At 40.7% G+C, this 117,935-nt stretch overlaps 2 protein-coding genes across 3 annotated transcripts; one reads left to right on the top strand and one right to left on the bottom strand.

The window, feature by feature from the left end:
* The first annotated feature begins 17,713 nt into the window (after window positions 1-17,713).
* GTF2A1L (general transcription factor IIA subunit 1 like) lies at window positions 17,714-49,818 on the top strand. Of its 2 annotated transcripts, XM_036334630.1 has the most exons (9): window positions 17,714-17,734; window positions 22,771-22,872; window positions 23,071-23,194; window positions 29,257-29,312; window positions 32,361-32,445; window positions 33,725-34,314; window positions 40,663-40,923; window positions 42,801-42,890; window positions 49,584-49,818. In XM_036334630.1, the coding sequence occupies exons 1-9, from the start codon at window positions 17,714-17,716 to the stop codon at window positions 49,689-49,691; spliced, it is 1,437 nt and encodes a 478-aa protein (XP_036190523.1). In that variant the 3' UTR covers window positions 49,692-49,818. The 2 variants fall into 2 exon arrangements, with proteins under 2 accessions (XP_036190523.1, XP_036190524.1); XM_036334631.1 differs by lacking the exon at window positions 22,771-22,872.
* A 7,269-nt stretch (window positions 49,819-57,087) lies between these two features.
* Window positions 57,088-113,379, bottom strand: LHCGR (luteinizing hormone/choriogonadotropin receptor). The gene is made up of 11 exons (XM_036335535.1): window positions 113,228-113,379; window positions 93,160-93,231; window positions 89,570-89,644; window positions 86,547-86,621; window positions 84,415-84,489; window positions 84,249-84,326; window positions 74,604-74,672; window positions 69,233-69,307; window positions 65,484-65,669; window positions 62,720-62,800; window positions 57,088-58,231 (listed from the first exon to the last, which is right to left on the bottom strand). The coding sequence occupies exons 1-11, from the start codon at window positions 113,377-113,379 to the stop codon at window positions 57,088-57,090; spliced, it is 2,082 nt and encodes a 693-aa protein (XP_036191428.1).
* Between the last annotated feature and the right edge of the window lie 4,556 nt (window positions 113,380-117,935).

Below are 117,935 nucleotides of genomic sequence, written 5' to 3'. Positions count from 1 at the left end.
GCATTTAAAACTATTTTTTGAAAGTTTAGGAAGCTATTTTTATATAATTGTATAGAATATATTTCAGATAAGGTTGAGGGGAGAGGCTGTAAAAGATATGAAGATAAATCAGCTTTAAAATAAATCAACCTAACGACCTCTCTACCCACCCTTTTTATGAGAAAGGTGCTGTGAAGGGAGAGGGAGAATACATTTTTTCCCCTACCCTTTTAAAGTTCTTCTAATCAACAAGAGAAAACAACCAAGTTTATTGCATATATACCTACTGGGCTTGGGCAGGGGGGTGGGTTCCGTGAGAATCTGGAACCAAGGACAATTGGGGCAATTGGGGTTTGAGCTAAGGATAAAGAACAGGGGAGGTCCTGGTTTGGAACTCCAAAGGGGAGGAGGCAATTCACATGGAGATGAAAAGCAAATGTTTGGTAAATATGTTTGCTGGGTCATCTTTAACAGTAGGCAGAGGACTTTAACCAGATGGGCTTTGCTGGGTTCCTCCCTGTCCATCACATTCAGTTCATATCAAACTACAGTGATTTATGATGATAGCTCCCATCTTGGAGCAGATCCTCTATTTAAATAATTTTAGGCAGGGGGAAGGCCAAAGGTTATTCCTGAGTCTTTTCTTAAAAACAACCAGCTTAAAATAGTTTCTTAAAAATAATCATCTTAAGAAATATTCAAAGTGATGAATGCCAAGAACCTACAACCAAGATTACTTTATCCAGCAAAGCTATCATTCAGAATTGAAGGTCAGATAAAGAGCTTCACAGATAAGGAAAAGCTAAAGGAGTTCATCACCACCAAACCAGTATCATATGAAATGCTGAAAGGTATCCTTTAAGAAGAGGAAGAGGAAGAAAAAGGTAAAGATACAAATTATGAACAACAAATATGCATCTATCAACAAGTGAATCTAAGAATCAAGTGAATAAATAATCTGATGAACAGAATGAACTGGTGATTATAATAGAATCAGGGACATAGAAAGGAAATGGACTCACTATTCTTGGTGGGGAAAGGGGTGTGGGAGATGCGGGAAGAGACTGGACAAAAATTGTGCAACTAGGGATGAGGACAGTGGGTGGGGGGGGGGTAAGGGCAGAGGGTGGGGTGGGAACTGGGTGGAGGGGAGCTATGGGGGGAAAAAAGAGGAACAAATGTAATAATCTGAACAATAAAGATTTACTAAAATAAAAAAAAAAAATCATCTTAAAATAATCAATTACCCCCCCCCCCCCCAAAAAAAAGCATGTTTTAGATTGGCAAACTCCCCTTACTGCCATGTGTTGAAATTTAACTTCCATTTCAATATTTAAGTTAAATTTCAAAACTGCTACAGGAAATAAAACTTCCTACAGGCCAGATCAGTAAGCACTGTTTTAGCTACAGGGCTTGGCTCTAATTCCTTAGGAACAACAAAGGATTAAGTGCCCTAAAACTGGTCATATTTGTAACAAAATCCCTAAAATTCTCATCCATCAATTCTTTCCTGTTTTGTCTCCGCTTCATCCCCTTTGTGTACACCAAGCATGTCAAACTGGTGGCCAATGGGCTGCATCAGCCTGCCAGCTGTGAGTTTGACATGCTTGGTGTACACACACAATGATTCCATGAGATTTTGTTCTCTTCCAGCCCCTCCCTAGTCTCTAGAGTGACTCTACTCCAGGGACCTTGTATGCCCTTACCCAGGGTCCTAAAGCACAGGGCTGGGTGCATTGGATTGAATCTTACAAAGTTTATCCATCTTGATGGCAATTTCATGGGGCGCAACCTAGTTATCTGTACATTTTCCCAGTGTCTATGAAATAAAATATTTTTCTTGTTACAATTGTATTTAAAAGTTCCTACTTGGAACTGGCATCTAAATATGAATTTGACTGTAAGTTAATTTCTAAAGCAAGGCCAAATTGCTGGTCTGAAAGCAAATAGTTGAATTACAAAACAATAGCATAAAAGTTTTAGGTACATATGTAATACTTTAACCAATAAAGAATTTAAATTTTTCAAATAAGTTTTAGGTAATATTGTCTTTAAGGTCATCTTCACCTGTAAGGAAAAGGAAAACAGATTAGTTTCCCCATTTAAAAAAATCATTGCGATAACATTGACTAGAAACAGTTTATAAATTTCAGGGGATTTATAATACAACATGTATACTCTATTGCATGCTCACCACCCAAAGTGTGTTTTAAAAGATTGAATGAAGTTCATTTCTATGAGACTTCCTGGTAAAGAAATGCAAATCACCGTTTGACTTACGGGATTGCAACTTTTCCCTCATCTTCCCCTTCTGCATCTGCTCCAAAACAGCCTTCTAAGCCACAGGTAGGAGGATAACTTATTTCAAGAGCATGATTGTGTGTGTTGGAGTTTTCCTGAAAAGCCCATTTTGTACTACCCAGAATTGTGAATTTCGTGTAAGGCATTTTGCGGTATATTCTGGAAACAGAAGAGGGCGCTCACACGCAAGCTGCTGCTCCTCTGCGTTAGAAACTACATTTGAATTTGGTGGTGCTTGTATTATGATTGATAATACACGATCTTGGGGGCATTTTGTAAAGCATCTCAAAGCATTGTGAGTCCAATGGAGTATACTTAAAATTAATGAACTAGACAAACATTTAGAAGTATTCTTAATGCTTTGTCTAAAAATGCTGTTGAATACAATTTTACACATCCCAAAGATTTAAATACCATGCTTATCTGTAAACATTTCTAAGTGCTAGTTAGGAACAGAAAAAGAGTGCCTTTCTTCCCAGCAGATTTCAAACATCCTTTTTCTAATGAGAGTTAATAAACTTAAAATCTGCTTACTTTAAAAGAGTTATAAATGATTGTAATGAATCCATCCTGTTTGACTTCTGAGCTTCAGTTGCATGAATCAAGGTCAATGTGGTCTCTAAAAAGCTTCAGCGTAGGATTGTACTTTCAGATTCTTAGGTAAGAACAAGCAAATACATGCTTTCAGGCGAATATTCCATGCCACCTCGACTCAGGAGTGAGCCTTCTCACCCTGTTTAGTCCTCAGAAATCAGTAATGGGCTTTGTCTTTTCAAGATGGGCGCTATCTTCCTCTCTGAAATCTTTCTGGGTGGATGTTGTCCTCTTTTATAAAGCCTGTTAGATATTTTTGAAGAGCATGTTTTTGTTGATTTAAAAAAAAAATCCTCACCTGAGGATGTTTTTTCCATTGATTTTTAGAGAGAGTGGAATGGAGACGGAGAGACAGAGAAACACTGATGTGAGAGAGACACATCGATTGGTTGTCTCCCACATGCCCCCAACCAGGGCCAGAAGCCTCAACCGAGATATGTGCCCTTGATTGGAATGGAACCCAGGACCATTCAGTCTGAAGGCTGACACTCTATCCACTGAGCCAAACCAGCTAGGGCTTTTTTTATTGATTTTTTAGAGGGAGAGGGAGAAACAAGGATCGGCTGCTTCCTGCACACCCACTACTGGGGATTGAGCCCGATACCCAGGCATGTGTCCTCACTGGGAATGGAATCAGTGAGCCTCTTGCTGCATGGGACAATGCTCAACCAACTGAGCCACAGAGGCCAGGGCACTTCCCCAAATCTTACAGCATGGGTAAGTCTATGAATGTGACAAAACACATGAGACACCCTGAAGGTGTCTTCCACACTCTAAAGAATAGAGCTTGCTTAAGACATTGGCTGCCTTAAGTGGTCAACTTAAATTACCTCAAAATGCTATGTGGCCATTGTTCCAAATAATTGTTTTTCTGATTCTAATGTTTATTGAGTGCTTATTATGTGTCTGCATTTTTTTAGGCACTAAGGATAAGCAATCATAAAACAGTAAATTCCTGTTTTTGTAGAGGATATACTGTATAATAGTGGAGGAAGTCAGACAATAGACAGATATCACATTGTGATCATTGCAATGCAGGGGGTGGAGGGAAGCATCAAAGTGGCAAAAGAGTGCTATTTTAGGTAGATTGCTCAGGGAAGTCTTCTCTGATGAGATGACATTATAGCAGAGACCTGAAAGAAGTGAGGAAGCAAGTCACCAAGGACACACAAAGAAGAGAGTGTCCCAGAGGGAGTTGCTACTGCAAAGGTGCTGAAATCAGAATATGCTTAGACTATTGGAGGGACAGCAAGCCAGACAGACGGCTACTGGGTGACAGGGGCAGAGTGTACACGGAGGATGGTTGGGGGGATATGAGAGAAGTTGTGGGTAGGACTTTAGATTTTATTCCGAGATAGGCGTCACTAGAAGGTGTTGTGTGAAGGAGTGACGTGAACTGAATTACATGTTAAGATGACCCTATGGCCACAGAAGGGGCAATGACAGAAGCAGAGAGAGCAGATAGTAAGCTATTGCACTAACCCAGGTGAGAGATGGTCACTAGGAATGGTGATGGGAGATAAAAAATGGTTGGACTCAGAACCCATTGGAAAACAGAGCTAATAGGTATGCTGATAGATTGGATGAGATTCCCAGCATGAGGGAAAGATGGGAACCAAAAGTGATTCCCAGATTTTTGGCCTCAACAACTAAAAAATGGAGCTGTCTTTTATGGAGAAAAGTAAGACTGTTGTAGGTGCAGGTTAGGGGAGAAAGATCAGATATTCAGGTTTGGGTGTGTTAACTTTGAGATGCTTATCAGACATCCAAGTGGAGACAGCAGGTAGCAATTGGGTGTATAATTGGAAAGAGGTCTGGGCTGGAGATATAACATTTAGAGATATAAGAACTAGAAGCTTTGGGACTGGATGAGCTCACTGAGTGAATATGAAGAGTAGAGGTGGTCTGAGAACTGAGTGTTCGGACTCTGAAGTTTAGAGTTCAGGAAAAGGAGGGTGATTCAGTAAAGGAGACAGAAGATGAGAAGCTAGCTGGAGTAAGTATAATCAGCTACCTCAAGTGTTGCTGATAGGATAAGAGGAGAACTAAGAAGTGACCGTTGACTTTAGCAAGCAACATGGAAATCGTCGGTGACCTTGACAGACAACTCAACTGGGTGTGGAGACAGTGAGTAGATGGCTTTTTTGAGGAGCTTTTTTTGTAAATATGAACATTGGGACAGTAGTTGGTGAAGATGAGATCTTTTTTAACACCCATCCCCTGCTTAAGACCAAAATCTTAGTCTTGGTCTTTAGTAGTGTCTCTCCTTCATTAAAAAAAAATCATCTTATTGATGTTGACTCCTGCTGAACGTTTCCCTCTCTTCCTCATCGTTAATGCTTACAGAAATTGGGACCTTGTCATCTTTCAGTCCCATGTCATTTGAATCTTGTGGTGTTTCTATCATGGGGTGTTTTGGATGTGTCAGCTTGTATTGCTTCAGGGTTTTCATTAACTATAAATTTAGCCATTGCTTCAACACCTCTTGTTTTTGCTTTTAAATGTTTTCTTGGTTAAGCTCCACCAGTCAATGTTATTTCATATTGGTGGGGAGATCTGACTTTAGATTTTGTTATGAAATTAAGAATAATTATGAACTGGTTACTGGTTTCACAATCCTGCAAACAAACACCTGCAAATTCCCCCAGGTTTGTGCAGGATAAAAAGAAAAACATAACTATTTATTCAAAAGTTTTTATATTTACCTAACAGTTTGTACTTTGGTTCTTTGTTACAGTTTGGTATAATAACATTTTATTTAAATAGTTGCCCAGTAACTAACAAGTGAATTTTAATAACATAAGAATATATGCAAAAAAGGGTACAACTTAAGCAACTGCTACTGTAATGTTTTATTTTATATTCCTTCTTTAGTTTTAAGACAATGATTTAAATAAAAGAATAGCCCTAGCCAGTTTGGCTCAGTGGATAGAGTAGGCCTGCGGACTGAAAGGTCCCATATTCGATTCTGGTTAAGGGCACCTGCCTGGGCATCACTGATGTTTCTATTTCTCTTTCCCTCTCCCTTCCTCTCTGAAATATATATATATATATATAAATAAAATAATAAACTTCAATTTTAAATATATTATTACTCAAATGCAATAAATATTTTATATGTAAAGTAACTAAACGAAAATTATTAAGCAAAAATATTACATCTTGCCCTTCACATTCTATTTCACTTTAAAAAAAAATTTAAAGACACAAATAGTAACTCCAAATGGTCACAGAGAATGACAGAGTTGAAGTAACTCAGGTTCTATTTCTTTATCTTTACAATCATTTTTAAATTTTTACTCTATGGTTTAAACCCAGGATTGGGCAAGAACTGGTTTGAAGGTCGGCCATGCCCCCTGTTGGGCCAGACCCAGAGTTCTACCATGCTGTGGCCTCCACCTCAGCAACCCAGGACTGACTGCTGCTGGGCGCTCCTGGTGCTCTGAGGGTGGGTTCTTCCCTCAGGCCACACGGGAAACAGCTGGGGAGGGCGCAGCCCTTGGCAAAATGACCAGGGATTCAGTGGGTCTATGCTCCGAGGGCGGGTCCCTGCCTCAAACCCTGCCCTTACCAGAAATAGCTCCAGGAAACAGCGCAGGGGAGGGCCCAGCTGTTGCCAAGACAACCCCTGCAGGACTGACTTCCTTCCACTTGGATGCCGCGATTGTGGTCGTGATGAACACCACCCATGATTTTTATATAAGTAGATAGATTCTGTACAGACAGTGCATTCCATTATTACTTGCACCCAAGACTGACTGTTCCTCCCCACCCTTGTATACCACTGGGTGGTGGCTATCTCTGCATGCTGGCACTAGTGAAAGGAAAAATGATGATGCAGAAGACAGAGAGAGAAAATACTAGGGCTATACCTCTGGGTAGATGAGGGGATGGAATTGGAGGTGCTAGCAGAGGGGCTGATTTAGATAAGGGCATGGAAAGTTCACTCATTGCAATAGGCGGGAAGGCATGAGTTTATGGGTACAGATGCAGGCCTCTATAGCCAAAGTATTATTTCTTAGTTTCTTTTCCAGAAATGAAATTGGATTCAGAGACTTTTCACCCTCTCACAGTGGGTGGGTGTTTGTGGAATCCCTTTAAGGTTCCTTTGTGATGGACTTTCAGTTTCTTTTGGTTTATTTTCATTGACTTTTTAGAGAGAGAAAGGGGGAGGGAGAGGGAAGAGGGAGCGGGAGAGGGAGAGAGAGAGAGAGAGAAACATCGATGTGAGGAAGAAACATTGATCGGCTACCTCCTGTATGCACCCTGATCTGGGATCAAACCTGCAACCTGGGTATGTGCCCTGACAGGGAATTGCGTTCACCACCTTTTTGGTGTACAGGACAATGCTCCAACTAAGTGAGCCACACTGGCCAGTGCTAATTTTATTTTCTTGAATACTTCGTTCATGTCTTTCAATTTATGTGCTCTTTACTGATACTAATGCTTGATTGAATATCAACTATTTTGTAAATTGGGACCTGAGAACACTATGGAATTTAGTCTCCTTTTCTGCCTCTCATCTCTGAGAGACACTGCAGGTCTGGGAGTGGCTGCATGGTGGGTGGGAGATGGCACCCAGTTGCAGTGCTTGTCCTTTTCTGTAGGGTTTTATTTTGATATTTTTACACTACTCAGAGAGAATTCCACTGAAAGGTCAAGTGCCATGAAAAAGACAGGGAAAGAGCATCTGTGAACAGTGGCATTGTTAAATGCCAAGAGCCTTCCTCTCCAGTGGATAATTTTGAGATATTCTGAAACACTTTTCAAAGGCTTCGCTAAGTACTCATTGTGGAAAAGGACAGATTCTATATTAAACTCACACTGGGACCAGAAGTGGCCTTGGGTAAAATTGTGAACAGGATGATGTTTGTCGTCCTCTTTTTATTGCCTTTCTCTCCATCCTTGGCTGCTCCACCCCATCCCCTAAACCTCCTCAAGTCCCTTGGGGTCCTCCCCTCTCCTCCTGTTTGCCTTATTGGATTGAGTGCCCGGAAAGGATATACATCAGTAATGTAGATCTTGCTGTCCTCCCCTGTAGACATTGCTTCGGCTGCATGCTTTTCAAACAGGGCTGCTCATTCTTCCTGACCCCACAGACTTCTAACTGCTTCTCTGCTTTCAGCATGGCCGTCCTCCAACCCACACTCCATGCTGCAGTCAGTGACCTGGCACGGATTACCAGCCTGCCTCAGCTTTGCCGTATTTGCCCGGTTGGGTCTCTGTCTTTTGGCCAAATCGAACTGCTCTCATTTCCTCAAACCCACCATGTTCCCTCTCATGCCCCAAGCTCTGGCTTGTACCGTGCCCTCTCCCTGGCACACTTCTCCTGGCCCCCTTCCCCTGTCCCTTATTCATCCCACAGATCCTAGTTTAGGGATCCCACTACAGAGAGCCTTCCCAGACTATCCCCATTCACATTAGGTGTTTTTCGTAAGTGATTTTTAGGACTAATCCCATTATATTGTAATTGCTTGTGCATTTATTTTTTCTTCCACCCCAGCTGGAATTTTGATTGGAGTGCTCTGCCCACTGATTTCCTGTTTTCTGGGAAGAGGCCGAAATCCAGAGGTGGTGGTAGGTGATGGCAGTATCAATGCCAATGCTATGGTGCTGATCCCTTAGCCAGAGCTTATAACCTATATGTTGAATAAAAAATATTGAATGACTGAATAAATGATAGGATGAATTTGGATCAATGTACTACTTCTCCTAAGGATAGTTGCATCTTAGGTCCTAATTATTTCCCCACAAATGGGCTGGAAATTCCATTTTACATCATTTTAACAATAACTTCAAATCAATAAGATTTAATGAATGCTTTCTATAATGGAGGGACTGTGCTAGGCACTCAGGGGGCATATAAGGATGAATAATACACAGCCTCAGTCCTTAAGAAATTTAAAATCTATCACACTTATAATTGCAAATACACTTTTCCTTAATAAACACACACACACACACACACACACACACACACACATCTTCAAAGGGCTGAAAAGATTAAAATGTTTGTTTTAAATTTGATTTAATCTTGTTTGTAAAAGCTGCTAAAGAGAAGAGAAAGCAGCTTTAGCCTTTTAACACCTACTATGTGCCAGGGACCATGTTTTTTTCATTGAATACCTAACATCGATACAGTAAGGGTTATTTCTGGTTGTGAAATGAGAGCACCTTTTGTTGAAAGTGTTTTGAACCCGTTCTGTAGCTGCAGAAGGCGCTTTTTTCCTTTTAAGGATAGAGTATAAACCCAAATAAAAATGGGAGTTATTGTTTAATAGGCATATAATTTCAGTTTTGCAAGATGAAAAGAGGTGTGGAGATGGAAGGTGGTGGTGGTGGGTGCATTACAATATGAATGTACTTAATGCCACTGAACTGTACTTAAAAATGGTTAAGATAGCAAATTTCATGTTGTGTGTATTTTACCACAATTTAAAAAAATTGTGTCTACACTAAAGAAGAGCGCCTCTCCTGACACCTTTTAACAGCTTTGTTGAGGATTAACTTATATATCATAAATCCACCTGTTTTATGTGTACAATTTGATGGTTTTTATTATAGTCACACAATTGTACAGTCATCACCACTATCAGTTTTAGAGCATTCCCGTCTTCCCCAGGAGATCCCTCAAGCCCATTTTCAGTCACTCCTTGTTCTCATCTCAGTTCCAGGCAACCACTAATCTAATGTCTGTCTCTATATATTTACCTTTTCTATATATTTCATATAAGTAGAATTCACAATGTAAGCCCTTTGTCTCTGGCTTCTTTCACTTAGTGTAATGTTTTTGAGATTCCTCCACATTGTTCATCCAAATTCATGCATGTATCAGAATTTTATTCCTTTTTATTGTCGATAATATTCCATTCCATTATACAGCAATACCACATTTTATTTACCCATTCATCAGTTGATGGACATTTGGGTTTTCCCTACCTTTTTACTACAATCAACTGTGCTGCTATGAACATCCATGTATGAGTATTTGTGTGGAGATGTTTTCTTTTTCTAAATATGTTTTTATTGATTTCAGAGAGGAAGGGAGAAGGAGAGAGAGATAGAAACATCAATGATGAGAGAGATTCATTGATCATCTGCCTCCTTCATGTCCCACACTGGGGATTAAGCCCACAACCCAGGCATGTGCCCTGAGAGGGAATCAAACTGTGACCTCCTGGTTCATAAGTTGATGCTCAACCACTGAGCCATGCTGGCTGGGCTGGACATGTGTTTTCATTTCTTTTGGGTATGAATGGGATTGGTGGGTCATATGGTAAATTTATATTTAAATTTTCAAGAAACTGCCAAACTGTTTTCCAAAGAAGTTGCACCACTTTACACTTTCTTCACATCCTTGCCAATACTGGTTTGTGCCTGTCTTTTTGTTTTCTGTGTGTTCCCTCTGTTCTGTATCTCTTTTCTTTTTCCTGCCTTCCTGTTGGTTACTTGAACATTTTTTAGAACTCCATTTTGATTTATCTATAGAATTTTTGAGCGTATTTCTTTGTGTAGCTTTTTTTCATGGTTGCTCTAAGTATTACATTATACATGCATAACTTATCACAGTCAATTTTTTTACTAGTACCAGTGAACAGAAGAAACCTTACCTTACTTTATCCTCCCCCACTGATAACAGAATTTGAGAACCACATGAGGCAATGTAATAAGTTTTGCTTCAACTGTCAGACACAGTAGAAAACTCAAGAGAAGGAAAGTCTATTATACTTACTCATATTTTTACTTTTTGTTCTTCTTTACTTGTTCCTGACATTCCTTCTTTTATTATTTCTTTTCTATTTCAAAAACTTGCTTAGTCACTCTTTTAGAGTGGTTTTGCTAGTGATAAATAATCTTTAGTTTTGTTTCATCTGAGAATGTTTTGATCCTTATCCCTCTTTTCTCCCCCCTGAAGGATATTTTCACTGAATATGGGATTCTGAGCTGACAGTTCTTTTCTTTCAGGCCCCTTCCTTCTGACCTCCATGGTTTCTGATGAGAAATCCACTTACAGTTGAATTGTCTATTTTTCCCTCTGTTGTTCAAATTGGGTTACTTCTATTGTTCGATCTTCAAGTTCATTGATTCTTTCCTTTACCATCTGTTTTGCTGTTGAGCCCTGTATGTGTCCTAGGACTACCATAGCAAAATGCCATAAACTGGGTAACTTAAAATAACATAAATTTATTACCTTAGGTTGAAGTTTGGCTAGAAGTTTGAAATCAAGGTGTTGACATAACCATACTCCCTCTGAAACCTTTGGCAGAGAATTTCTTCCTCACCTCTTCTAGTTTCAGGTGTTTGCTGGCAATCTTTGGTGTTCCTTGGTTTATAGATTCATTCCTTCAATCACTGCCTCTGTTGTCGCATGGCTGTCTTTCTGTGTATGCTTGTCCTTTTCTTATAAAGACTTCAGTTCTATTGGATTAGGGGCCCACTCTACTTCAGTATGACCTCATCTTAACTAATTATACCTGCAAGATCCTATTTCCAAATAAGATCACACTTGGAAATACTAGGAGTTAGGACTTTAACATATCTTTTTTTTTTTTTTTTTGGGGGGGGGGGGGTCATAGTTCAATTCGTAACAAGCCCATTGAATTTTTAATTTTTTTCAGTATATAATTTCCATTTGGTTTTTCTTTTTATCTTCCATTTCTTTGCTGAGACTTTCTATTATTTTGTTTAAAGGGCTTGTTAAATTGTTTTCTTAATTGCTCATCAAAGTGGGCTTCTTTTGTTGTTGTTGTTAATCCTTACCTGAAGATATTTTCCATTGATTGTTAGAGAGTAGAAGGGAGAGGGAGAGATAGTGAGAGAGAAACATCAATGTGAGAAATTGGTTGCCTCCTACACATGCCCCCTCCAGGGCCAGGGATCGAGCCTGCAACCGAGGTACTGGAATCAAACCCGGGACCCTTCAGTCCATGGGCCAATGCTCTATCAACTGAGTCAAACCGGCCAAGGCTCATCAAAGCAGTCTTATGAGGCTGCTTTAAAAACTTGTCAGATACTTTCAACATCTAGTCATCTTTGTGTTGGTGTCTATTGACGTTTTTCTCATCCAAGTAGAGATTTTCCTGGTTTTAGGTATGACAAATGATTTTCAATAGCATCCTGGACATTTTGTTTGTTATGATATTCTGTATCTTATTTAAATCTCCCGTTTTAGGGGGTCTTCTCTGACACCAGGCCAGTGGGAGTGCCATCGTGCTATTGCCAGGTGGAGGTGAAGGGCCATGTTTCTGGCTCAGTATCTGTTGAAACCCTCCGGGAGGGAAGAGCCCCTCATTACGGTTGGGTAGCGTGGAAGTTCAGATTCCCCATCAGGTTCCACTGACATCACCCTGGAGTATGTTGTTACTCCTTCTCACATGGCCTGCACTGGCACTGCAGGGGGAGGAATCAGTATCACCGGGCAGGAATGAAAGTCTTGGCTTCTCTAACGCCGCCCTAGAGGTGGTGTGGATGCCTCAGTATAGCTTGGTGGAGTACAAATCCAGGCATCGCATCTCCAGTGACACTGTGGGGATGGCTGCACCTCATTGCAGCTGGGCAGAGTGAAATCTAAACTCCCTACAGGGCTGGGGTGGGGCCAGTTCTTTCTGTGGTATGTGACTGGAGTAGAGCAGTTATTTGTCTAATAGTTTTCAGTCCTGCTGCCCCTTTCCTGGTCCTTTGGCTAGAGGAAAAGGCTTTTGTTCTTTTTTGTCTGCGACCATTGATGTTTCTGGGTTGCCAGCTTCACAAGCACCCTGTCCAGTATACACAAGGCAAAAAGAAAACCAGGGGATTAACTGCTATATTATTCTTTCAGTTGTGAGGTTTCTAATTGCTCTATGCTCTTCTCTCCACCTTTCAGAGTCTTCTTATGATTGTTTTATATGTAATATCTAGAGCTTTTAGCTATACTTAGTGGAAGGACTAGGAAGAAGTGTCTGTTCCATGTTGTCCCTGCCTCTCTTGATATTTGAAGCACCTAAGATAACCTAAGATATAGAATATGCAAGATGCTTCCATTTACCTCTTATAAAATTAGACAAGTTAGGGAAAAAGTGAAGTACAATTATTCTGAGAACAAAGTGGATTGGTTCTCTCCAGGTCATAACCTTAAGTTCAGTTTATTGGTCTATACCCCCATCTTCTCTAAGTAGAAATTTAGATTGGAAAGTTAACTGGAGACAATAGATATTATCCTTGCTGATATTTCATGCTCATATATGATTATACACATTGTGATTAAAGAAATGAAAATGGAATAATTTGTTAGCTAGGAAATTACTGAATCCTTATCAAGACCCTGATGAGAATATTGAAAAAGTAACCATGGGGAAAACTGTGTTTGAAGTCACCCTCCATACTTTCTGTGAGTTAATTATAATCACGAATTTTCATATGTACACAATGTACACATCTTTTTACTATTAAACATTTTAAAATAGGCAGTAATGTGGTCATTAACAGTGTTCCACTGTGTGATAAGGTCACTAGTTGGCCATAGCATTGTGCCACAAAGTCATTTTAATTGAAATTCTTTTGGGGTTGGAGGGGGAAGGGATTCATCATGGTGGAAGAGTATCTGATGTTCAAATAATGTAAGTTGATTTTGAAGTTGTATTAGAAAATGGAAAATGTTACAAAAGTGCAGAGTATAAATAAATCAGAACTACCAACATTGTAACTATTTCAAAGTTACAAGGTGAGGCAGAGATTATCTGGATTTTCATTTCCTGGAAGATGTGAAGGATGAAACAGAAGCAGAGAAACACAATACTCTGGGTTTAGTGCATTGGTTGCAAAATGCTCAGAAACTAATTATGAATATTTGCTGCCTTAAGCCATATTCTCATAGACTAACTTGTATTTTTCATTACTGATAAACATACTATTTAGAGTCTATGCAGTTACTGAAATACCCTGTATTTGTAAAATCTAATATGTTAAAAAATAATGGGCTGCCTCTAAAATACATTTAAAAAAAAATTCTTATTCCAAGAAAGGACTTCATACATATGGCCTTTTCTCACAATAAGCAAAGTGAAATTGTTTCTTTACTTTTGTAATAGTATCACTGAAACCTCCAGGCAAAAGTAATGAGAACATACAGAATGCAAAGAAATTAATCTCATTATTAAAAGTTGCTTAAATGTTACAAAACTGGTATTGCTTATAAATGATGTCTTAAATATATATTGTAGTCTTTAAACAAAGTAGGAGAAAATGAAAACTTGATGCTCAGAACTGTGATGGGCAGTTGGGGAAGAGCTTTATGCTTTGCCACACGTGTAATTCCAAAGAACTGAGTACTCAAAGAAGGACCAAAGCTCAGCATTCCTTTTTTATTCTCTATTTACTAACATAAAACATAGACACTGTAAAACTGCCTCACTGAGGCTTTGGGATCTTGACATTTCAATTTTAGCATCAAAAGTGTTTTGTGTATGAACACACTTTCCCTCTGAGTTTGAATTATTGACAAAAGAAATGTGACCATAACACGACTATAACTGTTTGCTGGTTTGATGATAACCTGGGGCCGAGGCTATAAAATTATAGTCTATAAAGAATCCTTTACATACTTTTCAAATGTTCTTGTGATTGATGAAGGTCTTTAAATGCTGAGATTACAATAAGGGAAAACCAAGCTTTCACCAGTCACAGTCCAATAAGAGAATCGGCTAAATTGCCCCTAAACTTAACTGCTTAAAATGATAAATGTTGCCGAACTGGTTTGGCTCAGTGGATAGAGCATCGGCCTGTGGACTCAAGGGTCCCAGGTTCAATTCCAGTCAAGGGCATGTACCTTGGTTGCGGGCACATCCCCACTGGGGGGCGTGCAGGAGGCAGCTGATTGATCTCTCTCATCGATGTTTCTGGCTCTCTATCCCTCTCCCTTCTTCTCTGTAAAAAAATCAATAAAATATATTTTAAAAAATGATAAATGTTTATTATCTCACACAGTATCTGCGAATTGAGAAACTGGGAGAGCCCAGAGGGTGGTTCTAGTTCCAGGTCTCTCAAAGGGAGGCAGTCAAGCTGTCAGTCAGGACTGCAATAATCTGACAGCCCAACTGGGGAAGGATCAATATCCAAGGTTATTCCTATGACTGTATACTGGCTTCTGATCCTTGCTGGCCATGGGCTGGAATCTCAGTTCCTTGCCATGTGGACCTCTCCATAGGCTATATGAGTATCCTATAACACAACAGCTTTCTTTTACCGAAGTGTGTGATCTGAAGGAATCCCTAGGAAGAAAGCCACAGTCATTTATAACCTAATCGTGGAAGTGATACACCATCAGTTCTGCTTTATTGTATTGGTCACCCAGCAAAACCATGGTACAATGTGGGAGGGCACAAGTCAAGGTTGTAAATACCAAGAGGTGAGGCTCATTGGAGGGCATCCTGGAAACTGGCTACCATGGGTCCAGAGCAGATTTGTAATTTGGATTCACCTAGAATGTGGGTTAAAGTATATATCTTCTAAAAGCCATTGTCTGTTCTTGAGAAAAAATTACATCTGAGTCTACTAATCATCATACAGACACATCCCAAGGGACAAATGAAAAGTTGCTGACACTGCTCTGCCAAAGTTACATAACCTCAATGTAACTCTACTAAGTAGTATATTAAATATACTCAGTAATAACAGTTCAACCCTTAGTCACACTTTTTATGGGTATCAAGGTCCAAATTTAATTTCAAAAGTATGTATGACCTCCCCTGGCTGGTGTGCTCAGTGGCTAGAGATTTGGCCCGAGCACTGAGGGGTCTCGGGCTTGATTTCCAGTCAAGGACAAGTACCTGGGTTACAGGTTCAACCCCTGGCCTGGTTGGGGGTGCATGCAGGAGGCAACCAATCGATGTGCTTCTCTCACATCAATCTTTCTCTCTTTCTTTCTCCCTCCCTTTTCCCTTCCTACTTTCTCAAAAAAAAAAAAAAAATCAAAGAAAAAAGTATCCTTGGGTGAGCAATAACTTCAAAAATAGTATGTATGGTCTACAGTATAGCCCTAGGAGGGTAAAATATATAATGAAGTAATATAAAATAGTATGCTCTCACAAAAAGCTAGGTGATTACCAATCCTATGCATTTAGACTCTATGAATAGAGTTTTAAAACCTAGGTTTGAAAAGATGGAAAACAAGAGACCTCTCAGCTTTCTTATTTCCCAGCTTGAATAATTTAATTGGATTTTATAATATCAGTAGGAATCAAAGACTGCTTTTAGCTTTCTATTTTGGGTGAAAAATAAGTCACTTTGAATACTTCTGGTAGTAAATTGCCAGGCAGAGATACAATCATTAAACATTACTGTATATAATTCTTGGGTTTTTGTAAAAGAAATTTCAGATAGTTTTCAATTTAGGAAAGTCTTCTGAAGGGCTTCATATAAATCAGCTGCTTGAAACTCACAAACCATAAGATACCCGACCCAAGAAAAGCAAAGAGTTGTAGGGCATAAATAGCTCTACTGAACTCACATGCACAACTAAATAAATAAACAGCCAATTTTAAACCTAATAGAATTTTTAATCATTAAATAAGCCATCTGACTAGGCTAGGGCCGATCTGCAGGCTAGAAAGGCTGTTTCACGGGCAGAGTCGTGGCAATAGATGACTTCTTCCCTTTCCTAATCCTGCAGGTTATTTATTTTTACATCTATCCTCTGCCCTAGGCAAGGTATGCCCTCGTCAGTGATGGCGAACCCTTTGAGCTCGGCGTGTCAGCATTTTGAAAAACCCTAACTTAACTCTGGTGCCGTGTCACATATAGAATTTTTTTGATATTTGCAACCATAGTAAAACAAAGACTTATATTTTTGATATTTATTTTATATATTTAAATGCCATTTAACCAAGAAAAATCAACCAAAAAAAATGAGTTCGTGTCACCTCTGACACGCGTGTCATAGGTTCGCCATCACTGCTAGATGCTCTACTCTTGAGGGGAGGAAGGGGATTACTGTAGAGCAAGAGATGGCGATTCTGCCCGAGGAGGAATGGGCCTGGGTGCCACCGGGGTGCTGGCTCCCTTCAGCCTGGTGCTCCGCCGCAGCTGCACGGTCAGATCAGACTCTCTGGGGTGCTACCTAAGTGCCAAACCTTTATGAAGTTCTCCAGGTGATCTCAACGTGCAGCAAAGCTGAGAATCTTTGTCTTGGGACAGAGTCTCATGAAGTGCTCCTCAGCATCGCCCGGAGGCATGTGCACGTTACAGAGGACCGGGCCCCATCCTGAGCGTTGGATTCTGCGGCTCTGGGGTGGGCCTCATTAACCTGCATTTTAACAAGGTTCCCGATGCTGCTGTCCGATACTTTGAGAACGAATCTTGAAGAGCCTGGCTCTTCTTTTATTTTTATTGGAGTTCAGCTGCGAGTGGGCGGAGAGGGAGGGATGAAATCGGGTAGGAGAGAACAGATACCATCAGCCTCCCCTCCTTCCTGGCCCAACCGCACTCAGAGCTGAAGGTGAACCGGCATACAGCTTTATTCTTAGCCTTTTTTTTTTCTTCACAGATTGAGAAAATAAAGGTTCTTCAGAGGTCATGTGTACGGTCCAGAGCTGATCAGACCAGGTGTAACCATCCTGGTTTACTAGTTGCGGGCTCCTTGCCCACACAGGCCACCCTCTCCCCGCCTTGGCGCCGCACCTCCAGGGAACCCGGCTCAATCTGTGAACCTCTCCTCCCCGCCTCCACCCCTGTGCGTCCTTACGTCCTTACGTAGCCACGCAGGCAGCGTGCACCCGAGGACGTTCAAAGCACGGGGAGCACGACGTTCAAAGCACACAGCGTACTGCGCAGGCGCGAGCGGCGAGGCGTTGCAGCCGCCGCCGTCATGGCCTGTGTCAACTCCGTGGTAAGGAGGCCCCGCCCGGCCTCTGGGCCTACACTCTCGGTGCAGAGGGTGCCAGGTCCTGGGTTTATGGCAGTCTAACACTGCACACCCTTTTCCCTCCTGGCCTTCAGACTTGAAGAAACCCTCACCCTTAGGGGCTCCCGCTGTTCTCCGTGTGGGAGGATGGAATGAGGGCAGGCAGCCCTGCCGGAAGTTGGGCCTGGCTCCCACCGGAAGAGCATGTGTCCCTTCCCTCCTCCTCACCCAAACGGAGGGTGTCTAGAATGAGATCGTAGAAGGTGGTGAGATATGGAACTGACCTTAACCCCCCCAGTTTCCTGTGTTTAGACATTTCCCGAGTTCAGTTGCACTCCGGTTGTAATTCTGAAGTTCGGTTATAGTTGATTCTAAGCTATATTATTTACGCAGAATCACAGGTAATATATTTCATGTTTCCCACCATGAATTTTCGAAGTTCTTCCCCTCCCTCTTTCCCCTAACTTTTAGCTTCTTACTGCTTAACTGTACAATCAGCTCTCCTTTAGGGGTTCCTAAGCCCCAGGATGAGAACTGACAGGTGAAGTGGCGCTTGTGGGACCCTCTGTCAATCTTAAAAACCCGAATTAAAGGGGGAAAAAAGAAAGCAAGGACTTTCATTTTCAGTGCTTCTCCACAGACTTCACAGCTGGTGAAAGGCAATGTGCTTGTCCAGATCTGTTGGGTTCCATGTATACATGCGCAGCACGAAAGAGTCAATTTTTAGAGAAATATTATTTTATTGTGTATCTATTTTCTGATGTTAATGAGTTTTAAGATATGTAAAATACTTATGCCTTAATATAAGCTTACCATGTATGCCATTTTATCTGATGTACTCCAAGGAGAGAAAGAGTGCGTGCCTGCGCGTGTGTTTCAAATAGAGAAGAAATTAAGGTAGATTTCCTGGACTATACATAGTTTTAGTAAAGGTATCAGATAGGGAAAGAATATAAAATCTAACTGTAGTCCTAGAAGAGAAAGAAAGAATGTTTATTGCCCGCTTTGCTTTTGAAAACCTGTGTTCTAATGGGTTATTTTTGATGGCTGCTGTTACATTCTGAGGGCAGATTTTAAAGATGTTTTTAGCCCTAGGAGTTTTTTCCTTCAGCTTTAAATGCGATCACACTAGCTGGGACTAACATTGAAGCATCAATTTAGAATGCCTTTATCAGGGTAAACTGTTTAAGGAGAAGCAACTAATCTAGGGCACTTAATCTTAATGGATATGCTTGTGAATAACATTATTTAAATGAAACTGATTGGCCTATTCATAGGTTTAGCCTGGATCTTTAGAAGCATTCGTTTAAAACCTGGCTACTCTTGGCACGAGTGGGAGTATTTCCTGGATAGTATGAAAAAGCAAGTCTATAATGCCACAATTTTCATTTTGGCTTGATTATGCAATTTGAAACTCAACTAAATTCCTATTTTGCCATTTCTTATTAGTGGGACTTTCACTAGGTCAGCCTTGTTATTACACTTAGTATTGCCATTTTACATTGGGGTGAGAGTACAGCACAATTTACATAGATTTGTAGGACCAAGTTTGTTTCACAGGGCTATTTTTCTATTAATAATGACCAGTGTTTAATCTGGGTAGAAATGTTTTTAATATTGTTATGGCATATATTTTTTTTTTTTTAGGAAGTATTTTAGGGGTTGCTTAGTCTCTGCAATATGCAGATTGTGGAAGGGTAAGGTTCTTTCATTTCTTGGTTTCTGTTAGGCAATCCATTTTGGTGCAGTTATATTTTTACTTGACAATGGTTCAGATTTTTTTTGGTCTATGTGTATTTTGGAAGTGGGTCAGGCTTTGGTTACTCTATTGTAAGTGTTCCAATCTTATGGCTTATTAGGAGTTTACTTGCATTTATGGAAATAAAACAGTGAATTCTAAAAAAAGCTCCTTTGGCCTCTTTGAGAAAAAGGTAAATTAAAGACAGGTTCATTTCCACCTGCCTTAAATTAGTTTCCCTTTTAAAAACGAGTAGGGAGATTAAATACTGACACAAAAGCCAGGTAACATAACAGTAACTATACATCCTGATGAGATTACCTATATACTAGAGGCTTGGTACACAAAATTCATGCACTGAGGGGGGCGGGGCGGGGAGGTAGTCCCTCAGCCTGGCTTGCACCCTCTCACAGTCCGGGAGCCCTCGGGGATGTCCGACATCCTTAGCACTGCCATGGAGGCAGGAGAGGCTCCCCCAACTGCCGCTGCGCTCCCCAGCTATGAGCCTGGCTTCTGGGTGAGTGTGCGCACTGACCACAAGGGGGCAGCTCCTGTGTTAAGCATCTGCCCCCTGGTGGTCATTGCACATTATAGTGACTGGTCGTTCTGCCTTTCAGTCTATTTGCATAATAGCCTTTTATTATATAGGACTAGAGGCCTGGTACATGAATTCGTGCATGGGTGGGGTCCCTCGGCCTGGCAGGCGATCAGGGCTGATTGGGGCCATCTCGCCCAGTCCCCATATGGGCCGACTATGGGAGGATGGCTGGTCAGCCCTCATTGAGGCTGGCCGGCCAGGGGGAGGGACTGAGGGAGATTGGCCAGTCTCAGAAGGTTGGCTGTGGGAGTGCACTGATGACTGGGGGGCAGTTCCTGCGTTGAGCCTCTGCCCCTTGGTAGTCAGTGCATGTCATAGCTACTGGCCAGACATCTGGTCATCCGGTTGTAATGGTCGCTTAGGCTTTTATATTCTATATAATGAAGAGCTAATATGAAAATGGTTGTCACGCCCTCATGCTGTCACGCTATAATGGCTCAGACAGTCAACACTGGGGAGAGAGGATTGGGGACCAGCCAGGCACAAATGAGCTCACAAGAGAGGAATGGGGACCAGTCAGGCTGTGGCCCAGGAGAGGGACAAGCTGCCTGCCCCGTAGTTCCGGGTGCCAGCGGCTGGGGCGGCACCTGTGGCCTGGGAGAGGGACAAGCCGCACACCCCATAGTCCTGGGCGCCAGTGGCTGTGCCTGCGCCTTTGGCCTGGCCCAGGAGAGGAACAAGCTGCATGCCCTGCAGTCCCAGGTACCAGTGCCTGTGCCCTGGTAGAGGGACAAGCTTCCCGCCCTGCAGTCCCAGGCGCCAGTGGCTACGTCTGTACCTGCAGCCTGGTAGAGGGATAAGCCGCCTTCCCCGCAGTCCCGGGTGCCAGTGCCTGTACCCTGGGAGAGAGACAAGCTGCCTACACTGTGGTCTTGGGCACCAGCAGCTGTGGCTGGTCCCCTGTGGCTGCAGCCAGCCCTAGCGAAGCTGGCCCAGGTTCTGGGTGCCTGCGGCTGGCCAGGGGAGGGAATCCTGTGTCCTGGGTGCGGGGTGAGACAGAGGCGGTTAGGGTCAATCGGGTCAGCAGAGGAACAGTTAGGGGTGATCAGGCAGGCAGACAGAGGGGTTAGGGGCGATCAGGCAGGCAGGCAGATGAGCAGTTAGAAGCCAGTAGTCCCGTATTGCAAGAGGCAGTCAGACATTCCCTGAGGGGTCCCGGATTAGAGAGGGTGCAGGCTGGGCTGAGGGATCCCCACCCCCGTGCACAAATTTTGTGCATTGGGCCTCTACTATATTATCTAATAAAAGGGAAACATGCAAATTGACCATACCTCCGCTACACTCACAAGCCACGCCCATAAGCCAATCAGAGTGACTATATGCAAATTAACCCAACCAAGATGGCGCTGGCAGCCATGGAGCTGGAGCAAGCAGGAGGCTTGGCTGCCGCGGCGATGGAGGAAGCCAAGCTTCCTGCCTGCCCTGGCCGGCTGTGGCCTCCGCTCAAGGCAACAACGTTTCAATTATAGAAGATAAATAAATCCCAGATACCTGCTTCCAGCCAGCCTCCACTGGGAGCTTGTGTGGCTGGGGGCCGTGGCCAGCCTGCAAACAGCCATCAGCCCCTCACCCAGGCTGGCCAGGCACCCCAGTAGGGACCCCCACCCTGAAGGGGCTGTGGCCAGCCTGCAAATGGCCATCAACCCCTCACCCAGGCTGGTCAGTGCGCTCCCACAGCGGGAACTCTGCTCAGCCACAAGCCAGGCTGATGGCTGCCAGCACAGCGGTGGTGGTGGGAGCCTCTCCCGCCTCCTCAGCAGCACTAAGGATGTCCAGCTTAGGCCTGCTCCCCGCTGGGAAGTGGACATCCCCCGAGGGCTCCCGGGCTGCCAGAGGGATGTCTGACTGCCAGCTTAGGCCCAATCCCCCCAGGGAGGGGGCCTAAGCCAGCAGGTGGACATCCCCTGAGGGGGTCCCAGACTGTGAGAGGGCACAGGCCAGGCTGAGGGACCCCCCCGGGGTGCACAAATTTTTGTGCACTGGGCCTCTAGTATAGACATAAAAGCCTAAGTATCCTGACAATGGGCTGGTAGCTATGATGTGCACCGACCACCATGGGGCAGATTCTCAATGCAGGAGCTGCCCCCAGTGGTCGTGTGCTCCCACGTCGCTCAGCTGACAGATGGGTGCCAGATACTGGGCTCACGGCTGGCGAGTGCAGCTGCAGTGGCACGAGCCTCTCCTGTGGACACTCCTGCTGTGCTCCTGAGCGGAGGTGGTGGCAGGCACAGTGGGCTGGGATGAGCAGAAGCAGCATGGCGCCCAGCCTGGGCTTGGGCTACTCCCTGGCTGCCTGCTGCTTTGCGCACTACTTTGTGCTGTGTGGGATCGATGCGGACAGTGGGCTGGAACCCCATGAGCTGGTGGGTAATGCCAGGCTGCAGCGGCGCTGAGGTCCACTGATCTCTGCGAGGGACCCCAACAGTGCATGAATCCGTGCACTGGGCCTCTAGTTATCTCATATTTTATTGTAGTCTTCTAACTCAGCCTTGTAGATATAGGCAGAGGCTATAGGTCTGAATGTAACACAGTTTATGGCAAGCACAAATGCATGCATACTGGAGGTAGGATGCACTTAGTTAAAATTCACGTGGTAGTTTGTTTTTAGGAAGTGTACACTGCATGTCTTTTTGGAATACATTCAAACTTGAGAATTTAAGACTTGTAACAATTGCTTTTGTGTAGCCTAAACTCTACAGATCTGTAATTGAAGATGTGATTGAAGGAGTACGGGATCTATTTGCTGAAGAAGGTGTAGAGGAACATGTCTTAAAAGACTTAAAGCAGGTTTGTCAATACAAGTTTCTCTGTCTTGTTTTTCAGCTTATAGAACTGATAATTATAGTTTTAACCCCTTAATTATAGTTTAATACTTACCCATTCATTGTGCCATCAGCTGACATTTTAATTTTAAAAAGTAAAATAATAAATAAGTATTATAATGTTTTATTTTATTTGTTTAAAAGCAAAATTTTTTATCTGCAGCTCTGGGAAACAAAGATTTTGCAGTCTAAAGCAACAGAAGACTTCTTCAGAAATAGCGTCCATTCACCTCTGTTCACCCTTCAGTTGCCACACAGCTTGCACCCAACATTGCAATCATCAACAGGTTGGATACAGTTAGTAAATTAGTACCATTTGGATCTTTAGACCAAATTCTCATTCGGGGTGGTTTTGAATTAGGGTAATGTTCTTAAGGTGAGAGGGCTCGGACCTCAGAATCATTACCATTAAGTGAACACAGTTACCCCAAATAACTATTGACAAATAATCAGATTATTCAACTAATTTTTTAAAATATTAAAAGTCCACAAAGGTGACAAAATCTTATTTCAGAGGAACAAGTTATATAATTTGTGGCTATCAGGAGTATGCTTTTGTTGTTTCAGAGAATTTGGTGAGTTCTAGTCAAGGAGTAATCCAGACACCTTTGCTGAAGAAGCAGAGGGATTGATGGGTGCTTGCATACCGCACTTGTGCATTCTTTCTCTTGGTTTCTGTATATATTATACATCTGTTAATGTATTGAAAGCAAAATAGAGAATTAACAAGAATGTGGAGGTTATTCAGGCTACCTCACTCTTTTAGATATATATAGTGATGGCTAGAAATTTACCATATGCATTTAATCTTTATTCTTGGACTTATTGAATCTAGACCTCTGCTTTTAAGAGAAATATTTGTCCATATTATGTATATCATTTTAAACTGGAAAAGACTAGCTAATGAGAGATAAAACTATACTGTTATATCTTTCTAGCCCAGTGGTTCTCAACCTTGGCTGCACATTAGAATCACCTGGGAATCTTTTTAAAATCCTGATTTCTGGGCCTCATCTTCCAGAAATTCTGTTTCTTTGTTATGGGGTGGGGCCACAACATTAGTAACAAAGGACCAGAATTTCGGGAGGATGAGGCCCAGAAATCAGGATTTTAAAAAGATTCCCAGGTGATTCTAATGTGCAGCCAAGGTTGAGAACCACTGTTCTAGCCTTTATTCCTTCTTTTCTTCTCTGATTCTTACAATATTTTACGTTACCCTAATGTGTGTGTGTGTTTCTAGCCATCTTTGTATATATCCAAAACGATGATGTAGCCTGAATAATCTCCATATTTTTGTTAATGCTCCATTTTCTGTGTGTGTGTCTCTGTGTAGACATATATGTGTGTAAACATGTACACATGCACACACATGTATACATGTACTAGTAGATGTTTATACAAACACACAGATGCAGCTACACACACAAATAGGTTTTATTGAGTTTAGCTGAAATTCAGTAGATTAACATTTGTAAGAGATGATTTTGGATTAGATTTTCAGTAATAACTAGATTGTTCATTGCATACTGGGGAACATTCACATGAAAATCACATGGGCCAAGGTGAAGAGAAAAATAGTAAGGAGGCTAGTACCTCATTTACAAAATGAGAGAATTTAAGTGTGGCAGCAATTATAACTTATTAAAAAAATGAAGTTAACAATAGATAGTGAATTACCAAACAAATTTTATCTAATGCTATATTTATAAAGTATAACTCTTCTCTATAAGAATTAGCCATGGCAGTTTTAATTACTAAGTTGACACATCGAAACATTTTCCATCAGTGTTGGATTTTTGGTTATGTTTTTGTTTTTAAACAAAATTTATTTTGTTAGGACATCCCTTTATTTTTCTATTTAAAAAACATCTTTTTGAATTTTTTCTTTATTAAAGACCTTTAGAGATTTTTACTTAGGAGTGGCTTGGAGGATGGCAGATGTGAGAGGAATAAAATACTTGACTGTCTTTTATCAAAAGCATAGTTAACACTTCTCAGGTTCTTTGTCGTTCAATATTGCAATACTTGATTTTGCCACAAGATGGTAATATTCACAGTAATTTAAACCACAAAGTAATCTTGAAACTAATATATCTAGTTGGTTTTCACTCACCATTTTTATTATTCTCTGTCTTAGAAGTTAGAATAATAGAAACAATTATATTTAAATAAGACAGTTTTTCTCATTTCTTCTACATCATTTATAATCAAGTAGTTTAAGAGGGAGTATATATATATATCCTTTAAAAATGCATTTGGGTCTTTTTTCTCTTCTTCATTTTTAGGTATCCTAAAAATAAGATTCTTAAAGCAAATAGCCTCATAAAACTGGTGTACTTCTTAATTATATCTTTCCATTGTATATTTTTAAAGGCTTGATTAAAATAACAAACTAATTTCTACAACCTTTTTATCTCTTGATAACAAGTTCAGATTAATTCTACAATACAATAAATCTTTGCCTTTGTCTGTTTCACCCTTTTAAAATTGTTTTCCCTATTATAGTTTCTCACTGTATTATCCATTTATTTAAGAAATTCTTGCATCTTCAGTTGTCAACTTTTTTGGGGCATCTCAGGATTCCTTTATACTGTTAAAAATTGAGGACCTCAAAGAGCTTTTTTTAAAAAAAATCCTTACTCAAGGATATGTTTATTGATAAGAGAGAGAGAAACATTGATGTGAGAGACAAACGAGAGAGAGAGAGAGAGAGAGAGAGAGAGAGAGAGAGAGAGAGAGAGAGAGAGAGAAACATGATCCTACCAGGGATCAAACCTACAACCTTGGTATGTGCCCTGAACAGGAATTGAACATGCAACCTTTTTGGTGTATGGGATGCTGCTCCAACGAACTGAGTCACCCAGCCAGGGCTCAAAGAGCTTTCTTTTATATGGGTTTTAAGTATCTACTTACCATACTAGAAATTAAAGCTGATAAATTTAAAAATTATTGGTTTATTAATTTAAAAATCACATGTTAACATAAAAACATATTTGTTAAAATGACTTAAAATATATTTGATAAAACTATTTTTTTTCAGAACAAAAATATCGAGTGAGAAGAGTGGCATTGTATTAATTTCCTGCAAATTTGTTAATGTCTGGATTAATAAAAGACAACTGGATTCTCTTATCTATTTTTAGTTCAATCTGTTGTGCTATGTGGTTTTAGCTACAGTATATGAAGAAAATCTAGCCTCCCACAGATAGATGATTGGAAAGAAAGGAGTATTTTAATAGTATTTTCAGATAATTTAATATTACACTAAAACTCAACAAGTGGTAGTTTCTGAGAGGTAGTGCAAGGTGGAATCTGAAACCATCAAGTGGACTTTTTGTAATGTTAAAGTGCGCTGGTGGATCTTGCACTTTGAATGACTCTTTAATCCATGTGTAATTTTGTAACGTATTTGGTTATTTGGAAAATATTGGGTCACTGAGTTGTGCAGTTGACACATCATTTGTTAAATAAGATTTTAAAAAATCATGTTCATTAATATCACCACATATCTTATTAAAAAGTATTAGAAAGCTATCAAGCCAACTGTGGTGGATATAAAGTTTCAAAATTTCATTTTTTACTTGAAAATGTGAATTTTATCATTACCAAACAGATATTATCAGTTTGCTTTCCTTGAAGTAGTGGGTGTACTTAGTTCATTTTCAAAAATATGTCTGCCAAATACCTAAATCTGAATAACCATAGGTTCTGTCAGTTCTTTTAATTTTTTTATCCTCACCCAAGGATTTATTTTTATTGATTTTTAGAGAAAAATGAGATTCTGTTAGTAACTTCAGAATAACAGGTGTAAACTAGGACTGTTCTGGGCAAATTGGGACATGTAGTCACCTAATCTATTTCTAGGGCAATTTATGTCAGCTTCTGCTATTTGGTCTTTATATCACATGATCTTTTTCGTGAAACCATCAGTCATTGTGGGAGTAGGTAAAGGAAGAACAGGAGCAGAGAGAGGTTTGTGGTGGCTTTCATTTTAAGTATTAAAACTCCTAAAGTTCAAGTATAAACTCTCTATGTAGTAGTTCTTGAACTTAGATCTTGTGAAAATTTTAGCAATGCTGTTGATTCTGGAGATAATTTGAGTTAGAATATTCAGTTTGGTTAACATATGGAGACATCCACATATTAATGAGTAGTCACAAAGAGGAAATTGACTAGTCTTTGCACTTCTTGATCACGTGACTTCATTATTAAGATTTGGAATGATTCAAAGCAGGACTAGGAATTGTAAAATTATTAACTATCTTAATGTAGCAAAGACATTTTGGTGTACAAGGAAAAATGCACTTATAAATGTGAATATTGTTATGCCATATTGTCTTTTTTTAAAAAAAAATATTTCTTTATTGATTTCAGAAAGGAAGGAAGAGGGAGAGAGAGATAGAAACATCAGTGATGAGAGAGAATCATTGATCGGCTGCCTCCTGCACTCCCCCCACTGGGGATCGAGCCCGCAACCCAGGCGTGTGCCCTTGGCCAGAATCGAACCAGGGACCCTTCAGTCCGCAGGCCAACGCTCTATCCACTGAGCCAAAACAGCTAGGGCGCCATATTGTCTTTTTATAAAATTTCTTAAATTATGTTTGTGGATTGAATTCTTTCTAAAAGCACATTCTTTTGTGAAATTTAATATTTTAAAATATATACAAGACGACCAAAATTCTGACACTTTGTTTAACTAAAAACATGTATTCAGTTAAAACTTAATTGGTTATCAAAACCATCTTGAATATTTTGAAAAGTGTGTTGCAGGAACATAAATTTATATATAACATATATACATACACCAGTATATAATTTATGAACATATATAAATGGTGCATGTAACTTGTGAATTTAGTATCAAGCTTAAGTAGGAGCTGCATGAAACTTTAAAATTCTGTTTGTTTATACTTTTATTCTGATGGCTATAAAGAAACTCTTAAAACTCTTACAGCTCTGTTTGATTTATATAACTATAGAGAATTACCCTTTAGGATTTATTGCAAGGTCTTTAAAAGAGGAACATTGTTGCTATTTTTCCTTAAGAAATTAATTTAATTGCTTCAGACACTGTGTTAACAGATTTTTGTTTCCTCTCAGGCTATGGCTTAGGCTGTACCAGCTTAAGCTTTGCTCACTTCAGCTAATTAAGACTAATACCATTGTTTTCCTGCCACCACAATTCTTCCTAATTTAGCCTTTTTAAAAGAATGCCTGTTAATAAGTGAAGTCATAGATGAACAGAGGATAAAAATAATTTTGTGCTTCATTAACCATCAATCTATGTAGCCTCATGTCTGTTGTCTTAATGTGGGAAGAATGGTTTAAAAAACATTTGCTCTTCTGAGTTTTTTGTTGTATATGATGGAACCATTCTAGTATCAGAAATAGATCTTGGGACAATTTCCTTAATGTAGTATGTGAAAAAGGCCATATACATTTAATACCTTTGTGCTGCCTGAACATTCTGGTTTTTATTAAAGAAAAGGCCAAGTGATAATCTAACAGTCACATTCATCTAGGTAAAATGAACCTTGAGTTAAGGTTTAAGATTATATTGATCAACTGAGATCCTTCTACTGGAATTACTATTTGTTTTTTAGACTGATTTTTAAAATGATTACATTTACAGCCATTTGGCCAACCTTTTAGATACATTATAAATAATAAAGGGAAAGTTAGCATAGAAAATTGGTATATAATAAAGAAAAGATATGCGATATCAGCTTTAATACAGGTTGAGCTGGTATTTCCCCAAGAATTTGTTCTTATATATTTTTTAAGCAGGCATACCTGTTTTATGCAAAGATTTCAGGAGACATGGTCTTATTCATTTATTTCTACACCTGTGTAGCTGTGCTTGTCTTACTTGGCTAAAGTACTGTAAATATTTTTTATAAAATGAATGAATTGAAAGCTCTTTTGAACCTATAGAATTTAGGATAATTTGTATTGGATTATATATTTTTGCTCAGTAGTACAATCTTTTGGAGATACGCACTTTAACAAATATTGCCTTTTCTCCTCTGTGAAATGTAATGGAGATTTAGTGCTACATTGACTTACTAAAGATAATCTAGGTATTTATTGTGGCTTTCTATAATACAGTATACTTCATTAAAATGAAAATTTTCTTTTGGTATTTAAAGTAGGTTAGTTGTAAAGTCATTAAAGTTGTTGGGAAAAATATAGTTAAATACTTTACCTCTTTGGGGTCAGGAAGTTTAGAATTCACCATGGTCAAACATGTTAGTAATGGAAACCAGTTTTAAAAAATAAGCTATACTTAGGAATTTTATTCATTTGGTAAACTCTAATGAATTGTATAATTATTTCATTTTCTATGCAGCTTCTTTAGTTATTCCTGCTGGTAGAACTCTTCCCAGTCTTACCACAGCAGAACTGGTATGTAGTTTATTTAAGATATATTTTAAAAGATATGCCGCACATTTAGTGAATGGTAGCAGAAAACTGGGTATAGATATAATTCCTAATTCTCCAGGTGAATAGGGAAGGATGTGGTAAAGGATGGGAAACAGGAAAAATTTCTATAACAAAGATGTTGCGAAAACTCAGGAGTCCCAGAATTGACATTTTCTTATCAACTTTTTCTATCTTCCAGAGAAGTTACTAGCATCTACCAAGACTACACCTTCAAGATTATAATATTTCTGAAGTTACATTGTATGGAGTTTTGATACACTGTATAATGTTATATACTTGATGGATTCTAAATAGATAATTTTGATACAGTACTTTTTCTGATATTTTTCTCTTTGGAGTTGAGCCACATCATAGTCCCTTGGTTTAAGTGGAGCATTTTGGTCATTTTTTTGCTTTTGTTTAGTAAAAGTTAAAGTATGGATTCCCCACACATGGTTTGAGGAAGAAAATAAAATTAAAACATGTATAGAAAATTGAGTAGTTTTCGGTGGGGAAAAATAGCATGCTTTGTCTTTTACCTTTTTTCCGTGGTACTGATGGTATATACTCTAGTAACTATTTTCATTTTCTTTCAGCCCATCAGCTACTGTTCTAGGGTAAATGGTTTAGTGGGCTATTTATTTTCATTTCCTCATAAAAAACAAACAAACTATACTGCTTCCAGGATATTTAGGAAGAATGGCACTGCTTTTGATAGGAGACTAATGAAGAAATGTCTCTGCCTTGGAAATTCGTGGACATAACTTTTCTCCTGATTAAAGAAAAAATATTCTTGAAGTAAAAACAAATTTATAAAGTAAAAAGTGAAATAACCATGCAGTATTATGCCCAAAGATAACTGTTTTGTTTGATGTATACCCATCTAGACTTCTTTTATGAAAGTTATATTAGTTTTCAGGGGGTAAAAAGTAGGATCATTCTCTGTATCATTTTTATTACTTATTTTCTTTTTTTAAATTTAGTAATATAGAGGTATTTTTTTCAATGCCAGTTAAATATTGATTAGTCTTAGTGGGTACATCACAGTTTAATTAACCAGTCTTGTTGATGGATATATAAATTATGTTTAGTTTTGTTCTAACATAACATCCCATTGTTATACCTGTAGATATACCCTATCTTTGTGTATTTGTGTGATAATCAGGTAATCAGGATAAATTCCTGGAAGTAGAATTTCTAGTTCAAAGATCATGCATGGTATATGAAAATTTCACTTTTCGTATATATTGCAAAATAGTTCTCCAAAAGAATTATATCATATACATGCATATAAGCAGTGGCCTGAGAGAATTTCTATTTATTTATTTATTTATTTATTTATTTACTTACTTACTTACTAGAGGCCTGGTGCACAAAAATTTGTGCACTCGGGGAAGGGGGGGCGGAAGGGGGGGGTCCCTCAGCCTGGCCTGTGCCCTCTCACAGTCTGGGACCCCCTCAGGGGATGACCACCTGCTGGCTTAGGCCCACTTCCCGGGGGATTGGGCCTAAGATGGCAATCAGACATCCCTCTGGCAGCCCGGCAGCCCTTGGGGGATGTCCACTTGCCAGCGGGGAGCAGGCCTAAACTGCAGTCGGACATCCTTAGCGCTGCTGAGGGGCAGGAGAGGCTCCCACCACCACCGCTGTACTGGCAGCCATCAGCCTGGCTTGTGGCTGAGCAGAGCTCCTCCCATGTGAGAGCAGCCTGACCACCAGAGGGCAGCTCCTGCATTGAGCGTCTGCCCCCTGGTGGTCAGTGTGTGTCATAGTGACCAGTCATTCCCAGCCCTTCTGCTGTTAGGGTCAGTTTGCATATTACCCTGTTACTATATAGGATAGAGGCCTGGTGCACGGGTGGGGGCCGGCTGATTTGCCCTGAAGGGTGTCCCGGATCAGGGTGGGGGTCCCGCTTGGGTGCCTGGCCCGCCTGGATGAGGGGATGATGGCTGTTTGCAGCTGGTCACACCCCCTTCAGGGTGGGGGTCCCCACTGGAGTGCCTGGCCAGTCTGGGTGAGGGGCTGAGGGCCGTTTTCAGGCTGGCGGGTGACTGAAGCTCCCAACCTCTCCTTTTTTCCTTTTTTTTTTTTTTTTATTCTGGGATTTATTTACCTTCTATGGCTGTCACTGGAGCTGAGAGCCGGCTTTAGCTCTGAGGCTCGGCTCCAGCTCTGAGACCTCGGTTTGTTTAGCTTCTACAATTGAAACACTGTTGCAACTCCAGCTCTGAGGCCCGGCTGGCTGAAAGCAGGTTTCTGGGGATTGTTTAGCTTCTATAATTGCAACATAGCTGCTTAGAGTGCAGCTCAGAGGCCGGCAGCGGCAGGCGGGGAACCTTGGCTTCCTCCATCACTGGAGCAAGCAAGCCTCCTGTTCGCTTCAGCTGCCTGGCTGCCGGCCGCCATCTTGGTTGGCAGTTAATTTGCATATCGCCCTGATTAGCCAATGGGAAGTGTGTCGGAGGTACGGTTAATTACCATGTTTGTCTATTGTTATTTATTTATAATTGAATCCTTACTAACATTGAGTGTTACTAATAGGTCTTTTAAATTATTTCAGGTCTGATAGGCAAAAATGTTTGTCTTTTGATTTAGTATTAAAAAAATTTTAGACCCTAAAGTTTATTTCAAAACAAAAATTATTCACTATTGTATCACCTACTTTAAAATACCATTTGTGATCAACTTACAGACTAGTGGACTATAAACAACTATGGTTCTTATATTTGACATCTTGAAGGTCAGTGGCCCAGATAAGACTATGTAGTGGGCAAGTTTTGAATTGGTGCTCATACTGTTAAGACTTAATGGATTTATTGCTAATAGCCATAGAACAGAATTCTTTTTATTCATAATGAGATTATTTGAATTAAATTTAAAAAAGGTGTTTTTTAAAAGAGCTGAGATGTAATGTTAACTGTTGTCAAACTGTTATCCTGAATCAGATTTTTTGACCCTCTATGAGATCAGGAAGAAAAGATACAAGTAAAGCCCTTTTGTAACTTTCTAATATAAATTTCTCATATCTAGAGCACCGCAAACTCCAGTGCAAACTTTGCTTTTCCTGGTTATCCTATTCATGTACCAGCAGGTGTGACGCTACAGACTGCATCTGGTAAGAGTATAGTCTAAAAATGTTTTATTTTTAGCATTTGTATTGACTTCTGGGTGGTAATATTGATGATTAAACTTCATACCAGAAATTACAAGAAATTTTAATAAAACTTGCTTTAAGTGTAATGATAAATGATGGTTATTATTGTTATGGAGGCAATCTACCATGAAAGACACTGTACTAGGCCTGTCCTGTATTTCATACTCAATTCTCTTTCCCTACATTGTATAAGATACTTTATACTCCATATATGTTTTCTCTAATTCAAGTCAGTTATCTAAATTTTCATGAACACAAAATAATATATCTGGCCCAAGCTGGGTGGCTCCGTAGGTTGGAGTGTCATCCTGTACACCAGAAAGGTTGCAGGTTCAGTTCCCTGTCAGGGCACATATATAGGTTTTGGGTTTGACCCCAGATCAGGCCTGGAGGCAACTAATTGATGTTCCTCCCAACCTACCCACCTCCATCTCCCCCTCAATCTTCTCCTCTCCCTCTCTCCCTTCCTCTCTCCCTCCCTCTCTCCCTCCCTCTCCCTCTCTTTTTCTCTCTCTAAAATCAATAAACATAGGTGAGGATTAAAATAAAATAAAAAACCATATCTGTGTCTCTGTTAGGTCTAATCAAGAAAAACTAAAGATTATATTGAGCAACCTTTGTCTCCTTCTTATTGGAGATTGTATGGCATAATAGAAAGAATATCCAAAATGTTTAAATAATTCTTAACTTGAAAGAGAATTATATCTATTCTTTGGGTTGTTGTAAAGTTTAAGCAAAATACCTAACACAATGCTCAAAAAATAAATTTCGTCTTTTTAGTTTTATTTTAAAGGAAAGAGAGGAGAAATTTGATAACTTTTGAAATTAATAAACTACTTTTGGGTAGCCTTCTCTTATAATTGTTATATGGTATCCTATATCTTAAATATATGAAATATATTCGCCATGATTATGTTTGTTAAAATCCCAATTTTGGGTTGGTAACACTGTAATTTATCAAACAATGGGAGAGGCTTGTGGAGTAAATATTGGTAGTTTATATGTATTTGAAAATGTGCCATATAAGCAATAGTGGGAAAAGGCTAGAGTTAAGCAAGACATATTTAATTTTTAAAAATGAGCAATACATATGTATTCTGGAAAATACAAAAAAAACAAGCTCCTAGAGATAACCACTGTTAACATATTGATATATTTCCTCCCAGCCTGTTGTACATGTTGTATTTTGAAGGAAATTAGGATTCTATTGTTCTTATAGTTTTGATATCTCCTTTTTAAGGTTACCTTTATAAAGTCAATGTACCAATTGCGGTGACACAGACTTCTGGAAGAGCAAGTATTCTTCAGCATCCAATTCAGCAAGTATTTCAGCAGCTTCGGCAGCCTTCAATAATACAGACCAGTGTTCCACAGTTGAATCCATGTTCTCTTCAAGCAGCTATTGAAAAATCACAGAGAATGGAAACTGTGCTCCAGCAACCCACAATTCTTCACTCTGGGACAGTGGATAGGAAGCATTTAGAAAATGCCACCAGTGATATACTTGTACTTCCTGGAAATGAGCATAAAATCATGTCTGAAGCTTTGTTGAGTCAGCCAGCAAGCTCTCAGTATGTCAGCCTTCCTGGTGTTGGAGTTCCTCCACAGGTCTCTCAAAGAGATGCCAATGTGGAGCCATTGCTCAGTGTTTCAGCTTGTGGGACTCAAAATCTGCATGGTGGGCCCATCGCCACAGGCCCTCAGGGGGCTCAGCACCAGCACTCATCTGATGGTCAGCTTCATTTTCTTAAAAATAGGATGTTGGGATGTGATTCTGTGAAGCAGCCAAGAAATACAGAGGAGCCCAGCAGCCTACCTGTCTCAGAGAAGGTATTAGGGGATAAGCAATGGCCAGTAATTAGACATTCTGAGTTTTTTAAAATGTAAGGTTCCTTAGAAGTATGTATGTTTCTTTAGAAAAATGTTTTTTAAATTGTTTTTACTATAACTATTAGTTTTTAAAGTATTCATGCTCAGAATTGCTAAACTTTTAATTTCAATTAATAAATTAGAATATTTCTTTAAAGAAAATGCATTGTTTTAAGATAATCAGTTTTACCTCTCCCTTAACATGGTGAGAATTGTTTTTGTCTGCAGATAAACTGTAAAGGACCAAGAAATCCATTCTAGTAATTAAACAAATATTTAGGGGAAATTCATTGTCATACTTAAAATACAAAAAAGGTCCAAAGTGGTTTTTCTCTTGTTCTACCTAATTTTCTTAAACTCCCATATGAAAATTTTCTCTATATGAGGAATTATCTTCTAGTAGATACTTTGTTCCTTTCTGCTTGCTAAAATACTAGTTAACATAATTTGTTTTGGAATTCAAACCACTGAAAAATAGTTTCTAATTAACTTTCCATATTAAAAATAGGTTTTGATTATTTTCAAGGAATTCATAGTGATGACAGAAAGATTCATGGGGAATTTTGGATGGTAAAATAAAAGATATCATCTTATCTTTTTACACATGTGAAATATGTCATAGATTACTCCACTTACCCAATTTTTAGTGACAGAGGACAAATAGTTAAAGGTTTGTGTTTCTAGCTAAAGGTTTGTTGGTCCTCTAGAACTGCTGTACAAGTTTGTACAAGTTAAGTGCCACCTTAACATTTTCATAGGTAGAAGGGGAAGGCTATAGTGTACAGTAAAGGATAACCAACAAAGAAAAAGACTATAAGAAACTATTTGACCTGTTTTAGAATGTTTCAGATGTTTGATGAAGCCTGTTCAAATTTTTTTTAGCAAGTCTGTTTCTAGTTTAGTTTTGGCATAAAGTATTAAGATTAAAGCGTTTTTCAGGTATTTATTATATTTTCCAAATACTATAAAAATTTAAGAAATGTAGGCTAAACTCATAATTTTGAAGCAGTGTTTGTTTCTATCACTTACAATTTTTAGAGGCATTTTTCTCCTGGATTCTGTATGAACTTTGCACATTTCTGGTGTGATGATTCAAGGACTTAGTCTACTGTTACTTATTAGATATCACCTTGTACTTTGTTCTAATATGGGGAAATAGATTAGTTAAGGGAGCTTAATCAAGGATTGTTTAGGGGATAGTGGTTGAGAACTTAAGCTTTGGAGTCACAATAGGTTTAAATTCCAAATTCACCACTTTTACCTTTTTGAACTGGGTATAAAACCAACCTCATACTTTTAGGATTATCAGAGATGATGTATATAGAGTTTTTAAATAGCTTCTGGTGCCATATTAAGCTTTATAGTAGTGCTATTATGCTTTACTAGAGGCCTGGTGCATGAAATTCTTGCACTGGGGGGGGGGGGCTCTCAGGTGGCTTGTGCTCTCTTGCAGTCTGGGAGCCTTGGGGGATGTCCTACTGCCAGCAGTCAGACATCCTTAGTGCTCCATGGAGGCGGGAGAGGCTTCCACCACTGCTACAGTGCTTGTCAACCATGAGCACGGCTTTTGGCTGAGGAGCCCTCCCCCTGTGGGAGCACACTGACCACCAGGGGGCAGACGCTCAATACAGGAGCTGCCCCCTGGTGGTCAGTACGTGTCATAGCGACTGGTCATTCCACCATTCGGTCGATTTACATATTAGCCTTTTATTATATAGAATGGGCATGTGGTATATTGGGTAACTTTTCATATAACTTGTTGGTTTAGTATTAAAATAGATCTGTATTTAAAACACAGTCCAAACATTCAAAATTTACTTTATTATTTTTTTAAATTTACTGTCGGATTTCTTTAAAATAGTTCTTAATCTGGTGAAGTTTATGCTAATATAATTTTCAAAAAATTTATAAATAGCTTTTCTTTTTTTATAAGTAGCTTTTCAGAAATTCTTATTGCAAGTTAAAATTAGCTGTAATTGTTTACTTTTCTTGCATAAACTGCCAGAGATCTTACATTTCTATGTAAATTTAACATTTGTACTGTCTCATACATATATTCCTGACAATTTTTGATGAGCTCCTATTTTAAAATCTATGTTATTACTATGTTAAGTTTTTCCTCGGCGTGGGACTTTTGTTTTCTAATCTTATAATGCCATGGAGAACTATGGAGCTATAATGCCATGAAACTCAGGTCTTTATTAGAACTCCAAAAAGTAGGATTAGGAGAGAAATGGTATGGTAGTGTATCTTCTTTAATTCCTTTTTATCTCTTGCCTTTCCTTCTCAGACATTCTCATTGCCCCAAGTTCAAATACTGTCATTTCTGCTTTCTTATCTTGTAATTATTTGCCTTTCTGACTGTATGCTTATAGTTCCTTCATGAGCTCCTCCTCTTTATCTGCCCTTCCTATTTCCTAAGGATCTAGCTTCAGCTCATTTCTTTTCTTCATGTTTTCCCTGGGCAATCTCATGTATTATCATAGTTTTAACTACTACCTATTTGTTGATGATTATACTTTCAACCCTATTACTCCTCTGAGTTTCATTCTTGTATCTGCCTTGTAGATAGCTCTACTAGAAGGTCACAGTAATTCATTGTTCTTCATCAGAGATATTGCATGGTACCACTGCCCACCTGGGGTCACAAGCTAAGGACTAAAATTACCTTTTGGCTCTTTTTTCTCCTTTTATTATGTACTTTTAAAAAACTATTTTGTGAATGTGGGAAAATATATATAACACAAAATTATATCATTTTAACCATTTCAAATGCATAGTTCCATACTTTTTTAGGTGTATAGCATTAAGGACATTCACATTGTTGTACACCCATCATCACTACCCATCTCCAGAACTTTTCATCATTTCAAACTGAAATTCTATACCCACTAAACAAATAACTCCTCATTACCCACTCCATCCACCCAGTTTCTGGTAACTTCTGTTCTACTTTCTTTCTATGAATTTGACTATTCTGTGTAACTCCTAAGTGAAAGCAGACTGGCTTATATTACTTAACATAATATTAATCTTTTTTTATTGATTTCAGAGAGGAAGGGAGAGAGAGAGAGAGAGAGAAACAATGATGAGAGAGAATCATTGATGGGCTGCCTCCTGCATGCCCAAACCAGGCATGTATCTGACCAGGAATCAAACCATGACTTTCTGGTTCATAGGTTGATGCTCAATTACTGAGCAATGCTGGCTAGGCTACTTACCATAATATTTTAAGGTTCTTCCATGTTGTAGCCTATGTCAGAACTTCATTCATTTTTAAGGCTGAATCATGTAATTTTGATAACTTTTAAAACTAAATATTTCTGGAATCTGTTCCCTTTTCATACCTACTGCCATTGCCCTAATTGCTTCTTATTTGGGTTAACATAGTCGTTTCATAATTAATTAGCCTATAGTCTTTGCTATTTTTCACTCTACTCTTCCCAGTCCATCCATCCTAGAGGTTAAAGGATTAGGCTTCAGAGATCAGAATTACTTTGAATCCATCCTCTGTCCCTTAATAACTGTGTGAATTGGACAAGTTACTGTTTTTTCATATGTAAAATAAAGATAATAGTATCTACCATAGAGTTGTAGTGGTGGGAGGAATACATGAGATAATCAATGCGAAGTGCTCAGGAGCACACTGCCTAGCACATGGTAAGTGCTCAATGAATATTAACTATTAATTTCTGTTCCTCAAGGCTTCCAGAGATTTATCCAAAGTGCAGTCTCTAATCAAATCACTGACTGCTCATCACCTACAGGATAAAGTTTAAGCTCCTTAATGTGGCATGAAAGGACCTCCATGTTCTTTCTCAGTTAGAATTTGTTATTTACTCCTCCTTTATTTGATGCCTACTACGTTACTAGGAATAGCAAGCTAACTATAAGCGAATCTCTGTGTTGACCTTGTTTCCTGCCCCTCTTTTTGCCTTTGTTATCCTCTGCTTGGTGCTTGGATTTTCTTCCCACTATCCTTTCCTCTGGTTAATTCCTACTGACCCATTTATTACTTCCTTCAGAAATCTTACTTTAATATCTACCCCCTCTCTCTTCATTATCTGGGAATGCCTTAATTTCTCAATTATTTTTGCAGGACAGTTTTGCCAGATATAAAATTCCCAATTGAGAGTCTTTTCTTTCAGCACTTTACTAGTAAACATATCTATCATCCATTGCCTTCTGGCATTCAAAATTTCAGCTGATGAATCTGTGTGTTAGCTTATTGATAATTTCTTGTATGTGATGAGTTGCTTTTCTCTTGCTGCTTTAAATAGTATTGTTTTATTTTATCATTTTTCTTCTCATTTTATTTATTTATTTATGCACCTTTAAAGCAATTTATCTTTATTGTTGAAAGTATTACAGATGTCTCCTTTTCCCCCCCATTGTCTCCCTCCCCCTCCCCCCCAAGGCTTTCACCTCCTTATTATCTGTGTCTATGGGTTATGCATATGAGTTCTACAGTTAATCTCTTCCTGTCCCTCCTCCCCTCTTTAAATTTTAATTTCCAATTGTTTATTGCTACTATATAGACATAAAATTAATTTTTGTAAGTTGACTTTTATCAGTCTGAATGTTTACGTTCCTCTCCATTCATATGTTGAAATCCTAACTCCCAAAGGTATTAGTAAGTAAAAGGTGAGGGCTTTGGGAGGTTATGAGCATGGAGTCCTCATGATTGGGATTAGTTGCTTTTTAAAAGAGACCACACAGCCCTGGCAGGTTTGGCTCAGTGGATAGAGAGAGCGTTGACCTGCAGACTGAAGGGTCCCAGGTTCGATTCCTATCAGGAGCACATGCCTATGTTTCAGGCTTGATCCTCAATAGGGGGCATGCAGGAGGCAGCCAATCAAGGATTCTCTCTCATCATTCATGTTTCTATTTCTCTTTCTCCCTTCCTCTCTGAGGTAATATATATATTACTAGGGAGACCACACAGAGCTCCCTAGCCTCTCTGCCATGTGAGGACATCATGAGAAGGCACTGTCTTATGAACCAGAAAGTGGGCTGTCATCAGATACCAAATCTCCTAGTACCTTGATCTTGGACTTCCCAGCCTCCATAAGAAGTAAATTTCTGTTGTTTATAAGCTACCTAGTCTATGGTATTTTGTTATAGCAGCCAAAATAACTGATAATTTCCTATCTTTCAATGTCTTCAGGATCTATGGCATCACCTCTTTTTAAATTCCTAATATTCTTTATCTGGCTTGTCTCTCTCTTTTTTTCTTTGTCATTCTGGCTAGAAGCTTATTGATTTTATTAATCTTCTCAAAAAATGAACTTTTAGTCTAATTGACTTTTTTTTCCTGCTGTTTCATTCATTTATTTATTTTTATCTCATTAGTTCCTTGTCTGCTGTGAGCTTAATTTGGTCCTTTCTTTCTGTTTTCTTAAGGTGGATTTTAGGTCATTGCTTTGAAACATGCTTCTTTTTTAAATATAGTAATTCAGTGCTATAAATTTCTCTCTACGCACTGCTTTAGCTACTTCTCACAAGTTTTGAAATGTTATGTTTTTGCATTTAATTTAATTGTTCTAATTTCTCTTGTGACTTACTCTTTGACTCATGGATATTGAGAAATGTGTTATTTAATTTTTAAATCTTTGGGAATTTTTTGTTACTGGTATCTGGTTTAATAATTCCTTTGTGCTCAGAGAACATATTTTGTGTGTGTTAAATTTGTCAAGATTTGGTGTATGGCCCAGAATATGGTCCATCTTGGTGAATATTCTGTAAACTGCATGTTGGGGTACAGTTTTCTATAAATGTTAATTTGGTTAACTTATCGTTAATTGTGTTGTTCAGGTTTTCTACATCCTTACTGAATTTCAGTCTACTTTTTCTGTTGATTACTGAGAGAGGAGTATTGAACTTTCTAACTATAATTTTGGATTTTTCTTTGTCTTATTTCAGTTAGGGCAATCCTGTATATTTTTCATTTGTTCACTGAGCATTATATCTCTTGTCCTTTCTACTCCATGAGTTATTGTTTAAAGTAATGTGAAATATTTAAAAGCTAACAGGTACTATATAAATTTAAATAAGTTATATAAACACTGGTAAATGCTATCTTAAAGCAGGGAACTCATTTGCTGTCTATATGTGACTATGAGTAGGTTTATAATTTTAAAATTATTCCTATGTTTTATTCAAAATTAGGGAATATCATCTTACAGGAAAGAAAGATTTAAAGTGACCACTTGTGAGATGTGTTTAAGTAATTTTATATTTCGTATGATTCAATGTTTTAGACACATTGTTGAATTTGAAAAGCTTCATTGCATTTCTTTCTCTTTTTAGGATTATAATTCTCAGATGGGTTTAAGCATTCAGGTACCTGATGAAGATATTTATGAAATAATTCAAATAGATGGAACTGGTGATACATCTTCCAATGATGAAATAGGAAGTACAAGAGATGTAGATGAGCATGAAGTTCTAGAGATTATTGATGCAGGAGACCTGAAGGTACTTGAAGGAGAAGCTGATAACATATCAAATGGAGGTTCAACTACTAACAGTAGTGATAACGAAGACCCTCAAATAGACATTGTGGAAGAGGTGAGCATTACTTTTGAGTTGAAACTTACTTTATTCAATTTACAACATTTGTACTTTCATATACTTTGGAACCAAGAGGAATAACAATTAAGATTAACTTTGTCTTTAGTGTTAAAATGAGACTTATTTGTATGCTAATATTTAAACTTTTAATCTGAAACTTGTAATTTACACCAGTAGTAAGTATTTAGGAATCGGCTACTATAGTTGTTGATCTTAACATCTTGCTGACCGTGTTTCTGTGTCTGAATGCTGCTGACAGGTCACGAGTTAACTTCTGTCTTTTTCTCAACTCGTCAGTCAGTATTTCCAGAGACATGACAAGCAATACATCTAATTCTTTCCATCCATTTTTTATTATGGCAAAAGTTTTTAAAAAGACATGTCGTAGCAGAGAGAAATGTTTGAGCAAATTATGTACAGCCACTTTGTCTGATTGTCCGAGTGACTTTGGTAGTCAGGTGAAAGATAGTACTTTATCAGAAGATAGTAATGAGTCTGACATTAGACCATCACGAAGGCAAAAGAGAAATGTGATAGTATCTGACAGTGAAAGTGATTCCAAAGAAGAATGGGAAAAAAAAAGATATTTTACCAGCCTTGGAGGGTTATAAAAATATTTCAAGCATAACTGTTCAGCTTGAGGACCCACAAAGTATAAGTGAAGTAACCAATTTATTTTTTGATAAGGATTTTTTCGATCTCATTACTTCTCAAATCAATTTATACCAGTACTAAATGGAAAAATACCACAAAGCCTCTGCTAAAACTTCAACATGGACTGAATTACTTATATGGATATAAAGAAATTTCTTCATTTAATTATATTGATGAGACTAACAAGCCAGAATGGGAGGATTACCAGTCAACTGATCCTTTACTTGATCACCCATATTTCCAAAAACTGTGACTAGAAAGAGATTCAAGCAAATACTTACATTCTTAATGATAATTCACAAACAACATGTAACACAGACCATTCTTACAAAGTCAGACCTCTTTTGGATCACTATCTCGAAATTTAAATCTTTATATATATACCAAAACAGCAGTTATCACTTGAGGAAGTAATGATTCCATGGAGAGGACGCCATCAGATTCAAGACATGTAATCTGGCAATAAAATATGGAATTTTAGTAAGAATGCTTTGTGAAAGTGAGAGTGGCTGTGATTGCAACTTCGAGATATATACAGGTGAAGGCAAAAAGTTACAACAGACTATATTATCGGTCTTACAGCCTTTTCTTGGTTCTTGGCATCATATTTACCAACATAATTACTACAACAGCGTGTCTACAGCTGAACTACTCTTGAAGAACAAAACACTGGTCTGTGGAACAATAAGGGGAACTGTGGGTTGCCAAAACTACTAAAAGAAAAGTAGCCAGTTGTATGGACAAGTTCTAGCTCAAAATAGCCTGTCCACAGGTGTCAACTAGAGATTGTGGGAAGTTTAGGGGATGGAAGTGTAGGTAAAGAAGGCATCCAGGACAGAGGCATATGGTATCTACTCTAATCCTAATAATGTACCAAAGTTTTTATGGAACATGGCAATTAAGAAGCATGTAATTAGTAATAACTGTCTTTTATGGTGTTCTTGCATATGTTCCAGGTATCATATTAAGTCTTATCTGCCTTACATTATTTAACATTTCCACTGCCTTATGGGTTGTTTTATTAACCTCATTTTTTTCAGATGAGAAAACTGAGATATGAGGAGTTTTAATAATTTTCCGAAGATAAGTAGTCAACCTCAGGCTCTTTGACTTTTAAGTACACTACTGTTCTGACTCTCCAAGATATATGTACATATGCCTACTTTTAAAAAATTCAAAGCATCATTAAATTCCTTAATGTGACCATCTTTCATCTTTAGGACCCCTTAAATTCTGGAGATGATGTTAGTGAACAGGATGTGCCAGACCTGTTCGACACGGATAATGTAATTGTCTGTCAGTATGACAAGGTACTGTATTCATTTTTTAGACTTTGGGTTTATTAATTGCATTAATAGTAGAAAGGTGTGTAAAATGATGGGGAATATGATGGTGAATTATAGTTCACAGTTAAATTAATCTTGAAATAGCTCATTAATTGTATAAATTTGCGGGGTCTCAGTGATACAAAGAAGTGGTAGTCCTTGTCTAAAGAAGGCGAGAATCTTATTGAAACAAGATGTTTCTGTATGGAATAATAGAATGGCATGAAATAAGATGGTAGGTAAATCAAAAGCTAAAATATGTGACAGATAAATCAAATGCTAAGATGAGTGGCATGTAAAACAATTGCCCAGATATGTACATACATATTGCTAAGATATTGTACATACAATAAGCCCTAAAAGTAGCTAGGAGATACAAGAAATCATTTGTAGTTGGAGTTCTCTACAAATCCTTCATGAGTGATGTGAGGTTTTGAAATAGTCTTGAATGATTTATAGGATATAGGTAAGTGTAGAGAGTAGGCATTTAGAATAGAATAGCCTGATAAAAAGGCAGAGATATGAATGCATGTAGAATGTACAAGGGACAGTGAAGGATAGCTCTACCTTGACTAAAGTGTTCTCCTTTTGGATTATTAGGAAATGAGGCTGGGTGGGAAACAAAGTTGTGAGCAGGTTGGAAAATCCAAAATCCTGGTAGGAGAAATCCAAACTTGATTTAATGGGCATTGGTCTTCTGAGAATGTTACTGAAAAAATTGTAATTGGGTTTAAAAACTGGCAGTGTCTGATGATTTGAAAGAGGAAAATAGTAAGAACAGAGATAGTGCATATGTGAAGTGATCAGAACCAGACTAAGGGTGGCAGTAGACCATGGAAGAATCAAAGATTATGATGAAAGAATCTATGGGCCTTGGTGATTAGCTGGATATTAGAGAATGATCGACAAGGGAGAGTTGAAGGCATCTCTCAAGTTTCAAGCCTAGAAATTAAGTTAGTAGTAATTTAACTGTAGTAACTAAAATATAATACTCTATCTTTTTTTTTAAAAACACTATAATGTGATTATGTAGTAATCACAGAGTATGCAGTTTTTGTCCTTATACATATTTACATTTATTTTTTAGAAGATTTGAGATGTAATTCACAAACTACACAGTTTACCTAATTAAAGTATATAGTTCAGTGGTATTCAGTACATTCATGGATATGTGCAATCCTTAACACAACCAATGTAGAACATTTTCATCACCTTCAAAAGAAACCTCATGCCCATTAGTTCTCAGTACTACAGGCTGTTCAAAAAAATGTATATACACAATGTCTGTAGAGTCTATTATATTTTGAAAATGAAATGTATTCAAGATGTGAATATGTTTTTTTGGGACACTGTATAGATCTCCTTATTTCCTCCCAGCCCCACTGCCAGGCCTGAGGAACCATTAATCTACTTCCTGTCTCTTAAGATTTCCCTATTCTGGAGTTTCATATGAAAGAAATCATGTAATATGTGGTCTGTTGTTACTGGCTTCTTTACTTCACACAGTGTTTAAAGTTTCATCCGTGTTGTAGCATGTAACAGTTCTTCATTCCTTTTTATTGCTGAATACTAGTCTATTGTATGGCTATTCCACACTGCATTTTCCGTTGATGAATTGGGTTGTTTCCACATTTTGGCTAGTAAGAAGAATGCTGCTATAAACATTTGTGTACAAGTTTTTGTGTGAGCATATATTTCCATTTCTTTCTAAGAGTGGCATTCCTGGGTCATGTGATAATAGTTTGAGGAACTACCATATTGTCTTCTAAAGTGGCTGTACCAGTTTTCATTCCCACCACAATATATGATGGTTTAGATTGCTCCATATTCTCACTAATACTTGTTACCTGACTTTTTGATCCTACCCATCCTAGTGGGGGTGAAGTGGTACCTCACTGAGGTTTTGATTTGCATTTCCCTGATGACTAATGCATGTTTACATCTTTGACTTTTTTTCATGAACAATTTCAATATACTTGGGTGAAATAGAGGATGGTATTTAGAATGTTGTAAAAATCATTTTTTCTAAAAATAAGTTTGTTTTCTCCCCTATAACATTTCATTCAGATAGAAAATGGCAGTTTAGATGCTGGTGAACATAAGCATAAGAAGGAATAGATAACAGAAAAGGGACCAAACTTAGTTTACCTTTTTGTAAATAGTATATTGCCTTCTATGAAGAAAACATTATAAGGCACCAAATTATATGTGCATTCTATAGAGGCACAAATAATTTTCTAGACCATTATGGGTAGAGTAACCTTATTGAACTTCATTGTGGGAAATAGCTTGTAATTAATTACATAGTGCTTTGTATTTTTCAAAGTATTTGCTCATTTCCTTTTGTTTCTTAATAACCTTGTGGGGTAGATAGAAGGAGTGATATTAGATGTATAGTGTTAACAAATCTAGTTGTCTGAGGGTACTCTCTAATTAGTTAATATTTTAAGTAATAAATTTTTTAATGGAAATCAGGGCATTGGGGAACTATTGGAAAGTTTTTTATAGAAGAGTGCTGAAGTCAAAAGATAACTTGCAAAGAGAATGTATCTCTAAGGTTAGTGTAGAATGGGAAAGACCACTTATGGCAGTGAATTTTTATAAAAGAGTAATTTCCCAGTTCTGGTCATTAGTTGGCTTGTTTCAAGTAGTATTGGATGACTCAAGTGAATTGACTTTTCAGTCGTTTTTTAAGAGTTTTACTAGTCAGTGTGTTTTGAAGGCCAATAGCGTCAGTTCCCCCTGGGAGAATTACCAATGCAGGATTTTGTGTCTTACCTCAGACTACTGGATCAGAATGCGCATTTAAACAAGACTCTGCCAGGTCATTTGCATGCTCATTAAACTTTGAAAAGCACTTTTAAAAAAGTATATTTTTGGTTTTGATTAGCATATGGAATTGGAATTCACCTTTAAACTTTATGTTAACAATTGGGGGAATACTTTGCAAATATTACGATGTGCAGTGAGAAAAGGTCAAATGAAGGTTACTGGTCAAGATGCTGTGTGAAAATTACTTGAAGTGTATGGACATGTTATTTCAGAAGCCTAGGGAAAGTCCAAGATTAATATAAAGGGTAAAGTAATAAGAATATCAAAAAAAAAAAAAAAGAATATCATAGGGAAGATTAATGGTGAAATGAAACTTTTTACTGTAGATGAGCGTGTTCTGTGCTATAAATAGGATACTATTTATAGCTAAATGTGAAACTATTTGAATATGTTGCATCTTCATTTAACAATATCAAACTTTTGCTTATAGCTGGCTTTGTCCCTTAGAAGCTAGTACAATGAGTAATTGCTAATTGTGTAGCATGGTATTTCCCTTTCTTGTTCTCTCTCCTGCATACACACACACACACACACACACACACACACACACACACACACTAGTGGCCCAATGCATGAAATTCATGCAAGAGTAGGCCTTCTTTCCCTGGGCTGCCGGCACCAGCTTCCCTCTGGCACCCGGGACCCAGGCTTCCCTCTAGCCGCCAGCAGGCACCCGGGACCTAGGCAGCCCGGGCTTCGTCTGGAAGGTAGTCCGGAAGGACGTCCAGTCTAATTAGCATATTATGCTTTTACTTTATATATAATATAAATATAAATTTTATAATATAAAATAAAAGCATATATAGAATATATGTATAATATGTGTGTGTGTGTGTATGTGTGTGTGTGTGTATATATATATATCTACACTAATAAAAGAGAAACATGGTAATTGGCGTACGACCGCTACCCTTCCCATTGGCTAATCCCCCTGTCACTCACAGAGTAGGGCCAAGATATGCAAATTAACTGGCAACCAAGATGGCGGCTGGCAGCCAGGCAGCTGATGCGAACAGGGAGGCTTGCTTGCTTCAGTGATGGAGAACTCCAACGTTCCCTGCCTGACTTGCCTGCCTCTCAGCTGCAACTCTAAGCAACTATGTTGCGAATATAGAAGCTAAAAAAAACCCAGAAACCTGCTTTACTCAGCTGGGCTTCAGCCAGCCGGACCGCAACATTGTATCAAATACAGATGGTAAACAAAGGCCAGAAACCTGTTTTCAGCAGCTGAGGCCTCAGAGCTAAAGCTGGCCCAGAATAAAAAGAAAAAAAAGAAAAAAGGAGCAGTTGGGAGCTTCAGTCCCAGCCTGAAAACAGCCCTCAGCCCCTCAGCCAGACTGGCCAGGCACCCCAGTGGGGACCCCCACCCTGAAGGATGTGTGACCAGCTGCAAACAGCCATCATCCCCTCATCCAGGCTGGCCAGGCACCCCAGTGGGGACCACCACCCTGATCCAGGACACCCTTCAGGGCAAACTAGCCAGCCCCACCCATGCACCAGGCCTCTACACTATATAGTAAAAGGGTAATATGCCTCCAACACTGGGATCAGCGGAGCCGCGAGGCCTCCCGGCACCGGGATCAGCGTGACAGGGGGCAGCGCCCAAACCCCCTGATCACCCTGCAGCTCTGTGTGTGACAGGGGGTGGGGCCCCAAGCCCCCCACCCCACGGGCCCTGCTCTGTGTGTGACAGGGTAGAGCCATAACCTCCCCATTGGCCCTGCCCTGAGTATGAGATTGGCGGTGCCCCAACCACCTGATCGGCCCTGCTCTGTGGGTGATAGAGGATGGCACCCCAACCCCCGCCCCCCCCCCCCCACGGGCCCTGCTCTGTATGTGATGGGGTAGAGTCATAACCTCCCCATCTGCCCTGCCCTGAGTGTGACAGTGGCGGCGCCCCAATCCCCTGATTGGCCCTGCTCTGTGGGTGATAGAGGGCGGCGCCCCAACCCCCTGATCCGCCCTGCCCTGAGTGTGACAGGGGGCAGTGCCCAAACTCCCCTATCGGCCCTACTCTGTGAGTGACGGGGGAGCTCCTCAACCCCCTGATCGGCCCTGCTCTGTGCATGACAGGGGGGAGCTCCCCAACCCCCTGATTGACCCTGCTCTGTGCATGACAGGGTATGGAGCCCCAACCCCCCTGATGGGCCCTGCTCTGTGCGTGACAGGGGGTGGCGCCGCAACCTCCCCATCGACCCTGCCTTGAGTGTGACAGGGGGCGGTGCCCCAACCCCCCAATTGGCCCTACCCTGAGCGTGACTGAGGGTGGCATCACAACCTCCCAATCTGCCCTGCTCTGTGCATGACAGGGGAAGGCGCCCCAACTCCCCAATCGGCCCTGCTCTGAGCCCGACCAGGGGCTACACCTAGGGATTGGGCCTGCCCTCTGCCACCTGGGGGCAGGCCTAAGCCAGCAGGTCGTTATCTCCCGAGGGGTCCCAGACTGCGAGAGGGCACAGGCCAGTCTGAGGGACCCCCCCTTCCCCCGAGTGCACAAATTTTTGTGCACCGGGCCTCTAGTATATATATATATATTTGATCCAGTATACACATCATTAAAAACAACAAAACACTTTTATACCATGAAAAGTCTGGTTTCTACTCTCTTATCATTTGTGCTTCCTACCAGTAGTGCCCTGTCCCTGCCTTAAGTGCAAATAAGTAACCAGTTATATTAGTTTCTGAATATATTTCCAGAGTCTCTTTATTCAAGTACAAGCCTAAAAGGTAGCACAAGAATCTTGTATTCTGCACCTTGTTTTTTAAAGAGAATATATCTTGGAGAAATTTGTGCTAGTATTGTATAGCTGTATAATATTCCATTGTAGAATTATTAAGATTTATTATTTAATAATTATTTAATAATTCTAATGATTCCCTGTTGATGAATATTTGAGTTATTTTTCAGTCATTTGCTATTGAATGGCCAGGTACATAAGACAGTTATTTCTACTAAATAAACCCAAGAAGTGAGATTACTGAGACAAAGGGCAAATGTATATGGTTAGATATTGCCAAAATGCTTTCCTGCATGATATTCCAGTATATACTCCCATTACAATGGTTGAGAGTGCTTTTCTTTTCATAAAGCTTTGCCAATATACTTAGAAACTAATATAAGTGGTTATTATGAAGGGTGGAAAATGATATCTTGGTGAAATTTTTAACTTTTTGCTTGTTTAAGGGCCATTTATATTTTATGTGAATTGTTTGTTCATAATCTTTGTCTATTGATTTCTAAGAGCTCTGTTATTTGGGGGGTGGGTGGGAAATTAGCCTTGTTATATGCATAAATACTTTTTCCTGAGTTTGTTTTCAATGCTTTCTCATTCTTTCATGCAGATGTTGAATTTGGCAACCTTTATTTTTATGGCTTCTAAATTTTGAGTCATGAATAGAAAGTTCTTGCCTCAAGAGTTTCAAGGGATCACCACGTTTTCTTCTAGTATTTCTTTGGTTTCTTTTGCGGAGGTGGGGAGAGATTAACCGGGGGAATTTATATGCATACTGGAGGCCCAGTGCATGAATTCATGCACCTTGAAAGGAACTGTAGGCTGTGAGGCTGTGGTGGGCACAGGGGCAGATCTCATCCCATCCTTTGTGACCCTGCCTGGCCCCTCCAGCTGTGGTCCCCGGTCCCCTGTCTGCAGGCAGCCCCGTTCCCACTGCCACCACTCCCACATGCTGATGGCACCGGCCCCATTTGCACCCGCAGGGCAGGAAGTTGTTTTTGTTTTTTTTAAGAACTCCCATTTAGGGTTAGAATAATCACATGTGATATGCAAAGAAATGTAAATAATACTTTGACTTTAAATTAATTAATTTAGACTATATTTCTTCCTACAGATTCATCGAAGCAAGAACAAATGGAAATTCTATTTGAAAGATGGTGTTATGTGTTTTGGAGGGAGAGACTATGTATTTGCAAAAGCCATTGGTGATGCAGAGTGGTAAAACTTAGGAGCTCGATACATCATAAACATCAGTGGGACTATATCATGCATTGTGAAACTTGTTTTTGCTTCAGTATAGTCCACAAAGCTGCTCAAATTTTGGTTCACTGGAATTTAATAAAATTATAATTCAGATGCAGATATGAATATACAATTTTATATTTCTTTCATTTACTAATTTAAAAGGGTCTCTTTTTGTCTTTTTGTTAAACCCTCATTATCTGTACCATAACAAAGCATAGATGCATCAGGTATGATGGAGCATGAGGAAATGTCACATTTATTTCACTTGAAGTAAAATTTAAATCAGACTATAGTTCCCCTGCATAGTGAAATCAGGATCAGTTAATAGATTGGAGCCAGTGTTTCTCCCATCTTTCACCAAGTAGTAGCAGGATATATAAGAGGGCCTCTCTGGGTCTTTTAGTCTACACTCCTTACTCGCCATTAATCCAGATGGTTCCTTGGAGGCAGATGACTCTGCTAAACCCATGCTATACATGAACAAGGAAATCTTTGCTGAGGCCAGGGTTCCTGAGCTAAGAATCAGCCTCTCTGGGCTTATCCTGTGGCCAGGTTATTCTTGCATCCTTCTATCTCTGGAGAATTGTGAGGGTTAGGGTTAGGTTCCCATTCTATTTGTTGAAACTTTAGACTTCTGTTCTCTTCCTAGTCATACTGGGTTTCCCCTTTCTCAATTTTAAGAATATTTTTCTTACAGTGGAAGACCCCTTTCCAAACTCTTTTATCTCTCAAAGATACTACCTCTCGTAATTTTCCCTAACAGGGAATCCCCTCATTGAGTGTAGGCTTTCTAAAACAAAAGTCAGGAAAAGATACTCTCTTCAGGAACCTCTGCTTAGGCCAGATGAGATTGCTTGCTCTTATTTGTGGCAAGAAGACCTGGATAAATGTCTTAAAACCAGGGAGAGAAAACAATGTAAAACGCAGATAGCTCTCATTTTCCTGCACCAATAAAAACAAAGAAAATCATCCTCCAAATTATTCTGTAATACTCTCTTTCTTAGTAGATTCACATCCATCAAAGGAACATTTTCCTCATGTTCTGCTTCTCTTAAGGGGTAGAGTATACATGTTCTCTAAACTTAGGATCCTTAATCTCAGCTTTGAGCAGTGTTCTCCAGGACAGTACTCTCACTCAGACAGCAGTGCTGGGTTGAGTGGGTTATGGTCTGTGAAAGGATGAGATACCTTGATCTGACAGGTCACAGGGTGAATTCCCCATTTCCTGTATGGAAATAACCCCAATTAGAAAGTTTAATTTATTCCAACACTTGTCTTGTTTTGCCCAGCTACTATTAGTCATGTCAGAATCTGGATAAATCTCTCTGGGCTTTGGACAACATATGTGGGGTACTGTCTTTGGTTTAAAATTGGCAGCTGCATGAGGATTCAGTTTGTACTAGTAAGTGGGCTGGTCTCCTAACCAGATCCTCCAGCTATCTCTGCTTTTTCCTGAGAGTGATTGTCCTTTACCATACTACCACTATTTTAGGTCTGTCTTTGCCTATTGAAAACTTTCGGGTGCTGTGGGTTCTCTTCATGGATGTTGCCTACCATGAAATGGCCATCTATTCCACATGGAGAGCAAAAAGAGGGCACTTATTCTTCATGTCTGTCCTTGAAATGTACCTCTCCAGTGCTGAGTACACTTTCTAGTCTTCTTCCTGTTTCTTCCTCCCAGGCTCATCCAGTCACTGTGTGCTGTAGGCAAACCTTATTGCAAATTACAGTATAAGGGCTAAATTCAGTGACAGGGTAAATTCACTTGGGAATTGGGGTTTAATGTGTTTGGGAGAGGCAATAATAGTAGTTTCTAAAATTCCTTTCCTCCTTTCCACTGTGAATTTTAAATTGTCACTTTGCTTCAGTGATTTTTTAATTTTAATTTTTTATTTCTTTATTGATTAAGGTATTACAAATGTGTTCTTATTCCCCCATTGTCCATCCCCCCCCCCCCAGTCCTGCCCTCACCCTAACCCCCTGTTGTCTGCGTCCATCACTTGTGCTTATATGCATGCATACAAGTCCTTTGGTTGATCTCTCCTGCTTACCCCCACGCTCCCCTACCTTCCCTCTGAGGTTTGAGCATCTGATCAACGCTTCTCTGTCTCTGGATCTGTTTTTGTTAATCGGTTTATGTTGTTCATTATAATCCACAGATGAGTGAGATCATGTGATATTTATCTTTCTCTGACTGACTAATTTCTCTTAGCATAATGCTCTCCAGCTCCATCCATGCTGTTGCAAATGGTAGGAGTTCCTTCTTTTTTACAGCAGCATGGTATTCCATGTCTAGATGTGCCAAAGTTTTTTAATCCACTCATCTGCTGATGGACACTTAGGCTGATCCCAAATCTTAGCTATTATAAATTGTGCTGCTATGAACATAGGGGTGCATATATCCTTTCTGATTGGTGTTTCTAGTTTCTTGGGATATATTCCTAGAAGTGGGATAACTGGGTCAAATAGAAGTTTCATTTTTAGATTTTTGAGGAAACTCCATACTGTTCTCCACAGTGGCTGCATTAGTCCGCATTCCCACCAGCAGTGCACGAGGGTTCCTTTTTCTCTGCATCCTCTCTAGTACTTGTCACTTGTTGATTTGTTAAAGATAGCCATTCTGACAGTGATTTTTTTTAGTAGCACATTACAAATACTATTACATAGGTCATCTTTATTTATGTGGTACATTTTATCATTAGAAAAAAAGTCACAGTTGTCCCATTTGAATTTCTGCATGATTTCATGCCCCTGATCTTTTAAAAATGTGAAAAAAATTAATTAAAAGAGTTGGCTTACCACAAAATAAAGTCCAATAATACTTATCCTTGCATGCTGATATAAATGATGATAGTTTTGGTAGTGATTGCAGGGAGAGTTAAGATATTTAACTCAATTATTTTGTACCATGTACCCTTTTATTAGTTTTAAATAATGCTAGAAAAAATTCTGGTTCTTGAAAAGTTGTCTAAATGAATGATTTTCACAATTTTTATATATTACTAGAGGCCCAGTGTGCACGAAATTGTGCACGGCTAGGGTCCCTAGGCCTAGCCTGTCCTCTGTCGCTTGGCCTCTGCTGCTCTGTGAAGCTACGTGAAGCTCCATGCTCCAGGATGCTCCACGATGCTTGTGGCCCCTCAACTGCTCTGTGGGGCTCCCCTGCCCCTCGACTGCTTTGTGAACCCTGCGACTGCTCTGCAAAGCTCCCCCCACCCCTCGACTGTTCCACGAAGCTTGAACAGTCCCCCTGCCCCACGACCTCTTTGCGAAACTCGCTGCCGCCTGGGTGACTGCTCCGCTAAGCTCATGGCCACCCCATGAAGCAGCCCGCCACCACCGCTCAACAGTCCCCAGTCCCACCCCGCTGCTAGCCCCCCTCATAGTGAGTGGCTCGGGGCTGGGGGAGTGAGGGGACCGAGAGGTGCTTCGTGCACTTCATGGTGACCGGTCACCCATTTGGTTGTGACAGCACCTACCTGTTTATATATATTAGGATACTTTAATAGCAAGTATATGTTTGCATGTACATAGATACACAAACCAAAACCCAAAATTTCAGAAAATCATGTTTGTCTTTAGCACATGATAGCTTCTTATATTTTCTACTAGAGCAGCAGTTCTCAACCTGTGGGTTGCGACCCTTTCACATTGGAAAACATATTTTTGATGGTCTTAGGAACCGAGACACCGCTCCTCTATCCGTCTCCAGGTGGGACCACCCACATGCAGATACGCCCACATATGAGTACCCAGCGTATTAAAGGGTTGCGGCATTAGGAAGGTTGACAACCACTGTTCTAGGGGCCCAGTACACGAATTTGTGCAAGGGTGGGGTCCCTTGGCCTGGCCAGTGATTGGGCCGATTGGGGGGGCTGGCTAGCTGGGTAGATAAAACAGCAGAAGGTTGGCCAGCCACAGGAGGTTGGCTGTGGGAGCACACTGACCACCAGGGGGCAGCTCCTGCATTGAGTGTCTTCCCCCCGGTGGTCAGTGCGCATCATAGCAACCGGTCAACTGGTCATTTGGTCATTTGGTCGCTTAGGCTTATATATATATATAGATTTGAATTTGTTCTATTGCACTTCAAAAATGATGATATTGACCCAATAAATTGATTTCACTACCTACAGATGGGTCATGATTCATAGTTAACCAGTATATTTAACACATGTGCTAAAGATAGAATGTGACAAATCTTATTCCAAAAGAAAAAATTATTCTTTAAGCTCTATGAATTGGTGGAGTTTATCCAAGATTTGGCTTTGATATGATTTTACTTTTACTTTTAGAAACCTCTTCCCCATGTCCAAGCTAAACATTTCTTGTTGCATATTATAACAAAATATCAAAAATAGGTTCTAAGTTCTTAGAAATACAATACCTTGGCAAGTGTCATTCTATACCCTTTTATAGGTAGAGGTTACAATTACAGAGGTTACAGTTTGCTGGTTAAATGACATTTGTGTAAGTATCATGTGTCATAATTCCCAACTCAAACTTTTTCTCATGCTTCTATCCTACAGTGTTTTCTTACATACTTTCCACATCTCTCTGTAGGCTAAGAAGATCATGCTGAGTTTGCATAGTTAGTGTCTTAGGGATTGACCAACTGGCCTTGGCTAGAATACCTTCTTTACTTATTTTATTCAATGTGCAATAATATGTATAAATAATCATATATATAGCTCAGACTTCATAGGTCAGTGAGACTCCAGTTCTGGTTGAGGCTCTCAGTTTCAGTCATTTAAGTTGTGCAGGAAAACAAATAACCTTAGATTGAAGAGCAACAGTTAATTGGAGTGGTGAGCAGGGAAATTTACTGGGGGATTTTCTTTTGACTCATGTTAGTAGGTTAATATTATGCTGATATTCACATAAATATACTATAAGCCAGGTGGGAACTTTGTGATTTATAACTAGAAGCCTAAATTATAAATAGTAAGTCCATGGTAATCATTCGTAGGAAAAAAGCTCAATAAAAATATTGCACATTAAAAAAAGATTATTTCCATTTATGAACATATTTATATAAATCTTTGTGACATAAAGATTCTTAATTTATGCATGGACTTAATTCATTTTTGAGGAAACTAAAACCAAATATTATGACTGTAGGACAAAATACCTTTTGAAAATATTTTGTAAGTGGAGTTATTCCAGGTTGATGAACCCTTTTTGGTCATTTTGGGGCTTATTTATGATAGTGTCAAACATTATGGAAAAAAATACAAGCTATAAATATGAATTTCTTGAGCAATTTGATGTTTTTATGATTTATGCATGAGAGATTATACAGCTTAAGAATGCACACACTTTCTGTGAGACCATCTTATAAGGGAAAAGCTTTCCTTATGATTGTTTTATATTTCTGTTATAAAAGTGAATCACCTAAAAATATTAACCACCTACCATGTGTAAGGTCTAAGGCACCCGTGGGCAAACTATGGCCCGAGGGCCGGATCCGGCCCATTTGAAATGAATAAAACTATTTAAAAAAAAGACCGTACCCTTTTATGTAATGATGTTTACTTTGAATTTATATTAGTTCACACAAACACTCCATCCATGCTTTTGTTCCGGCCCTCCGGTCCAGTTTAAGAACCCATTGTGGCCCTCGAGTCAAAAAGTTTGCCCACCCCAGGTCTAGAGCAGTGATGGTGAACCTTTTGAGCTCTGCGTGTCAGCATTTTGAAAAACCCTAACTTAACTCTGGTGCCGTGTCACATATAGAAATTTTTTGATGTTTGCAACCATAGTAAAACGAAGTTGTATATTTTTGATATTTGTTTTATATATTTAAATGACATTTAACAAAGAATAATCAATCAGAAAAATGAGTTCGCTTGTCACCTCTAACACGCGTGTCATAGGTTCGCCATCACTGGTCTAGGGTATATATAGTAGGAGAAACAAATACATAATAGAAATGAGTGTATCAAAGAAATAAAAGAAATCTATAACAAGTGAAATAAGATATACAGTACTTGCAAAGATAATAATACCCAGCAGTATAGAATAATTTTATTGTCCTATAAGAATAAATTCTGATGAATTAAAATATTTTCTAGTAAATATTGGATATATATTTCTATACCATCCTTCAAAAGATAAAAAGGATAAAAGTTATATATTTTTCATTTTTATTTTATTTTATTTTTAATCCTCACCCAAGGATATGCCTATTGATTTTTAGAGAAAGAGGAAGGGGAGAGAGAGAGAAGGGTGGGAAATAGCAATGCAGAAGGAACATTGATTGGTTGCCTTCCACATGTGTCCTGACCAAGGTTCAGACCCTCAACCCAGGTATGTGTTGAATAGAGAATCAACCCCACAACCTTTCAGTGCACAGGACGACACTCCAACCAACTGAGCCACACTGTCCAGGGCATAAAGGTAAATATTTTTAAATATTTAAATATTTTCTTTTATTTAAATAAAAAGATGGGGCTCTTGAGAGAAAAATCCTTATAGATTTTGTAACTTCAGTGTAATTCAGCACACTGATTGCATTCCATTGCCAAGATCTTGAGCTAAGAGACAGGAAAACAACATTGAGACAGGAAAACTCTTACCCATAAGGAGTTTACATTCTGTTATTTAATGTTTCATTAGTCTTTAAGAATAAATACTAAACCAAGAAAGTAGCCTGAAAAGTGCCTTTAAATGCTTACCTTACATTAAATTTTAGACAATAGAACATAATAGGGGATGAATAAAAGTCTCTAAAACAGCACTATCCAATAGAACTTTCTATGATGATGGAAGTGCTCTGCGTCTGTGTTGTCTAATATGGTAACCAGTAGGCACATGTGGCTTCTGAGCATTTGAAATGTGGCTAGTGCAACTGAGGAACTGCATTTTTAATTTAATTTGATTTGATTTAATTTAAATTTAGCTACATGTGGCTAGTGGCTGTCAGATTGGACAGTTCATCTCTAGAGTGTGTTTCTCAAACTATCTGAAGAAAAAGGACGAATTATTTTAAATTTCTAATCTGTTATGGACTAATATTTTTGTAAAATGCAATAAAAATTACTACAAAGATGAAATAAGAAAAAAAATCAAAGATGTAAAATGCCACCTAATTTTTTTAATAGTAGATTCAACAGACATAAAATTTCACTGTCAAAATTGCTGTTAAAGTTTCTAAACACTCCCAACTTCTGTATTCTATATCATTATGTAACAGACAAATAGTGTTTAGACTGGTGATGGTCATGGACCATACATTGAGCTAGGTATAGGTCTTTCTTTGCCTAATGTGCCTAAGAATAAATAACCTCCTAAAACCAACTCTTTGTTAAAATTACTGGTACAGATAATTTCTACATATTTAAGTATAGTTCAAAAATGTGGTTACTGATGAACAGTTAATACTCTTTACAAGTCTCGTCAACTGTATATCGACAGTGCAATGTGGTCAGCTTCAGTGTAGACTGGATGGGCTTATTTGATCCAGTGAAGCCATTTTTGCAGTTGGAGGTATAAGCTGAAAAATCCTCCCTTCTATAAAGTTCAGCCCGATGTTTACAGCAGCCAAATTTGCTCAGCAACAGAAAAAAATCCCTTCGGAATGCCTTTGTGAAAATCGCATACAGAAATGGATTGGCACAAGAATTGACTGGATAAAAAAGAACCAGTAAAACTTTAGAGTTGGTTACTGTGATAAGGGGCATTTTGAAAGCAGCTGAGATAGCAAAAAAAGAGATAGGTGCCATGCAGGTGAAGTCCGTGAAGATGAGAACTGCCATTTTCTTAGCAGTCTTTGTATCTTTGTTGGTAGCCATCAGCTCTGGATTTTGAACCATAAAATAAATTTTAATGTAGCAAGCACAAATGATGATGAAGGCCACCACATTGAGCATCAAAATTGTTAATATGTATACTTGTGAGAGAGTGGATTCCACATCCATAGGGAGGCAAATGCTGACCTTCATGTAATTGCTGACACCCACAAGGGGCAACATGGCAATTAGAGTAGAAAAGAACCATCCTCCAAGCATAATCGGAATGGCGTGTCTTAATCGTAGCCTTTGGTCCAGCTGAACAGCATAGGTGATGGTGTGCCATCTTTCTAGTGTGATGACTGTGAGGGTATAGACAGAAAGTTCACTTGCAAATACAGTGAAAAAGCCAGCAGCTCCACACCCACTTCCTGTCTGCCAGTCTATGGCATAGTTATAATACTGGCCCTTGGTTTGGGAATCAACTGAAGCAATGAGCAGCAGATAGAGCCCCATGCAAAAGTCTGCAAAGGAGAGATTGCACATGAGAAAACGGGGTACTGTCAGTTTATGACGACTGGTTAGGAGAACAAAGAGGACAGTCATGTTTCCCAGGATGGCTAGGATATTAATCAGCCAAATCAGGACCCTAAGGAAGTCATAGCCCATAATATCTTCACAGGGGTTAAAAGCATCTGGTTCAGGAGCACATCGGACTGTCTTGGGTGAGCAGAAACCATAGTCATAATCCCAGCCACTCAGTTCACTCTCAGCAAAGATGGCAGAATAACTGTAAGAAGAATATTTAGGCTCAATGTAAACTTAAGGGATTTTCTATGATTATTTAAAAAAAATTCAACAATAATTCTTACTGTTTTTTAAAGCCTAAGAAATAAAAGGAAACAACGCCACAACAGTCTCAGTCTTACATTTATTAAATTATCTGAGAACTCTGAATTGATGTAGGCATTCCTTAAGAAGGAAATAAAAAACCATTTAGACTCTATATCTATTTATATATAGATTTTACACATTGATGCAAAGATTTAATGAAGCTGTTTACAGAGGACAATTTTCTTTGGAAAACAAATTTAGAGACACAACATATGCTTGCTAAATCAAAAGGAATTCTCTCGGCATTTTTTGTAGCTATTTATCCCATAGTTGTCACCCAAACTGCTCTGAAGCTGTTTGTGGTAGAACACAAATGGAATTGGAAGGCTCACATTGTTGACGTAGTCAGCTAGTGGTGGACTTGCTTGCACCTTAGTCCCTGCTAACTAAATAGCCCAGAGAGAAATAGAAACCAAAGATGGATCAGTAGAACCCTAGAAGCAGAGGAAGAATAAAGTCATGGACAATAGGAACAAATTGTGAAAATAGATAATCCTTAGGGGTATGTATTCAATTCAGAGAGTGGCTTGAAGAGGGACTCTGTCCCTAAGGAAGAAACAGTCCCACCTCTGCCACTCCCTCCTCACCCCATTGCTATTGTTTGAGTTGAGGTTTTCATCTTCTTTAAGGGGCAATTTGTTTTCTTCCTGGTATCCTTCCTCCAATTTTAGCTGTCACCCAGTCCATCTGACATTCCTCCTGGGGTGGCCTTTCTTATGCACAAATCTGTCATTTCAAACTTTCCCTAGGCTCTCACTGGCTATAGGATAAAATCCAGACTCCTCGTGATGACCTCCAGGTCCCTCCTTGATCTGCCCCCTCCTCCAATTCCTTCTCCAGGAAGCAGTAGTGCCGCACCATTCACAACATGAGCTCTGAAGCAAGACTACCTGGAAAACCAGGAGAGTTACTTAATACCTCTGTGCCTCAAATTCTTCATTTGCCAATAGGGGCAATAATCATACCTTCCTTGGTAGGGTCATACTAAGGATTAAGTGCACTGACACATGTGCAATGTCTAGAATAAATCCTGACACATATTAAGTGTTCAGTGAATATTAGAGATTCTTATGATTAACTCACAAATCCCCTGTGCAGTCATCTTTTTGGTCCATGAAGTGACTAGTGGCTTTCAGAATAAGTGCTACTGTTTCATTCTCTGTCTTTGTACACATGTGCTGTTACTTCTTCTTCCCTTGCCTCTCATTTCCCTGGTGAATTCCTCCTCATCCTTAAAGTTAAGCTCTGTGATTCTCTCTCTTGATTCTACACCTCCAAGGAGTTTATTCCCCCTTCTCTCCCCCGTGGCTGCACTTAGATACTATTGTAATTATCAAACCACATTGCCTTTATGTAATGATGCGTTTAATAGTTTATTAGCTGCTTGATGGCAGGGGACTAGGTTTTATTTATTTCTGAAATCTCATTGCCTCACACAATTTTGGCTCTGAGTATCCATTCAGTAAATGTGTGTGCAATGAATAAACCAGAGTGATCCTCGCTCTGAGAGGAAGGGACAATCACTGTGTACAGTATGATGCATGTAGGCTCAACAAATTTTCTCTTTGCTCACAGTCTGCTACTATAATCTTGGGAGCTGGAGAATTAGTCATAACTTTTTTTCTGTCAGGGCCATTACAATTATGTATTTCACTTGAGGGTTCCTCACACATTAAACAAGCATTTTTCTCTACTTTCAAAATGTAGCTTCTCATGTTCCATATAAGGAAGTGTGTACCTAATTCAGTGAGTGGATGGAGTGATATATTTGAGCAACGTAATTACTTAAATAAAAGAACACAAGTTTTTAAAAAAATAAATCTATGACCCGGAACTTTAAAAAGGTGCTAGAATTCATAGATAGCAATTTGTAACTGGAGAAGCTCTGCTGCTATGCACAGAAGACTGCAAAGGAAACTCATATGTTTCATTATTAAATGTAAGTCCTCAATTCATGCACATCAATATAATTACCTATCTTTTTAATCTCTAAAGAGGGTGGTTATAAAGCATGGTTAAAGAAAATAGGTTATTTCTTAGCATTAAAAAGATCCTTAAGACCATCTCATTGACCCCCTCATTTTATGTTAAGGAAACCAAGATTAAAGCAGGTTAGTGGCTTGCCTAAGATCCCCGGCACTAGGCACCTGTGGCAACACGAGGTCTGTATACCCATAGTTCAGGGGCCTTTCCTCTACTTCACCAGCTCCCAATCAGCCTTTTTCAAAGTGTTGTCCTTGGACCACTTCCAAGGATCAGAATCACCAGGGTGTTTGTAAAATACAGATTCCTGGCTTTACTTCAAATCCAGAATCAAACTTTCTAGGGACAGAACCCAGGAATCTGCATTTTAAACAAGTTCCCTGGATGATTCCTACAAAATAAAAGTCTGTATTAAATCAAGTGTAAACTTTCAAATGATTGCTGCCTTAATTTCCCTTATCCCTTTCCCCTTAGCAAAACTGTTTTGGCTTCTAGAAAACTTCTAAAAATTCTGAATACATTTAATATCAGTAAAAGGTCAGGCACATTCCCTCTCTTACTCCCCTGGTCCTTCGCCCAATCTCTTTTTTTTTTTTTTTTTTTTTTTTTTGCACTACTGAGTATATGTCTAGCAATATTCTCCTTGGTGATTTATCTTCAGACCAAATACCCCTCTGCGGCTACTTACATTTGTGTCCTGGGATGGCTCTGAGGGCAGCATTGTGCTTATTGACAAAACCCAGCATGGAGCTGTGTTAAGTACTGAAGCTTATGGAGGGAATGTGAATGGACTCATATAGGCTTAGCGATATTGAGTCAGAGGAAGGAGGAGCAGTAGCACCACTGCTCCAGCCACAATGAAGGAAGAAAGGAGAGGAGATGGGAGTTGTAGAACAGTGGGCCAGCCATAACAATAAGCACACCATTATATCTTGGGGAGAGCAGGTAAGGCTTAGTGGCTGGCTCTACAATTTCTAAACTCCAGGGTCTTAGGAATAGCAGCAATCTGGTGGGAAAGGGAGAACGGGGATTTATCATAAAAATGTTTTTGCAGGAAGCAAAATGACTAATTTCAGGTAGATTTGAGAATGCTGGAGATTAGGGGACTTGTTTTCAAGCAGTGTTAGCAAACGAGATTATATGCTCATTTGGGGAAGGCTTGTGGTGGGGGCCAATGAGGATTATTGAGAATGACCTACAGTTTCCCCTCCCCCAAACCATCCCTTGGTGCTACCATTGGCTGAACCCAGAAGTGGTTTCCTGTTGATGAGAAAAAAGCCATACAATCGCAAAAGAATAATGTGGAAGGTGACCGAAAGGGAGGCTATCAAGAGGGAAGAGTGGGAAGAGTGAGAAAAAGAAACACCGGAGGCCAGATGGTGACAGACCTAATTAAAAGAACAAGAAAAGGATCCAGAGTATAATATTTATAATGTACCCTTGATGCTGTCACATTCTTCAACTCAGTTCTGAAAGCCAAACGGTGTTTCTGCTGTCCCTTACAGATGAAGAAGTCTTGTCCAGGAATACCCAGCATTACAGGAACATTACTGCCAAGGATTCCCATCCAACTCTGAGGAGCTACGAGGCCCGGGGTCCTTCCATCATACTACCCTGCTGCCCATAACTTGTAGATTGATAGTGGAAAAGAAAAGGGGAAAAAGATGTAGAAGAGGGACAGGAGATTGGCATGATATCCTAGAAGGGCATCTGGTTTTGTAGCCTGAAGAACACATGGGGGAATGATCAAACTTCTAAATCACAGTAGATGTGGCCTGGGGACACTGGGGTTATCTTCTGAGGCATGTTTTTTTACATTTGGAGGTATGTGAAATGCCAAGGCAGCCAGGAAAATGTAAAAAAAATCAGTCAGTATAATGGTAACTTAGCTCCCATCCAGTATATGCTAGTGGTAGCATTGAGGCTGAGTAATATTGAGCTCCAGAGTGGAGTGGTCAAGGTGGCCTAGGTGTCTTGGAAGGAAGTGGCTACTTCTAGAAGCTGTATCTGCCATTGGTTGATCTTGCTGGGGTACTGACCATATGACTAGTGAAAATTCCTAGTGAACTAAATTTTTACTTAAACAAGCCCTTAATGACATTAAAATACTTGCAAATAAAATTTGGATTTTTGAGAATTTAATATAATTGTAGAATGAACAAGTAGGTACTTATTTATAGAGGTTTTTTTTTTTTTTAAAAAAACCAATTGAATGAGCTATCTGATCAACTGGATGCCACTTGCAAAGAAAAGTTCTCATTTTAAAGGTATTTTTAAATGCTTTGCAAACATCCCCCTAACCAGGACTTTTATTGAAAGAAAATTGTTACACTGATAATACTAATAAGGGACATGCAGAATGAGATAGGGCTTCCTGAGTTTCTTTGCATGCAATACTTACAGGGTTTCATTATTTGGTTTCCTTGCTGTGCTTTCACATTGTTTAGAAAAGTTTTCAAAAATGGAAAATGAAAAATTCTGCCTGAAAGAGAAGAGGTGGAAAAAAAATACCAGTTGAGCTTTTGGTCTTCAAACTAAATCTGATCATGTCTATTTATGCTTTGTTCATCTAAATTCCTTGCCGATTACACCAGCTTCATGTTCTGCACTATTGTCCTAGCTGAAACGCTTCCTGGGGAGAGAGCAGAGGCTTCTGAATTGTCATTAGAGTGCCTCCAGCTTTGATAAAATGCTTGAATGCTAAGTGTTTTGTGTGGGCTCTAGAGAGGAAAAAACTTAAAAATTTGTCAGATTGAATTACAGTTTTTTAAATGCTCATTAAAAGCTGCCTTTATGGTATATTAAGGTTTGCTTCTTGCCACCCTCCTCACTGCATTGGCCTCAATGAACAAATAACCCTTCAGAGTTCATGGCTTTGAACTGTAACTGGGAATCTCATTCATAAGGATTTGGAGATACTGGACCTGACATTATGTGAATTTTCTGCTCCCCCAGGAGTATATGTGGGTGCTTCTTTTTCTTTCATTTTTTTCCCTTTTAGCAGTTTAGCCAATAGAAGGGGGTGAGAGTGGAGGCAAAGAATTAAAGAAGGCCTATATGCTTATATTCTTGAAATGAAACCAAAGGGAGGAACAAAGGAAAAGTTGAGGAAGAAATAGAAGAAAGGACAATAGGCTGTGAGAACCTCAATCTTCCCTAAGGAGGAAGGAGATATGAGGCAATCTGAACTAGGCATTTCTATACACTATCCTTCCCAATATTAACAAAAGAGTTCGTTTCTTTTAGGAATGACTGTATACAAGCAGGAAAATGGAGAGTATATCTGAACTATTTGACCCACTGGACTCATTTTAAATAATCAGCTTGTTATTCGGGGTGAGGATTATACATCCTGAAATTTAAATAAAATCGTGTGTGTGTGCGCGCGTGGTGTGCTAGCTCTAATCTGACACTAAGGGGTTCTGTGTGTACCAGTCTTCAGTTAACATGAAATGTGGTTGTTCTTGTCCTTCAGATAATAGCAGTGGGGTTAGTCTATCTTTTTTGAAATTTTAATCATAGATACCAAGGAAGTTTTTGGGGCCCTTTGCCCAGGCAGCTGTGAGCATTATCCAGACTTAGCAGCTGCAGGGCAAAGGGTGACTCAGAGATTGCACAAACATCCACTGGCCCAGCTTCAGGCTCTGCATCCTCACTAGCATCCAAGGTTTTGAGCTTAGGGACATGGAAGGAGTCAGTTAATCCCACTCAAGACAACCCCTGTGTGACTACATTCCCATTGTACTTTGATACTGGTCCACAATTGCATAATCCACTCCCCCTTTTTATACCCAGAAGTCTACTGGAATAAAAAAACAACAACCCTGAACTAAATTTCGTGCATGCCAGTAATTTCAGGAAGGTTGTGACCTCTTTGCCACAAAAGTGGTGTTCAGAGTCAGCTTTATCATAAACCACTGTCTGTACTGTCTCCTAGTTGGTCTCTCACCAGTTTTGCTCACTTCCAACCCATCCTCCATCCTCCTGCCAGAGTGATATTTGATAAAAGGAAGTCTGAGTAATCTTGCTTTAAATTTTCAGTGGTTCCCCATCCTCTAAACAACTTGGCCTGGCACTCAGAGCCTGTCATGGCCCACCTCTCCCTCATCTCCTCACTCACCTTCCTCTGTGTACCCAGAAGTCTTCCTGTCCCAGTTTTTCTGAATGACTTTCATCCTACTGTCTTTTGCCTTTGTGCCTTCACAGGAACTGTTTTGTCTTTGTGGCATGCTTTCCCCCACACCTGTCTAGCCAACTCCTACCTGTTTTTCAAGGCTCAGCAGAAGTCACTTCCTCAGGAAGCCTGGCATGAGCCCTTCTTTTCTTTGTGCACCCAGAGCCCTCTCAAACACACAACCAACCAGGGAACAAAGCAGACTAAAAAAATAGGCAAGAAAACTTCAGAGCGTGTCACATGTGAAAAGTTAAGTATTGCTTTGCTTTACTTCAGTTACATATGTGATGTGCACTGGGTTACAATGTAAAAATGTAAAAAAAGGTATTTACTATGCATCTCAGTAAAAAAAAAAAAAAGGTCTGGAAAACTGCTTTAAGGAAAGAATGAAATTCTGAACACCCTGTCATTCCATTCTGCATCGAATTGAGTCAGCTGCAGTAGTAAGATGTCCCTCACTGGACACAAACCAGCCAGGAGTTTGTGCCCTTTTGTTCCCTAAGCTGGTCCTTAGGGAGCTAGGATTCTGTTCGGAAACAAGATGGTCTGCTGCTGTGAGAGAAATAACTTAAAAACCTTCTGTAGGGATTTTGTCTATCTTTTATTAAAGATTAAGACATTAGGTAAAATTTATCCTCTTGAGGCTACTTCCCCACCTCTTAAGGAATTATTGGCTCTGATAAGGATTAGAGCTAATTGATCTTTGAAATGCTGGTAATGTATCCATTTTGCAGCTGCTATGATAGCCTAATAATTTAAGGCTATAATTCAATTAACTCAGAATAGGGTTCAGAAGTCTCTAGCTGCAGGGTGAAGTGACTCTTTGGAATTGGTTTTCAGGAGGAAGCAGGATGGTTCATTTTCTTCTTGTCTATCTGAAAATGGCCTAGAAGGCAGGGAGTGCAAGGGCAGGGAGCCCTCCACCAGTTGCGTTTTGATGTTTTAGCTGCTGCCGCAGCTTGGCAGGCTTTACTTATTGTTTTTTACTTACTCTTTTGTTGGCAAGTTTCTAAAAGCACAGCAGTGGCTGGGGTAAGTCAATACAGCATCCAGGAGATTGGTAAATTTTTCTCTTGATGGCAATTTTTTTAGAGAATAGGATGAGGTGGCAATTAGCATCTGAATGGACTCCAGCCCATAGCTAGGCAGGGCCTGTAGTTGGGTGGAAGAAATATCCCTGAACAATAAAAGGGAGAAAGGCTTTTTATTTATTTATATTATACATTTGATTCATTGAAACTTCCTCTGAACAATAGCATCATTCTAGATTATGAGGAATGTTTTCTCTGTTTTGCCTTCCCCTAATTTTCCATTTCAGTTACTCTCATTAAGATCTAAATTCAAAAAAGCTATGCTGTGTTTTTTTCTTATGCACCCCATTATTCTTGTCAAGGTTGAGTATAACTCCTTGTACCTGTCATGCATTCATTAGCATTTCTCCGTCTCTCCCCCCCTCTACCTCTCTCCACTTAGCAAAAGTGAAACAACTACCTGCTTTATGAGACAGCAGGCACACGCGGTGACATCAGCTTTTGTGCTCTACCCCAGGGGAAACAGTCAGGGCTTCAGATGCCTTGGTCTCTGATTGATCAAGCCCTGCAGGGTACGTTTTCATGGAGCACAGGCTGGCTACGCTATTCATAGCTGCTGTGTGGCGTGAGCCATCATCTACCTGGGAAGCAGAATGCACATCCTCTAAAGGCAACCTGGCTTCATCAGTCCAAAGCAAGCGAACTGGCCATGTGGGCAGAGCTGTGCGGAGAGCTCAGGCTTTGTAAACAAGGTTCTGAACGCCTCAGTTTTTCTAGACGAGGCAATGTTTAAGAAACCTCTGAACAAGTTAAATGTGAGGAGGAAGAGCAGTGAGTGGAAATTTAAAAACGCTGCCCATCTTCTAAGAGGTTGCTGCTGATGCCCCATGAAACTCTTCCAGCAGCACAGCACCACCCGCCCCCCACCCCCAACCCACCCAGCAAACTTCCCCAATACATGGGAGGGGATCAATAGGTGATGGATAGACAGATGAACTTGACAACAGGGAATGATGTGTGGTGTTGGCCTTAGTGGAACAATAAAGGCAGGAGATCTGCCCCAGGGACTGCAGACTTTTCCTGCTTTTGTGTCCTTATCAGTTTAGGTACCAGTGTTCTCATTCTGCTTTATAGAGTGATTATCTCAGATGTTTCAGGGATTGAGCACACGACTCTGCAGGCCTGGTTGTGGTGGTGGTGGTGGTGGTGTGTGTGTTGGGGGGGATATATTTTAACTTGGAATTCTAGAAATGACAAGGACTCATTACAAAGGAGTGTATCTCTGATAATAGATTTTCAGTCTCAGTGACAGAGTTGTAGGGAAAATATTTTGGGGGCGTGGATGGAAGGAATTCATATAGACACCACTTAAATCCACAGGCGAAATGATAATAGCTTCTTGGGAAGTAAGAGATGTGTCTGGTCCCACTGTTCTGAAGAAGACCAGGTGCCTGCAGTGCTCACAGTCCTTTCAAAGTAGGCCTACCAAGCAGCTCTTCAAGCAAACACTGTCATGCAGGGTGCCCTGTGCCTGACCCAGAGGCAATTCCCTTCAGCTGTTCAGTGGCCAGGTTGGCGGCCAACCTGCTGTAAGAGCTCTGCTCACAGGATGTGCTAGATTGGGGAGCCATCAACCAACCTGTCAGAGTCTGAGTCTGGTATATGTTAAATGTAAGGTATATTGAAGGGGACCCCCTAGGATAGGATGGCAGAAGCTGAGAGATAGCAGAGAAGGAAGTAGGCAGGAGCCATGAGGTAGTGGGAACCATAAGGAAGCATAAGTCATAAGTCATAAGTAAGCGTGAGACCGAGTGGAGAGTAGAGAGAGGATTGACAGGGGTAGAAGTGAGGAAGAAAAGAGAATCAGAATGGATGGTGGTAGAAGCTGGGAAGTAGATGAAGTCAGGAGTGGATGGTGTGAGGGGTAGGCACTAGTACAGGCGGGGGTTGATAGTGATAGGGGTTAGGAAGTAGACAGAGGCAAGAATTGATAGTGAATAGGAGAGTTAGGGAGCAGATGGTTAGAAGTTAGTGGCAGAGCTAAGAAGTTTGGAGTTTATAATGGTGGGAGATAGAAAGTAGACAAAATCATGAATTGATACTGGCAGGAGCTAGGATAAAAAGATTAATTGGGTAAGTTCATTTCTTCCCCTGCTTAAAACCCGAGAGCCTCTTCATCTCACGCAGAGAACAGGCAAATCCTTCTAATGGTCACAAGGCCCTCCGTGACGTGGCTCCCTGCCACTTGTCTGTCCTTAGGTTTAAGGACTGTCCTCTTTGCTCACTCTACCACACCAGCCTTCTTTCTCCTCTTCAAATACACAAGGCGGGTTCCTGCCTCAGGGCCTTTGCTTTTGCTGTTCCTTCTGCCTGGAATGCTCTTCCTGCTGAAATCCACATAACTTGCTCTCTTACTTCTTTCAGGTATTTGCTTAAATGACAACATTTTAGGATATTCTTTCCTGACCATCCTCTTTAAAATGGCAACTCCCCTTCCCAACCTTTCACCCCCAACTGTATCTTCTCCACAACCAATACCATCTTGCACACTACATCTTTTCTTTACTTATTTGATCCTGTCTGTTTCCCCATGCTTCTGTTCACTGTCTTTCTAGAGCTTTTCCCATTTTCTCTTGTTTGTTGCTTTGCTTGTTAGTTTCTATTTGCCCTATGTGTCTGTAGTCCCTTTAAGGGCAAGGAGCAGAGCTGGTTTGCTCATCAGCCTCTCCAGCATGGTGCCTGGCAGACAGGACGTGTCAGCCCATGCTTGTTGAATGCATGATAACAGTGTACTAGACTAGCAAGTAATGGACTGGCACAAGGGGTGACGAGACACCCTGCATTAGAGCTTCAGTGTCTGGACCTGTTGCATTTCTCCCTGAAACCTGACTGCAGCAGAGGTTGTTTGCTGTAGGATGTTTCCGGCTTCCCAAGGCTTTGTCAGGAGACAGCTGATCCCATTTCCTGTTCCTCTTAATTTCCCCACGTGTCCTCACACTAAACCCCTGTAACTAAGGGAACTTGGCTCCACTCCCTGCACCCTCAGAGAGCCTGACACACAGAACATCAGCCTTGTCCAGCAGGTGTCAGGGTGAGTCAGACCTCTAGCCCAAGATGGCCAGGAGTGGATGCCAGGTGGGGAGCCACCCTTTGGCGGCTCACGAGGAGGCCTCCATATTTAGTGTTATGAGTTGAATTATGTTCTCCCAGCTTCATACATTGAAGTTGTGACCCTCAGTACCTCAGAATGTGACCTTATTTGGAAATAGGGTCTTTATAGAGGTAAGCAAGTTAAAGTGAGCTCATTAGGATGGGCCCTAATCTAGTATGACTGGTAACCTTATACAAAGAGGGAACACGGGAACCAGACAGTCATGCACAGAGTGTCATGTAGAGATTGGAATTACACTGCCACGACATAAGGAAGTACTAGCAGTGAGAAGAGAGGCCTGGAACAGTCCCTCCCTGCTGCCCTCAGAAGGGACCAGCCCTGCTGTCCCCTTGATTTCAGACTTCCGGCCTTCAGAGCTGGGAGACAATACATTTCCAATGTTTAAGCCATGCAATTGGTGGTGCTTTGTTACAGCAACCCTTTCACATGTAGAGGCTGATGCCCCACAAACCAGGTTGGGGATAACGTGGCTAGACACCCTAAGCAGGCCTGTTGGGGTGCACTGGGTGGGTGGGGAGGCAGCACCACTGTACTTACAAGATGTTGGGCCCTGTGGCCCCCTGGAAGGCTCCGTGGTGCATCTTCTTCAGGTGTGCGTTTCCCTTCAGCTCCCTGTGGGGAAGGACAGTGTCCTTAGTGGAGTCTGCACCTCCTGTGTAACCTGTCACAGCTGTGTACACTCATGCTTGGGCTAGCCTGTGCATGGTGCTCAGGGTTGAGGGGTACATGGGGCACTGTAGGTAAAGTGGGAGAAAGACATGCTAGTCTTGGCAAAATTGTGAAATTGTGTATTTGGCCCCACCTTTCCTTTGTGATTTCCCCTACTGGCTGGAACTTTTTGTCCTGCAACTTAAAGGGCTCTCACCCCTTCTGCCCTGTGGTTATGGGCGATTACTGTCACAGCTGGGAGGAGGAGGGTGCTGTTCCAGTGTTCAGGGCTGGAGGGTGAAGTGCAGCCTGCCCTGGATCAAGGCTCTCAGTTGTCCTGACCTTGGAGGTCTCAGAAGTTACTAGTGATATACTGAGGTTTGCAAATACTTTCCTTAAAAAGAAAAAGTAGGGTTCATTCAATGTCACCCCTTTTATCATGTTAATTGTACTTTTTTTTTTTTTAAATGTATTTGTAAGGGGGTGAGAAAGGATGGAAGTACAGGCTGTGGAGAAAATTGTCGCATTACCAGGGAGCCCTGCTGGTGTGTGCTGTGTATGTGATCATAACCAGGTGTGCATGTTATGGAAACAAAAGATTCAGGGCCACTGCTCTTGCCTGTGGCAGAAGCCCAGAGCTGCTAAGGCAGAGGCTACCTGAGGGATTCTGTTCCCTTTAACTCAAAGCAGCTCAGCACGAACTCTCAGAGATACTCCAGGCTGGCCCTGCAGAGTAGCCTCCTGTCTGGGCTCTGAGGCTGGGCTCCAAGCACAGGCCCTTCTCTGGGTGGTCAAAGGAGCTGTGAGAGGAGTCCCTGGGCTCAGTCTTGCCAGCCTTCTTTTCAGCACTTTCTTCCTATAAGAGAAGGGGGGGGGGACTCAAAGAGTATTCTGGAATCCCTGGGCAGTGGCACAGTAGACGTCCACTGTTGGTGTGATTTTGAGCATGGGAACAGGATTCTTCTGCATCATGTTACAGTGTTACATGGCAGAACAGATGCACCAACACCAGCCTCTCCCCTGCAGGATGGCTAGGTAATTACCTGGCACATCTCATAGTGTTCCATCTTCTCCAGCGTCTGCGCATGTCTCCATGCAAGAGCCCCTGTATCTTCCTTCCTGGGTAGCTGTTTTCCACGTGCTTCTACTAAGCATTATCCTTGGAATCCCTCAGCCCTTTCATCAGAAAGCACCTGTCAGTCCCACATCACCCCCTTCCCTGGGTATATTTCCACTTTCAAAAGATGAGGTTGTCAGAGTCAGTTGCTGTTTAAAATCTAAATCAAAAGACTCTTTCCTTCCTGAGCCTCCATGGTTGTTCCTCCTGATTTGGTTTGTTTTAATTATGTTCAGTTCTGGTCACAAATTGTTGAAACTGAGTTCTGTGAGCAAATAATCCTCATGTCAGCCAGGTCCAATTAATTTTTTCAAATTTCATGACACCATCTTGCATGTTTCATTAAAATTCAGATCTTTCTGGGTACTGATAACTGCATTGTGTAACTTGGTCAAAGGTAAATCAAATTCTTCGACCCCTTTTTTCTGGAGGGCACTTTTGGGAACTCTCCCAGGTAACCTGGTCCTCCCATTGTGAGAAACATAGGCAGCATGGCCTTTTGAAACAGAGTGGGGAACCCCCAACTCAACCCAAAACTTTCCTAACATGGTGCTGTGGGAATGATGTGGCCTGACTCTTGGACCCTTGGAGGTATCTGAGGACAACCTTCCAATACTGCCCCTCTCCACCCTGTCCTGCCTTAGTAAGTAGAGTGCTTGAGAACTTGACAGAGCTTTGGTGTCATTCTGAACACCTTTGGACAGGCCTATTAATGGGGAAGGTGTCAGACCCTGGGCTGAATGTAGAGTTTGAAACTTTTTCTTAACAGTTTTGAAAACTCCTCCTCCTTCTGTGCTTAAATCTTTCAATGGGTCTTATTCTTAGAAGAGAATTCAGTCTTCTCTCCATAGCCCCTCAGTTCTGCATGATTCGCTCCTACTTTATCTCCAGGTTTATCCCACACCAGTCTTCCCCTTGCAGATGACCCTCCAATCCCACCAGCCTCCTCGAAATTCCTGGAGCTTAGAAATTCCGTTTCTTTCCCAACTCAGGACCTTTGCATATGCTGCTTCTTTCTGTAACACACTTCCCTTGCTATTGCCATGGTGGACTCCTTGCCATCTTTTAGGCTCAGCCTAAATATCATATTCTCAGTGAGGCTATCACCTAGCCTAAAGTCAGTCGCCCCTCTGTACTCTCGCAGATCTCAGCAATAGGTTATTTTCTTCATAGTACAAATCACTACCTGCAAGAAATTAACTTACCCCCTTTTTGTCTGTGCCTTATGCTAGAACAGAAACTTCCGGAGGACAGGGAGTGTTTCTACTCTACCATGCGACCCAGCACTTAACAAAGTGCCTAATATATTGGTGATGCTTAATAAATGCTTTTTGAACGAATAAATGAATGATATTGATTTCTGTTCTTGCTTTCTTCTTTCTCCCAACGATGAGGTATGGGGGATTCAGAACCTTGAGTAGTTGTATTATTCGAAGTTCACGCGCATTCTGGCATCTCTGAAGCAGCGGAGACTGGTGACCAAGGCCCTCCTTCCTGAAGTCCTGTTTTCCCTGACCTCCCAAGGTCTACTCCACTGGTTTCCTTCCACCTGGTTGCTTTTGCTTTGGCTTCTCTTCCTCATGTCTTGTTCCCCAGGTTTTATATTCAGTCCTCTTATTTTCCCCCTTGCGTAGGTGACCTCAGCCACAAAGGACTTTAGCTGCCCCCTCTCTTCAGATAACCCTGACATCTGTGTGTCTAGCTCTGAGCTACCCTTTCTAACCCTCTGCCGTCCCTGCTAACAGATGACCCTCTAGGTTTTCATTTCCTACTGAACGGAGTCCAAATTCTTTACTCTGGCATCTAAGGCACTTCCTGCTGTGTCCACCCATAACTAGAACTTTCTAATAGCTACTGCAGTGGGGCCTTGACTTAGAGTGTCCCAACTAATGAGTTTTTTGAGATACCAGCTGTCTCTTGGCCTATTTTTTGCATTGAGTTGACAGAGTAATTTGAGTTAACGAGCTCCTTAACAAGCTCAGTCTCCGAACGAATTAAACTCGTAAGTCAAGGACCCACTGTATTTGCTGGTCTATGAAAACATCTCTTGCTTCCTCTCCTGGGCCATTCTTTTTGTTATCCTTGGCCTGGAATGCATTTTCCTTCTGTCTTTGCCTCTCTCGGGCCCAGCTCAAAGTCTGCCTCTCTCGTGAGGCTTTCTCTGGTTTCCTTCTCCCTGTCTTCTGTTTCAGTTACGACTTAGTGTACAGTTTGCATACCATTTGGAGATGCCTCTTCCTAGGCTGTAGGCTCTGTCAATGCAAACACCAGGTTTATTCATGCTCATTTCCTCTGAAAATATAGCATGTTCCCTTCAACACAGCTGATGCTTGGCACACACTTTTTGAGTGGATAATGGAATGAGGCATCTGAGAGCACTGTGCCAAGAGAGTATAGGCCTCTGATTTAAATTTGGCAGAAAGAGATTCACTTGGCTGGACTGGACCCTTCATTAAATTCAAGTCAAGAAGAAAATGATGGGAAATTTACTCCATGATAGGAAGGACAACTTTTAAAAAGCTACTGTTTCTTGAGCACTTAGTATGTGCATAAAAATTTAATCTTATTTAATTATCATTTACTCATTGATAATTATGTGATGTAATAAATAATAATTGAGCACCTACTCTGTGCTAGGCACTGTTTTAAGTACTGAGGGTACAAAATAGACCTTTCCATTTTCAGGGGTGGGTATCCTCAAAACAAGCTATTAGTGGCTCTATTTTATGGATGAGAACACTGTGTCTTAAAAAGGTTGAGTAACTTCTCCAAGGTAGCTGATAAATAGTGGGATCGGATATAGAGTCCAGTCAGTGACGCTTAGGTCTGTTCTCTTAGCCACCAAGTTATGTAGAATGGTATCTACATAAGAGGGTCTTTGGTTAATATATATAATTAAAATAAATATATTATGTAGACTTATGCTCCTCGACTTCAGACTGGCAGCATCAGCATCTCCTGATAGCTTGTTAAAATTGCAAATTCTTAGTCTCTATTATCCTAGAACTACTGAATTAAAGTCTCTGGGAATCAGGCTCAGGAATCTGTGTTTTAACAATTCCCACATTATTCTTATGTGTGTTAAAGTTTGACAAGCACTGGTATAGACCATACTTTATATGATCGACTTATTAAAAAAGACTTTTTGTTTATTTTCCTTAATTTTAACTTCAGTTGAGGTTTTCATGTGCTCTTAGTTTTTATTATACACAGCTGCAGTGCGATCATCAGTCACCTTGTTCCTGTTAGGGTTCTGTTAGAGTGGTTCAGCTTTGAACCACTCTAATAGAAAAGGAGCCTTACAAAGAAAGAGGTTGAGAACAATGAAGGAACCAGTTGGTTGGGATGCTCCCCTTGATTTAAAAGCTATTAATACTGGGGCCAGGCCTGGTGTGGCTCAGTGGTTGAGCATCGACCTAGGAACCAGGAAGTCACCATTTCAATTCCTGGCCAGGGCATATGCCTGGGTTGTGGTCTCGATCCCCAGTGGGGGCGTGCAGGAGGCAGCTAGTCAATGATTCTCTCTCATCATTGGTGTTTCTCTCTCTCTCTCTCCCTTTCCATTCCTCTATGAAATCAATAAAAATAAATAAAAATTAAAAAATAAAAGCTGCTAACAACTTGGGACTCAAGTAGGGTATGGTGAATATTCTTGGCTCCCTCACCTGGTGGAAAATGAGCAGCCTATTCCCTCCCCCGCCTACCTCCCACCCCCCTCAGTAAGGAGATGGGACTCTGAGTGGGTCTGTTATGGCTGATTAGCTGGTAAATGGAGTTACCCAATTTCTCTGCAGTGGGGCCAGTGGGAAGAATTTCTTTGCTGAAATCATGCTGCCTCTAACACACCCTCAACCTGAGCACCGGGGCTAAGAGGGAGGCTGTGAGATGGTGGCGCCTAAAGTAGGTGTTGAATATTTCAGCAAGCTGTCAACTTCAATGTATTCCGGCTGCATCTATCTTTGAAATCAGGGTGCTCTGGGGTTTCCAGCCAGCCAGTTGCCTAGTAACATGCATGAAACACTGAGGACTAGCCACTTGAAAGTTTATTTTTGTCCTGAGTTAGTTGCTGAAGATTGAATGTGGTCTGGAAGCCAGAGTAATATATCATTTTTATTCATGAGCTGGGGAAATGAGCGTACTTACAGGGAAATCAGCGTTGTCCCATTGAACGCATGACTTCGTATTTCTTCAAACCCATTTCCATACAGTTTGCTGAAGAGGGAAGAGAGAGGGTTTAGGATAGAAAGAAACGGTTTGGAATCACACATCCTTCCTCCTGCGATGTTTATTGCTAAGATAATTATTGGCATTCACATGTCTTAGCTGTGTTTCACTAACATTTTAGATTCTAAGGTCCTGGTAAAATGAAGTTTTGTGGGTTTTTTTGCTCCAGTTTGCCTCTACCTCCACCATTACAATCTTCACCACCACCAGTTTTAAATGTTTATTAAGTATCAGATACTTAGCCAGCCATTGTATGTATAGCATATGATTTAATCTTCATCGTCATTTCCATTATCCTGATGTGAAACCTAAGCCTCGTGTTGTTGTGCAGCTTGCAGAAGATCAAAGAAAGCAGTGGCAGAAGTGGGATTTGAGGCCAGACCTGTCTGACTAACACTCAAGTCTTGCCTGCGGTTGTGCAGGCCTGTGTGCACCTGGGCTTTCTGGGTTGCTGAAAGTTAAGGGCAGAGGAAGACTCCCGTGCTGAGTGAGCTATCCCTTTTCTTGGACGAGTGTAAGTTTTGGTACCATATCTGGCTCCACAACCAAGAAGATTTCAATGTCTGTAAACAGTTCTTTAAGACTCATTATTGGATAATGAAATCAATATAGTTGGGTGCAATCAGCATTTAAAAAATAAAATAGAAGTGATTAGAACAGAATGGATGCAATTAGGGTAGTGTTGTTTATGAAATTTTGTTCCATACTTTTTGTATGTTATATACATATAAATATACGTACACACACGCACACATACATACATGTCTGTCCAGAATAAGACACGGGAGGCTTTTAAGAACACAGATCAATGCTGGGGAATGCTGGAGTCAGAAGGAAACTTGAAAAGAATCAAGTGGCACCCCTTCATTTAGCGAAGAAGGAAATAAGATCAGAGAGGAAAGTGACTTGTCTAAGGCCCACAGGAGGCAAAAATGGGACCAGAAAACACTTTGTGGCTCCTTCTAGCACATCAGTTTTGCTGGTTGTTTTACTTTTCTTCCCTGAGATGACCCCCTCTCCCTCTTCCTGCAGGCTGTGTTTGATTTGCAGGGTCACCTTTCCTGGCTGCCCTATTTAACTACCATCCTCCCCTCCTCCAGCATCTCAGCATTCCCTATCCCCCTTCTCTGATTTGTTTTCCCTCTGTTGCTTTACCACCGTCTGACCCACAGTTATGTTATACTTGTTCATTATCTACGCCCCCCCTGCCCACCCCCAGCAGAATATAAACTCTTCTGCTCTCTGCAGAATCCTCTGCATCTAGAACAGTGGCTGGCACCTGGGATTAGTACAGCAAGTATATGTTAAGTGAATTGGATGAACAAGTGGGTCTATGGAAGATGAATTTCTTACTACAAATCATAGTCCAATGAGCTTAAGTAGAAATATTGGTGTAAGTTCTTCATGAGCAATGATGAAAGACTCAGGTGAGAAAGGGCTGTGGTAAAACATAAAATTAAACTCCTGTGTCTGGCAGGGTCCTATCTTCCCTCTACAGGGCTGCTGCAGCTGCACAGCCATGACAGGAACAGGCTGAGGGATGTGATGTGAGCAAGAGTTGAGACATATTCTCCACCTACTCTCGCCCCACGTGCCTGTCACCTGAAAGCACTTTTATCTTGGTATATGTATATGTATATGTATGTGTATGTGTATATGTATATGTATGTAGTGTTTGCGTGTAATATGTATGTATTTTTTTTTGTGTGTGGTTTCTATCAGTCCCCAGCACACCTGACACAAATCAGCATATAAATAAATAGAAGTGGGACTCATGTTGAAGCATGATATTTGAACACTGAAATTCAGAAAATACAGTGGTTATGAAATAATTCATAAAGTCTTCTTATTAGATTGAGTTCAAAGAGAACAGGGGAGGATACGAATTCATTCCACAAAACCCTCAGGCCTCTCATGCTGCCTGTTATCTAGCAGGGGCTCGGCCATCAGGCTGGGCGGAGCAGAGGCCCTGTCCCACCGCAGCCTCCCTGGCTTCCCCTGCTCTCCTGTGCTTCCTTCTGGGAGTCTTCTGAGTTTAAGGCTGCATGTGCTAGCTTTTAACCATATTCTGTAATCCATTACTGGATGCCATTTTTCATTAATTTTCCCTCTCCATTTGAATTGTAGAATCTGAGGGGGTAGGAGCTTGGTTTATATCTGTTGTCTTGTAAAATCAAAAACAACCTTCTTGCCTCCTTAGCACTTAGTCCCACTGGATTTTTTTTAAGTTTTACACTTAGAATATTTTTCTTTAGTAGTATCTAGTTATTTGGCAGTATCTTGTTATATATAGCAGTTTCTATTAGATGAATGAATCCTACCTGTCTTTTCTCTAAACTTTTTTGAAATTGAATTTCTTAGAGGCTAGGTCAGTGTTCATCAAAGCATTCTCTTCCATCCACTGAATCAGAATCATGTACGGAATCAGACTCTGGTAGTGGCACCCAGGAGCATGTGCTTTTATAGCAAGCTCTCCCAGTGAGCCCGGGCATGCCACTTTGGGACCCATTGCCCTAGGGCAGTGGTCGGCAAACTCATTAGTCAACAGAGCCAAATATCAACAGTATAACGTTTGAAATTTCTTTTGAGAGCCAAATTTTTTAAACTTAAACTATATAGGTAGGTGCATTGTTATTAACTTAATTAGGGTACTCCTAAGGCTTAGGAAGAGTCACACTCAAGGGCCCAAAGAGCCGCATGTGGCTTGCGAGCCGCAGTTTGCTGACCACGGCCCTAGGGCATGTCATAGGATCATACAGTTCTCATCATTTCCATAGTGCACACCAGATGGTCTGTTGGTCAGAACTGAGTCCAGAGTCTAGTACCCTTATTGATTTCTTTGCCTTGTATGTGATGAAGCTACATGTGTAGTGGATCAAGAAGAAGTAGCCCCTACTTTGATTTTGGCAAAGCAAAGCTGCCAGCAGTTGTCTGGATGCCATTCCCCATCACTGCTAGGTGCTGGCTTGATGATCCTAGTTTTGATACATATTGGGATTTTGTACTTTTTATTTTTTTTATTTTTTGGTGGGGCTTATAATGCTCTAAGTTAAGTCTGCAAGCCCTGAGCCCAACTGACTGGGCTTGAATCCAAGTCTACTGCTTATGAGCTGAATTACTTTGGGTAAGTTACTTAACCTCTCTGTGTCTCAATTTCCTAATCTGAAAATAGAGGTGATAATAATAGTATTGATCTCAAAAGCTATTGTGAGGATTAAAAGAGTAAACATGTTAAACACTTAGAAATAGTGTTTATTGGAACACAGTAAATACTTAATGTGTTGTTCCTATCATTCATATATTCAACAGTGGCCTCCAGCTCTCCTACCAGAACTGAAGGGAAGGGTCTTCCTTTCCATGTGTTGGTCAGAAATTTCATGAAATGCAGCCACTGTTTAAATGAATTCCACTGGGGTAGAGGTCTCTCTGTTCCTGGGTGGAGCAGGTCAGTTCAGTGGCCTAGGCTGCCCCAAATGTCCTCACTTTCTGAAAGCCCTCAACCACCTTTCGCCTGTGTTGGCATCATTGACATTTTTGCAATTGGACAGTTTTCATGTCTTTTTTTGAATAGCCTGGGTCCTGCTTGTGCCAATATTGCAAAGAACATGGATCATTGTTTCCTTTTCAACTGCTGCTCTTTGTCTCTGTTCTTACCAGACTCACACAATAGAATGCACTGCATTGTTTTGATTAAAGGACTGGCTTCCTTACTCTGGAGAAATTACAAATGCGAGTGGGAGACCTCATGTTGTCAGGCCTGCACAATGCTTTGTGCCCATTCAAACATCTGGAGAGTCACTTCAGATAACTTTTTTCCAAAACATCATGGTGTCAGGATTAAATGAGAAAGGCTTCCTTTGCCTTGAGGATGCTGTCACAGGCTGGGAAATGAATTTTCCTCCTCCTCTCCTCTATTATGATAGCTGCACCTTACTTTACATTGTCTAGGTTCTCTATTCAAATGTCAGTACTTGTGATCAAACAGAGAGAATAGTACCTTTTTGTTCAAAATAAGACTCAGACTTTAGAACTTAACCACAGATGACACTTTAATTCTGAATGCTGCCTTATAGCAAACTCCAGATATTCCTTGGACTGTAAAAGCATTTCTTAGGTTATATTAATGTTATACTACAGTTCCCTCTTGGATCATGTACTCACCTAGTTTTGGATGATTTCAAAGAAGAAAGCTTAACTTATGTTTACAGACTCTCAGGGACTCAAAAGACCCAGTTGCTGAAGGGCAAAACATACTATTTTAGAATATATGTCCTAGGACGGTATATCTATCAACAAATTTTTATCAAACAACTATACAAACACCATCTCAAAGAATAGGGATCCTAAGTTTGCTACTGTCTTCTCCATGTGCCACTTTGCTGAAGTCCTTTTATATAGGAATAATTCCTCATGCATAAAGACACTTGTGTGCTGGATTCCCTGGCAGTGGTTGTAGGGATAATTATCACTGGTCTCTACTGTCTGATGCCAGGACCCTAGTTTTGAATGTTCATCAGAACTCCCCCATTCATGTGGGGCTCGTAGCCTCTATGGCATGGGGTCCCTCTCTCTCTGGTTTGGTCATGCCTCCTGCCTTTCAGCAGGCCTGGAGTTCTATTTTTATATATAAATATGTTTTTATTGATTTCAGAGAGAAGGGAGAAGGAGAGAGGGATAGAAACATCAATGATGAGAGAGAATCATTGATTGGCTGCCTCCTGCATGCCCCCTACTGGGGATTGAGCCCACAACCTGAGCATGTACCCTGACTGGGAATCAAACCGTGACCTCCTGCATGGGTCTACCCTCAATCACTGAACCATGCTGGCCAGGCAGCACTAGTGTTCTTATGTTTCCTCACATCTCACCAAGTTCATGTCAACTTACATGACTTTATCATATGTAACAAAAAAAGGTGATAGGCATCCAAAAATGATAACAATGGATTATAATATAGTGAATAAAATGTTTTTAAAATCCACACTCTACAGTGATACTTAAAAAGAAAGAATGAAAGAGAAAGTGAGAGAGAGAAAGAGAGAGAGGGAGAGAGAGAGAGAGAGAGAGAGAGAAGGAAAGGGAGTAAAAGGAAACCTCTTTTTTTTTTTTTTTTTTTTTTTTTTAACAGAAGAGTGCTGACTAACAAATGTAGAGGAATGGTAGACTTTCCTATGTATTAATGGAATAATCACCAGATGCTGAAACCATTGGACAAAGGTTGTTGGCTACAGGATAGTCACACAAACTCAAATTATCCCACCATGATTTAGTTATTAATGACAAAGGGAAATATGCACCCTTACAATGAAGAGATCAGTCACTACCTTAACCGAATGGCTAAGGAGTGGGACAGTGGGATGTGCTGTTCCTCCTGGTTTGCATTGGGAGAGACATAACATCTCTTTTGTTGTGTTCTTGCAGAAACATTGACCTGAATCTAGTTATGACAGTATAGACAAATGAATCCAGACATTGTCATCCAGAACAGAGGAAGGAAGAGGGGCAGTTTTTTTGCAGAATGGGGTGGAAGGTGATGTTGGGAGGACTAGGGACATAATAGCAAAAATGCAATGCATAAACTTTGATTAGATTCCAAGTTTAAAAAATCTATAAACATATTTTCATTTGAATATGGATTATAGGTTGGATACTGCCATTAAACTCATGTTGATTTTCTTAGTTGTAGTTATGTGGAATTTCCCTATTTTGGGGAGATATGTGCTGAAGTATTTAGATATGAGGTGTCATGATGTCTATAAACTTTTTTGGATGGCTTGGCCAAAGGGAAATGTATTGTATATAGTTACATATATAGAAATGGAGTAGGCAAGGCGAGCTGGAAATAGTAGCTGAATCTAGGTAAGGTATATAGGGAGTTCATAGTACTATCTGTTCCACTTGTCAGTGGGGAGACAGAGAGAGTGACTCCAATTACCAGTTTAAAATTTCAAAATAAAAATATTTAAAATGAGATGATGCAACAGTGTTTTAAGGGTGGTCTAAACAACTGGCTTGCTGAATGTTAGTTTTTAATTGTGACAGTGCTGTGCAGACAATACAGTGTGACTGACTTTATACAAGGAGGTATTAATAATCCCATTGGAAAGACAGAGACAGAGTTACGTCAAGGTGGTGTGACTTGACTAAGGCTGGTTACATGCAGAACCAGGACTAGAACACAGGCTTTCTATTTCAGTGCCAAGCAGTCTGTGGCTTGTCACAGGTGCAACCTGAAATCTTGTCATTCTTTGCCAGGCATCTTTTCTCTGAATTAGTCTTAGAGAATTAGTTGCTGTGACCTTTCCTTCTCTTTGTGGAGTTCTGATATGAATCAAGGTTGTCACATTTTGAGACTTGCATGACCAGTGATCTAGAATATTTTAGAGGTGGTGAAGCCAAATCCTGCTTACCTAGGGGGGACATTTCAAAGTGGCATCTGGAGGAGATTTAATGGAAAGCCAAAGGGCCGTAAAGGAACATAAAAGTATAATGCATGGCTTTAGCATTAGCCCTACTGAGCTTCTCCAGCATCAAGTGAAGTGTTTTGTTTTTATTAAATGAGCTCACAGTTGGTACAGATTTAGGTGGGGGAGGCAGGAAGGTTTCCATGAAAAGCAAATTCTCAAAAACTACTCATGAAGAGCGAGGGCTTACTTTCATTATTTTCTAACTAGAGAGCTGAACTCTATAGTTGAGAAAATCCAGGCTTTCCTTTTTAAGTAATACCCTTTTCCAAGGGGGTGCTCCACAGGATCCTCCACTTACAGGAGGGTCCATTCAGCCGAGGACAAGTGCCAAACAAATGACTAATCTCTCTCCTTGCAGACACGGGGGATGGAGCACATTGCCCCCACGGGCTCTCTGGGAGAAATGGATCCACAATCTTCATTAACTTCAGAAGTGGGGCAATTATGCCCTGCTGGTAGGCACTATTCATCTTAAAATCAGTACTAACACAAATTAATAGTCCACAAATAATACCATGTAGCTGTTGTGTACACATGCTGAAATATGTGTGAAAAGGAATCTTTGGTTTTGTTACTTTGGTGGGGAGGTCTGGTCTTGTGAGCTTGTAGAATCCCATGAATTATTATTTTCTTCTGCTCTTTCATTCCTGTTCGTTCCACTCCCATCATTGTACATTTACCTGAGAGGAGTATCTGTTGGTTCCTGATTATTTTTAGATTTAGGTCAAAATCAAAAGGAGTCTTGGCTATTTATGATCTTTGAATAAAGGCAACTTATTTGAGTGGTTTCTTCTTACTACTTTTATTTAGTTATTTCTAAGTCTAGCCCCTTATCCCAGCATTCAAGACCCTCTGCAATCAAATGTTTCTTCCATTCCTTTTTATGTAAACATATTGATCTAAACCTCTTTCCCATCCCTTAAGCAGGATGTTCACTCCCAGTGAGTATCCCTCATCCTATTTTCCTCCTCCCACAGCCTTGCGTTTGCACATGCTGCCTTTCACTTGGATTCCTTGCTCCCCTATTCTCAGTATGTGGTACAACATAATGATGAAGCCCATGACTCTAAGACAGACTGTTTGGTTGTATATCTTGACCTTGGGTAAATTACTTAATCTCTAAAAATGAGAGTGATAGTCCCTACCTCAAAGGGTTGCTGTGAAACTTACTAATAAATGGGTATTTAAAAATACGTACTCAAAAATTGTGCAGGCTTTTAATAGGTGCTATATAAATATTACAAATGTTGTTGCTTCTATGAGGTCTGACTCAAGTCTCAGCTCTGCCCTGAAGCCTCTTCTGATTTCTCCAGCCTGAGAGGCTTTCTCCAAGACTTTTCATTTCTGTGTACTACACACTCTCACAGTGACTATCTACTGGCTTGTATTCTTTTTATTATTTCATGGTTTTTCCCTATTGAGATTATGAGCTACTGGAGTACATGGATCTTATATATATCTTTTGTGTTCTCAATAAAGACACAGGAAGACCCTCAATTCTAATCATGCAGTACCCCTCCACTCATTGTTTGTTCTGAAATACCCTGCTTCTGACAGGGATATGATGGATGAATAGTTCCAGATCCACATGTAACAGAGAAACACTTTGTAAACAGCTGGAAGAGCTGTGGTATTTGAGAGAAGTGGAGGAGTAAAAAGATTGTAGAGAGGTTTTTCCAGCAACTACAGACTCCTTCCTGGTGTTCAAGAGTTACAAGTAAAGAATTTTACTTATCTTGAAACCTTTTTTGTTGTTGTTGTTCTGTATTCTTTTGATTGCACTACTGAGCTGGGACTACATTGGCCAAAATTTCGTAACATAATTATATGTGTTGGTTTATGGATTATGCCTACACAAAGTAAAAAATACTATACAAATGCAGTGTACCATTGATGCCAATTTTTAGAATCCACTGATATAAAAGAATCCCCTGAGATGTCTCTCCTCTTGCTTTACAACTACTTCATTTCAGGGTCATCCAGTCCATGCTCTCTCTCTCTCTCTTTCTTTGAGGGTGAGCTCACTTATTACCTCAATATGATCCTGCCATGGACTATAACCAAAGCAGAAAGAGAGAGAGGAATATGGATGTGTGGAGTAGAACTGAATATTCACTGGGCATTGAATATAAATTAGACATGGTGTCCAGGATGCAGCTTCTGAATGGTAGGTCAAAGGAAGGTGCCCCATGTGACAATGGCAGGGATCCAGAGTGAAGGAAGTCTGGCAGGTGTACAGTGAAGAGAGTGACTTGTGTTATTTTAGTACAATACTCACTTGAACTTAAATGTGCATGTGAATCACTTGGGATCTTGTGAAAATGTATATTCTGAGTCAGTAGGTTTGCGATGGCCCTAAAAGTTTGCATTTCTAACCAGTTTTTGGAAGATACTGTAGATGCTGGCCCATGGACTATACTTTGAATAGCAAGACATTAGGAAAGATCCTGAAAGGGATAGAGCCTTTGAGCCTGGTAGCCTGATGAGTGATGATCAAATAAGAAGACATTATTTTCAAATTTAATATTAAGGGATTTAGGGAATTGGGCATTGATGGTGTTGCTTCAGAAACAAAAGTCACCCAAGAGGACAGTGAAAAATCAGAGAGAAAGAGAGAGAGAGGGAGAGAGAGAGAAGAGAGAGAGAGAGAGAGAGAGAGAGAGAGAGAGAGAGAGAGAGAGAGAGAGAGAGAAAGATGGTCCATTGATAAAATACTCTACCTACTTGGAGAGTATCCTTCCAAACTCTTCTCAGATGAAACTTGAAATTTCTGTGCTCTCTTTTAACCACTCCAGGCTCTTTGCAGCTGCAAAGCATTCCACTGATGAATGAACAACTTCATCAGTTGGAAATTTTTTCACTGTAAATCCTCAGGGTCCATTTGATTAATTTTAAACTGACGGGGTTGGCTGGTTGTGATGTGAACATATGACCCAGATTTGATGCCACACAACTCCTCTCAACTTTGGCATTTTAGATCCAAAAGAATGTCACCAGCAAGTGAGGGGCAAGATATGACAAGAAAGAGATCACCTTAAGCTAGAAATGAGAATAGCAGGAGGCTGTATGGAAGAACATGAACCTGGGAGTTACTCACAGTGTTATGGATTCGTTATTCATCCCTTGAAAAGCATTTCCTGGTATGGTGGTTATGTGTAAGTTATCACAAATTTCCCTTGAGGAATGAAATGAGAAATATTTACTTTCCAAATTTTAGCTGCAAATAGGAAACTGTTATGCATAGCAATCAGCCTGGTACTTACAGAATGAAATTAAATTCAGAGGAGAAGATCTTCGTAACATCTGGAAGCTTTTGAATGCCAGTGTTACAAATGCTCCTGTGATTTGGGGCAAGGTGGGGATGTGGGCAGAGAGTGAGCAAAAGGGAGTGTTATTATGGCATAAAGATAAAAAACAGTAGAAAGGCATTTTGCAAATTCTATTTTCACATTAAATTTAAAAATATTGAGTTTGGCTTTACCAGTCACACTTTCAGATGTCAAAGACTGTAAGACTTTAAAAGCCCCTAACCCTATGGGAGAAGTTGCTCTAATGATTTCTATTTTGAGATCTAGGGGCTGGGACCAAACTTTCAGGTGTTTTTCATTTATGTTTATTTTTCATTGCATTCCAGTTTCCTTTTGCTAATTAGTTTAGACCATGCTCTTCATAGTTCTAGAAAGCATCTCTCTATTGTAGACAGGTTTTAACTCAGACTCTTCAGAAAGATTAATCTCTATGTGAGCAATTCATATCCAGAAAGAGTCATCTCTTTGTGAGCAATCCATATCCCTTATCACTGCAAATTTTCCTTTATTTAGCTATCCGGGATTCAGGAAAGTCTTCATTAAATCTCACTGAAATCATTCAACATTCTCTTTGTTATTTGAGCTACTGAAGGCTCCTCCTCTCCCTTTTACTTAAACTTCAAAGAAGAGAGAGGCTTCAGTGGTGGGTTAAACTGAAGGATATTTTATTACACAAAAACGGGATTCCTTTAGAGGAGTCAAGTCATCTGGATTTCACACAACCGAGTTTCAAGTCCCCACTCATGGACTCTGGACAACTGACATGAACTGCTTGGCACCCTGGTGACAATGAAAGGAAGCCAGGTTTCTGTTTTGGCTCTCTCTGGTTCTCTTCCTTACCTGCTACCCCAGATCACACTGAATCCTGCCCTGTTTGTGGCTGGTGACAGCAGTGCAGGCTTAGACTGCAATGTGTATGGGGGTTGATGGAATATCCCTTTTTTTTTTAAAGGAGTGGTGAAAATGCTATTTAATAAAGACAGTGATTCTTGGATGACAAAGGGCTGCAGTCATCACACTTGGCTCTGGGATTTTTATTATGTTTTTCCAAAGTGGTAAATGCTGAGATGCTTATGTGTCCTGTAGGCCCCTTGAAGGTTTGGAAAAGCAGAATACCTGAGTTAGGAATCCACCAGCATTGGCGCTGCCAAAGGAGCTACCGTAATGCCAGCAGCAGCTCCTGTCAGGGCCCCAGAGCAAGACTGTACAGATGACGTTGAACACCAGAGAGAGGATGTCTCTCCTCTCTCCTCCATTTTTTAAAAAGTGGTAGGACATGCCTTGTGTACATTCACTTAATGTACACTTTGCATCCTCTGGAGATTTTATGAAATTTAATTTATCAGGAAGAAGAGAGAGAGGTATCTGTGTTAAGTGATTTATTTTTCTGTGTGAATAAGTAATTGATATGTGAGAAGATCCACAGTGATAAATTTATAGATTGTATCAAATTTCAGGAATTTTGATTTTGCTGGTAAGGCAATGAATCTGTAGGGCTAGGGTGGACTTCAGCTGATAATTCTAACTAGTGGACCAATCAGACTTAATGGGACATACAAAATAATGGTTTAGATTATATGGCGCAGTGCCTACCTGAAGGCAATACTTAAAATGTTTTCACTTAATGAATGAAGGAACAAATGAGATAAAGGAGATCAGTGATTCTCAACCAGGGATAGGGGTCAAATCAGAATTGCCTTTTCCACGTTCACTTGTCTTCTCTCTACATCACCGCCTCACCTTAGAGATTCTGATTCACCCTTTTAAAGTGTCATGACCTACCCCCCCCCCCCCCCCCCCCCCCGGCGCTCCCATTCCTACCACCAGCTTTGAAAATCACTGCAAAGAGGTGATGGTCTTCTCTGCTGTTTGGGACAGAGATAGTGTTGAGAACCACTTATAGGTGTTTGAAAGTGCCAGCATAGTGGCTGACAAGAAATGCTGATTAAATCAGAGGGCTGAAGACAGACATGAAAATAATTCCAAGTATATGGTTAAAAAAATTCTTCTCAACCTTGGAATTGTTTTGCTTTTTACCAGATTCCCATCTTCCCCTCCCCAGTTGCTTAAAAACGCAAATTCCTCACAGGTATTTTAACCGGGGGAGATTTATAAATGCTCCAGGCTCGATGTATACCAGATTTTTGGTGTTCTGGATCAGTCTGTAAAGAGAGAAGGGGAAACAGGCAGCAGTTTACTAGATGTGCACTGTTTGGAATGCATGAGACCATGGTCACCAGAGGATGCTGACTGAAAACAGCATCAACAGAATCAAGTGCTTGAGAGGCACTCCTGAGACCCCGGGGATGAAAGCAGCATGGTGAGAGCCAGTGGCTATTTCCAGGAAGCTCTGCTCTCAACATCCTGCCAAGGCAGGTGCATCATAGCTGGGAATCTGTTCTACCCCCTACCCCTGTTCCAACTGCTTCTACCCCTTTTCCCCAGGCAGCATTGATCCCGTGGCTCCTGGCCAAGTACGTCCTGCCCTACTATGGAGCCTGCACACTGGTGATGATGGGAGGATCTGCTCCCAGGAGAGATGAGCAAATTAGCTTCTCTCTCTTGTAGTAAATTGGTTCTCTTCATATTGGGCTGGCAGCCACACTGACCAATTATCCAGATGGTCACCCAGTCCATGGAACAGCAGGGCAGAGTCCAGGAGCTTGGATTGGGGGGATTTTATGCTTATTCTGTAGATAATTTGCTGCGTGATGATGCCCAGTCTCCTAACTTCCCTGAGCTAATGATCCCTTCTGTAATATTGAAATAATAATACACACTCTTCCGACTTCACAGGTTGAGAGGTAGTAATAGAATATGCAGAAACAATGTACAAGGTAGAGCTTTGCAAAGTGTAAAAGTACAGCCATACATTATAGTGGTATAAGTGTCCTTCTCCCTAGTCCCACCAGTGAAATTGACCCTTTGAGAAGAGGCCTTAGTTGCCGGGTCCCATTTACTTTGGTTTCAGTAAAAAGCCAGTAAATGCCTTTGGCTTTCTTAACCCATTCAACAACCACTCGATGAAAGAATAATTACTCTTATATAGAGAAAATATAGAGCACTGGTTAGGTGGATGGACTCTGGGGTCAGCTTGGTTTTACATCTTGGTTTTACTTATTGTATGACTTGGATATGTCACTTACAGCTCTGTCTCTTCATAGGGCAGTTTTAAAGAAAGAAATATGTAAGTTTGGTTCATAGTAAATCTTCAACCAACGTGACCAATTACCATAGTTGATGAAATCAGGAAATTGAATGATTTGTCTGAGAAGTAGCAGAACTTGGAGATGAACCCAGTTTTTTCCTGACTTCAAGTCTAGTGCTCATTCCACTTTACCTTATTTACCCACCATTGGTGCCTATTTCCATCTTTTATGTCCTTTTGATTATTTAAAGGTGAGTGACATTTTGTTGTAATTGTTTTTACAACTGAATCAAGCAAACATGGGCTATATAAAGCATTATGTGAGTGAGATGGAAGGGAATTTTATCTCTTAAGGATCTTTTGTGGTTTGACCTTAGATCACTTATCCATCCATCCATTCATTCATCAAACATTGATTGGGCTCCTATATGTGCCAGGTGTGGTTTAGGTGCTGGGGATACAAAGCAAAGAGAACCTGTGCAGAGCTAGCATCCTAATCTCAGGGCCTTTCTTGGGAAAAGTCCATAAACTTTCCCTTAGAGCATTTCATTTTTCTTGCTGTTGATAAATGTTGCTTTGCATCATGAGAAGCTCTATTTACCTGAAGCTGCTCTTGTGGTTCTCAACATAAGCTGTGCTGAATCAGCATCCCTCAGGAAGTCTGTTAGAACTGCGGATTTCTAGGTCTATAGACTGTCATCTATAATTGTAATGGCCCCCCAAGAAATTTTACCTCACAGACAAGTCCAGATATACCTTTATTACTTAAATGCTCATTACTGTGGATTTCTCATCATTGTTTGGTGAGTTATTCTCACTACCCTGGCCACACTCATCTCCTGGAGAGATTTGTATTTTTACCTCCTCTGTACTCCAGCAGCATTTGGCCCTTGGTTGGACATGTGGCAGGTCATTATCATACTTATTAATTATTCTCTTTAGATAATTGCTAATTGGACCATTCATAGGGAGGTCTTCTGGTATGGTGGCACATGCACAATCTTTGAAGAAAGACAGGCTGAGGTTGAATCCCAAACCTGCCATTGTCTGAGGCACTACATTGGTCAAGTCACTGACCTCCCTGAGGCTCCATTCCTTCCCCTGAACACAAGGGGTAGTTACTCCATTTTACAGGGTGGTTGTGAGGATTTAATGACACAACCTAGAAGAAATAAGTGCCAAGCATAAGTGCTTAAAAACTGTTGCCAACATATTTCCCCTTTCCTTAACTTTAGAAACTCCTATGCAGGTGAATTTTATAGACATTCAGGTTTGGGCCAAACAAGACAGCAGTAACAGACCCAGTTTCAGAGTCACATGACCTGACTTATAGTCTTAGTTAACTTGCTGTGTGACATCAGGCAAGTCAGTTAACCTTTGGGACACAAAGTTCATGAGCTGAAAACTGAATTAAGCTAGTCTTCTCCCATCCTTTTCATTACTTGGAGGAAAATAATTTGGAAAGGATAATTTTGAAGAATCAATTTTAAGACATCATGATAACAACAAACCCAACATACACATGCCCAACACAGGACTTTTACATGGTAGGTATTCAAGAACTATTTACTGAATGAATGAATATGCCCAAACAGCTCCCCATGAACTAATTCATGAGCTATAAGCTCCTTTCTAAATTTTCCCACCACCCCAACTACTCCATACCCTCCCTTCCATAAGGTAAGAGCTACTTGGCAGGACTCCACAATGGCAATTTTAATTTTTAACTTTGTGTTGTGATGTTTCAGAGTTTATGCAGCTCTCAGGGAGAAGCAGTTGTCACCATGGCAACCTTCAGGCCACTGCAGTGAGTGAAATTAGTGCCTGCCCAGACCTAGTAATTGCTGTAGTCTTTTCCTCTTGGCTTCCTAGCAGTGGATGCTTGAATACAAAAACCGAGTGGGCTCCAGCCAGTGAGAGTAATAGTGTACAGCAGTAAACGATCTGTTAGCTGATGCTTACATTTCAGACAAATTGAGGAGGTTGTCAAAGGCCTTAGCTTCTATCTTTTCCAGGGAATCACTCTGAGAAATTTCACTAGGGAGAGAGGGGGAAAAAAAAGAAGAAACATGAAATAAATGACTGTCTGCATCATAAGCAGCTGTGTATGTGGCCCAACAACTGGGGTGTCCTTTTAAAAAAGAACAGTGGCACCTTTAGTTGTCCTCACATAATGAAGTGCTAACACCGCCCTTTAGGAGCCCTGATGGGCATCTACAACCCAGGTGCTATTGAAATGCAAGTTTCAGTAATCCCTGTTTATTTACAACAGGATTTTTTTTTTCTTGTTTATTATGACACTAGGAGCCCAGTGCATGAATTTGTGCACCTTGAAAGGAACTGTGGGCCACAAGGTTGCTGTGGGCATAGGGGTGGGTCTCGGCCTATCCTCCATGCCCCTTCCTGGCCCCTCCCACTGAAGCCCCCTGGTCCCCCCCGGTCCTCTGTCTGCCAGCAGCCCCATTCCTGCTGTCTCCGTGCTGGCCCCGCTCACACCCGCTGATGCTGATGGCATGGAGCGATTGGGGCCAGCGTTATCAGTGGGTGCAAGCGGTGGCTGCTGCCCTGATCGCCCCTCAGGAGCAGGGGGAGGTGGAGAAGCCCTCAGAGGCAATTGGGGCCAGCAGGTGTGAGCGCAGGGTGGGACTGCAGCACGCAGGAGCAAAGAATTTTGAGTAACCACCAGAGGATCAGCTCAATGACAGCGGCCAACACCCCACCTTGGTCTGGTGCCCCCACTCACCTGCTCCACCATCCCACTGCGGCCGACGCCTGCCATGTTCTGCACTCTGCCGCCTGCTGCCCATGCCCACCATGTCCCGCGCACGCCCCTTGGTGGTCAGTGCACGTCATAGTGATTGTTGTTTGGTTGTTCCACCATTTGGTCTATTTGCATATTAGCCTTTTATTATATAGGATGGCATCATAGATTATTAGAAGTCAACAGGCCCTTTGAGAAAATCTAGTCAGATTCCCTTGTTTTACAGCAAATTGAGTTTCTGAGAGGAGAGGCGCCTATTGTTTTTTCCCATTTATTTTTCATTTATGTTTGTATCATTTCTTTTAAATAATTTTTCAATTAACTCAAACTCAATATTTTTTTGTATTAGTTTCAGGTATATAGCATAGTGGTTAGATAATCATATACTTTACAAAGTTTTCAGCCTGACCTGGCACCATACATAGTTATTACAGTATTATTGATTATATTCCCTTTGCTGTAGTTTACATTCCCATGATTGTTTTGTAACTACCAATTTGTATTCCTTAACCCCTTCACTTTTTTCACCCAGTCCCTGAACTCCCTCTTCTTTGGCAACTATAAGTCTATTCTCTGTATCTATGAGTTTGTTTCAGTTTTGTTTGTTCATTTATTTTGTTCTTAGATTCCACATATATGTGAAATCATGTGGTATTTGTTTTTTCTGGCTGATTTATTTTATGTAACACAATATCCTCCAGGTTCTTCCATGCTTTTGCAAATGGTAAGATTTCATTCTCTTTTATGACCAAATAACATTCCATTGTGTAATGTACCATAGATTTTTTATCCACTCATCTGGTGGTGGGCACTTGGTTTACTTCCATATCTTCACCATTGTAAATAGTGCAGCAATGAACATAGGGGTGCATATATGCTTCCTAATTAGTGTTTTGGTTTTTTTTTAAAATATATATTTTATTGATTTTTTACAGAGAAGAAGGGAGAGGTATAGAGAGTTAGAAACATTGACGAGAGAGATCAATCAGTTGCCTCCTGCACGCCCCCCCAGTGAGGATGTGCCCGCAGCCAAGATACATGCCCTTGACCGGAATCGAACCTGGGGCCCTTCAGTCCACAGTCCGATGCTCTATCCACTGAGCCAAACCGGTTTGGCAGTGTTTTGGGTTTTTTAGGATATACACCCAAAAGTGGAATCACTGGGTCATAAGGATGTTCCATTTTTAATTTTTTGAGTATTCTCCATGCTGTTTTCCAGAGTGGCTGCACCAGAGGCACCTACTGTTTATAGGAATGTTTCAATCAGGATCAGGCTATCTGGGTTCCCAACTTCATCATTTTAGTGAGGTTTTCATTTGGGTTGAATTCGTTGTTTCATAACTCTTTCCCTATCCCCAAATCCTGTTCTGAGGCAAAAGCAAGGTGGTCACCTCATGCACATAGTATCTTTCTGGTTGTGACTGTCTATTTCTTTGACTGTTTTTCTCTGTTAGCAAATTGAGGACAGAGAGTATGTCCCATTCTCTTCTGAACCCTGGTGGCATCATAATGCCTGGCACATTGGGAATGAATGAATGGATAGATTAATAAATGAATTGATTTTTTTTAAAAAAGACACAAAAGTAAAGGAAACAGTTTTGCCATATACCACCTCCAAGCATGTAGGTAATGTCAATGTTATTCTAAAATTCCAACATAAGCTACCATTTACTGCCAGCTAAGAAAAATGTCTCAAATTCACAAATTGTACATTTGCGTGTTTTTTAAGGTTAACATTCATTGAAGGCTTCAGATTTGATGAGAGCTTTAGCACACAGAAAGGCTGAGCCTCGGGTAGTTAATGCCTTTTATGAACACAGTAATGGATCATTCCTGGGCTGATTCATCTCATTCCTACCTAATGGTTTGCTTATTTAACTGTGGCTGCCTTTTTTTTACCAGGAGGTCTCAATGCATTGAAAGTTCTCAAAACTCACCATGTAAATGTGAGAGCAGAAGAGAAGAATTAGGTTCAAGCAAACTGACATTTCTGTAACCTGCAGTGAATTTCTCATAATATGCACTAATTCTTAAGGAATTATTTTTACTATACTCATTGCTTGCTAATATCCTAAAGAGAGTCAGAAGTTCCTCAAGGAGCTGGAATTGCTTTGAAAGCCCAGTGGATTGTTAAAAATCAGAAAAGGCCCCTTAGGTCTTTTGACTCAGACTAACATTAAGGAGGATACCGGAATCCTGGAGTACTGAGAAAGTTCTCTCTCCATGTATGGAGTCTTGGACCATAGAAGCTGAGACCCAGGGCAAAGGATTAAAGTTACATCTGAACAAATGTGAGATCACACTGCCTTTTCAGGCTGCTCTACACTTTGATAAATACCTCTGATCAATAAGGCTATAAGTATTGTGTTTTTGTCATTGCTTATTATATTTTAGATACAAAGATTATCTTTCCATGCACAATAAACTTCCAACACGTTTTCTTCTATGTGGTGTTATCTAAAAATGTGACACAAGGAAATAACTACTGTAGCAGGAGAATTTTTATGATTGGAATCTATCATCTTTTCTACTTGAGAAGTTTATCATCACTTATCAAAATACATTCAGTTCACTGAAGCAAGGTTAATTATCTAGATTTTAATGACTCTTGAAAATCATACCTCTCTTCAAAGGTTCCTAGATATTATTTGTATTAATAAGATAAAAGTACTAGGTTTCCCAAAATATAGTTTCTCTCCTAGAAAAATGATCCCCTTTCAACTATGCTTTCCCTTGGAAAAATTTATTATTCCAATTATAAATGTCTTTTGATATGCAGTATCTTACTTACATTTTTATGACTTCATTAAGTCCTCTGAAAGCTTGAGATGGAATTACTTTGATACGGAGATAGGTGAGTGATCTAGAAAAGAAAAAAAGGAAAGCCAAGAGTTTAAACTTTAAGATTGGGTGCCTTTTAAGTTCATGAATAAAATGTGTGTGTGTGACTACAGAGCTCTCAACAACTGAATTTAGGTTGGGAATTCTAACTTATATCCATAAAGAGATGTGTCATGAATTATTGCTGGTCTATATCAAACAGTGTGTAATTTTTTGGTTAAAATCTGAACTTTGGGATCAGACACATCAGGTTCAAATCCTCACTCTCTTATTACCTGGCTATGTGATCCTGATCATGTCATTTAAGCCCTCTGTTTCAGTTTCTTCATCTATAAAACTAAAATAAGATAACCCACGTGAAGGACAGGGCTTCGCACCAAGTAAATAGTTAATACATAGTTCTAAAGTGGTCCTATAAGTTTGGTTGGGAGGGTGGAAAAGAAGCTTTCTTGGGTAGAGTGGAGAAACAAATGGTAAAAATACAACTGAAAATTAGGCAGACAGGAGAAGGGAAGATCTATTAAGAACATGTCCCATCTTCTCCAGGCAGCTTATTATCCCAAGAGCACTTGCTAATATGGTTAAATCACACGGGCATCACATGCCATTTTTGGGGAACATCTATATAGCACCTTTCCTTCAGGCACTCACTTATATCCAGAGGAACAATCTAAGTGTTCTTGAATTGAGATAAAAATTATGCATTACATAACAGTTGAGAATAGGATGATTACTCAGCAATAGCAAAAACTAGAACAAGACGATGTACAAGTGATAAAGGAACTTGGAGTTATGATAACTCAGAAGAAAGCATCAGCCAGGTAGGGATGAATGTTCAACATTTATCAAGCACCTACAGTGATTCAAAATTTTAGCACTAGGACTGGCAGAGAGAAGGGGCATGGAGCAGGACATTTCAGGTGGGACAAGAATATCATGACAATGAGAACAGAGGTGGGAGGTGCTGCCTTGCTTTTCATTATCTATGCATCAGAGACTGCCATAGCTGCTGGGACAGAAAAGCTCCATGATGAGCAGATTTGAGTCAGTGAAATGTCTTACAGTTCCAGAGAGACTTGCTGCTGGTATAAGGTGCTGTGTGAGTGATGCACACCAACCTATAACCTTGTTATAGCTATTTAATAATGGAGTGAATAGATATTCCCATTTAATAGCAGAAGAAACTGGATCACAAAGATATTAAGTAATTTGAACAAGGTAACAGGACTAAGCAGATTGAGACCAAATTTTCTTTCCACTGGCAATATTGGGCCAAAGTATGTGATTCCCAATCCACTCTTTTTGTTTCTTCCCCTGCCCCCCAATTTTATTGAGGAATACTTGACAAACATACTTATATATATTTAAGGTGTTCAACATGATGATTTGATATATACACATATATTATGAATAGTTAACTTTTGTGGTGGTGAGAACACTTAAATTAAGATGTACTCACAGCAACTTTCAAGTATACAATACAGTATTATTAACTGTAGTCACCATGCTGTACATTAGATCCTCAGAACTTATAACTAATAGTTTGTACCCTTGACCTCTACATTTTCTTCTCTCAGGCCATGGCAATCATTCTATTTCCTGTTTCTATGAATCAGCTTTAACAATTTCTTTTTAGAGTCTACATATAAGTGATGCCATGCAATATTTGTCTTTCTCTGTCCAGCTTATTTCAGTTAGCATAATGCCCTCCAGGTTCACTCCATACTGTCACAAAGGTAGCTTTTCTTCTCTCTTTTTGTTATGGTTGAAAACTATTCCTTTGTGTGTGTGTATGTGTGTGTGTGTGTGTGTGTGTGTGTGTGTTTATATATATCACATAGTTATATTTTCTATCTATTCATCTGTCAAAGGACATTTAGGTTGTTTCCTTATCTTGGCTGTTATAAATAATGCTGCAGTGAACATGAGAGTGCAGATATCACTTTGAGATAGCGATTTCATTTCCTTTGGACATCTACCCAGGCAATGCCCTCTCTTTCAGTGAGCACAGTGGTGGGACAGGCCTTGTAACCTTGCTTTTCTTGAGAGGAGGCATGTCACACTCTTGATATTCCTCCTGCAAAGCATCTTACCAATAGTTCCTCTCTGGGGCTAATGCAAAGCAATTTCATTGCAGAAAAATGCTTTCATTCAAGATTCTCTTAGAGATGGTACAGCCTTGAGGAAGTAAACCAAACTTGGTCCTGTGAATCTATTCCTGAAGACAGTCTCCCCAAGTACACCGTTCAATACCCAAACTTATTTAACAGGGCATCCAAGAGGAATAGGGACAGTGGGGGAGAAATCTTCTTACGATGGCATGTTTGCTTCCTATATTTCTTCTGGAATCATGTCCGCTTGGCTTACTGATTAAAAACACAGTTTTATTGCTCTCTGCACTGCCAAGTCAATAAATTTCCAGAAGAGAAAGCTGTATTCTACTGTACCCCATGCAACATCAATAAAACTGACAGCCAAATTCTGATTCCAGAGTCTTTATTGCTGGGGATAATGCAGTGCAGAACATATTTTGAAGAGTGTTTACATAAAAGCTTCCACTGAACACTTCAGAGCCATTTATATGCAAATGAAACCCCCAGGCTGAAGCCTCTCCCCAGGCAGTCTCCTCCTCCATAAGGGCACAAGATGTGGCTCTCAGAGGAGCAATTTGGCTCAGATTTGACCGGGGAGGTTGTTTGATATAGGGATGAGGGATGAGGAGCAAAGGTCAGACAGAAGTGAAAGAAGCAGTAGATCATGCACTGGCTGTCCCCAATGACTATGGAAAATCCCTGGTGCAAGATGAAAATTTTGAAGTTGATGTTGATGCCACAGAGCAGGAAAGGCAGAGTGATTGAGTTCCCACCATAAAAGAGCCACGGAGCGAGCAGCAGGTAGTTTTGTGGTTGTGGTTGGGGCCAGAGAATAGGGAGAGAGGTTGAGTGAGGTAGGGGCACTGAGCTTTTCACAACAGATGTATTCTCTTAAACCCATGTGGAGAATGTGTTTCTGTGGATCCAAAACTGTTTTTTCCCCCCACTGATTTATATTTTTATTTGAGAGATGCTATGTCTTTATTTCCATTGCATCTTCAACTGGCAGCAGTTCCTAAGCATTCAAGTGTCTGTCTCCTGTATTTAAATGTGTTTGTTCACGTGGCCCATGATTTATTCATGACCATTTGAATGCACTTCCATTAAGGTGCTCTATTCTTTGATGGATGCTTCTATGATTCTTAACACAAAGCCAGAAACTTTTAGCAATGTGGTTGTCTCAATTACACTGCTATTCTACTCCCACATGCATCCCAGAAAAATTCTCACACTGATACTTAAGGGCAACTGTACAAGGATTGTTTTCATAGCATTGTTGGTGTCGGGTGGGTTGGAGGAACCTGAGTATCCTCTGCTGAGTGAGGGAATGGTAAAATGTGGACAGTATACACCTACCTAATTGGTCAGCAGTGAGAAGCAAGCATCTAAAGCATGATTCTAAGATCCACACAGAGCATCATGTGTGGATCTTAGAGTCATGGTGATAAGAGAAAAAAGTAAGAAATTACTGATATATATATATATATATATATATATATATATATATCAGTAATATATACTTATGTATATATATGTACAGAATTAAAATACATACACATCAAACATAGACATTTAAAAAGAAAACATATAAACATACATTTGGATGGTTGCCCATGGTGAGTCAAAAGGAAGTAGGAGAAGGGGATAAGATAAAGAACTGAAAACAGAGAGGGACTTTGAATGGACCAATGATAATGTTTCTTGAAGAAATATAATCAACTTAATGCTCTGTACTATGAGAAAAATGGAAAAGAGAAAAAGTTTTATTTTGATGTATCGAGTTTCCTCCTCCCCTTCCCTCCCTCCTTCCTCCTTTTCTTCCTTCCTTTTTTGCAGTTAGGCCTACATGTATTCCAAGACTTTTGTGAACTTCAGGGACTCTTGTGGGAAGGCCAATCAGTATCATTAGATATAGAACAGAAACCAAGGAGAACTGGGGAAAAAAGGCCAAAGGCAAGGACTGTTCAGCGACTCTGCTGTTCAGGGTCAAAAGAGGCATGAAAGCTATGCATAAAGCAAAGAAAAATAAAGGAAGGACAGCCTTTTCTGTCTCAGACAAATAGAATCATTCTTCCAAACTATGGATCTCAGATGAGTAGTAAAGAGCCAGGATTAGTGGGCAAATGTGAGTTTGAACTTGCAGGGTGGGGCGTTCTCTCTGCCTCTTGAAAAGTGAGATGGCTGTGGAAGAATATGGCTGTGAAACCATATGTAGCTGCTTACATTTATTACATTTTCACAGTCCTTTGTACAGTTTTAAACTTTGATTTCTAAATGAATAATGTAGCATAGGTGACACCTGGAACATGGCCAAAACCCACCTTACCCAAGTGCCTTTCACACAGATGTTGAAACAAATACTTAGATCGGAAGACAAAGGTTGCCTTAGTTTCATCATTTTTGGAACCTCCATCTACTCAAGAATCCTGCCTGCAAGTTCCTCACCCTTCCAGTTATAAAGTTGAAGTAGAAATAGCCAGCCTATCTTCCTTAGAATTGGAATAAAGCACTCACCCTAGTTCTGAGATCTTGTAATTGGTTATGACTCTGGTGAAGCCCCATCATCTACACTGGGCCCAACAATATTTGGAGTAGGAGTGTGCCTGCATGCCTTGGATTATATCTGCTTCCCCCACACCATGTTGGTGCTTGTTTTTGTCTTGATTCCTTATTCTGTAACCTGCGGGTCCTCTCTAATTGTTCCTAATGTCTCTTGAATACTCAAGGTTGGGCCTTGAGCCGCTCTTCTTTTTCTCTCCTGACTGATAACCTTCAAAGGAGACAATCTGTCCAGCCCACTGAATTGTTAATGAACCCTCAAAATAATGTTAGTTGGAGAGCTTTAGAACCAAGAGGACTCTGTGTCCCCCTTCAAGGAAATCTAGGATTTGGAAATCCTTGCTTACAAAAACCTATCAATTGGGAGACATTTGTCTTATCAAAGGGTTCTTTTTTCTACAAAAAGATTCCAAGCACAGTTCCTTTAAATAGCAAACTTCATAGGTGAATTGGAAATATGATTCAGTGGGTACACTCTCTCCTTTTAAAGACAGGCCATGCATAAAGCCAATAACAACTGCAGGTTCCCCACCTCCCTTTGGTTTTTAAGAGCTTGGAGTACACAGTTCAGGGCAGGACCCACGTCTGAAGCCCATAGATTGAGCAGGGGCAGAGGGAGACAAGAGCCAGGGAAGAGATGCAGCACCAATCTGGAGCCTTCAAAACTTGGGTGAAGTCTTTGGTCACATTGCTGGAGCTTTTACCTTCCTTCTGTTACCAGTGAATCAGGCACTCGGTTCTTGAGTTTAGCAAAGGAAGAATTCAGAGCCAAGAACTCTAGTGCCAGAGGAAGTTTAATTAGCAAGCAAGGCACAAGTACACTAGAAAAGAAAGACTTGAGCCCACTGCTCAGAGAGCTGCATTGGCCTTTTAGAAAGAAAGTCACAGAGGCAGAAGCAGTGAGCTAGCTGGGCTTCATGGACTCAGGAAACAAGTAACAGAGACAAAAGGGGGGCCCTTGGAAATAGGTTCAGGGGGTTAGCCCAAGATGAGCTGCCCCTGCTCACTGCTACCCTGGTTGCAAGTTTCATGGAGACCTTTAGAGCTGAAGAGAAAGAAAGCAAAGACACAGGCCTGAAGACAGTAGACATGGGAGAGAGAGAGAGAGAGAGAGAGAGAGAGAGAGAGAGAGAGAGAGAGAGAGAGAGAATGAGAACACTGGGTCCTTTGTCTTAAGGGTTTTTATCTGTTTTCTAAAGGCGGGAATTTTAGGGGAAGTGTCAGGAAAGGATCTCAATAGGATATTCATCAGCTTTCTAGGTGTATCCCTTAATATGCTGATTCATCAAAATGAGGAGGATCAGGGTCATGATCTCTACTGGTTGGTCAGTCCTAGGGTAGGGGGTCATTGGTTATTGCATCTGGTCCTGATGCCAGCCGTGGTAATGCTTGGTCTGCTTTTGCTGCTTTTCTGGGCCTGGAACTGAAACACAACTGAGGCCTAAATGTTATGCTGGTTGGACTAAAACTCTGTTAACAGACCTGAGGCTTTGTTCCGAAGATTATTTGATGCTGATAAGAACCTCATTGTTCTGAAGGCTTTAATGCTTGAGGGAGTGGTATGTGGGAGAAGGAGGCAGGTAACTAAGGATGCTGGATGAGGCCAGTTTGAATCAGTCATCTGTCTCAGTTTCCCCATTCTACTTGCCAAGGAATTTTCCTAGCTTCTAACTATCGTGCCTCACTTCTGCCCAGCATGACAGAAGTGAAATATTTTTATTCACTTCCCTCTAATTGTTTAGAAAAGCCATCTATATTATTGACTTAGGAAAGCTACAAACATCCATCCATCTTTTACAGATGATTAGTTTATTGATGGAGCTACACACGCTGAATTTTAAAACACTACAAAATCAAAGGGAAGGGAAAAGAGAAATCAGAGATGGTAAAAGCTTTTTGCCTAATAAACCCATTGAAATAGGAGGGAGGAACATTAGCTTATTTAAATTCAAAAGAATGTTAATGTTTTTGTATTTATAATATAAAACCTTGTTCTATATTTAACAGAAGCTTAAGAATTTCTGTATTCTTTTCAAAGCTGCTCAGTAATTACAATAAACTTGCTTTCATCTTGGAATGATATAAAATGGCTTTTCTCTTTCCAAATGATTTAAATCTTTGTGATTTCAAGTGCATTGATCTATTTGGTAACTTTATTACTTGGTATGCCTTCATTTGTTGGCCTCTTGTCTTTAGCATTTACCTTGAGGGAGCTGAGACTGCAATGTTAACTGAAATATGAAGTCAGTATAGATGGACATCCAAAATGTTAAGTTTTACTTCAGAAACTTTTGGAGCATACATTAAAAATACATCCAGGTAGTCCTAGTCGGTTTGGCTTAGTGGATAAAGCATTGGCCTGTGGACCGAAGGGTCTCGAGTTCAATTCCTGTCAAGGGCACGTACCTCCATTGCAGACTCCTCCCTGGTCCAGGCCCTGGTCAGGACTCGTGCAGGAGGCAACCAATCAATGTGTTTCCTCATGTCGATGTTTCTCTCTGTCTTTCCCTCTCTTGCACTCTCTCTAAAAATCAATGGAAAAATATCCTTGGGTGAGGATTAAAAAACAAACAAACAACACATCCAGGTAGTTCTATTGTTTGACTACTTCTTTAAGCAGGTATTGTATTTGGCTCAAAGGATCAGAGTGAAAGGTCCACTTGCAGGTGATTTGGTTCAGCCCCTCACTTTGCAGTTGAAGAAACAAGTTAGGAAAAGTGAAATGACTTCCCTGAAACTACCCGGCAATTCAGTGGCAGGTCTGGATTATAATGTAGGCCACTTCATTCCTGGTCCAGTGCTGTGTCCTTCACTAATCAAATCACATCAGTACTTTTCTTTGGGGGGAAGGGGGTTCATACATCCTGCTACATGATCCTCTGGTTCTCCTGTGAAAACCTAGACTTCTGATGGAGCCTTCAGCTTCTTGAGGGTATATGCTCACAGCTTTAACATTAAAGATGGGAAGAGATCAGCCAAAGAACTCATATGCATATATACATAACCCATGGTCACTGACAATAGGGTGCTGAAGGCCTGAGGTGGAGGGTGGGGGTGGGTTAGAAGAGGTCAATGGGGGGAAAAAGGGGACATACGTAATACTTTCAACTATAAAGATAAAAAAGATGCAGCTCAAATTCCTCTTCCTCCATGAAGCTTCAGATTCTACCAGAATGGGTTTTCTTTCTCTCTTTGATTCTCATCAGCATTTAATAACAACATAGGTTTTGTTTGTTTGTTTACTGCATTGTCATTTGAAATTTACCAGGAGCCCTGTATGAACATTTCTTCTGTTCCACCATTGGACACCCAGTCTCTGGTGGATTCTGCCTTCATATGTATCTTGCTTCTAGTCCTTTATCCCTTTCCCACTGCCACTCTTCTTGGCCTTTTTTTCCCCCTCCACCTTGACTCAACTACACTCCCCAAGTTGGTTTCCTCTCACCCTGCCCTGGGTTTCTCCTGCCCAGTCTAGATTAATCTTCCTTATAACTCCTACTGTGTCACACTTAGATATCTACAGATGTCTCAGCCTTGCATTCAAGGCTCTCTAAATAAAGGCTCAAACTTCATTTGTCAGTCCTATCACTCATCATTCCTCTCATATAACTAGTATACTAAACTTGCACTGTCCAGCACCACAGCCACTAGCCACATGTGGCCACTGAGCGCTTAAACTATGGCCAGTCCAAGCTGAGATCCACTGTAAGTGTAACATACACACTAGATGTTGAAGACTTAGTATGAAAAAGAATGGAAAGTATCTCATGAATAATTTCATATTGATTACATGTTGAATAATATTTTGTACATATTGGATTAAATAAAGTATTTTATTAAAACTAATTTCACCCTTTAAAAGCTTTTTAAATGTGGCTATTAGAAAATAAAAATGACACCTGTGACACATTATATTTCTACACAGTGTCTATCTAGACAAATCAGACTATTGTGCTTCCTGAACTTGCCTCACTTTCCTTTCTTCATTCATACCGTCTCCACCATCTGGCACATCTGCACTTCTCTGCTGGTCAAATTCTACTCTTGTTAAAGGTTTGTCTTGGGTGCTACATTCTTTAAGGAATGTGTCTTCCCACCAATTGCATGTGCTTTCTCTTTGGAAGTAGCACAGTGGGGTAGTGAAGAGTATAGTTTCTGCAGCCAGGCTGTCTGGGTTTAAATCATCACTTCATTCTATATCTATAAATGATGATGATGCTAAGTAACCCAGAGATTTTTGAAATTAAGTAAGAAAATGTCTATATAATACTGCTACAGCATCAAGCACAAAATAAGGCTCAGTAAGTACTTTTAATTCACAGCTGCTTACTGTGAAAAACTCAAGCTTCCCCACTTTTGCCTTCCTTGTCGGGGGTGGAGTAGGGTGGGTTCAGGATTTTGGAATGCACTCTTCTACTTAAGGTCATCCTTAAGCTTATAAAACGGTGATTTTTTCCAAACACTTGACTATCTGCTGATTATACATAGGACAACTGAGAGGAAGGCTAACCACACCCAATTGGCATCTTTCTTTTGGGTTCAGGTATCTCTTATAGGCCTCCCCTAATAGCCTTTAAATAAATGGTAAAGAACAACTCTCCATTAAATATTTCAACTCTAGGGAGCCACTCTGCAGAGTCCACATTTCCTCATTGATTTAAAGAAGTTCAGTCGGAACTCTGCCATTGAAAGTGCAGTTTGAGTGACCGTTCTCTAAGATGGCCATTGCAGAGCACCGGCCAAGCTGCTAGGTGCCTATGAATTATAATGGGAACCACGATGTTCAAGAAGCTTCCTGGATAATGGATTTTCCAAGTCATTTGTGCTACAACTAAATTAAAAATATAAAGCCTTGGAGGAAAATGGTATAATCTAGGCTCTCACTCAAAACCCATTTCAAGGTTTCTCAAGACACAAAGCAAAATGATCTAATCTTTACCCCCTAAACTAGAATTCTCCTAGCAATAATATAACATGACAAGAATAACTCTGGTAAATAAAAGTACACGTTGAATTCTTCCAGGGGGGATGTCTGCATCATCTGAAATGATTTCTTAAAAATATTTTTTAGAAGCAGAGAGTATTATGTTGTCAGGGCAGTGCCATTGCAGATATGCTTCAGGAAGCTCTTTGATTACAAGCTTCTGTTTCCAGACACCTAAACCTTGATTTTATTTTATTTTACTTTAATTTTTAGTGAGCCTGTAAAAGGTGGTTGCACTGATATACCAAATATTTTAATTAGTCTGAGGATGGGTTTGACGTGCCCGAAATTACTGGCATGTGTGCTTTCTGGTTGCCTGGCTCAAAAATGACCCTTCTCTGGAAGCATGTCATTGCTGATTGCATGGGGTACAAGCACCTCACTGACTGTGCTCTTATGCTTCTGCGTTGGGGCCTGGCAGGGGGAGGCAATCAGGTTCTCTCTCTTGGGAATTTAAAACTATAACAGACAGACAGAAGGAGTCTTTGCAGCTGATTCATTGTGAAGGTGGCATCTAGAAAGAAGTTCCCTGATCTCTTACTGCTAAAATGCCAGATTCTCCCTGGATCTTGCTAGCACCCTTCTACCTCCTTATTCTTCTCATAAATTCATCTCTTATGATTAAGTTTGTCAGAGGTGATTTCTGGTGCTTGCAAATGAGAAAAGCCTTATTCAGAGCCCTACCCAGGGTTTCCAGTGGAAGTGGCCCACTGTGCCCTTGATGCTCGATACATAGACAGGGCCTGTGCTGGTGGTCAGTGAGAGAGCAGAAGACTTTGAAGAGTGATTTTAAATCTATCTATCTATCTATCTATCTATCTATCTATCTATCTATCTATCTATCTATCGAAAGAGAATCACTGATCTGCTGCTTCCTGCACGCCCCTAATGGGGATCGAGCCTGCACACCAGGCATATGCCCTTGACTGGAATCAAACCTGGAACCCTTCAGTCTGCAGGCTGATGCTCTATCCACTGAGCCAACCTGGCTAGGGCAAGAGTGATTTTTTTCCCCCCAGTAGCTTTTCTAAGCTGGTGTCAAAGGCCAGGACTGACCTTATGGGATAATGGCGCTAACCCAGCTGCCCATATAGAGAATGAGGCTTACAAAGCTACACCTTAGATGATACCTCCACCAAAGTTTCTTTGTTACTGTGGCTAGAAGGGAAGGCTCCTCTGAACTCCTATCAGATGTTGTTTATAGTGGCCTTTATTACCTTCTATTGTTCCGGGTGTGATCTAAAAACTGTAGTCCTCTCTTTCCTACAGTCTGAAGACTGTCATTGGATCCTGCACATTGACCGGTTTCAGCATGTAGTTCCTGAGTGGTCAACAAGTCTGACCTGAGGGCTTTCTCTGTTTCTAGCCTGAGGCTTAGGGGTGGAGAATACAGAAATGAAGGAAGAAGAATGGGTTTGAGAGCAGATAGGAGTGGCTCAACTAAACAATAGGAACCAGCCTATAATGAAGTGTTAGGTGGCGCATTTGAGAGGCAGCTCAGACTGGGCTGAAAAGACCAGCATATCAGACTCCAGGCAATAATGAGCTCTGCTATTTATGGATTCTAACTTATTCACCTTCAAGGTTGAGGAGACTTAGTGGGTCATTTTCTCTAATTAACACCTACCAGGAACAAAACTAGTCCATCAGGCTTGCCCCTTGGAAAACAGATATTTACTGTTCATCCTCCTATATGGGCTAGGACAGTGGTCAGCAAACTCATTAGTTAACAGAGCCAAATATCAATAGTACAACGATTGAAATTTCTTTTGAGAGCCAAATTTTTTAAACTTAAACTATATAGGTAGGTGCATTCAACTTTAAATTCAATTTTAAATTCACGGTTTTCGTCTTCCGTTTTTCTTTGCTTCTTCTTTGTAGCCATTTCAAACAGGGCACCTAAAAAATGTTTCTTTTTATAATAATAAAGCCACCAACACAAAAGAATTACAATTTTTTAAAAAATATATTTTATTGATTTTTTACAGAGAGGAAGGGAGAGAGATAGAGAGTCAGAAACATCGATGAGAGAGAAACATCGATCAGCTACCTCCTGCACATCTCCTACTGGGGATGTGCATGCAACCCAGGTACATGCCCTTGACCGGAATCGAACCTGGGACCCTTCAGTCCGCAAGCCGACGCTCTATCCACTGAGCCAAACCGGTTTCGGCTACAATTCTTAAATTGATGACAAAAATATCTGTAGGATTTGCAGTTGGTTGGAAAAATACAGATAACTTTATGCTTCGAGTAGGTACTTTTGTCACCCACGCGCCATTTGTGGACGTGACTAGCACTAACCATTGCACATGAGACTGTTGACTGACTGGCTCACTCAGCTTGTGCCTGAATCGCGGGCGCCTTCCCGCGCTGCGTATCCTGCGGCCCGCCTGCTCCGCATCTCCTGTCACCCGACTAACACCCCCCACTTCTTCTAATGCCACTTCTTCAAAATAGACTCGCCCAGGCTGAAAACTGACTTCTGCGCATGGGCCACGAAGTTTCAATCGCACTGTACGTGTGCACCTGCACGTGGTATTTTGTGGAAGAGCCACACTCAAGGGGGCCAAAGAGCCGCACGTGGCTCGCAAGCCACAGTTTGCCGACCACTGGGCTAGGAGAATGGACAGTAAATGCAGTCTTCTCGGCATCATCAGATTGCTAAAATAATACTTTGTCGTTGTGGTAAACCTTTACTTCCCAGTACTTTTGGCTCTGCTGTTCTGTTTATCTTCCCCATAGTCACACCCACTCAGGGGCAGGAGTCATCGCTCCCCTTTTATGGACAGCATAGAGCAGCGGTTCTCAACCTGTGGGTCGAGACCCCTTTGGTGGTCGAACGACCCTTTCACAGGGGTCACCTAAGACCATCCTGCATATCAGCTATTTACATTACGATTCACAACAGTAGCAACATTACAGTTATGAAGTAGCAATGAAAATAATTTTATGGTTGGGTCACAACATGAGGAACTGTATTAAAGGGCCAGAAGGTTGAGAACTACTGGCATAGAGGCTTTATCAGTAGCCCGATTCCACAGTGCAAGTTAGGGAAAAGAGACCTGGTGCTAGAACTCAGGTCTGCCTGGTCTTTGTCCTGTCAATCAATTCAGATCACTGGGGGGCTATGTTGGACCCTACCCTATCATACTAGAGCATCCCCATCCTTGTGAGCTCAGATGTGTTGTCTGTTGTTGTTCGTGAGGTAGAATTAGGGACCCAGGAGTCACCTCATTTCCTTAGAGTCAAGGATGATTCTGATTTTGGCTCCGGTGGCATTACAGAGCTTTGGCTCAGGGCCACACAGAGCAGCTGTGCATGGTTTGCTGGCCAGGAGGGGGTTTCATCTCCCAGTGAGGCAGAAGCTGGGAGTAAATGAGGACCATGTAGAGAAGCTGCTAGAAGCTGCCCACCAAGTCAGAGAGCCCACCTGCCTGGTGGGAAGGATTATTTTAATTCTCTTCTTAAAAAAATAGCTGGTGGGAGACTTGCTATAATTTGCATTGAATGTGATTTTTCGCACACCCAGGGGAGCTGCCAGAACAGAACACATATGCTCCCCTGGAGCCAGCCCTCTGGGGTCTGGGCGTGAGCAGCAAGGCCTTTCCCAACTGCAGGGGCTCAATTGGTTTTAGCTTCCTGTGTGTGAGATCAGTTACACGTGGCCAAGACTCCGTCTGGTACAGCTACTCTGGAAGATTATATTTTGAAAAAAAGATTTCAGGCCTCATCTTAAGACATGAAAAGAAGCCAAATTGAGGGGCTTGGAAAGAAGATAGAGGTGGGTAAAGGAGCAGAACTTGAGCTTTGAATTAATCTGACACTGCTTTTTGAAATAAAAAAGAATAAGGCAAGAAAAACCCATAGAATTATTGCTCTCCAAGGGGGGAAGCTGGGTCCAATGCCAAAAAGGTCTGTATGTGAACCTTTTGGCTCTACACTTCCACTGAGATTTTGGGAACTCTATTGCATGTTTTTTGGTATCTCACTAGGGGCCATCATTCCCCAAAAGGATGATTTTTAAACTAATAAAGTCTGGTTCTTGCAAAGCTTCCCCCAAGGAGCCTGTTTATAGGCACAGGCGTGTTTAAGAATTGCCTTGAAGGTACAGCTGGGGGAGCTGAGTCAGAACTGAGGTTGAGGATCAACAGCTACCTGGGGCCTTTGCTTTTTGTGGGGTAGGGAGGTGGGATAAGAGCTTCCTGAATTCTGAGTTTTTTTGGTCTGGCTAGTGTTAGGGAAGGCAGGGATAAGACATACTGTCTTATCTGCAAGAGTTAGGAAAGCTTCCCTCTGTCTAGTGGGCTCCTACCTGGTGTCCTGGACAGCAAATCCATCAGTCTCAATTCAGGCTGCCTTGGTGGTTGTTTTGTTTTGTTTTAATGGATCCTGGGCTGGGAATTATTTTTTTTTCTTCTAATGAGTGAGTTAAAACAAATAGACAATAAAAATTAAAACAATCTGGATGGGAGTATATTAATATAGGTATGTTTCCAGTCTTGCTTCTCAGAGGCTGATATGTCTACAAAGGCCTATTCAAAGGACAGACTAGGGCTCTGCAAAATCTTGGACCTGATTGTTGATATAACAGAGAACTCCCTCCAGTACCCATAGCACCCTTGCCTCCTCACTGTCTAGGATGGAGAATTTTTAAATGGTATTTAGATATGGTACATTCTAAATAATATGTGTTTCCTTTTGGCATTGGTTCGTTGTTCTTATTCAACTTCTATTCAGTTTGATCATCATGTATGTAGATCAGCAAACACTTTAATCATACTACCTGAGAAATTCTGGGAATCTTGAGTTGAATAAGACCTCTTCAATTGATTCTCACTTCAATGATTCAAAACCAAAGGGAGAGGGGCAGATTTTATCCCCAGGGGCTATTTGGCAAATGTCTAGAGTCATTTTTGGTTGTCACAATTTGGGAGGGCAGTGCTACTGGCACCTAGTGGGTAGAGGCCAATGATGCTACTAAGCATACCACAGTGTACAGAACAGCCCCCACAACAAGTGATTATCTGACTCCAAATGTCAGTTGTGCTGAGGTTGAGAAACATGCTGTAGCAGAAGAGACACACATTGAATAAATGGTTACACTGTGGTGAGATATATGCAAAAATATACGTAAGTTCAAGATATTGAAGCAAGTACATGTGTTTGTGTTTGGGAGGGTGGGGGTAGGAGGGGACATTGGGGAAAACTTCATGGGAAAATGACTCCAAATCATGATTTTTACTTAATGCCTTTTAATTAACTGTCCAAGAATGACTTTTGAAAGTTTATTAGTCAAGAACTACATATTGGATTTTTTCTTTTTGCACAACCCTCTGGGTAATTTAATCAAATGTTTTTGATGACTTCATATCTTCTCTTAAAAATAAAATTTCCCCAAAGAGCTGGGGAGAGGCATAATAAGAAAAAAATCCATTCAACCTTATTTCATGTTTCTCTAGTCCCGTGGTCGGCAAACTGTGGCTCGCGAGCCACATGCAGCTCTTTGGCCCCTTGAGTGTGGCTCTTCCACAAAATACCATGTGGGCGCGCACGTACAGTGCGATTGAAACTTTGTGGCCCATGCGCAGAAGTCGGTTTTCGGCCTGGGCGAGTCTATTTTGAAGAAGTACTGTTGATATTTGGCTCTGTTGACTAATGAGTTTGCAGACCACTGCTCTAGTCTACTATAACTTATTATGGTTATAGTCCTTCCACCTGGACAATTCTTCCCTTTTCTCCTTCAAGATTCATCCTCATGACCTTTGGCTCATGAAACCTTTGGAGATTTCAGTTCACAGTTATTGATCTATTCTCTAATTTCCGTAGAGCCTTGTTACCTCTTTCCCCATGAATATCAGTCTCTTGAGCATATTTACACATAGACTATTGGCTACTAAAGGACAGGGACCACACCCTCCTCCTGTAGATTCCTCTATAACATTGAACACTGTTCTGGACCCTGATTTCCACTGCAAGAGGAAGAAGGAGAAACACATTCAGGAAAGATGTTAAGATACTAACATTTTGCTGGGACACTGGACTCATGGATATAACACATTTTATCTTTCCAAGTCTCTGGATCATGTCTTATAATAAAGTCTAAAAGTTTAATCTTTGCTCAGTTGGAACAACATGCAAAAAATAAATTGCCATAATTATTATTAGCATTTTCTTACAAACAGATTTTTCAGAAGCTATTTCTATATCAAGCAGATCAACCTTTCTGTTGTCATAGAGACAAAGATCTTTATATAACCATAGGCAAGGTGAGATTTTTTTTCTCTCTCTCCCTTCCATTTGTCTGGAACTAATAAGGAAAGGAAAATTTTTAAATCTTTTTTCTATTATATTTTTTTATTCCTCAATTAAAACTAGTAAAAATGTGGGAGGCTATTTTTTTTGTATCACATTTTAGGTTTTAAATATCTAAGTTTAAATAAAATATGGAAGGGATGGGCAGATAGGAACAATTGAACAATGCCATTTTCAAGATTTGCAAGCATGGGCTTGTCAATGATAAGCAATTACAGTCCCTCCCCCCATTTTTAAACCAAACAGTGAGCTTCAGTTGGAGGTCTTAAAAGTCAGGACTACCAAGGCCTGAAACAATTAAAACGTGAACTAGCAGTTGCTGAGGGGCTGCTGAATTCTAAGGGGCACTGGGTATCCGCCTTCTCCAATCCCCGAACCCAGACTGCTCCTCTTCTCTCTGCTGAGCAAGTCCTGTGGATAACTGAGTGCAAGACCACCTCCCTCTTCTTCTGGAAGCCTTAGCTCATAATTTCAGTGCCCTTCTTTTTACAAACTCCTGATAACTTGTTATCCATAGCATTTGTCTATTTTATAATTACCATTTACCATTTCATTCATTCATCATTAAGAAAAGAGGATTTTAGCATGAACTCAAACGCTTTTCCTGTCCTTTGCCTCAATGTTGAATTATATCTTTACCCAACTGACTTCTTGCCCTGGGACTCAGAAGTCTGTCTGTTCTTTCTAAGATTAACCCTTCCCCTATGATCTGAGACTAATGCTATCCTCTCACCTGCATTGAGATCCCACTCCATCAAGTATTATTCTCCCCACCCCTTGCATTGTCAGTGTCTGTCCTTTTCCATGGATTCCTTCCCCTATTTATCTTAAAAAAAACCCCAAACGACCATTTTTTTTTTTCCTCAATCCTGTTTATTTTTCATATGTCTCAGAGTTTGGGGTTTTAATTTGATCACAGCTGCCTTTTGCAATCGATAGGTATTATGGATGTATGGATATGTGTGGGGGATGGTGGAAGTGTGGAGATGGGAAGTATATGGCACAAGGAAGTTTACAACAGACTTCTTGCTTTCCAGAAGGTTATATCCTCTGTAGAGAGCAATATCTTGCATCAGAATCACGCGGGGAGTTTGTTAAAGCACGGACTGCTAAACCACACCCTCAGAGTTTCTGATTCGGTAGATTGGGGCTGGGGCCTGAGAGTATGCATTTCTAACATTTCCCAGGTGATGCTCATGCTGCTAGTCTGGGACCACAGTTTGAGGAATATTGCCTTAATATATCTACCCTCCTATTCATTTTTATGCACCTCTTTTGTCATATTGATGTTGAAGTCACCATATCCTGCTGAAAAAGTTATCCTGTATGGGCCTTTATCAGCTCCACCTCCACAGGGTTCTCACCTGAAGATGAGGTCATCTCTCCATTGCTGATCCTCAGGAAATCTGATCTTGTGAGGGCAGCATGTCTGTTGACCCAAGGCAGGGTGGGGTACCTTTTTTCTTCCAAGGGCCATTTGAATATTTATAACATCATTCACTTAATATAATTCACTTAATATAAATTTATGTTGCTATGAAAAAAGCTCCTAGATTTATTGAATTGTGAGTTCCACCTGCAGTTGCCTTGCAGGGCCAGACCAAATGATTTCAAGGGCCTTATACCGCCTGATTCTGGATGTTTCCCATCCCTGGCCTAAGGGGTCTAAATGTCTAGGAGAAGATGCTCCTGGTGTGATGCCAAAATAGTGCGCGTGAAGAGAGGAAGTCAAGGGTTCTCCAGAATCCCACAGGGATGGCAAAGGACTTCAGAGCCTGGACAACTAGCTCCTTTTTTGGGCACGAGACTAGGCAGCTTTAGCGTGCTAGCAGACTTACCTTGTCTCACACTCAACCCCAAATCTAGTCAGCCCTTAACATCTTTTAGAAGGGTTCTCAGCGTCTTTAAACTGTGCTGTGGGGCAATAAGAGGATTTTTGTTTTGTTTTGGTCTTTCCCTTTCTGTCTTTTCCAGGGAAGGGGTACACTCCTGAGGCCTCCAAGGGTGTGGCAGCAGGAATTGTTGAGAGATTTCAGTGAAAAGCTGAATCTGAAAGGAGCTGGGACTTGGTCCACCCATTCCTGCCGCCCACCAGGGGTTCTCCACTCAGTGCCAACTTTGGAGAAGCTGGAGAAAAAGTCATATATATATATGAATGAAGGGGTAATTTTCTTGCTAAGAAAACAAATATAAAAAGATAATTAATAGATGAAGTGTCTTTGCTACTCAATAGCTGCAGGGCCTTGGTTATTCTGTTTCTTTGGATCTAAGTGTTTTGTAATCTGTATGATGAGCACCAGGCAAGTGAGAGAGGCTGTTCTTGGCACAATCATTCATAAGAGCAGGATGAGAGGCTTGTCAGAGAAGGACAAGGCCTGGGACTTTGAAGGCAGGTTCCATAGATTTGTTGATTGATTGAAACAAATTCTATCAGCATGGTCCTCACTTTTAGGGGATTGAACTGACAAGATAATTAATGAGAATTAATATAAACCCCTCAACCTTTAAACTGTATCTGTCAACCACAAATATCCCCTGAAGGCCACTCATTCTTCTGGGGGAGAAGTCTGGCCCCTCAGGAGGGAGGGCATTCCCCTCAATGAAATGGGCATCTGACAGAATGCTCGGGCCCAAGGAATTGGGGAGGGGGGTCTCTTTTCTCCCCCAGCATGAAATTCTATCATCTCCAGCTGTTAGAACATGACCAAGACCTCCACTTTGGTGCCTTCTGGATTCTTTTATAGTATCCCTTTTCTCTTGTAGCAAGTTTATCAAAATGTAATTCATATACCATAAACTCACATATTTATAGTGTACAATGCAGTAATTTTTAGTATAGTCATAGACTTGTCCAACCATCACCACAATCTAATTTTAGATAGTTTTTGTTACCCCAAAAGCCACACCCTTTAGCAGTCACCTGACCCTTACTCCAACCTGGCAGCTTCTAATCTATTTCTGTGTATCTGGCTCTTTCATTTTTTTAAAAAAAATATATTTTTATTGATTTTAGAGAGGAAGGAAGAGAGAGAGAGAGAGAGAGAGAGAGAGAGAGGGAGAGAGAGAGAGAGAAAGAGAGAAACATCAATGATGAGGGAGAATCATTGATTGGCTGTCTCCTGCACATTAATTGGGGATCGAGCCTGCAACCCCCGGCATGTGCTCTGACCAGCAATCGAACCGTGACCTTCTGGTTCACTGGTCGATGATCAACCACTCAGCCACGCCGGCAGAGCTCTGGATATTTCAAATAAATAGAATCATATTATGTGGGTACCTTTTTCTAAATTGAAGAAAGGAGACCTGGTGACACCCTGATACACCAGCACTCACCCCCTTCTCTTCCTCACCCCATTATTTCAACACACACCTTCCTCCACCTGCTTGCTGATCTATACAATTCCCTTAACCAGCCCTGTGAGGGTGGAGGCATTGGTGGCAGGCCCAGGTGGGACACAGGGCCTCCGATTAATGAGGCCTTGATTCAAATGCGTTTGTTTGGGACAGGGGTGGAGCAGGGGCTCGCATGCTCACTAAGGTGTAGGTGTGCCCTGGCTGGGGGAGGCGGCTCCCAGCAGTCCGGGTTGGGTGACCAGGTCACCCCTGGCCATTGGGCCTGAACACCTCATTCCTAGAGGACCACAGGAAGCCAGAGGTCACAGTAAGTTCTACCAAGCGGGCTGCCCCAAGGCTCAAAGACCACGCAAGATTTCCGGGGGCAGAGACAGCTGCTGCTTGAGCAGCATCACACCCTGCCCCTTTCCAGCTGAGACAGGGAGACAGGGAGACAGGGAGCGATACCTTCCCCTGTTGCTTCTGGGCAGTTCCACAACCCCTGCTGCGGCCCCAACCAGGAGAAAGAGGGGCCGGGGCTCCCAGGGGCTGGAGGTGCCACAGGGTGGTAAAGACAGACCCCAATGTTTGGCTTCTCATCACCCTAAAAGCTGGTGGGTTTGACCAGGTGAAAGATTTTCCTCCAAAGTTCCAGGTAAAGGCGGGCAAAGAGTAGGGAGGCGAGGTGGTGGGGAGCGAGGGAGGGTCGCAGGTCGGGGACGCCGCGTACTCACAGTCGGGTGAGGCCGGCCCGCGGGCCAGGGCAGCGCAGGGCGCCGTCGGGCGGGCAGCTGCAGGGCTCTGGGCAGAGCGGCCGCGGCAGCGCGGGCGGCAGCAGCAACAGCAGCGCCAGCAGCGGCCACCGCGCCGGGGACGCCTGCCCCATGGCAGGAGAACCTGAGTGCAGGCTTTGGCGACTGGGCGGGCGTCCTTGATAGCCCTGGAGTGGCCCGCGCCCCTCTCCCCGCCCCTTGGCCTCTCCTCCCACCTCCTCCGCTCCGCCCGCCCTTACCCCCGCCAGGGCGTCCCCGCCGCTGAAGTTGTGTTGTGCCTCGACGTTCAGTACCCCACCACTTCCTTACTGCTGCTTTCCCGCTACATCTGCAAATAGCCTTAGTTCTGGGGTAGTTGTGGGAAGGGTGCATGCTTGGGTAAGGGTGGGGAGTTCAGAATGCCTGTCCTGGCTCCACTGTAACCAGGAGTGTGAAGTTGAGTGAGTTGTGTCACTTCCCCTAACTTCTTTTATTTCATCAGGGAGGGGACAGCCCCAGACTCGGGGTACAAACCATACCCCATCCCAGGGGTGAAAGTGCCCAGCTGAGAAGCTTCTCCTCTCCTTCCTTCTCAGCCCTAAATCCTTTCTCCTTCTTCCCCACCATCTCCCTCCACACTAAACTAATCTCTGTCCTCCCAACTTCCCCAGTACTGCTCAGTACTCTCTTGGTAGTAACTGCTTTCCTCCTTATATAATAGCGATTTGAGTCTGTTCTAATCTCCACTGTAGATTGTGAGGTGCCAGGGATTCTTTCTGGCTTCTACATGGTAAAGATTTGTTGAGTGAATGAAACTGCTCCAATAATATACAGCAGTTACTCCACTAGAGGCCCAGTATGGGCTGGATCTGTGACAGGTGCTTTCCTTCACATCATGCCTAAGCTTCACAGTAAACTAGCATGTGTTACAATCAGAAAAACGGTGTTCTGAGAGGTTACATGATTTTCCCAAAGTCACACAGCAGCAGAAACCTGTTTGAACTCATATTTATCACCCATGCAAAAAAATAAAAATAAAAAAATTACTATATGATCTACATACCAAGGACTTGGAAAGGAGACAAAATGTTATGGTAGACGTGGGGATCCATGATTTCCCCTATTTAATCCCATCATTAAAACGATTTTCTTCCTTCCTTCCAAGAACTCTGGAAATCCTAGAAGTCTTTCTGGAAGAGGTGGGCTTTGAGAGCTGGGAAGGTATCCAAGACTGTACAGACAGGAAGTGAAAACAGATTCCCTTCTTTCTGTGTTGAAGTTACCTCTCATGGACAGACTGGCTCAGGCACCAGTCTCTAGTCCAGGGGTGGGCAAACTTTTTGACTCCAGGGCCACAATGGGTTCTTAAACTGGACCGGAGGGCCGGAACAAAAGCATGGATGGAGTGTTTGTGTGAACTAATATAAATTCAAAGTAAACATCATTACATAAAAGGGTAGGGTCTTTTTTTTCAATAGTTTTATTCATTTCAAACGGAGGCCCACAGCTGCTCTAGTCTCTTGGAGCCTCTTGCCCAAGGAAGGTGAATTAAAAAAATAATTTGGCTTTGCTAGATGACAGCATTGTGCTAGATGGCATGAAAAACAAAGCTTTGTGTGTCTATATGATTGTTTTTATGTTCTGTATCCCTGTCTCCAACTGCTTACCTAACTATATTTGCTGTTCCCCTGACCTGGAATGATTTTCTCTTCCTTTTTCATATTCCATTTAGGTAAACTCCTAGTTGTCCCTCACGACTCAACCCAACGTCACTTCCACTGTAAAGCCTTCTCTGATTCAACCTGCCTGAGTAGTTGTGGCCATAGCACTTGATTCTATAGCCAGTAATATAACACACTGTAATTATGGCTTTAATTTCGCTCCCTCCTGTCCATTCATTTTAGTATTGCTAGGGCTTGTCATAGCTTCAGCCATGGGCAAACTACGGCCCGCGGGCCACCCATTTGAAATGAGTAAAACAAACAAACAAAAAGACCGTACCCTTTTATGTAATGATGTTTACTTTGAATTTATATTAGTTCACACAAACACTCTATCCATGCTTTTGTTCCGGCCCTCCGGTCCAGTTTAAGAACCCATTGTGGCCCTGGAGTCAAAAAGTTTGCCCACCCCTGTATCTAGCTCCTAGTAGGTACTCAGTATATATTGTTGAGTAACAGAATGATTAAATGAAACCCATGCGCAGACCTATAGCAGATGCTCAATAAATCAGCTGAGAGAAGCTTAACAACCTTGCTTGATTTATTTTCAACGGGGTCACATTTCCTCTCTTTTAGCTTTGTCAGATTTTGGTGGGGAAGTTGGGTTAACTCTGAGCTTTTCAAACATTTCCACCATGTATCCTGAATTGCAGGAGAGAAGGGATGGGTACTTCAAGGTGGCTGAGTGGCATTTATTTCAAGTCTTATGTTATATGGGGCCTTTTCTTTTTACTCCATAGTCTGTCTGGTATATAAAAAGAATGTTGCTCCCACCTATCCCTGAAGAACTATTTGATTCTATGCTTGGGTATCCTTGGGAGTTACTTAAACTCCCTTAAGAGAAGAACAGAACAGTCAGAACATCTTGATTTTCCTTTCTGTTTCATCATCAACCATGTGACTTAGTCTTTGATTTCCTCATCTGTAGGAGGAGGGGTTGGAGTTCACAATCCTTAAGGCTCTTTTAGCTCTACAATGCAAGGCCTTTGTGGGCAGCTCCTATTGTTTTGTTGGAAGGAGGTGGATTGTGTATATTGACTTCTTATTGCTTGTACTGGATTGGAAATTAAATCCTTTATAAAAAGGTGAAGTTGTTCAGTTGAAAGAAAACTTTAATTCTAATGAGCTTTCATTAAACTTTTATATCTCTGATTAATTTCTGTTGTATCTTACTTATCACATTGGTTCTTGTAGTGTACTTCTTATAACAAAATCACACTGATTGTTAAAATCACAAAAGTCCTTTACAGTGGAATTTACCTATCCTTCTCATTAATATGTGACCTATTTAGAGTGAATATTTTTAAATTTGAAGAACCCCTATGTCATATAATTATACTTATGGTTACTTTTGTCACAGAACTTCAATAGAGCATGACCCACAAGGATTGCTAATTACTTTTTACTGACAAACTGAAGTTTTTGGAATTCACAAGAAGTTTATTCTAACTTAAAGAGATAAAGAATATCTGACGTGCCCTAGCTGGTTTGGCTCAGTGGATAGAGTGTCAGCCTGCAGACCAAAGGGTCCCAGGTCGATCTGGTCAAGGGCACGTACTTTGGTTGCAGGCTCCTCCCCAGGCCTGGGGCCTGGTCGGGGCTCATGAAGAGGCAACCAAATGTTGTGTTTCTCTCACATCGATGTTTCTCTGTCTTTTCCCTCTCTTTCCCACTCTCCCTAAAAATCAATGGAAAAAATATCCTTGGGTGAGGATTAAAAAAAGAAAAAGAATATCTGACACTACAACTCAGAAATCTTAATAAAATTTTTTTGAAATTTTAGAACGGGTTTCTTATATTTTAAGATGCAGAAATATCATTTTGGAAGCTTTAAAAACAAAGATTCCTGGGACTCTTTCCCCAAAGAGATTAGAATTCAGTTGATAAGAAGTGGAGCCCAGGAGTCTGTTCTAACAAGCACCCATGCAATTTTGATGCATGGGGTTCCCAGAACACAATTTGTGGAACATTAAAATGGAAGTTCTAGAATTAAATTTGCCTTGAGAAGACAAAGCTCAAGAATCTTTACTATGGACTCTGAATGAAGTTTAAGAATTTTGACCCATTGTTAAAGAAATCTGGTATGTGTTAGCACATGCATACAAATAATATATTTGTAAAATTGTTCAACTGATTATAATACTGAGGTTTTGTTTTACTTATAAGTAGCAATCAGTTTACTCATTTTAATTTTTTTTGGGGGGGGTGGGGGGAGAATGAAAAATTTCACAAGATCATAGAGCATATTTTTTCTTATGCCTCACTAGATCAAAACTCAATAGCACTTGATGTCACACTGAGATACTAGAGTTGGAGGAAGTCGGCAAAGTAATGAAAAAACCTCAAGCAGATTAGGTAAGATTTTCTGATTCTTGAACACATACCATATTAATATAATACCATAACTGATATTTCTTCCCTCTTAAAAGCACTGGTTTTACCTTTCCCTTAGAAGGAAAGTAGGGCATGGAGGGAAAAAATGTGTAAAGAAAGAAAAATACAGTTATCCTGTCAGTTGTTCACTTTACCACTGGGAGCAAAATAAAACAAAGCAAACAAAAAAGATGACCCCTGAAAGTTACACTGTGACATTTCATGCAACCTCCTTGTGACTTGCTTGGAAATTTCACTTTCTGTTTTACTGTCTATATGGTGTGAAATCAGAGATGTGATCAGCTGTGCCATCTCCAACTCTGCCCTGGAGTTCCTGTGAGCCTTCACAGGAACTAGCTCAAAGCTGAAGGCTGATGGGCTCCAGCCCTAGGGATGGATCTGGGAATAGAGGCTTTAGGATGGTCTGGGGCATGAGAGTCCTTCTCCAAGACTGCTAGAAGAGTTAGAGAAGGGGCCTTGCCATTTTGGTCCTGTTGTTGGAAGGATATAAATGAATTGGGGCTGTTGTCCTCCTTGTCTCATGAAAAAGCTTACCTGCTCTGGCAGTGATTAAAACTACAGAGAGAAAAACAGAG

Source organism: Myotis myotis, unplaced genomic scaffold (assembly GCF_014108235.1).
Source record: "Myotis myotis isolate mMyoMyo1 unplaced genomic scaffold, mMyoMyo1.p scaffold_m19_p_14, whole genome shotgun sequence".
Lineage (NCBI taxonomy): Eukaryota > Metazoa > Chordata > Mammalia > Chiroptera > Vespertilionidae > Myotis > Myotis myotis.
Note: the sequence above shows the minus strand (reverse complement) of the source record. Positions and strands in the feature narration are given on the sequence as shown.

What these genes read in the sequence shown, in the direction of transcription:
- GTF2A1L (XM_036334630.1), top strand. Translation starts at nt 17,714, where the DNA reads ATGGCCTGTGTCAACTCCGTG. An exon ending in TCTTAAAAGACTTAAAGCAG is followed by an intron (nt 22,873 to 23,070) that starts GTTTGTCAATAC and finishes TTTTATCTGCAG; the next exon opens with CTCTGGGAAACAAAGATTTT. An exon ending in AACATTGCAATCATCAACAG is followed by an intron (nt 23,195 to 29,256) that starts GTTGGATACAGT and finishes TTTTCTATGCAG; the next exon opens with CTTCTTTAGTTATTCCTGCT.
- LHCGR (XM_036335535.1), bottom strand. Translation starts at nt 113,379, where the DNA reads ATGGGGCAGGCGTCCCCGGCGCGGTGGCCGCTGCTGGCGCTGCTGTTG. An exon ending in AATAACGAATCCATAACACT is followed by an intron (nt 74,673 to 84,248) that starts GTGAGTAACTCC and finishes TTCCCTCTTCAG; the next exon opens with CAAACTGTATGGAAATGGGT. An exon ending in AGAAACTTGCCAACAAAAGA is followed by an intron (nt 62,801 to 65,483) that starts GTAAGTAAAAAA and finishes CTTCTCTTTCAG; the next exon opens with GCAGAATTTTTCATTTTCCA.